The 127,477-nt window shown below is 39.3% G+C and overlaps 6 protein-coding genes and 2 long non-coding RNA genes across 13 annotated transcripts; all 8 read left to right on the forward strand.

Annotated features, from left to right (window-relative positions):
• Window positions 1-383: 383 nt before the first annotated feature.
• LOC309698335 (uncharacterized protein) lies at window positions 384-8,039 on the forward strand. The gene is made up of 12 exons (XM_082520698.1): window positions 384-566; window positions 809-841; window positions 2,684-2,956; window positions 3,870-4,151; window positions 4,486-4,776; window positions 4,919-5,179; window positions 5,431-5,679; window positions 5,851-5,958; window positions 6,215-6,277; window positions 6,358-6,417; window positions 6,746-6,808; window positions 7,028-8,039. The coding sequence occupies exons 1-12, from the start codon at window positions 527-529 to the stop codon at window positions 7,150-7,152; spliced, it is 1,848 nt and encodes a 615-aa protein (XP_082376824.1). The 5' UTR covers window positions 384-526; the 3' UTR covers window positions 7,153-8,039.
• Window positions 8,040-12,445: 4,406 nt separating this feature from the next.
• Window positions 12,446-68,701, forward strand: LOC309702777 (Fc receptor-like protein 5). Of its 2 annotated transcripts, XM_082527398.1 has the most exons (24): window positions 12,446-12,543; window positions 13,112-13,144; window positions 15,447-15,710; window positions 15,833-16,111; window positions 17,366-17,629; window positions 17,752-18,030; window positions 19,564-19,827; window positions 19,949-20,227; window positions 21,482-21,745; window positions 21,868-22,146; window positions 30,769-31,032; window positions 31,155-31,433; window positions 36,671-36,937; window positions 44,747-45,046; window positions 45,432-45,692; window positions 53,551-53,799; window positions 54,284-54,299; window positions 54,403-54,470; window positions 55,535-55,597; window positions 55,694-55,753; window positions 60,435-60,500; window positions 61,589-61,651; window positions 66,986-67,048; window positions 67,468-68,701. In XM_082527398.1, exons 1-24 carry the CDS (start codon window positions 12,507-12,509, stop codon window positions 67,473-67,475), a joined length of 4,269 nt encoding a protein of 1,422 aa, XP_082383524.1. In that variant the 5' UTR covers window positions 12,446-12,506; the 3' UTR covers window positions 67,476-68,701. The 2 variants fall into 2 exon arrangements, with proteins under 2 accessions (XP_082383524.1, XP_082383525.1); XM_082527399.1 differs by lacking the exons at window positions 17,752-18,030; window positions 19,564-19,827; window positions 19,949-20,227; window positions 21,482-21,745 and adding an exon at window positions 54,051-54,170.
• An 885-nt stretch (window positions 68,702-69,586) lies between these two features.
• LOC309703347 (uncharacterized protein) lies at window positions 69,587-75,090 on the forward strand. 2 transcript variants are annotated; one of them, XM_082528126.1, is made up of 10 exons: window positions 69,587-69,825; window positions 70,077-70,112; window positions 70,447-70,749; window positions 70,888-71,157; window positions 72,968-73,210; window positions 73,403-73,511; window positions 73,709-73,800; window positions 73,976-74,038; window positions 74,166-74,235; window positions 74,290-75,089. In XM_082528126.1, exons 1-10 carry the CDS (start codon window positions 69,609-69,611, stop codon window positions 74,294-74,296), a joined length of 1,410 nt encoding a protein of 469 aa, XP_082384252.1. In that variant the 5' UTR covers window positions 69,587-69,608; the 3' UTR covers window positions 74,297-75,089. The 2 variants fall into 2 exon arrangements, with proteins under 2 accessions (XP_082384252.1, XP_082384253.1); XM_082528127.1 differs by lacking the exon at window positions 70,077-70,112 and having other exon boundaries at window positions 74,290-75,090.
• A 3,891-nt stretch (window positions 75,091-78,981) lies between these two features.
• On the forward strand, window positions 78,982-86,092 carry LOC309702783 (uncharacterized protein). The gene is made up of 11 exons (XM_082527410.1): window positions 78,982-79,084; window positions 79,444-79,479; window positions 80,031-80,297; window positions 80,420-80,698; window positions 81,575-81,847; window positions 82,931-83,044; window positions 83,173-83,188; window positions 83,272-83,351; window positions 84,923-84,979; window positions 85,121-85,183; window positions 85,831-86,092. Exons 1-11 carry the CDS (start codon window positions 79,048-79,050, stop codon window positions 85,890-85,892), a joined length of 1,284 nt encoding a protein of 427 aa, XP_082383536.1. The 5' UTR covers window positions 78,982-79,047; the 3' UTR covers window positions 85,893-86,092.
• Window positions 86,093-95,358: 9,266 nt separating this feature from the next.
• Window positions 95,359-100,780, forward strand: LOC309702815. 4 transcript variants are annotated; one of them, XR_014275742.1, is made up of 5 exons: window positions 95,359-95,462; window positions 99,253-99,316; window positions 99,641-99,673; window positions 100,178-100,450; window positions 100,592-100,780. It is a non-coding gene; the product is annotated as an uncharacterized lncRNA (long non-coding RNA). The 4 variants fall into 4 exon arrangements; XR_014275743.1 differs by lacking the exon at window positions 100,592-100,780 and having other exon boundaries at window positions 100,178-100,453; XR_014275744.1 differs by lacking the exons at window positions 95,359-95,462; window positions 100,592-100,780 and adding an exon at window positions 95,927-96,053 and having other exon boundaries at window positions 99,250-99,316; window positions 100,178-100,453.
• A 1,090-nt stretch (window positions 100,781-101,870) lies between these two features.
• On the forward strand, window positions 101,871-103,597 carry LOC309703073 (high affinity immunoglobulin gamma Fc receptor I-like; the record flags this gene model as incomplete). The annotated part of the gene is made up of 4 exons (XM_082527776.1): window positions 101,871-101,997; window positions 102,197-102,463; window positions 102,947-103,225; window positions 103,314-103,597. The coding sequence occupies 4 exons, from the start codon at window positions 101,871-101,873 to the stop codon at window positions 103,595-103,597; spliced, it is 957 nt and encodes a 318-aa protein (XP_082383902.1).
• A 738-nt stretch (window positions 103,598-104,335) lies between these two features.
• LOC309702797 (uncharacterized protein) lies at window positions 104,336-108,880 on the forward strand. Its single transcript, XM_082527425.1, has 10 exons — window positions 104,336-104,577; window positions 105,286-105,537; window positions 105,706-105,831; window positions 105,940-105,955; window positions 106,073-106,164; window positions 106,382-106,432; window positions 106,537-106,587; window positions 108,057-108,119; window positions 108,262-108,324; window positions 108,444-108,880. Exons 1-10 carry the CDS (start codon window positions 104,469-104,471, stop codon window positions 108,449-108,451), a joined length of 831 nt encoding a protein of 276 aa, XP_082383551.1. The 5' UTR covers window positions 104,336-104,468; the 3' UTR covers window positions 108,452-108,880.
• Window positions 108,881-125,708: 16,828 nt separating this feature from the next.
• LOC309702826 lies at window positions 125,709-126,508 on the forward strand. The gene is made up of 3 exons (XR_014275756.1): window positions 125,709-125,732; window positions 126,322-126,381; window positions 126,485-126,508. It is a non-coding gene; the product is annotated as an uncharacterized lncRNA (long non-coding RNA).
• The last annotated feature ends 969 nt before the right edge of the window (window positions 126,509-127,477 follow it).

Genomic DNA, 127,477 nt, shown 5'->3' on the forward strand with positions numbered 1-127,477 from the left:
ATTGACACATTTCAGAAAGATGGAAAAAAGAAGAAGCATTTTGTGAACAACTAACAGCAAATCAGGTGGTATATAAATAATACACCATACTCATGAAATGAACCCAAGGACAATGTAAATATGAGGTCAATCCAGCTCTGAAACAGAGAGAGAAAACTTCAGACTAATCTATCAGTGTTAGGGAAAAAAAGTGTCAGGTCAGACAAGAAATATGTCAGCTGGCAACACAAAAATAGAGAAATATAACAACACAAGAAACAAATGTTTATGCTTACAATAGACAGGAAATGCAAACACGTCACACAGCTGCTGTGGTCAAAGCTACAGAAGCTGTGTGAGGTTTGTATAAAAAAAGGAAGCACAGAGAAGCAGCAGCCAGAAGAAGCTGAGAGCTCTGCTCTTGTCTGTATTAAATGCAGCTTCTCATCATTCTGCATTTTTTATTTATAATAAATATAATTTATATTAAGTAAACAGTCAGATTGAGATTGGCGAGGATCCAAGTGGGGCACGGCTAGATTTGAAGATGGGATACACTTTGCACTGCGTAACGGGCTTATTATTGTGTAAGTACATTTCTAGCTTCGTTTGAATGGCACTAGTTAATAAAAAAAAAGCTTCTAATCTGTGAGCATTATAGTCTATAACTGGTTAAAACGGTTTAATTTTATGATCCTTAAGGAAAATGTTGCTGGTGCCTTTGCTCAGTTTAATCTGGAGCATTATGTTGGATACATGGTTGTTTTTCATTGCTTGTCTTGTTTGATTTTCTGACAGTTTGATTCTGATGTTTCAATCTTTATTTTAGTGCTCAGTACACTCTTCTACATAAATACTGATGGTGAGAAATTTATTTTTCTTTGCTTTGCATTTATAGAATATGCATGACATTGCTTTCCAGATTCACACCTCCTGTACCACTCTAAATTATTTCTTAACACATTTTTTAACAGTTTATATAACATTTTAAAACACTAAAATCTGATGCAGTTGCAAAAATTGTCAGGAAAAAAGACTATACATGAGATGGACAGATAACAAATAATATTAAATACAAATTTTCATTATGTTAAAATGTTGGAACACTTTAAACGTCCAGAACCAATTAAATTCCCTTTTCAACAGGCTCATAAATATTACATATTTAACTTTTCTTGTGCAGTGTTGTTTCGGTATTTTCTTTAGTTGTGGGGAAATAAATAAAACACATAACACACAGATAAATAAATACAAGCAACAAAGTTTTTATGCTTCTATTTGGATTTGTAACTGAATATTTTTATGTGAACATTTGCTGTAAGGAGAATTTTGTTATAGAAATTATCACACATTCACTCAGTGATTTGTTTGGTGCTTCTGGCACATTAGACTGAGTGTCTTCATACAAAACTACACTACAGATTCCCTCTAATTTATTCTTCGTCTATTCATAGACCACTTAAATCAATTCAGCTCAGTTAACAGTTAGTAAGGTAAAGACCCTAGAATAATAGAAAGTCTAACTAATTTGATGACACAGAAAACTGACTTTAAAGATCAACATTGCTTTCTAATCCACCAATGTCAGCTTGTAGTACACCTGTTGGATAGAGCAGTAACACTGATGGTCACATGCTCTACCAATAACAGAAATAGTACCTACAGTGTTCTGAATCTCCCTGTTTTCAAACAGTGTGTGAAATACTGTTTTTGTATTTTATGTGATGTTACTGTCATTTCCATATGACAAAGGCAAAGGGAGAGTAGGCTCTGTGTAAATATGATGCAGCCCCCACAGGAATAACAGACACCATTCAGTGTCATGTTACCTTTGAGTGTTATTAAAGGATAATGTAGAGAGGACACAAAACATCTAAAAGTAATTTGTTTGTGCAGCATTTGTCTTTGAATAGATGAAGAATAAATCAGAGGGAATCTGTAGTTTTTGCATGAAGACATGTGTCACATGCAAGTAAATATTTTCTATTTGGTGCTAGAAGCTAAATGACTGAGTGAATGTGTAAAGTGTGATCTTTTCTCAGAATACTCAGAGCTGACTCTTGTTTTCTCAACATTCTTGTCCTTTTGGATGTGAGCTCAGCCTTCGACACTATCTCTCACGCCATCCTTCTAAACAGAATTTCCTCTCTTGGCATCTCTGACACACTTATTCTCACTCAATATTGATGACTCCACATTTTCCCTTCACCTCAAGTTAAGAGCCTTGGTGTCATCCTAGACAGTTTATTATCTTATAAATCTCACATCAATAATCTCACTTGTTCTGCCCATTTCCATCTACGCAACATTAACCGATTATGTCCTATGTCCTATGTCCGGATAGTAAACAAAATTCTTCTGCTCACCTTCAAGGCCCGTCATAACCTCGCTCCTCCCTAACTTTCTAACCTGATAAGCACCACCTCTTCTGCCTGCTCACATCCAACTTGTTGTGCCTTCTTTCCATCTCAGCACCATGGAAACCAGAGCTTTCAGTTGATCTGCTCCCAGGGTGTGGGAATCTCTCTGTCTCGAAGTTGTTCTTCATTTTGTCATTGTTCTATTATGTGTTTTATTCTATTGTTGTGTTGTTGGGTATTTGAAAGGCACTTTTAAAAAGAAGTTATTATTATTATTTCTATAACAAAGTTCTTCCTGAAGCAAGTGAAAATCTGATATTTCTCTTTTCCTGTAACCTCAACAGCAAGTAAATGCAGAGCCACACTGACAGCACAAAGTTCAGTCATACCAGCAGGGGGCAATGTGACACTGAACTGCTCTGTGGAGGGCTCTGCTGGCTGGAATGTTTATTGGTTCAGAAGTGATTCAGTCTCCTCTGAAATCCAGCTCATAAGAGAAGGTGAAACAAACAGAGTTATTAGTGTCTCACAAGGAGGTCTGTACCACTGCAGAGGAGGGAGAGGAGATCCAGTTTACTTCACAGAAGAGAGCAATGAAGTCACCATTACTGAAACCGGTAATTTCCAAAAGTAACAAACTGAAAGACCTGAATCTGTTTGTTCTGTTTCTAGAGTGGTCTGAGTTGAATTTTTAGTTTTCTGTTAAACTGAAATGGATCATTATGTGATCTGTGCTAACAACATTCTCTGTAAACTGTGAGTTTGTCTGATAAGAGAGACCCTGGGTTTCTGTTCCAGAAAGACAGTTAACTTACCCTAACTCTGAGTTAGGTTACCAAGTTACCATGGTAACAGGCTTCTGACAGGTTTTCTTTAACAAACTCAGTTTCTCCCTGACTCATCCTCTTCTGCTCCAGTTGAACCAGCTGACTAACACTGGGTTTCAGTTCCTCATTCACAAAATCAAACCTCAGAGTGGAGCCAGTTAATCTGCAGTAGTTTGTGTTTTTAAAAGCGTGAAAATCAGAATTCAATATTAGTTTGCCATTTTGTGTACTTATTAAGTGCTTTTACATTAATTCAGAATCTGAACATGTTTTCACTGAAAATCATCTATATCAGTGTCTCAACCCAGATAACTGTGACACTGATCCAGGTCTGTCTGAAGGTGTTATAGGCTCTGTAATGGAACAGAAAACTGGGTCTGCATCACAATGGAAAGGGCCTTCTTTTAACACGTTTGTCTGATGCAAATTTGCATTAAGACTTGGAAAGCTGCACTTTTGAGCTAAATGTGAAAATTACTATCTGTGAACTCTGACTATTAATGGTAACTTTGTTCTTCTTCTTCTTATTATTATTATTATTATTATTATACAAATATATAAATAAATACATGGGTCTGCATCAGATGCTATTCACAAGGCAGGAAAAATCCAACACAGGACACAAAATATCTAAAAGCAATTTGTTTGTGCAACATTTGTATTTTGTGATGTACTGATGTACTTTTTCCTGTCACCTCAACAGCAAGTAAAGCCAAAGCCAAACTGACAGCACAAAGTTTAATCATACCAGTAGGGGGCAGTGTGACACTGAGCTGCTCTGTGAACCCATCATCATCATCTGGATGGAAATACTACTGGTACAGAGATGAGAAATCCTCTGAAGCCCTGACCACACAAGATGCAGTTTTCCACTCAAATGGACAAATCAGTGTCTCACAGGAAGGACTCTACAGGTGCAGAGGAGGAAGAGGAAACCCAGTTTACTACACAGAGGACAGCCAGTCAGTCAGGATTGGGAAAACTGGTCAGTTTGTATTCACCAACAATGTTAAATAGATTGATGACTGAGGATTACTATGAAGGAAAAACAAAATTATATTTCACGGTAACGGCTCTTATTGGAAATTGTTGAACACGAACAGTCATGTAAAATGTAGAGTCCATGGGAACTGACTAAAAGTGCTCTCTAGTCAAGTAAAATATATTAATTTTCACAAGAATACAAATATGAAACATAAATATCACAGATTAACAGAACATAAAAAAGGAAAACATATTGGGGGAAAAAAACACTGAGAAAGCATTGAGAAAAAACGGAGAGTGAGCCTGACGAAATAATATTCATTACTTTCCAACAGGATCTGTCCTCACTGTGTCTCCATCATGGCTGAGTCCTGGAGCCTCAGTAACTCTGAACTGTGAGGTTGAACATCCGTCTGCAGGATGGAGCTTCTACTGGTATAAAGCTGTTCCTGATCTATCAGAGAAATCCTCCAGTTATGAGCTGCTACCTGATGGCAGTGGGACTGCACAGGACTCCTACATCATTCATGGACAGACACACACAGCAGGATATGTGTGCAGAGCTGGAAGAGGAGACCCAGAGTATCACACTGATCACAGTCGACCAAAGTTTGTCTGGTCTGCAGGTCAGTTTGATTCTGTCTAATAAGTTGTGTCATCACTGTAATCCACCAAGGTTCAGCTCATTATTTTTTTTCTAATACTAATTTGACATTTTTTGTTCCTAACATCTGTGAGCTTTGTGTCTTCACTGCATGTTGTTTCCAGATGTTCGTTCAGCAGCGTCTCTCACAGTGAGTCCTGACAGAGTGCAACACTTCACCTCTGACTCTGTCTCACTGACCTGTGAGGGAAACTTCACTGAGTGGAGAGTGAGGAAGTTCTCTGAGGACGGCCGACTGTACTCTGACTGTAGGAGAATGACTGGATCCACATGTGACATCAACACATCAAAGTCAGATACTGCAGTGTACTGGTGTGAGTCTGGATCAGGAGAGTTCAGTAGTGCAGTCAACATCACTGTACAGAGTATGTTATTATACATTTACTACTTGGATTTGGATGATTTAGACGTCACATGAACATTTGTCCCAGCTTTGCTGTATGTGAAGTCATTTCATGTGGGAAAAATAAAACACATACAGTAATTTTTAAATGTACAAGATCAGATCTTCATGATGAACATTTGTACAATCTGTTCTTATTATTGTTTGTCAGCTTTTTCTCAAAGTGTGCACCAGCTGATGTGACTGAAACAATTGTGTGTGATTGTGTCACAGATGATGGTAATGGTGCTATCCTGGTGAGTCCTGTTCATCCTGTGACTGAGGGAGCTTCTGTTAGTCTGAGCTGCAGTTTGAGAACACAAAAAATACTTTCCAATGTGTTTTTCTATCACAATGACAAACTTATTGAAAATGATCCCCGAGGGGAGCTGAAGATCTCTGCAGTGTCAAAGTCTGATGAAGGTTTCTACAAGTGTCAGTACTCAGGAAGAGAGTCAGCACAGAGCTGGATGTCAGTTAAAGGTGAGCAGGATCAAAACATCTGATGGAGTTTTATAAACCAATGACTGAGAAGGAACGTTAGATTGTCTGATTTAAGTCTCAAAGTCACTTGGCTCCATTTTATGAATGTATTTATTTATAAGATTATAATTTATTAATTAATTTCTGTTTTTTGTTACGTAACTGTGTCAGGAGCTGACAGCTCTTCATCTCCTGTGTGGTTGATGGTTGGACTGGTTTGTGGAGTCTCTCTCATTATTATTCTCCTGCTCTTGTTGTATTGCTGCAGACAGTCCAAGTGTAAGAGCCTCTTTTCTGTTTTCACTCTGTATTAGAGAGTTTATTTACTACACACACTTTAATTATTCACACATATACTAATACTACTGTTATCTTTATGTAATCACACAAGTTGAATACAGTGAAATTGGTGTACTCCAGTTTGAAAAGCACGCAACACCTAGATATGAAAAAGGTGTGAAATTTAAGAAGACTATCTCGTGATATGTTTATAAACATTTAACTTTTTCTTTGTCTTTTCTTTTTTTTATTGCAGTTCCAGATGAAACCCGAGATGTCACATATTCTCTCATTAAGCTTAAAGATTTTGAAAAGAGGAGTATGCAAAGCACACATTGTGTGGGGGAAAAAATTGTATTAATTATTTTCTTTTGTGAATTAATCTGATCATCTTAACAGGGAAGCATCACAAACCAGAAGAGTGTGTTATTTACTCTGAGGTGAAGACGGGAGCTGCAGGTACAGTCACAACAGTCTCATTCAGTGTTTGTACTTGAATGTGTCATCACATCATTATATTGCAGGTAATTATAGGTCAACATGGAGTTTAGTTATTCACTTACTGATCAGTGTTTCAGCTTTACTGAATAACAGCATCCACAGATTCTGACTCAGACCTCAATCACAAAACACACACATGCAAAGCTGAAGTGTCACAGGCAACAAATGATTTCACTTAGATTTCTTTCACTGTAGTTGCAAAAAGTTTAAATTCCATGTGTATCCAACATCTTTGTATCATATATGTGCTGAACAAATGTGTCCTGAGCTCTGACGTCTCTTTTAGAGGACAGTCTGATGTATGCTGAGGTCAAACAGCCCAAAAAAGAAAAAGCCAAGAAAAACAAAGGTGAGCAAAGTCTGCCATCATCTCCACTGAATATTGTTCAACATGTTTATCTGCTCTTACAATGTAAATCTGTTTATTTTACAGTTTATATTTATGTATTCACAATTCATCAGCTGATTAAAATCTATCATACTCAATTGTCTTTGCATCAGTGGAGACATCCAGTTTCCTCCTGGTTAATGATATTATTGTTTTCAATGATCTTCTCTTCATTCACAGGAACATCAAGTCCTGCAGCTGATGCAGCAGTTTATTCTGAAGTCACATCAGGAAGCTCTCTCAGTAATTCTGCTGCCATGCAGGCTGATTTATTCTTCACATTATTAAATGTCTTCAGCTCATAATATCTTTACATGTTGGAAATCACTTTGTCTCTTTGTGCTTGTCTTACAGGTCAGTGAGGAGAGCTGTAGCAGCAAAGCCAAGAAGAAGCTTTTTATGAACCCACTCTTGCTCCTCTGATATTTTTTATTTAAATCTATGCTCTCATTTTTATGAAGATTATATATTTTTAAAATACACTTTTAAAAAAAATATATATATATATATTCATTGTTAAAGGTTTTGTATAAAACTTTGAATGTATCCTGTTCCAACAGCTGCAAAAAAAAATAGTTTGAAATATGTGATCATATATTTAGTTTCTTATATAGCGCAACTTAAAGTCAGAGTTGTTTGCCATGACTTTTGTTGCCATGAAAACAGGATACTGCTGGACTTCAAGCTTGCTCTGTCCATTTTACTTTAGTTATTTTGTTTGTCCTGTCTTAGTTTTATTATATCTATTTGAGAGGGATTTATCTTTTAGCTCTTTTTAGAGTCATTTTATATATTGTGAATAAAATAAATGTTTTTATTTGCTACTCTTTTGGGTGTAAAAGGCCTTTATTGGTTACTTTCTATTTTGCCTCTGGCTTATTTTTATCAACCGAAAAGCCTCATGATTTCCCCAAAATGGGGAAACTAAGCATGTGGTTTCAACGAAAAGCCTTCTGTTTATGAGATGTCTTTTTTCATGGTATCAGCACATAGCAGAGAGTAAACAAGGAGTTCAGACAAAAAGCACAGTGGAAAAATCACTTTGATAATTATCACTGTTACATTTAAGAATGCATGACACTGTGAAAAGCAATGAAAAATAATTGTGGTCATTGTGGTGCTGAGACATGGAAGGTGGAAAAAAAGCAACAAAAAATGTGACATGTCGTAAAACTGAAACTCCTCACACTGAAACAGCCTGTATGAGTCTGTTTAAAAAATAAAAATAAATCTGGTCTTTTCAATATTTTCCCCATGTTTTTTTTTTCAAACCTTTATATGTCAAAGCCACCCTGCTGAATAGCTATTGAAACTTGTATAGGCAGTATATAAACAACAAATAATATACCATAAACAGCAGGTTACATTAGTGTATTTCCCCATTTCTATTGTTGCCAACAAACAAACTCAAACATCACCAACAGCAAAAATCAGTCTTTGGAAAATCTGTATGTTTCCCTCCCTCCCCTACTTGCTGGCAGCTGGATTGCAGGTTGTGTCAGATAGCTCAGCTATTATTATGCCAGCAAGACAGCATTTAAGTCATTTTGAATTTGTGTTTGAAAAGGACAAAGAAGAACACCACAGTGAAATGCAAACTGAATCTATCTTATATGAAGTGTCTCTACTTTTAACCTGGAAAATTTCCTGTTAATACAATCATACTGTGATTTTCATGCCAGATTTCAGTCTTGTCCTTGTATGCAGTTTCTATAGTCTTTGTGAATATTTAGACATTATGTATTTTTATGATCATATATTCACAGTCTTCACAATTTTAAGCTGACAAAAATTATTCTGGAATGGTTCTGCGTTTTGTAGATATAGTTTTCTGCAAGTTGGTGAAACTCTGCCACTTAAATATTCTCTAAATATTCTCCCTTAATGCATATCTAAGGAGACAAGAAGTAAAAGTCAAAAACAGCTTTACTGCTGAGCTCCTTAATAAATACAACAAACAGCAGGTCAGGTCCAAATAATCTGAAACTACACCTCTTGCAACAAAACACAAACACAAGGACAGACACAAACATAAAAGAAAACATGGCAAAGGACAAGGAAGACAGGTGGGAGGACAGCTAAAACCAATCTAACTAAACACAAAGCACTATGGACACAAGAGATCAAAATAAGACAGGAAGATAAGATGAGACCAGAAGACCATAGAGACAGAAGATAAACAAACAAGGAGACAAGACTGGAGGGACAGAATGGGAATACTAAAGGGGATAAACAATCATTTAAATAAAGAAGTCAAGGAACTAAAGGCACTGATAACAAACTCATAAGGAAAGCAACCCCCCCCCCCCCAAAAAAAAACAAACAAACAACAACTATCATTATAAACTAAAGACTATCAATATATCTATCATACAGAACATAGTACCATTATACAAAGATTATAAAAAATACAAAACTAGATGAACCATAAAAATCCTATGAAAATCTAAACCCTGTGTCCAAGACATAGAGATCATAACAAATATTTGAACAACATAGTAAAATTAAATGAAATATATCACTTTAAACAATTAAACATTTAAGCATGCTTGTTTGTAAATAATATATGGATTTATAAGATTTTCAAATCACAATTCTCTCTTTTTTTTAAATTTACATTCCATGCAGCATTCCTTTTTTTTTTCTTTTTTTTTTGCAGATGAGTCTGTAAAACTGAATCTCCTTATTCACTTAAATTTAGCACATGCCTTAGAAGTGTGATGACCCCTTGGCCTTTTGTGCCCTCAGTCTTAGATTTATGTTGTTTGTACTGTGCTTTGTTCTGCTGGAGGCTAACTACCTGCATGAGCTGCACCTGGACCCAGTGAGCTTGGCTATGAAGGCTTCTCTCTGTCCTGACTTTGGCATCCACATCCTTACTTGATCGTGCTTAACTGCAGCATGATTTCTTGAGTTATTTTGCTATTTTTACACTCTGCCACACATACATGCATGCTTTACACTACTGACCTGCTGGCAAACATGTTTTCTTTATTTATCTTGCCATTAATCTATTCTTACTTAGTTATCACCTCGGTCAGTCTCCCTCTCTTGTTGGAGCCAATGGGCCAGGGTTGCCAGGGTTTCCATGGCAACAAAAGTCATACATGCTCTAGAAACCATCATAGCAATACAGTAAGCATGTACTCTGTCTTTTATCAGCCGTAGCTCACACATCAGCCTGGCTCTGATGTGTGGTTAGTAGAAAGTTCTGAGTTTATTTAAGCTGCTATAGTGAGTGATGAATTACTGTTGTGGTGAATAAGCTTTCTTTGGCTTGTGATTATAATCAGTCTGTTTGTAGCACATCTCCCACTGTACACACATAGAGTCTCAGACAGTTTCCTTCCAGAAATCACACACATATCAGTTCCAGGCCTGCTACTGTGTAAAACAGGATAGAATATTAGTGGATGCCTAGCAGTTGTGCTGGTCAGCCTCCTCTGGCATTCCCCCTGAACCCACTGCACCACCCCTTCCCTGCAGCTGAACCACAAACCACACCCAACCACCACGGACTGAAACTTTGCTACCACTTATTCCACTGAACATAATTGTTGGCTGAGGAAATGAATGTGCTTATTTGGTACAGGCCTTTCACAGAGTTATTATGCCTGTGAAAATAAATTCAAGTGCAACTTAAAGTAATTGTGTATTGTGTATCTGCTAAGTAAAAAACACAGTGACTTTATCATTTTTTCTCTGGCCTACTAAACCAAAAAGAGGAAGAACAGTTTGAGCTGAATTTGTACAGCCTTCCAAAGAACACGATTGAGCCCTGACAGCTGATAGCAGAGATAGATCATAGGCAGAACTCAAGATACCAAGTTTTTAAAACTCCACTCTCATCTGTCATCACGTTGCTGCAGACATTAATTACTGACTAGCCACTTCCTTTTTTCTGTTTTATTTTGCAAATGATGTGCTTTAGTTACTATATATAATAATAATAATAATGGATTGGATTTATATAGCGCTTTTCTAGGCACCCAAAGCGCTTTACAATACCACTATTCATTCACTCTCACATTCATACACTGGTGGAGGCAAGCTACAGTTGTAGCCACAGCTGCCCTGGGGCAGACTGACAGAAGCGAGGCTGCCATATCGCGCCATCGGCCCAACACCAGTAGGCAGTAGGGTAAAGTGTCTTGCACAAGGACACAACGACTAGGACAGAGAGCCCGGGGATCGAACCGGCAACCTTCCGGTTACAGATACGCTTCCCTGAGCCACAGTCGCCCCAAATAATGTCTAATAATAATAATGTCTGCTATATAATTCAAAATAAAAACTGATTGCACATGCACTAAACACATTTGTCGTCTGCTCGCACATAACCTCTAGTGAGTATATGGTGGCATCTTATCCCTGACATATCACATCTTTTTTTGTGTAAAGGGGAACAGAAAATTCAGTCAACCGTTTAGCATAATGAGGCAATACATGGTTTTTGCTTTGTGTATTTCTCAATATGCTTTCAACTTTTAAAGTTAGTACTGCTATAAAATTCAAAAACATACTATTCAATAAATTGTTAATAAAGTTCAAATCTTTTAATAGTGTTGGATCTATAAGATCCTGATTTTTGGTGGCTGCTTTAGAGTCGAGAACCTGGTACTAGAAACTACCTTAGAAGTGCAAACAAGGAACACGTGAACACATGGTACATGGTAGAATAGCAAAGAAGCATGGCAATGGCTTACGTTACTGAGTGCTATGCTTTGTTTTCAGTTAAGAAATATATAGTTTTTGGCAGAAAGATATTGATTATTGTGTTTTGGTATTTTATTTGGCACATTTACCCACAAAATAAGGTCTGTGTGCATCTGTACCATTGCAATTTAGCAAGCAAGAAAATGAATTTGTGCGTTGGTTCATTTATTCCTCTGGTTTGTAAAAACTGCATCTCATTTCCATCAGTTCAGCCACATAAATAATCCGGTCACAACCACCTTCTAACCAAAATTCAACCACAAGATGAAAACATTTACATATCAAAGCAGAAGTGAAAGGATGTTTTCCATTGTAATAGTACAAAAAACAAGCTAAAAGTCTATTTTTTTCCTGCAACTTAAAAGGGAGTATCTTAACCTTGTTTCCTGTTATAGGCATATTCTTTGGTCTAATTATGTCAAAGCAAGTTTGTTCACCTCAACTATGGCCCAGCATGTTTTGCATGAACCTGCTCAGGACAGCCAGAAATAAATGATATGCTGCCATCCGGCCACTGACAGTCTCAAAAACCCAGACAAATATTCCAGAATTATAGCAATCTAAATGTATGGGGTTGTATGACTTTTTTTGTATGGGAAAAAAGTGAGTTTCTAAAGAAGACAGAAGTAAAACTAAACCTAAATGAAAGCTTTGCCTGACTTGAAGTAACAGAACTGTTATTTTATAACGCAGAGAAAGAGAACAACACTGAGAACAAGCTTGAATGTTCTGAATGGACAGGAAACGTAAACACTGATGCGGCTGAAGTTATAGCAGATGGTTGAGCTCAGAGTAAAAGGGAAGGAAGCATGGAAGCCACTGAGAAGAAGAAGTTACGGTCTCATCTATATTAAGCACAGCATCTCTTTCTTCTGCTTATTTGTGAAAGTAAAACACTGAAAGCTTAGCTGTGCATCAGAGAGCTGCAGAGCTGGATGTGAGGATGAAGCGCTCTTTGCTCTGCATGCTGGAGTTATTCTGTAAGTACATCACTGACTTTCTCTTGTGACCAATTTAAGAAACTATATTGGTGTAAATTAAAGTGTATGAGGTGGTTAACAAGTCTCTGAGAATTCGAATGGTATTACCTTATGTCCATTTAAAGCAGGGTATTGCGTTGGAAACACTGCTGTTTTACATTACTAGTTTAGAGCATATAAGCAAAGAAATTTGAGGATGAGTCTCCGATCTGAAAATTTACTTTAACCTCCTAAGACCTGAACTCTTCCACAGCATGCATTTTAAAGTTCTCTTTGATATTTGGTCACATTGGGGCCCGATGAATGTAAAAACAAAGAATTAACAGATTTTTTTTTTTGCCTTATTTTTGTTTTTAATAAAAAATAAGAGCCACCTATGAGGATATTTGTTTATAATTTTGATAGAACAGTAGCAGTATAATGTCGTAAGTGAATATCAGGCCCTTGTAGAGCAAAATTGAGTATTTTGGTCTAAATAACCCAAAATGTCCTAGGAGGTTAAAAAATCTTTTACTTCATAGTGAGTTGATTTGCTGCTGTTTTGATGATGTTTCAATCTTGATTTCAGTGCTCAGTACACTCTTCGATGTAAATGCTGAAGGTACGACAGTTTTTTTTCTTCCTGTTTACAAAGTATGAACAGCATTGATGTATCTCCTGTATCTTTCTGTTTATGTGTTGTCACGGCTGAATCAAAATCCAGACACAGACAAGAACTGACAAACTTATCAGGAGTTTACTTTCACAGACACCAGTAGCTGAGAGAAACAGGTGTCTATGGTAAACGTAGGGGGCTGATTATCCATCAGGAGAGAACCAGCTTTTTGATTTGGTGAACAAAGCCAGGAACAGGGTGAGTTAGAATTGATTTGAGTTGACTGACAGGAAGCAGGAGCGAGCGCTGCCCACACATGGGCCAGCACAAGGCTAGTTGTAGACACACTGGTGGCCCTGTGCTGGCCCATATGTGGATCATCTCTGGCAAACCTGAACCGGGCCACCAAATGGCCGTCATTCTTTGCGGTATGTGGGCCATGTGTAAGTTGTGTGCAGCCACGGGCCAGTTGCAGACACACTGCTGGCCCTGTGCTGGCCCTGATGTCAGCCTAATGTGTACCTTAATCAAGCCATGTAATAATAACATGTGCCGGAACATAATAGTGCAAAAGTAACATGACAAAACTCTGGTCAGATAGTGAATGGACTGATTCTTTAATAGAATCTCATCTAACAGATTACTCAAAGTGCTCTATACAACATGCCATATTCACCCAATCACACACTTTCTCTAAACTGAGTGCTTGACATGGAGACTGGAGGAGCTAGGGATTGAACCACTAACCTTCCGATCAGAAAATAGGAACATAAATAGTTCATAAATAGTTCATTGCCAGACCTGGCCCACATCTGGTTGACATACACTCTGCCATGACACCACCCAGCAAAATCTCCAGTGTTAAATTAACACTAGAGAGTGTCTATATGGGTCCACACCTCTGAGTGTTAAATTAACACTTTTGACAGTGTTATATGTTTAAAAGTAACCTAGTCAGTTTTGAAGATTAACAATGGCTAACACTGAGCAGTGCTGATTTTCTAACACTGGAAAATAACTCAAAATGTTAGAAGTATTCCAGTGTTAGAAAATCAGCACTGCTCAGTGTTAGCCATTGTTAATCTTCAAAACTGACTAGGTTACTTTTAAACATATGACACTGTCAAAAGTGTTAATTTAACACTCAACAGTGTTGTATTTAACACTCAGAGGTGTGGACCCATATAGACACTCTCTAGTGTTAATTTAACAATGGAGATTTTGCTGTGCAGTCAGTCAGAAGTGCCAGCTTGATGTCGGATCCGGGCCAGACCTGTTTTCTATGAACCTGGGCCACATAAACCAAACCACAATCAAGCCAGATGTGGCATGCCATCACATAGACAGTGCCATCTTTGCCAGGTCTGGCCCATATCTGGATGACATACCACTTACCATGCCAGAAGTCAGCCAGCAGTGCCGGCTTGACACCAGCTCTGGGCCAGACCTGTTTGCTATGTAGGGCCAAGCAGGACAGATAAGGGAAAGTGAGAGGAAGAAGGAGAAAGTGCGACCACCTCCGTCAAGAGCCAAGAAAGAAGTGATCATATTATTTGATTATTATTATTATTATTATTACTTTATTTGAATCTGTGAAAATCAGAAAATCATATTTCAATAGTTACAGTGCACTGACTGCCATCTTTCATTTCTTCTGGAGTGTGGGAGAGGTTTATTATTCTTATACCCAGACTATTTGTTCTTATCAGAGTTTATAAAGTAATTTTACTACTATTAAATTTTAATTAATTTTAACAGTACTATATTAAAATAGAACTATTAATAGTAGTGTTTTAGTATTTTTAACTACTATCAAAAACATATTCAAAATGATTGTTTGGGAAAAGGAAGATAGCACGCGTTGCACTGAACACTTATGATCGGCCATCCATGACAATATTCAAACATTTAAAATGACTGAAAGTTATTTTCATTGATTTAATGTTTCAATTTTAAATAATTCAATGACAACTGCTAAATAACATTTTACATTGAAAATTCATGATAACACTCAACAGACTCCAACAGAAATAAAGGTTGTTGTTCAGTGCACTGAAACTATTAAAATATTAATGAAAAGGGAAACAGATATGATGAGAAATTTAAAAATGTTTTATCTGACATTTCTCTTTTTATAAATAATAAATCAGAGCGAGTTTGATTGTGTAACACAGTCCAATATGTCACGTGCAGAGTAATTAGTCATTTCTACTAAGAGTAAATATTTAAAGTGTGATCAGTGCTGTAAGAAATTTCTTCCTGAGACAAGTGACAATCTGTTTTACATTTTCCTGTAAATTAATTGCAGATAAACCCAGGGCCACACTGACAGCAGGAACAACAATCATACCAGTAGGGGGCAGTGTGACACTGACCTGCTCTGTGCAGAGCTCTGATGGATGGAAATATGAGTGGTTCAGAGGAACCCAAAGAACCTCTGAAGGTCAAATCAGAGATCAACAAAACAGAGATATCAGAGTATCTCAAGGAGGAATCTACCGCTGCAGAGGAACAAGAGGAAACCCAGTTTACTACACTGATAGAAGTGATGATGTCACCATTGAGAAAACCAGTGAGTTCAGTAATTTAGTTTGAAATATACATTCACTCATGATTATCAAACATACAATGTTGAGTTTTCTGTGTTGATTTCATGTTTCTGTTTTTATCTCAACTGTTAATATGTGTAAACAGTTTCCAATAAAGTTGTTGTAAAACAACGACCCAACTGGCCTCAGATATTCAGAGGTGAGACGATAACTCTGACATGTGAGGTGCAGGAAGGAGGTGAAACCACTGAGTGGGAGTATAAATGGAGAGGACCCAGGACACCCACACAGTGGACACACAATAATGATGTGACATTCAGTGTTTCTGAGTCCAGCAGTGAAGACTACATGTGTAAGAGTCGACGCAGAGATGACTCATATTCTTCAACAGAGTGGAGTGAATCCATCACATTGTCAGCATCAAGTAAGTCATGTTTGTTGTGTGATCTCCATTTGACAAATGTCATAATGGTCAGAACAGGATGGATTCAATGGTCTACAAAGCATGTTACATTGTTAGTCAGACAAAGAGCTGCAGCTGATAGTAGCCTCATTGTAGACAGTTTGTCACCACTTTGTGTCATGAACTTTCAGCTGGTATAGAGACGCCAATGCTGACCTGCTGCTCCATCACCTGAGGACAATAATGACATAAATAAACAGGATGAAAATATAGTATAGTATCTGCAGGTTATGTACAACCGGCAGAAAGAGGAAGTGGATGACATCCAGAAGTCCTGCCAGTGGCTGGACAAAGCTGGACTGAAAGACAACACAGAGGCACTAATCAGGGCAGCACAGGCACAAACTCTGAACACAAGATCCATAGAGGCTGGGGTCTGCCACATCAGGCAAGACCCCAGGGGCAGGCTTTGTAAAGATGCCCCTGAGAGAATCCAGCACATAACAGTGGGGTGCAAGATGCTAGCAGGCAGGGCACACATGGAACGCCATAACCAAGTGGCCAGCATAGTATACAAAAACATCTGTGCCGAGTATGGCCTGGAAGCCCTGAGGCCAAAATGGGAGACCTCCTGTAGGGTGGTCAAGAATGACCAAGCTAAGATCCTGTGGGACTTCCAGTTAGAGCTGCACAAAATGGTGATGCCTAACCAACCGGTCATAGGGGTGGTAGATAAGTGGAAGAAGACGGCTTTAGTAATAGACGTAGTGATACCGAATGACAGCAACATCAGGAAAAAGGAACACAAGAAGATGGAGAAGTAACAAGGGCTCAGAGAAGACCTTGAGAATATGTGGAGGGTGAAAGTAACAGGGGTCCCAGAGGTAATCGGAGCGCTAGGTGCAGTGATCCCAAGCTAGTCAAGTGGCTCCAGCAGATCCCAGGAACCAACATCCAAGATCTCTGTCCAGACGAGTGCAGTCCTACGAACAGGAAAGATACTGTGCAAGACCCTCAAGCTCCCAGGCCTCTGGTAGAGGACCTGACCTTGAAAGAAGACCGCCCGCAGAGGGCGAGGAGGAAATTATATAATATAGGCAGGTAATAAATCAGAGGGAATTTGATGTTGTAACACAGTCTAATATGTCTGATTTGCTGATTACTCATTTATACAAAACTACTCAGTGAATATTTAAAGTGTGATCAGTGTTGTAAGAAATTTCTTCCTGAGACAAGTTACAATCTATTCTACTTTTTCCTGTAAATTAATTGCAGATAAACCCAGGGCCACGCTGACAGCAGGAACAACAATCATACCAGTAGGGGGCAGTGTGACACTGACCTGCTCTGTGCAGAGCTCTGATGGATGGAAATATGAGTGGTTCAGACGAATCCAAAGAACCTCTGAAGGTCAAATCAGAGGTCAACAAAACAGAGATATCAGAGTATCTGAAGGAGGAATCTACAGCTGCAGAGGAACAAGAGGAAACCCAGATTACTACACTGATAAAAGTGATGATGCCACCATTGAGAAAACCAGTGAGTTCAGTAATTTAGTTTGAAATATACATTCACTCATGATTATCAAACATACAATGTGAAGTTTTCTGTGTTGATTTCATGTTTATATTTGTATCTCAACTGTTAATATGTGTAAACAGTTTCCAGTAAAGTTGTTGTAAAACAACAACCCAACTGGCCTCAGATATTCAGTGGTGAGACGATCACTCTGACATGTGAGGTGCAGGAAGGAGGTGAAACCACTGAGTGGGAGTATAAATGGAGAGGCCCCAGGACACCCACACAGTGGACACACAATAATGATGTGACATTCAGTGTTTCTGAGTCCAGCAGTGAAGACTACATGTGTAAGAGTCGACGCAGAGATGACTCATATTCTTCAACAGAGTGGAGTGAAGCCTTCACATTGTCAGTATCAAGTAAGTCATGTTTGTTGTGTGATCTCCATTTGACAAATGTCATAATGGTCAGAACAGGATGAATTCAATGGTCTGCAAAGCATGTTACATTGTTAGTCAGACAAAGAGCTGCAGCTGATTGTAGGAGCCATAATTGAATGTATTGAATTTTGATGATCACTGGGTTTTTATTTGTTTGGTTGTTATGGGAGTCACGTGGGTGCTAGCGGTGACATTAAGAGGGCGTCGTCAGTCTGTAATTCACTGGTTTTGATTTTGAAAGAGAGGAGGGCTGGGTAGCCATAGTTTTTGTTGACCGCTGCACAACATGTTTCGCCTTGTTACATTAGAGCCTGTGACGTTGTAAGAGTCTGAATCAGGAGCCAATGACATTACTGTAAACTCTCAAAGCACTTTAATAAACAAGCAAACAATTCCACCTCTCGCACTATTAAGTAAAGTTGACAGCGCGTCAGGCAAATAGGCAGGCTTCATCCCCGGGCTCTAGCGACTGTGGAAGTCGCTACACTGATAGTAGCCTCATTGTAGACAGTTTGTCACCACTTTGTGTCATGAAGTTTCAGCTGGTCTAGAGACACCAATGCTGACCTGCTGCTCCATCATCTGAGGACAATAATGACATGAATAAACAGGATGAAAATATAGTATAGTATCTGCACGTTATGTACAACCGGCAGATAGAGGAAGTGGATGACATCCAGAAGTCCTGCCAGTGGCTGGACAAAGCTGGACTGAAAGACAACACAGAGGCACTAATCAGGGCAGCACAGGCACAAACTCTGAACACAAGATCCATAGAGGCTGGGGTCTGCCACATCAGGCAAGACCCCAGGGGCAGGCTGTGTAAAGATGCCCCTGAGAGAATCCAGCACATAACAGTGGGGTGCAAGATGTTAGCAGGCAGGGCACACATGGAACGCCATAACCAAGTGGCCAGCATAGTGTACAGAAACATCTGTGCCGAGTATGGCCTGGAAGCCCTGAGGCCAAAATGGGAGACCTCCTGTAGGGTGGTCAAGAATGACCAAGCTAAGATCCTGTGGGACTTCCAGTTACAGGTGCACAAAATGGTGATGCCTAACCAACCGGACATAGGGGTGGTAGATTAACGGAAGAAGACGGCCTTAGTAATAGACGTAGTGTAATCGGAGCGCTAGGTGCAGTGATCCCAAGCTAGGCAAGTGGCTCCAGCAGATCCCAGGAACCAAAATTCCAAGATCTCTGTCCAGACGAGTGCAGTCCTACGAACAGGAAAGATACTGTACAAGACCCTCAAGCTCCCAGGCCTCTGGTAGAGGACCCGACCTTGAAAGAAGACCGCCCGCAGAGGGCGAGGAGGAAATTATATAATATAGGCAGGTAATAAATCAGAGGGAATTTGATTTTGTAACACAGTCTAATATGTCTGATTTGCTGATTACTCATTTATACAAAACTACTCAGTGAATATTTAAAGTGTGATCAGTGCTGTAAGAAATTTCTTCCTGAGACAAGTGACAATCTATTCTACTTTTTCCTGTAAATTAATTGTAGATAAACCCAGGGCCACAGTGACAGCAGGAACAACAATCATACCAGTAGGGGGCAGTGTGACACTGACCTGCTCTGTGCAGAGCTCTGATGGATGGAAATATGAGTGGTTCAGACGAACCCAAAGACCCTATGAAGTTCAAATCAGAGATCAACAAAACAGAGATATCAGAGTATCTGAAGGAGGAATCTACCGCTGCAGAGGAACAAGAGGAAACCCAGTTTACTACACTGATATAAGTGATGATGTCACCATTGAGAAAACCAGTGAGTTCAGTCATTTAGTTTGAAATATACATTCACTCATGATTATCAAACATACAATGTTAAGTTTTCTGTGTTGATTTCTGTTTCTGTTTTTATCTCAACTGTTAATATGTGTAAACAGTTTCCAATAAAGTTGTTGTAAAACAACGACCCAACTGGCCTCAGATATTCAGTGGTGAGACGATCACTCTGACATGTGAGGTGCAGGAAGGAGGTGAAACCACTGAATGGGAGTATAAATGGAGAGGACCCAGGACACCCACACAGTGGACACACTATAATGGTTGGATATTCAGTGTTTCTGAGTCCAGCAGTGAAGACTACATGTGCAAGAGTCGACGCAGAGATGACTCATATTCTTCAACAGAGTGGAGTGAATCCATCACATTGTCAGTATCAAGTAAGTCATGTTTGTTGTGTGATCTCCATTTGACAAATGTCATAATGGTCAGAACAGGATGGATTCAATGGTCTACAAAGCATGTTACATTGTTAGTCAGACAAAGAGCTGCAGCTGATAGTAGCCTCATTGTAGACAGTTTGTCACCACTTTGTGTCATGAACTTTCAGCTGGTATAGAGACGCCAATGCTGACCTGCTGCTCCATCACCTGAGAACAATAATGACATAAATAAACAGGATGAAAATATAGTATAGTATCTGCAGGTTATGTACAACCGGCAGATAGAGGAAGTGGATGACATCCAGAAGTCCTGCCAGTGGCTGGACAAAGCTGGACTGAAAGACAACACAGAGGCACTAATAAGGGGAGCACAGGCACAAACTCTGAACACAAGATCCATAGAGGCTGGGGTCTGCCACATCAGGCAAGACCCCAGGGGCAGGCTTTGTAAAGATGCCCCTGAGAGAATCCAGCACATAACAGTGGGGTGCAAGATGCTAGCAGGCAGGGCACACATGGAACGCCATAACCAAGTGGCCAGCATAGTATACAGAAACATCTGTGCCGAGTATGGCCTGGAAGCCCTGAGGCCAAAATGGGAGACCTCCTGTAGGGTGGTCAAGAATGACCAAGCTAAGATCCTGTGGGACTTCCAGTTACAGGTGCACAAAGTGGTGATGCCTAACCAACCGGACATAGTGGTGGTAGATAAGGGGAAGAAGACGGCTTTAGTAATAGATATAGTGATACCGAATGACAGCAACATCAGGAAAAAGGAACACAAGAAGATGGAGAAGTAACAAGGGCTCAGAGAAGACCTTGAGAATATGTGGAGGGTGAAAGTAACAGGGGTCCCAGAGGTAATCGGAGTGCTAGGTGCAGTGATCCCAAGCTAGTCAAGTGGCTCCAGCAGATCCCAGGAACCAACATCCAAGATCTCTGTCCAGACGAGTGCAGTCCTACGAACAGGAAAGATACTGTGCAAGACCCTCAAGCTCCCAGGCCTCTGGTAGAGGACCTGACCTTGAAAGAAGACCGCCCGCAGAGGGCGAGGAGGAAATTATATAATATAGGCAGGTAATAAATCAGAGGGAATTTGATTTTGTAACACAGTCTAATATGTCTGATTTGCTGATTACTCATTTATACAAAACTACTCAGTGAATATTTAAAGTGTGATCAGTGCTGTAAGAAATTTCTTCCTGAGACAAGTGACAATCTATTCTACTTTTTCCTGTAAATTAATTGCAGATAAACCCAGGGCCACACTGACAGCAGGAACAACAATCATACCAGTAGGGGGCAGTGTGACACTGACCTGCTCTGTGCAGAGCTCTGATGGATGGAAATATGAGTGGTTCAGACGAACCCAAAGAACCTCTGAAGGTCAAATCAGAGATCAACAAAACAGAGATATCAGAGTATCTGAAGGAGGAATCTACAGCTGCAGAGGAACAAGAGGAAACCCAGTTTACTACACTGATAGAAGTGATGATGTCACCATTGAGATAACCTGTGAGTTCAGTCATTTAGTTTGAAATATACATTCACTCATGATTATCAAACATACAATGTGAAGTTTTCTGTGTTGATTTCATGTTTCTATTTGTATCTCAACTGTTAATATGTGTAAACAGTTTCCAGTAAAGTTGTTGTAAAACAACGACCCAACTGGCCTCAGATATTCAGTGGTGAGACGATCACTCTGACATGTGAGGTGCAGGAAGGAGGTGAAACCACTGAGTGGGAGTATAAATGGAGAGGACCCAGGACACCCACACAGTGGACACACTATAGTGGTTGGATATTCAGTGTTTCTGAGTCCAGCAGTGAAGACTACATGTGTAAGAGTCGACGCAGAGATGACTCATATTCTTCAACAGAGTGGAGTGAATCCTTCACATTGTCAGTATCAAGTAAGTCATGTTTGTTGTGTGATCTCCATTTGACAAATGTCATAATGGTCAGAACAGGATGAATTCAATGGTCTACAAAGCATGTTACATTGTTAGTCAGACAAAGAGCTGCAGCTGATAGTAGCCTCATTGTAGACAGTTTGTCACCACTTTGTGTCATGAACTTTCAGCTGGTCTAGAGACACCAATGCTGACCTGCTGCTCCATTCAATTCAATTCAATTCAATTTTATTTATATAGCGCCAAATCACAACAAAATTTGCCTCAAGGCGCTTCATAGATACAGAGAAAAACCCAACAATCATATGACCCCCTATGAGCAAGCACTTTGGCAACAGTGGGAAGGTAAAACTCCCTTTTAACAGGAAGAAACCTCCGGCAGAACCAGGCTCAGGGAGGGGCGGCCATCTGCTGCGACTGGTTGGGGTGAGAGAAGGAAGACAGGATAAAAGACATGCTGTGGAAGAGAGACAGAGGTTAATAACAGATTTGATTCAATGCAGAGAGGTCTATTAATACATAGTGAGTGAGAAAGGTGACTGGAAAGGAAAAACTCAATGCATCATGGGAATCCCCCGGCAGCCTATGTCTATTGCAGCATAACTAAGGGAGGATTCAGGGTCACCTGGTCCAGCCCTAACTATATGCTTTAGCAAAAAGGAAAGTTTTAAGCCTAATCTTAAAAGTAGAGATAGTGTCTGTCTCCCGAATCCAAACTGGAAGCTGGTTCCACAGAAGAGGGGCCTGAAAACTGAAGCCTCTCCCTCCCATTCTACTTTTAAATACTCAGAATCAGAATCAGAATCAGAAAGGGGTTTATTGCCAAATGTTGAGCAGGTTTACAACATTAGGAAATTGCTGCGGTGCTTCAGTGCAAACATACTGTCATAAATTGCGATTATATAGACATGAAAAAATAAAAGTAGGAATAAGAATTAAAAGTGCTACGTAGAAAGATATGTGCATGAGATATACATGAGATATATACATGAGAATAAGAATTAAAGTGCTGCGTAGAAAGATATATACATGAGTGCAGGTGGTGATCAGTGCCAAACATGGAATGATGCAGTGACACAGCGTAGGGTCATGTGTTTGTGGCGGGGACAGTCATATGGTTATTGTTCATGTGTCCGACAGCAGAGGGGAAGAAACTGTTCTTATGGCGAGAGGTTCTGGTGCGAATGGACCGGAGCCTCCTGCCTGAGGGGAGCAGGTCAAACAGACTGTGTCCAGGGTGAGAAGGGTCAGCTGAGATCCGAGCTGCACGCCGCAATGTCCTGGAGGTGTACAGGTCCTGCAGAGATGGGAGTCTGCAGCCAATCACCTTCTCAGCAGAGCGCACAACACGCTGCAGTCTCTGTTTGTCCCTGATAGTGGCTCCAGCGTACCACACGGTGATGGAGGAGGTGAGGATGGACTCGATGATTGCAGTGTAGAACTGCATCATCGTCCGTGTTGGCAGGTTGAATTTCTTCAGCTGCCTCAGGAAGTACATCCTCTGCTGGGCTTTCTTGATGACGGAGGTGATGGTGGGCTCCCACTTCAGGTCCTGGGTGATGGTGGTACCCAGGAAGCGGAATGAGTCCACAGAGGTGATGGGGGTGTCAGTCAGGATGATGGGGGGGAGTGGGGCTGTGTGCTTCCTGAAGTCCACAATAATCTCCACTGTCTTCTGGGCATTCAGCACCAGGTTGTTGTGGCTGCACCAAGACACCAGACGTTCAACCTCCCTCCTGTAGGCAGACTCATCCCCGTCAGAGATGAGCCCAATGACGGTGGTGTCATCTGCAAACTTGATTAGCTTGACAGACTGGTGGGTGGAGGTGCAGCAGTTGGTGTACAGGGAGAAGAGCAGAGGAGAAAGAACACAGCCCTGAGGGGAGCCGGTGCTGATGGTCCGGGAGTCCGAGACATTCTTTCCCAGCCTCACATGCTGCTTCCTGTCTGTCAGGAAGTCAGTGATCCACCGGCAGATGGGATCAGGCACATTCATCTGGGAAAGCTTGCCTCGGAGATGGTCTGGAAGGATGGTGTTGAAGGCAGAGCTGAAGTCAACAAACAGGATCCTGGCGTAGGTTCCTGGGGAGTCTAGATGCTGCAGGATGAAGTGTAGGGCCATGTTGATGGCGTCGTCTACAGACCTGTTGGCTCTGTATGCAAACTGCAGGGGGTCCAGGAGGGGGGCCGTGAGGGTCTTGAGATGGGAGAGAACCAAGCGCTCAAATGACTTCATGACCACAGATGTCAGAGCCACGGGTCTGTAGTCATTTAGTCCAGTGATCCTAGGTTTCTTGGGGACAGGGATTATGGTAGAGGACTTGAAGCAGGCAGGCACATGACATGCCTGCAGTGAGGAGTTGAAAATGCCAGAAAACACTGGGGCCAGCTCGTTTGCACAGTGTCTGAGGGTGGCAGGAGACACACCGTCTGGGCCGGGAGCTTTTCGAGCATTCAGACTCTTAAACTGCTTCCTCACATCTGCTTCATGAATATGAAGAGTTGTGGTGGGAGGAGGTGGTGTGAAATCCTCTTTTGTGTGGGGTGAGGAGGGGGGTGTTGTAGGTGAAGTGTTTGAAGGTGGTGATGGCTCTATGGAGGGGGGAGAGGTGGGGGAATGAGTGTCCAAAGTGCCTCTATTGCTGGGGCCGTTGGAGGTGTGAAAGCTGCCTGATGGCTCGTCAAAACGGCAGTAAAAGTCGTTAAGGGTGTTGGCTAAGAGCAAGTCATCAGTGGAGTGGGGGGTTTTAGGCTTGTAGTTGGTAATATTCCTAAAACCTTTCCACACAGAGGCCGAGTCATTCTCTGAGATCTGCTGCTGCATCTTCTCAGAGTGCTGATGTTTAGCAATGTCCACTTCTTTAGTGAACCTGTACTTGGCCTCTCTGTAGCAGTCCCTGTCTCCGCTTCTGAACGCCTTTCTCTTTTCCAGCCACAGCTTTTTGAGTTTAGGGGTGAACCAGGGTTTGTCATTGTTATAACTCACCCTGGTGCGTGATGGCACAATGCTGTCCTCACAGAAGTGGATATAGGAGGTGACAGTGTCCGTAAACTCGTCCAAGCTGTTAGAAGCAGCCTTCATTGTGTCCCAGTCTGTGGTCTCCAAACACGTGCGAAGCTCCTCCACAGCCTCGTTGCTCCACAGTTTTTTGGTCCTCACGACAGGTTTGGAGAGCTTCAGCCTCTGTCTGCACGCGGGGATCAGGTGGATCATGACGTGGTCAGAAAGTCCGAGTGAAGCGCGGGGCACCGCGCGATAGGCCCCGCTGATTGTGCTGTAGCAGTGGTCTAATGTCCTCTCCTCTCTGGTCGGGCATTTAATATACTGCTTATATTTTGGAAGCTCATGGCTCAGATTGGCTTTGTTAAAGTCCCCAAGAGCAATGATGAGAGAGTCCGGGTATGTCCGCTCCATGTGGAGAATCTGCCCTGCGAGTGCGCACTGAGCTGCTTGCGCATCCGCGTCTGGCGGGATGTAAACAGCGGCCAGGATGAATGAAGCAAACTCCCGCGGAGAATAAAACGGTTTGCAGTGAATAAAAAGATATTCCAGAGAGGAAGAGCAGTGCTGAGCAATCACTGTCACATCTGTGCACCAGCCACTATTGATGTAGAAGCAGACCCCTCCACCTTTGGACTTACCGGAGAGAGCGGCCTGCCGGTCCGCGCGCAGCAGATGAAAGCCCTCCAGCTTGAGCGCGCTGTCCGGGATGTCCTCACAGAGCCACGACTCCGTAAAACATAAGACACAGGATGAGGCAAAGTCTCTGTTCATGCTTCTCATCAGGGCCAGTTCGTCGATCTTATTCCCAAGTGAGCGTACATTAGAAAGGAAGATCCCAGGAAGAGCCGTTCGCAGTCCGCGTCTCCTCAAACGCACGAGTGCGCCGGCTCGCTTTCCTCTCTTTCGGCGTCTCGCTCTCCTGGTCAGAGTCTGCAGTAAATCTGCCGCAGATGCGACAAATATTGGAAATAAATCCACAGGCGTTGTGGTCCTGTAGTTAAGGAGCTCTTCTCTGGTGTAAGAGTATCCAGAGGAGTGCCCAGACACAGAAGAAATGCACAAAAACAAAACAAAAGTAACGCACTGAAGCACCAGGGCATCCATACGCGGTGCCATCTTGGTTGGTTGGTTGGTTGGTTTAAATACTTGGTTGGTTTAAATACTCTAGGAACAACAAGTAGGCCTGCAGAGCGAGAGTGAAGTGCTCTAATAGGGTGATATGGTACTACAAGGTCATTAAGATAAGATGGGGCCTGATTATTTAAGACCTTGTATGTGAGGAGCAGGATTTTGAATTCAATTCTGGATTTAACAGGAAGCCAATGAAGGGAAGCCAAAACAGGAGAAATCTGCTCTCTCTTTCTAGTCCCTGTCAGCACTCTTGCTGCAGCATTTTGGATTAGCTGAAGGCTTTTCAGTGAGTTTTTGGACATCCTGATAATAATGAATTACAGTAGTCCAGCCTGGAAGTAATAAATGCATGAACTAGTTTTTCAGCGTCACTCTGAGACAGGATATTTCTAATTTTAGAGATGTTGCGCAAATGGAAGAACGCAGTCTTACATATTTGTTTAATATGTGCGTTGAAGGACATATCTTGGTCAAAAATGACTCCAAGGTTCCTCACAGCGTTACTGGAGGCCAAGGTAATGCTATCCAGAGTAAGAATCTGGTTAGATACCATTTTTCTAAGCTTTTCAGGGCCGAGTACAATAACCTCAGTTTTATCTGAATTAAGAAGCAGAAAGTTAGCGGCCATCCAGGTCTTTATGTCTTTAAGACATTCCTGCAGTTTAACTAATTGGTGTGTGTTATCTGGCTTCATGGACAGATAGAGCTGGGTGTCATCTGCATAGCAGTGAAAATGTATGCTATGTCTTCTAATGATGCTGCCTAAGGGAAGCATGTATAATGTAAACAGAATTGGTCCTAGCACTGAACCCTGTGGAACTCCATAATTAACCTCAGTGTGTGAAGAGGACTCTCCATTTAGATGCACAAATTGGAGTCTATTAGATAGATATGATACAAACCACTGCAGTGCAGTACCTGTAATACCTACAGCATGTTCTAATCGCTCTAATAGGATATTATGGTCAACAGTATCGAATGCTGCACTAAGGTCTAGCAGGACAAGCACAGAGATGAGTCCACTGTCAGAGGCCATAAGAAGATCATTTGTAACCTTCACTAAAGCTGTTTCTGTGCTGTGCTGAGCTCTGAAACCTGACTGAAACTCTTCAAATAAACCATTCCTCTGCAGATGATCTGTTAGCTGTTTGACAACTACTCTTTCAAGGATTTTTGATATGAAAGGAAGGTTGGAGATTGGCCTATAATTAGCTAAGACTGCTGGGTCTAGAGATGGCTTTTTGAGTAAAGGTTTAACTACAGCCAGCTTGAAGGCCTGTGGTATATAGCCGATTATTAGAGATAGGTTGATCATATTTAAGATCGAAGAATTAATTAATGGCAGGACTTCTTTGAGCAGTTTTGTAGGAATGGGGTCTAAAAGACACGTTGATGGTTTGGAGGAAGTAATTATTGAAGTTAACTCAGAAAGATCAATTAGAGAAAAAGAGTCTAACTTAACATCAATGGTACTAAGAGTAGCTGTAGATAATATTACATCTGTGGGATGATTATTGGTAATTTTTTCTCTAATGATAAAAAAATTTTTTGTGAAGAAGTTCATGAAGTCATTACTAGTTAACGTTAAAGGGATGGTTGGCTCAAAAGAGCTCTGACTTTTTGTCAGCCTGGCTACAGTGCTGAAGAGAAACCTGGGGTTGTTCTTATTTTCTTCAATCAGTGATGAATAGTAAGATGTTCTGGCTTTGCGGAGGGCTTTCTTATAAAGCAGCAAACTATTTCTCCAGGCAAAATGATGATCCTCTAAATTTGTGACACGCCATTTCCTCTCCAGATTACGAGTCATCTGCTTTAGGGTACGTGTTTCAGAATTATACCACGGAGTCAGGTACTTCTGATTAGAGACCTTAGTTTTCACAGGAGCTACAGTATCCAGAGTCGTACGTAGTGAGGAGGTGAAATTATTAACAAGATAATCGACCTCTGTTGGGGTAGCGTTCAGATAGCTGCTCTGCTCTGTGTTGGTACAGGGCATTGAAGATGATAACAGTGGGTGGATTATATTCTTAAACTTAGTTACAGCGCTTTCAGAAAGACATCTACTTTGATAAAGTCTACTCTCCACCGCTGTGTAATCAATTATTGTAAATGTAAATGTTATCAGGAAATGATCAGACAGGAGAGGGTTTTCAGGAAACACTGTTAAATGTTCAGTTTCTATGCCATATGTTAAAACAAGATCTAGAGTGTGATTAAAGTGGTGGGTGGGTTCTTTTACATTTTGAGAAAAACCAATTGAGTCTAATAACAGATTAAATGCCATGTTGAGGCTGTCATTTTTAGCATCTACATGGATGTTAAAATCACCCACAATAATTATTTTATCTGAGCTCAGAACTAAATCAGATAAAAAGTCTGAGAAATCAGAAAGAATCTCTGTGTAAGGCCCAGGTGGACGATAGATGATAACAAGTAAGACTGGTTTCTGAGTTTCACAGCTGGGGTGGACAATGTTAAGCATCAGGCTTTCAAATGAATTAAAAGTCTGTCTTGGTCTTTCATTAATTAATAGGCTGGTGTGAAAAATTGCTGCCACACCGCCCCCTCGGCCTGTGCTTCGAGATTTCTGGTAGTTAGAATGACTCGGGGGTGTTGATTCATTTAAACTAACATAATCATCCTGCTGCAACCAGGTTTCTGTAAGGCAGAGTAAATCAATTTGTTGATCAATTATTAAGTCATGTACTAATAGAGACTTGGAGGAGAGAGACCTAATATTTAATAATCCACATTTCACTGTTTTACTCTTTGGTTCAGATGTGGATACTGTATTGTTCTTTCTTTGTAATTGTTTATGTTTAAGTTGTTTGTTGCTGGTTTTTAGTTTGTTTTTTGTCTTTTTGGAAGCTGACACAGTCTCTATGGAGATGGGGGTTTTTTTGGGGGGGGGGGGGGGGGGGGGTAGCAGGAGGAGAGAAGCTGCAGAGAGGCGTGTAAGACTATAACTCTGCTTCCTGGTCCCAACTCTGGATAGTCATATTTTGGGGGGTTTAATAAATTTGTCCATATTTCTAGAAATGAGAACTGCTCCATCCAAAGTGGGATGGATGCCGTCTCTCCTAACAAGACCAGGTTTCCTCCAGAAGGTTTGCCAATTATCTATGAAGCCCACATCGTTTCTGGGACACCACTCAGACAGCCAGCAATTTAAGGAGAACATGCGGCTAAACATGTCACTCCTGGTCTGATTGGGGAGGGGACCAGAGAAAACTACAGAGTCCGACATTGTTTTGGCAAAGTTGCACATCGATTCAATATTGATTTTAGTGACCTCCGATTGGCGTAACCGGGTGTCATTACTGCCGACGTGAATTATGATTTTACTGAATTTACGTTTACTCTTAGCCAGCAGTTTTAAATTTCCTTCAATGTCGCCTGCTCTGGCCCCTGGAAGACAATTGACTATGGTTGCCGTCATCCATCATCTGAGGACAATAATGACATGAATAAACAGGATGAAAATATAATATAGTATCTGCACGTTATGTACAACCGGCAGATAGAGGAAGTGGATGACATCCAGAAGTCCTGCCAGTGGCTGGACAAAGCTGGACTGAAAGACAACACAGAGGCACTAATAAGGGCAGCACAGGCACAAACTCTGAACACAAGATCCATAGAGGCTGGGGTCTGCCACATCAGGCAAGACCCCAGGGGCAGGCTGTGTAAAGATGCCCCTGAGAGAATCCAGCACATAACAGTGGGGTGCAAGATGCTAGCAGGCAGGGCACACATGGAACGCCATAACCAAGTGGCCAGCATAGTGTACAGAAACATCTGTGCCGAGTATGGCCTGGAAGCCCTGAGGCCAAAATGGGAGACCTGTAGGGTGGTCAAGAATGACCAAGCTAAGATCCTGTGGGACTTCCAGTTACAGGTGCACAAAATGGTGATGCCTAACCAACCAGACATAGTGGTGGTAGATTAACGGAAGAAGACGGCCTTAGTAATAGACGTAGTGATACCGAATGACAGCAACATCAGGAAAAAGGAATACAAGAAGATGGAGAAGTAACAAGGGCTCAGAGAAGACCTTGAGAATATGTGGAGGGTGAAAGTAACAGGGGTCCCAGAGGTAATCGGAGCGCTAGGTGCAGTGATCCCAAGCTAGGCAAGTGGCTCCAGCAGATCCCAGGAACCAACATCCAAGATCTCTGTCCAGACAAGTGCAGTCCTAAGAACAGGAAAGATACTGTGCAAGACCCTCAAGCTCCCAGGCCTCTGGTAGAGGACCTGACCTTGAAAGAAGACCGCCCGCAGAGGGCGAGGAGGAAATTATATAATATAGGCAGGTAATAAATCAGAGGGAATTTGATTTTGTAACACAGTCTAATATGTCTGATTTGCTGATTACTCATTTATACAAAACTACTCAGTGAATATTTAAAGTGTGATCAGTGCTGTAAGAAATTTCTTCCTGAGACAAATGACAATCTATTCTACTTTTTCCTGTAAATTAATTGCAGATAAACCCAGGGCCACACTGACAGCAGGAACAACAATCATACCAGTAGGGGGCAGTGTGACACTGACCTGCTCTGTGCAGAGCTCTGATGGATGGAAATATGAGTGGTTCAGACGAACCCAAAGAACCTATGAAGGTCAAATCAGAGGTCAACAAAACAGAGATATCAGAGTATCTCAAGGAGGAATCTACCGCTGCAGAGGAACAAGAGGAAACCCAGATTACTACACTGATATAAGTTATGATGTCACCATTGAGATAACCTGTGAGTTCAGTCATTTAGTTTGAAATATACATTCACTCATGATTATCAAACATACAATGTGAAGTTTTCTGTGTTGATTTCATGTTTATATTTGTATCTCAACTGTTAATATGTGTAAACAGTTTCCAATAAAGTTGTTGTAAAACAACGACCCAACTGGCCTCAGATATTCAGAGGTGAGACGATCACTCTGACATGTGAGGTGCAGGAAGGAGGTAAAACCACTGAGTGGGAGTATAAATGGAGAGGACCCAGGACACTCACACAGTGGACACACAATAATGATGTGACATTCAGTGTTTCTGAGTCCAGCAGTGGAGACTACATGTGTAAGAGTCGACGCAGAGATGACTCATATTCTTCAACAGAGTGGAGTGAATCCTTCACATTGTCAGTATCAAGTAAGTCATGTTTGTTGTGTGATCTCCATTTGACAAATGTCATAATGGTCAGAACAGGATGGATTCAATGGTCTACAAAGCATGTTACATTGTTAGTCAGACAAAGAGCTGCAGCTGATAGTAGCCTCATTGTAGACAGTTTGTCACCACTTTGTGTCATGAACTTTCAGCTGGTCTAGAGATGCCAATGCTGACCTGCTGCTGCATCACCTGAGGACAATAATAATATAAATAAACAGGATGAAAACAAACCCCATCAGTTGTGTTGTGCAGAAGTCAGGTTGGTACACAGCTGACAGCCCTATTTGACAACTGCTCGAATTTATACTATAGCAAGAACCAATCAGTTAAGTAAAGAGAAACAACAGTCCATCATTACTTTAAGAGCTTCAGTCAGTCAGTCTGGAAACTGCTAAAACTTTGAATTAGAGATTGACCGATCTGATATTACGTATCGGTATCGGTCCAATACTGACGTAAATTACTGGATCGGATGTCTACGGTGGCCCCTAGAGACAAAACACTTGCAAACTCCAAAACACTTGCAAACTCCAAAACACTTGCAAGCTCCAAAACACTTGCAAGCTCCAAAACACTTGCAAAATCCAAAACACATGCAAACTCCAAAACACATGCAAACCCCAAAACACATGCAAATTCCAAAACACAACGGAAGTGCTCCAGGACGCTAGGGGTAGTGTTGAGCTCGATTTGCAAAATAAATGACAAGTTTGTCTGTATGGGACGGTCTAGTCTCCGTCGCGCTTCCCAGGTTGCCTAGCAACCATCATACTAACCGCTGGAAACGTGTCATACAACTTTGTTTGACAGAAATGAAGAAGAACATATTTTGTTCATTTGTTTGTTTGTTTCTACAAGAGCTTTGTGTGATTTGATAAGTATCTGAGGCTGAGACCACAGGACAGTAAAACATGATTTTTGGGCTTCTGTACTAAACAGTCATTTAAGATTAGTTAGTAAATAACAATTAGCTAATGTTGTTCATGAGACTAAAGTCATATCACTTTGGTAATGTAAATATAATATGGCCAATATTATAGTTATTATATTAATCATTATTAGCTATTACAGCAGTGAACATGAACTGTGTCAAATACTGAGCCTCAGTACAGATTCAAGTTGCAGTTATTTATATGTCTTATCACCTTAAATCTTCACTCAAAGACAAGTATCTTTGACAGTGCATATATAGGTGTATCATATATAAGGGACAAATGTTGTTCCTTCAGTATGTTGGCATTACTAAATTTGGCTCATTGCTTACATATATTTATAAAAAGAAAACTGTTTCTGATAAAATGAAGAGTAGACTGATATATTGAATATTCCTTTATTGGGTGAGAAAATCAGACCATGTCATAACTGATTTAAGTCATACAGAATAGATATCAGAGCCTTAAACAGGCTAACTTCTGCTAAATGGGTCAAACTGGGCAGAAAGTATACAAACACATAACATCCTTATAGAATATATGATATAACACTATAGATCAACTTACCTTAGAATATATAAAGCATATAAACAATTACAGCAATATGATGCAACAAACACAGCAGTGCTACTAATCCAAAATACTCAAAGCTTCATAGAACTGAAACAAACATTTATTTTTAGCTCCATTCTGCTGCTGATACATACTTAAGGTTTCTGAATATTAAACTTGTTACTGCCTTTCATAGTGTGTAACTTGAAGGCCCTGAGTACTTTCTCCCACACTGAAAACACTGAAATGATCAAATTATTTGAACATTACCTAATAAGACTGATTCAGGACAGACAATTAGTTATGTTAAACTTTTCTAGCAGTCCTTCACAAACAGGGAACAGTCTGTCTATTCTCTCCATCTGTCAGCTGCTGCTGGCTCTTCCTCCTCCTCTTCCTCACACACTGCTGAGTTTGTCCTGGTGGATCATCAGGGGTGCAAAGCCTCACAGATGATGTGCAGCAGTGGGTCCCTCAGTCTGTCCTCACTCTGGACACTTGCAGTTGTCACACATGGAAATCAAATGTGTGATAAGCTGCAGGATTCAAACACAAGTGTAACTTATAAATACATGTTCATACTTTTATTACACAATCAGAGAGAAAGAAACAGAGAGAGAGTGCAGGACAGACAGACAGGTGACAGTCTCAGGTGTATACACTGCTACAAAACAGCACAAAAGAAGGAGGATTGTGTTATTACGAAACAAGAAGAGTTCCCAGATGGTACAGTGGACACACGTGTGACTCCTGTGATTAAAGCATCTTTCTTTCAGCTTAACGAGTGAACCGTCAGCTCGTTCAAACACACGTTAAAGTCCGTTTGGCTCGACACCACCGAACAGAGGCAGCAATATAACATAGCTAACATTAACAGTGCAGTGAATCCTGCTTGTGCCGTGATATTCATGACTGCAAACCGAGCAGCATCACTGACTTTCAGCTTGTTGTGTTTGTGGATATATGACTGACTTTAATTATCCACAAAATCATCAGATTCTCTGTAAGATTAAAGTCAACTATTGAACGGTGTATATTTTGAAGTAAAGGCTTTAAAACCAAGTTAGTACAAACATCGCTAATGTCACATAACTTTCCCGACATGTGGCCAACAGTAATGTTTTAATGTTCTTCATTATAAAAACATTTGCGCATAAATAAGTGACATAATATTCAGCATGTGTTTTGGAGTTTGCAAGTGTTTTGGAGTTTGCAAGTGTTTTGGAGTTTGCATGTGTTTTGGAGTTTGCAAGTGTTTTGGAGTTTGCATGTGTTTTGGATTTTGTAAGTGTTTTGGAGTTTGTACGTGCTTTGTCTCTAGGGGTCACCGTAGATATCGGAGAGAAATAAAAACATGTAATCCGATCCATTAAATATCAAAAAAGCAGCTCACAAAACTTGCGACACGGCGTAACTCAGCTCATAACTGTAGCACGTCGGAGCAGTGTGCATCACGTGATAGAGGGGCTGTGTGTATTTGTAGCCTCGCTACCAAACCAGCATTTCATCTCCGAGGAAGTGATCCCAGAGAGAAGTAAAGCAAGTGTGTAAGTTCATCTCTGAATGTTTGTAAAGCATTCCCACGTTAAGCTTAACAACCGACATATGGAGCGACTACCTGTTCTTGCTGCTACTTCAATTATGAAACTGATTAATGATCAGCTGATCGGCTTTTCTGTCGCGAGTCTGTCTCTCTTCTTTGTTTTTGGCCCACTTCGCGCCAGAAAGAGGAAACCAGCGGCTGAACAACAGCAGAACGTTTAAGCTTGATAAGCTGTTGTTAAAATTTATTTAATATTACTTTCTACACCAGGATCCTTTTCTACGTAGCTGACGGCTGGTAACTGTGCAGGGGCGGATTTAGCAAAGTTTAGCCAGGGGGGCCGATAGGGCATGAACAGGGAAAAGGGGGCACAAAGACATACTTTTCTTTCTTGTTCTCATTTAAAATGTCTAGCTTTTAATAAATAATTATCTGAATCTTACACCCAAAGTTTTAATCTGATGTAAAATGTATAGAAGTCCATTACTGTATATAGTAACTGTTAAATCTAATATACCCTAGTAAGCTATACTACTTTTTCCTTTGGGAAGATACCATCTGTGCAGTCTGCAGTTCTGTTGAAGAAAGATGTTGAATCTATTTAATTTTTCTTAAAAAAGTATTTATTTCTGTGCATTTTTTTTTCACCCTGCATCAAATTAAAGTTGATTACGTCGATTAAGCATCATGAGGTGGAGGGTGGTTCCTTTTTTTTTTTTTTGCTGGGAGTTTGCAACCCTATTAGTTAGGTTGCTTAATTTTTCTGCTAAGTACTCTTTAAGATGCCAGAATAGGAAGGATCGAGTAGGTTTAAGTTTATTAGATTGATCAGTTTTGCTGAACTATGAAATATTTTGGGTGCAGTGTATTTTTTACATACAGGTATAACAGAATAGCTTTAGTGTTGTTGTTTATTTAAACTTGAGTATGAACTTATAGAAAATGCAGCAATATATTAAAAAAACAGTTTTATTGATTAAAACACACACTATATATCGGATTCATATCGGTATCAGCAGATATCCAAATTTATGATAGTTATCAGTATCGCACATAAAAAAGTGGTATCGTGCCATCTCTACTTTGAATGTGTCACAAGTGCAGTTGCAATAACCATCAAACGCTACAATGAAACTGGCTCACATGAGGACCGCCCCAGGAAAGGAAGACCAAGAGTCACCTCTGCTGCTGAGGATAAATTCAGCCTCACAAATTGCAACTTAACAGCACCTCAAATTAGAGCCCAGATAAATGCCACACAGATTTCCAGTAGAAGACACATCTCTACATCAACTGTCCAGAGGAGACTGCGCAAATCGGGCTTTTATGGTCAAATAGCTGCTAAGAACCCACGACTAGGGAAAAGCAACAAGCAGAACAGATTTGTTTGGACCATGAAACTCAAGGAATTGACATTAGACCAGTGGGAATCTGTGCTTTGGTTTGATGAGTCAAAATTTGAGATGTTTGGTTCGACCTGTTGTGTCTTTGTGTGACACAGGAAAGGTAAAAAGATGGTCTCTACATGCATGGTTCCCACCGTGAAGCATAGAGGAGGAGGTGTGATGGTGTGCTGCTTTGTTGGTGACACTGTTGGGGATTTATTCAAAATTGAAGGCACGCTGAACCAGCGTGGTTATCACAGCATTGTGCAGCAATGTGCCATCCCATCCGGCTTGTGTTTCTTGTGTTTGATTGTTTGATATTTCTCACCATCTCTGTGAACTCCTTCAAGACTGTTGGAAAACCATTTCAGGTGACGACCTCATGAGGGTCATTGAGATAATGAGTGTGTAAAGCAGTAATTGAAGCGAGGGGTGGCTATATCTTGTGAGAATTTACAGTGTAAATAGTCATGAAAATAAAGAAAAAACCTTTAAATAAGAACATGTGTCCAACTTTTTGTCTGGTAGTATATGTGTGTGTATGTATGTATATATTCTTTTCATAACAGCAGATAAACCCACAGCCACAGTGGCACCAGAAAAGGCAGTCATATAGTCATACAGTTTCTCCTCACGGTCTCACTGTTTTTCTCCATCTGTTAAATCAACACAAAATGATCCTTTTATTTTTGTGCAGGTCCATTCCTAACTATAAAACAACAAATTTACCATTATTATGAAATACATATCTTAATAGTCTCTGTTGATTTTGTTTCTATTTTATGAATATTTTTCTGTGAACAGGTCTCAATAAGCCCACTGTGACCCTGCAGCCATCCTGGATTCAGATATACAGCGGTGAGACAGTCACTGTCAGATGTGAGATTCAGGGAGGTGAAGGAGCTCAGTGGAGGTATGAATGGAGAACAGCCAAGTTAAACACACCTCCAACATCCAATGAATACAGAATTATCAGAACTACTGAGTCTGACAGTGGAGGATACAGCTGCCGGGGCAGAAGGGACAATTTCTTCTCAGAGTGGAGTGATACCATCACACTGACTGTGTCATGTAAGTTGGAGATGTTTCATCTATAATAGGTAAAAAAAAAAAAAAAAGGCTTATTCTATGATACAGCTTTCTAGCTATCTTAGTGCTGCTCGACTTTCAGATGGCAACAAAAGAACTGTTTTTTTTTTTGTTGTTGAATAAAAGTATTCACAGTGAAAGATCCAGTACAGAACAATGTGTATCACAGCATCATCTTTCTTATCTGCCCTGTCAACATCTACTGTACAGAGGGTGAACCTGTCTTAGCACATCCAGTAAGAAAAAAATATGTATTTGTCTAATTTATTATTTATTTCTTCTTCCTTTCCTCCATTTCTATATTCACTGGTTTGTCTTCTGAGTATCTGAGCATTTTTCCCGTGGCTCCACAGGTGGAGTTTTACCTATTCCAGCAACTTACTGTATTATGGTGTAGTTAGTTCAGTTTTTTTAGCCTGAATTTATTTTTAAGTGGATTGCTAGACACACTTTTTTTAAATAGAAAATTTGGAAGAAGTCTAGCTGTGATTTAAAACTGTAAAATGGCCCAATTTTCTTTAAAGATTTGGCTGGTGCTGATATCATTTATCATTTATCTCCATTTACATTATTAATATTATTATTGACATTAACTCTTAGACGAAATCAAAGTACATAAAATGTATCCACTAAATCTATTTAGGATTAGAAAGTGTTCATTTTTCTGCAGTAGAACATCTGATTCTTCTAGAGTCTGATCAGTAAATTATGTCACACTTCAAGTATAACATTTACTATTATTATAACAAATATATTCCTAAAACAGTGAATTAAATAAAAAAAATTCACATTGGAGCTCACACTGAGTGATCTTTGTGAGTCATGATAGAATTACTTGTGTGTATATATATATATATATATATATATATATATATATATATATATATACATACATACATACTAGGGGTGCAACGATACTCGTATCGATATTGAACCGTTCGATACAGTGCTTTCGGTTCGGTACGCATATGTATCAAACAATACAAAATAAATTTTTAATTTATTTTATCAACTTTCCTTCTGACGATGCTGTCTGTGTTGAGCGCTCAGTGGATCTGCGCTCGACAGTGCAGCCTAGGCTGCGGAGTAGTCGAACGCAGATTCACTGAGCGCAGGGCAAGCTAGCGAGACAGAAGTTAAGCTCTCCTTGCAACATGGCAAATTGAACCTCCCCCACCCTCATTCAGATCTGGCGTTTGGAACTATTTTGGTTTTCATGTGACGTATGACCCTGAAGGTAAGCGCGTCATGGACTAAAGTAAAACAGTATGTTGGATGTGCCACGCAGTGCTCAATTACATGGGTGGGAGCTAGTGTGTTAGCGCAGTTAGCTCGTTAACGTGTTGGCCGTCAATCAATCAATCAGTCTTTATTTATAAAGCACTTTTCATACAAAAAATGTAGCACAAAGTGCTTTACATAGTTAAAAGCAGCCCACCCCACCCTCCAACTCACTCCCCACACTCTCATTAACATAAATGATGTGAATACACACATATCCCCCCACACACACACACACGCGCACACTTAAAGAGTAAAAATTGGGCTGGGTTCGCATGAGCCAAGTGAGGAAACACTATAACAGGGAGCCGTCTGCACCGGGAGCCGGTCACAGACCGCAGCCTCCAGGCTGGGCACACAGCAGGAGGGAGGCCAAGGAGCCCCCCAGCCAGGCTGAGGGGACCCCCAGAGACCCAGCAGCCACGGTCGATCACAGCCCCGGTGCAGAGAGCCCCCTCCGAGGAAACACTGGAGATATGACACAATAGGATATGTACAGGGTAAAATGATAAAATAAATAAGAACGGGATACAATATAAATATAAATATAAATAGAGTAAGAAGATTAAAAAATGAATAAGAATAAAATCAATAAATATTAGGTAAAGCCTAAATTAATAATAGAATAACAGGATAGAATAAATAAGCATAAAATAAATAAACGCTAAGTAAAAGCTAAATTAAAAAGGTGGGTCTTGAGCCTGTTCTTAAAAACATGTACGTTCTCTGCGGCCCTGAGGTCCTCTGGCAGGCTGTTCCACAGACGAGGACCATACCACTGAAAAGCTGCCTCTCCGTGAGTATGTGTCCTGACTTTAGGGACAATCAAAAGGCCAGCACCAGAGGACCTCAGGGTCCGCGAGGGTTCATATGGTAAAAGCAGATCTGAGAGATAAGAAGGCCCAAGACCATTAAGACATTTAAAAACCAATAAAAGAACTTTAAAATCGATCCTGAAACACACGGGGAGCCAATGCAGCGATTCTAAAACCGGTGTAATGTGGGCCCGCCCTCTGGTCTTCGTCAGCACACGAGCTGCCGAGTTTTGCAAAAGTTGTAAAGTTGAAATATTCTTCTTAGGAAGACCAGAGAGCAGGGCATTACAGTAATCAATGCGACTGGTAATAAAAGCATGCATCAACATCTCTGTGTTGGCCTGAGAGAGAATAGGGCGGACTCTGGCTATATTTTTTAGATGATAAAATCCAATTTTGGTTACATGTTTAATATGTGGGATAAAACCAAGCTCAGAGTCAAAAATAACACCCAGGTTTTTCACTTGTAGCGAAGGACATAGTGAAAATGCCTCTAATTTAGACAAGAGTTTCTCTCTCTGAGCCTCAGGACCGATGATTAAAACTTCAGTTTTGTCCTGGTTAAGCTGTAAAAAGTTTTCTGACATCCAAGATCTTATATCTAAAATACAGTTAAAAAGGGCATCCATTGGTCTGGTGTCATCAGGAGACACAGAGATGTACAGCTGCGTGTCATCAGCGTAACTGTGAAAGTTCACTCCATGCCTCCTGATGACACCGCCGAGAGGGAGTATATACAAATTAAAAAGTACAGGGCCTAGAACCGACCCTTGAGGCACACCACATGTCATTTTATGGATCTTAGAGGAGCATGTATCCATACTCACCATAAAAGTTCTGTCAGAGAGATAGGAAGTGAACCAGTTGTGTACAGCACCAGAGAGGCCCACCATGTGTTTAAGTCTGTTTAAAAGAATAGCGTGGTCTACTGTATCAAAGGCTGCGCTTAGATCCAGTAGCACCAGGACTGAGAGCATTTGGGAGTCCCAGTTACATCTAAGATCATTTAGAACCTTTAGGAGAGCAGTCTCTGTGCTGTGGTTCACCCTAAATCCAGACGGGAATATCTCCAGGATCTGTCTATCATTCAAAAAGTCATTAATCTGAGTAAAAACAAGTTTTTCTAAGATTTTACTTAAAAATGGTAAGTTGGATACAGGTCTGTAGTTATTAAAATCATTACAATCCAAATTGCTCTTCTTCAGAAGGGGCCTCACCACCGCCGTTTTAAAGGCAGCAGGGAAGACACCCAACTGAAGAGAGCAATTCATCATGTATAAAAGCTCAGCCTCAAAAAATCAAAAGTGTTTTAAAGAGTGAAGAAGGGATTGGATCTAAAAGACATGTGGTCCAGCCCCATGCACGGGCGATCCGCGGTAGCTCGTTAACGGAGATTTGCCGTGTTGTGGCGTTAACGTCATTTCAACGAGATTTACGCTGACAGCACTAGTGGGAACACAACAAATATGACTGCACATTTACACCGACATCATCCTAGTGCAAAGAGAAGTGGAAGCAGACAAAAACAACAAGCACGCATGCTACAAACTTTACCTGAGTCATTTAGACAGCCGTTAGCACATGATTCTCCTCATGAGGACCTGATATGTTTAATATGCTGCTGAGAATATAGCCCAGAAGAAGCGTATAGTATAGCTTTTATTTTGGAAAGAGCCATTTCTCTGTAATAAACTCTCTTTTCCAAAGATGAGTGATTCCTCAATCAGATACAGGGCTCGCAAAATCACTAGCCCGACGTCCCGGGGCTAGCGATTTTTCCAGTCGGGCTACCAAAATCTATCTCTGCCCTGCCCGTCGGCCTATCGTAGGAAGGAAAAATATATGTCAATGCTTTTGCATTCTTTCGGAAATGTAGCTGGGTAATTATGTCATTGGCATCGGTGAGCCACTGTCAATATGTGACATATTGAAATCGCATTTGAATTTGCGCTTGTTTTTTGCTTTCACTTTGCAATCGCGCGAACTGTGTATAGAGAGCGACAGCACTGATTGGTGAGTGATGATAATTTGCGCACCAATTCCTCTGACATCGTCTTATCAATCGTTAGCTTACTATGCAAACATGACAAGTGAAATCTCCCGCAGCAAGCTTAAACATGTGAGAGGTTGATCGCGCAGAGAATCGCTGAGCGTTATGTGAGTGCGTGTGTAAAAGCAGCAGGATATATATTGTAGCGGGTCAGGGCTGTTCGGGGTTCTGTTTGTACAGTTATGTTTTGTTTATGTTGCCATAGTGACGGGTGACGCCCTCTCGCTGCGACGGTGTGTCCTTCCGGGGTCAGAGGGCGCCCTGTGTGTTGTTGTTGTTGCTGTGCTGTTGCCGCGCTGAGCAGTTAGCTAGCGGCAGTGTTCTTCTGCAGATGTCAATAAACGGCTGTGCTCCCTGGCTAGCTCACGGGAAGCAAGACCAAACGATACCTCCGTCTCCTCCTTGTCTGAGCTCACCACAATATTTTAGTTCTGCTGAGCCAAATAAGACAGGTCAGGGTGAAGAAGTGACAGCCAAAGAAAAGCTTACCACAAAACGGAAAAGTTATGACAAATCAGACAATAAGGCAAAAAGAAAGTGCAGCTTTATGGTTTCATGGACAAAAGAATTTCTGTGGCTGCAATATGACAAGCGAAATAACCAGGGCTGCACATAAGTGGTCTGCAGGTGCGCATTCGCTGTCAAAATAAAAAACGGGAACAAGATAAGAAGTTGCAACGCGTGTTTGCATACATACGTCTCCCTCCTCTTTCTTGGGTTTCTGCTGCCTGAGGTATTCACTGAGCACTCGGTCAGTTGGGGCCATCTTCCCAATGTATTCTTGGATGTTCGTTGTCTCATCCTGGACTGTGGTGCTGACACTCACCAGTCCCCGGCCCCCTTCCTTCCGCTTAGCGTACAGCCTCAGGGTGCTGGACTTGGGGTGAAACTCTCCATACATGGTAAGGAGCTTTCTTGTCTTTATGTCAGTGGCTTCTATCTCCTCCTTTGGCCAGCCTATTACCCCAGCAGGGTACCTGATCACGGGCAGGGCGTACGTGTTGATGGCCCGGATCTTGTTCTTACCATTCAGCTGACTCCTCAGGACTTGCCTGACCCTCTGCAGGTACTTGGTGGTTGCAGCTTTTCTAGCGGCCTCTTCATTGTTCCCATTCGCCTCTATGTCTGCAATGTTGCCTTCTGGTAGTTCAATCCCCTCAGTTCTGACTACCTTCCCTCTCTTTGTTACCATCCGATAGGGCTGGGCGATATGACCCAAAATTCATATCTCGATATTTTTTAGCTGCATGGCGATATAAGATATATATCTCGATTTTTTTTTTAAAAGCCATAAGTTAAGAACAAAAAGAGAGTTCTTAGTCACACTGTGTCCCAGATGTCACACGGGCACTTTTCTTTACATACAGCGTAGATGTACATGAAGAAATTACTCAAAAATAAATTATCAGCATTTATTAAATAATCATGGTCCATAAATAAAAGAAAACAATGTTGTTTTTGTGCATAACAAAAAGCTCACAATTGTGCAGTCAAAATGTAAACTAATAGACGCTGAGCATAATAACAAAGAGACAGATTTCACAGCTGCACCACGTCTCTGAACAGGTGCCATTTGTGGTCCTTATAAACACACAGTACGGTAATATTACGTTGAAGCACAGTACGTATCACTCTGCGAGGCTCCTCCCCGGTAGCCGTAATCCTCCGACAATCCATCAAGCGGTGCAGCTCCGTAGCTTAGCAAAGTCATATTAGAACATTTTTTGACAGATTGCTGAGTGCTGTGTACCACATAAAATCGGTTCGCGGTCAGTAAGCACAACCAGAATTCATACATAAGGCGCACTGTCGAGTTTTGAGAAAATGAAAGGATTTTAGGCCGTTAGCACGGTTAGCTCGTTAGCTCGCTAACACGTTGACGCCGTCCAGCCCCACGCACGGGGCGATCCGCGGTAACTCGCTAACGGAGATTTTCCGCTTTCATCTTGTCATTGCCTGCAGGTGAAGCTATGGGGGAGGGGGAGTTGTGTTCAGTGAAGGAGAGACAAAAGTGGACGAAAGAGAGGCAAACCTGCGGCTCCACAACGTAACATAGACTATATCGATATAAACGATATTGTCACATCTTATATCTCGTATGAAAATATATCGATATTTTTAAAAAACTCGATATATCGCCCAGCCCTACCATCCGACTACACTTCTCCAGTCCGAACGACATTCCAATGTCATTGCTGTATAGCCTGGTAGTGTGGATCAGTGAATCGATGTCTCGTTCACTCTTGGCATACAGCTTGATGTCATCCATGTACAGGAGGTGGCTGACAACTGCTCCGTTCCGTAGTCGGTATCCGTAGCCAGTCTTGTTAATGATCCCACTGAGGGGGTTCAGGCCTATGCAGAACAGCAGTGGGGACAGAGCATCTCCTTGGTAGATCCCACACTTGATGGTGACTTGTGCTATGGGCTTGGAGTTGGCCTCTAGTGTTGTGCGCCACATCCCCATTGAGTTCCTGATGAAGGCTCTTAGGGTCCCATTGATCTTGTACAATTCTAGGCATTCCAGTATCCAGCTGTGGGGCATTGAGTCATAGGCCTTCTTGTAATCAATCCAGGCAGTGCACAGGTTGGTCAGTCTGGTCTTGCAGTCTCGGCTGACTGTTCTGTCTACCAGTAGCTGGTGTTTTGCGCCTCTGGTATTCTTGCCAATTTCTTTCTGTGTCCCGCTCATGTATTGACCCATGTGCCTGTTCATCTTAGCCGATATGATGCCTGACAGGAGCTTTCATGTAGTACTGAGGCAGGTTATTGGTCGGTAGTTGGAGGGGACCGGTCCCTTCTTGGGGTCCTTGGGGATCAGGACCGTCCGACCTTCAGTTAGCCATTCCGGGTGTCTCTCGTTAACTAGCAGCTGGTTCATTTGTGCTGCCAGACGCTCGTGGAGTGCAGTCAGCTTCTTTAGCCAGTAGGCGTGAACCATGTCGGGCCCTGGTGCTGTCCAACTCTTCATACTGGAGACCCTTTCTTGGATATCTGCCACTGTGATGGTTACTGGACCCTGTTCAGGGAGGTCGCTATGGTCTGCCCTCAGATCCACTAGCCACTGAGCATTGCCGTTATGGGTTGCGTCCTTCTCCCATATGCTCTTCCAGTATTGCTCCGTCTCCAGCCTTGGTGGTGCTGTTCTCTTATTATTATTATTGTTCCCTTGCCACTGAGAGTACACCTTTGCTGGTTCTGTGGAGAACAGCTGGTTTATTCTCCTGCCTTCTATCTCTCTGGTGTACCTCCTCAAGCGGCTGGCCAAGGCTGTGAGTCTTTGTTTCCAAGGCCTCAGGTATGGACAGCTTGCTGTATTTCTTATGCATCTTCTTTGCCGCACCTTTCTGCAACTCCGTTAGTTGGCTAACCTCCCTCCGTGCTACTTTGATCTTGCCCTCTAGCCTCCTTCTCCATGAAGGGTACTGCCCCTTGTGGCTGTTCAACTTGTAGCCAAGCATCTCACTGATCACTGCTGCCGTATTGTAGATCAGCGCAGACCTATATATGTATATATATATATATATATATATATATATATATATATATATATATATATACACACATATATATATGGTGAAAAGTTTAATTCAGTCTTAAGAAATGCTACTAGACATGTTTGCTGAGAAAATTGTTTTTCAACAGATAAAGCCCGTCCTGTCCTCACTGTGTCTCCATCATGGCTGAGTCCTGGAGCCTCAGTAACTCTGAACTGTGAGGTTGAACATCCATCTGCAGGATGGCACATCTACTGGTATAAAGCTGTTCCTGATCTATCAGAGAAATCCTCCAGTTATGAGCTGCTACCTGATGGCAATAGGACTGCAAACAACTCCTACATCATTCATGGACAGACACACACAGCAGGGTATGCGTGCAGAGCTGGAAGAGGAGACCCAGAGTATCACACTGATCACAGTCAACCAAAATTTGTCTGGTCTGCAGGTCAGTTTGATTCTGTTTATCATCACAATAAACCAATTTTATGTCAACTCTTTTCACCAAAAATCAGCTCATTAAAATTCAATAACGACAATTTAATGTCTGTGTATATTGAATATTTCCATTTTTATTTATGATCAAACTGAATTTCTTTGTTTCTTTTCATTATTTTTGCACTTGTATAATGTGATAATATGGAAACAACTATTTTTTTAAACGTTTTTTGTTCTTTGCAATGAGTATTTTTATTTTGGATATTTAAATTCATTTTATTTTTTATAGTCATTATTTCGCACATAGGATTTGGATAAATAGGGTACATTTTCATCACGATATTTTGAATCCTAACATCTGTGAGCTTTGTCTCTTCACTGCATGTTGTTTCCAGATGTTCATTCAGCAGCGTCTCTCACAGTGAGTCCTGACAGAGTGCAACACTTCACCTCTGACTCTGTCTCACTGACCTGTGAGGGAAAGTTCGCTGAGTGGAGAGTGAGAAAGTTCTCTGAGGACGGCCGACTGTACTCTGACTGTAGGAGAATGACTGGATCCACATGTAACATCAACACATCAAAGTCAGATATTGCAGTGTACTGGTGTGAGTCTGGATCAGGAGAGTTCAGCAGTGCAGTCAACATCACTGTTCATGGTATGTTTTTACACACATTTCCTTAACTGCTTTTTTTTTCCATTTCAACCATTTAGAAGACACATATTGTGAATATTTATCCAATTTTCCCTCTGAATGTTACAGAATTCTGTGCGACACAATGGCAGTTTTAGGTATATCTACAAAGTAACTTTATTGATTGAAACAAATTACATCCAAATTTTAGCCAGTGCCAGATTTTACATTTCAAAGATTTTTTTTTCTTTTAACATACAATATTTCATTCACCATTTTTACACAACTTTACAGCCCTTTAGCATGTCATATAAAAACCCGAATTTAAATGGTTTAGTCTTACTTAATAATAAGGTTACATAATATATGTTTCACAGCATTCTTTGTAAGCAAAGACATGTTTCCTTAAAAAATCTGACTCTTTTTACCCTATAAACAAAAAAATGTGACCTTCCCAAAAACTGCTATTATATTTTTTTTCCACTTTAAATGACTCAGTCTTTTAAAATTACTTTAGCTTAAAATATACATTTAAAAAAAGTAATTGTAATTCTTTTTATTTAAGGTCTGTTTGTTTAAGTATGTATATTTAGGTCCACTGTTTTTTTTTGATCAAAAAACAAAAAAACAAACAAAAACAAAATAATTTCTATAAACTAAGGAGCTTGGAAAGAATAGCATCTAGACTTCTCTAAGTTGATTGAAGAGGTTTCACCTCTCATCCGAGAAGCTTCTACAGTTCTAGGGTCAAATGGTGGAGAGTCCCACCATCCCATGTCTTCAAGCAACTTAAACAAGTCCAGACGCTTTTCTTTCCAAGCTCCTTAGACTACGATGACCTGGATGACTGAGAACCTTCATAGACATATTCTATAAACTACATTTCAAGAAGTCTTTGGTTATTATTTTCATTAGGTCCTAAGTTGGCTGAATGATTGGCAACAACATTGACCCATTCATGTTTTCTCTAATGTCATATTTTGTATTTTTTTTTTTTAAATTGACATTCGTGATCCTAAAGACCTAAAGATCCTAAAAACTGCTGTAAAAATTATTTTATAGTAATGTGGAGGTAAACAAACATGACATAAGAGACCTCACTTCTCACTCCAACTTTATTCTTCGCCTGAGAACTGACAAAACTGACTGCTTTCCCGGTGGGGGACAAGACTGGCATGGGCGGTCAGGACAAGCTGAAGACAACTCAAGCTCCACCGGGTGGGGGTGGGTGCTCCTGGAGGAAAAAGCAGTCTGTCAGCCCGGAGTATCAAAATCTTTGTCTGTGTAAAACAGAAATGTTACTTCCTTAAAATCTAGAAATACCAGTATTCAATGGCCATAATGCATATAAAATCAAAATTCTCAAAATACTACTCTAACACGTTAGTAAATCTGTAGATTAATATAACGCCATTTTAGTGCAGCATTTCCCACACAATTTTCTCCTTTTTGTATGTATTGTGACTTCCTTTTTAGCTTCTATTTATTCTATTATTCTATAGCTTCTATTTAATCAGCGATTATGATCATAAAACAGCAACAATATCTATTTTAATATAGCTCTTACATGTGTGTTTAGCTTTAAATTCTGGCGTAAATGACAGTGCATCACTTGGTACATCTAGGGTTATGATTTAAAATATCTTTAACCATGGCTTACAATTAACAAAGTATTTACAAAAGCTCTCTTGACCTTTAGAGTTTTGCTCAACCAACTGGTAGAGCACATTTTCAGGCCCTATATCTAACTGAGGCTTTCACTGAAATTGACCTACCTTATTGAATCTTTTCTACCAATTGGTTTACATCTGTAATGCCAAAAAATCCACCAGAAGGCACTGTGAATGTAAACGGTTGGCTCTTCTTATCACTCTCCCAACCAGGAAGTCAGAAACAAAAAATCATCCAACATATTTTGAGTGTTTTTGATGAAACTAAGGTAGGAAGATATAATTTTTTGATATATGATAGTGTTAGAGGACTTACTAAACAGATGTATGTCACTTGAAAGCATTAAAAATGTGAAATTAAATGTTTAATCATTTAAACATGATTGCCCAACCAAACGGCTGATTTGTCACTTTATGGTGCTAATGCTAACAAAACTTAATGTTATTATAATTCATTATTTGTCATAATATCAGACCACTATTCCCATTTTGTTTATCCATTGCTGTTGATAAATCCCATTAAGTGTTAGCACAGCAAGAATATGCTGAAATAATTTCCTCAGTAAGTAATTTTTGTAACTTTCTGAGTTAACATTAGTAAATACTGTAAAAATCAAGAGTAACATGTGGAAATCACAAATATCACAACTAATTACCTTTTAACCAAAGTACAGTAGCTGGTAAATAAATTTTTCTGAGAAGTCAAAATTATAATTTCATTCTGTACATACGATAATTTTTAACCCTACAACTGTTTACAACTTGCATAGTTCCCATTTCTGTATAGCTGTATATCTCAGATTCCTGTAAAGTTATTTATTTCATATTCTGTATAGTTTTTCATATTTATATCCTGTCCATATCCTGTCCATAGCTTGTACTCACTACAGCCTGTACATACTTATAGTTATAGAATATTCACAACATACTTCATACCGTGTACATTATAACATAATAGACCCATTTCTGTAATATACTTACATATCTATATTATTGCTAATATATATTGTAATATATCTATATCACTAAGCACTTCTGGATGGATGCAAACTAGAGCTGGGCGATAGAACGATAACGATATGTATCGCAATATAACTTTTTCTCGATAGAAAAATTAAACTATCGCGATAGACCTCGCCGCTCTTGTCCTCTTAAAAAAAATAAAAAATAAAAAAGAGAACAGCCAATCCAAATTAAGTAGCGCAGAGCCGAACCAATCACAGCCGCAGCGTCACGTCACGTGTCAAAAATACCCGTGTACGTGTGGACGTAGCCTCAGTCTCTGACTGGAAGCGCTAATTCGTCATTCGGCTTTTGTCAGACTAAAGTAACTGTTAAAACTGTTTGAAAAGCTAAGCTATACAACAAGGAGAGATTGAGAATTTCCTTTTAGTTCTCAGTTTATTTGATATTGACAAAAGTTAGTCAGTTTTGTCTGTTCTTCTGTAAAACAAAGATTTATTTTTAGAATTAATATTTTGTTTCTAAGTGGAATTGACAATTTAGTAGTCTGTTTCGTTTGTTCTATTTTGAAACTTAAACGCTTTAGCGGCTGCCTTTTGTGTAGTTTGCAATATTTGCCTTTATTTATCTGAAAAAGTCTCATGTTCCTTAAGTACATCTACCCTGTTGAACTTATTATGGGAAATAAATATTTAAATAAAAACAAGCTGCTGATTATTTCACATTTTACTTGTGAGCAACGGCACATTTAAATCTTACAAATATAGTTATTTGGCTTATATCGTGATAGATATCGTTATCGCCTGAAATGAAAAAAACATATCGTGATATGAAAAAATCTTATATCGCCCAGCTCTAGTAGGGCACAGTCCCTCTTGTAGATCAGGTATTCAAGTCAGGGATGTATGTTTAACTTGTCTTATACAGGTGTAATAGCATATCAGAAAGCTTAATTCCTCCCATATGCTAATTATATACAGGGATGAGTGATGGGCATGGAATGGTGATCTTTGCATTGGACTCTTTGCTCCACCGTTTGACCGATATAAGAGGCTTGAACCCACAGGCATTCTTTAGAAGGTTGACACATTTGCTGTCAGACCATTTTACTGGAATCAGACCTTCACCAGACCTGTAATAACAGGCTCCATGGCCCTTCTTCATCAGGTCTTTGTCTGCCATCAGGGGAGCTCCACCGGTGCAGTTTGGTCATAGAGTACCAATGCACCTGACACCGAAGGAGGTGTGCAAGTTCTGGACCAAGCTGAAACTTGTGAAGAGCTGAGGTTCTTTTATGGGTTTGCTTAGTGTTTTTTACAACTTTGGCCCCTTAGAGGTAGCTTCTGTTCCTTGTCACTGAGGGGAGCATTGAAGAATGTAGATCCCCCTTGATACAGCAGCAAGTCATGGATGATGCCAGATGAACTTGCTTGGCAAAACCATTTAAAGCCCCACTCATCTGGTTTGTTGGCAATATACTGGTGGAGATAAGATAAGATAAGATAAGATAAGATAACCTTTATTAGTCCCACACGTGGGAAATTTGTTTTGTCACAGCAGGAAGTGGACAGTGCAAAAGTTATGAGGCAATTAGAATACAATAAGAATAAATACAGTACACAACTGTACAGAATAGAATAAAATAAAATACTATATACAGTAGAATAAAATAAAATAAATATACAATAAGATAAAAATAGAATACAAATATAAATACTATATACAACTGAGTAAAAATACAACGATGACAGAAAGGATTATTGCACTTAGTATTATTGCATATGTATGGATGTGTGTGCTTGATCAGTTAAAGTCTTTATTATGGAGTCTGACAGCAGTGGGGAGGAAAGACCTGCGAAATCTCTCCGTCCCACACCGTGGGTGCCGCAGTCTCCCACTGAAGGAGCTGCTCAGTGCTGTCACAGTCTGCTGCATGGGGTGGGAGATGTTGTCCAACAGGGATGACAGCTTAGCCGCCGTTCTCCTGTCACTCACCACCTCCACTGGGTCCAGAGGGCATCCTAGAACAGAGCTGGCCCTTCGGATCAGCCTGTTCAGTCTCTTCCTGTCCCCAGCAGAGATGCTGCCGCCCCAGCAGACCACACCATAAAAGATAGCAGAAGCCACAACAGAGTCATAGAAGGTCTTCAGGAGTGGGCCCTCCACTCCAAACGACCTGAGTCTCCGCAGCAGGTACAGCCTGCTCTGCCCTTTCCTGTAGAGGGCGTCTGAGTTATGAGTCCAGTCCAGTCTATTGTTCAGATGAACACCAAGGTACCTGTAGCTGTCCACAGCCTCAATGTCCATACCTTGGATGTTCAGTGGTTGCAGTGGAGAATGCTTGTGCCTGCGGAAGTCTACCACCAGTTCCTTGGTTTTACTGGCGTTGATCTGGAGGTAGTTCAGCTGGCACCAGTCCACAAAGTCTTGGGTCAGACCTCTGTACTCCTTGTCGTCCCCATCAGTGATGAGGCCGACTATTGCAGAGTCATCAGAGAACTTCTGCAGGAAGCACTGGGTGGAATTGTGGGAGAAGTCTGCAGTGTAGATGGTGAAGAGGAACGGAGCCAGAACCGTTCCCTGTGGGGCCCCCGTACTGCAGACGACCCTGTCCGACACACAGCCCTGAGTCCTCACATACTGTGGTCGGTCGGTGAGGTAGTCCAGGATCCAGGTAGTGAGGTGATGGTCCACTCCAGAGTTCACCAGCTTGTCCTTTAGAACCGAGGGAAGAATGGTGTTGAAGGCACTGGAGAAATCAAAGAACATGATTCTCACAGTGCTTCCAGCGGTCTCCAGGTGAGCGAGGGAACGATGTAGGAGGTGAATGACGGCATCATCCGCTCCAATGCCAGGCTGGTAGGCAAACTGAAGTGGGTCCAGTGATGAGCTTATTAGGCGCCGAAGCTGAGCCAGGACCAACCGCTCCAGGGTCTTCATCAGGTGGGATGTCAGAGCCACCGGCCTGTAGCTGTTGAGGTCCTTGGGGCGTGAAGTCTTTGGCACTGGTACAACACAGGAGGTTTTCCAGAGCTGCCAGCCCTGTTGGCTTCATATGAAACCATGACCTCAAACACACTGTGGTTGAAGGTGGATGGTATCATGAGTGTCATGCCACAAGACCATGTGATTTTTAGCCATATAATTGTTTAGCGTCCATATAGTACTTATTAATAGAATTAGAATAGAATTCAACTTTATTGTCATTGCACATGCACAGGTACAGGGCAACGAAATGCAGTTTGCATTAGAGCAGGGCGATATGGCCAAAAATATTTATCACGATATATATTTGAAAATTTGCGATAACGATATAACCGACGATACAATTGATGCGAGACAAAATACAACTCCACAACATTACTAGCGCAAAAAGACAACCTTCCATTTATTTTCACTTAAACAAGAAGCTGGTTTTTATGTACATTAAAGCTTTATAAAAATGTAACAGTGCAAATGCAAATTCCTTGCTGAAAGTTTAACCAAAAGGCATTTCCAGTAGAAATGGGCTGACATATCCTGAGCATAACCATGTATAATATCCACTGAAGTTAAAAAGAGGTGCTTTGCAACATTAAACTGCAGTGTGCAGTACGTATTTTTCGGACCATAAGGTGCACGGGATTATAAGGCACATTAAGCGAAACAAAGCAGTCAGATAAATCAAACTTTATTAAACTCATTCTTCTTGCTTCCTCCACTTCTGTACCATTGATTTATTAATGAATGAATTCTGCTCTATTCCCATGTTGTTGCAGTATATTAATGACTAACCTTGTATTGTGGATGGATTATCTCAGTTGTTCTCCTGACTGAAAATTGGTCCGTTTACAGCATCCTGCCATGCGATTGCATTTGTCTCTAACTATCAGGAACTTTAACGTTAACTTTTATAAGTGGAAAAGTGTTAGTGTTTGTCCTCCAGCTTCACTGTTTATGTTATGCTAACATAGCTGTGTCGCTAGCGATCAGGTAGCACATCATTATATACCAGCTAGCCCAACTTCAGTAACCCTACAAACGTCACTGCTGTTTAGTTTCCTGTCTTCATTTATGTTGGACGTGATAGCAGAGCTGTACGTTTGAATTTTTCCAGAAATCTCTCAGTCAGAACATGCAATATCATGCTTAGGTAACTAGCGAAACTAGCGAGCTAACTTCCGCTAGCTTCCTGCTAACTTCTAACTCTGTTAAATGTAATAAATTTTGTTTTCATAGATGCCTGGAAGTTAAACTTCATAGTTACACCTGGTAAAGCAGCAATGCTGATCGTTTTATTAAAGATGAAAGAATTTAGACAGTTTTTAACTCTCAGTGATGCTGCAGTGTTCGTTTGACCTGAAAAGACGGAATTTAGGACCCAGATTACTCCCAGATTTAAGAGCATCTTAGTCCGACAAATACGACAATAATGACGGCCGCTTGCATGTTCTGCAAAAAAATGTGCTTTGTCGTGTATCTGACGGACAAACACCAAACCCGTTCCACATCACTGAAGTTGCACCATTTTTACAAACCAATTCTGGTTCATCTGTTTCACTCAACAATCGGCCATGTGCGTATGAAAACAAAGGCACTGCACATGCGCGTTTTACTCATTCTATCGCGATATTTCATTTTCCTATCGTTGCCTAACATTATACCGGTATTACCGTGAACAGTATAATATGGCCCAGCCCTAGTATCCAATGCCCTGGATAGTTTTTGTTATTAATTGAATTATAATTTGGCCCTTTATTTGATTTTTCTTTACAACTGTATTATCTACTGTACTTGTATTTGCATGACATTTCATACGTTAACCATTAAGTGACATCTCAACCATTTAGTAGAGATCAATATTTTAAAAACTACAGGGTCTATTGAAAAAAAAATATTGATTGTGGTTATTACTCACCCAAGTCAATAAGAAATGCAAAGAGAATTTTTTTTTTCCATTGCTTTTTTCTTGGTGTGGACCTCAAAGGGTTAACATACTCGCAACTATTTTAACTATTAAAAACTACTATTATAATCGAACCCAATTAATTTGTACTGGTTTGTGCGGTTATTTGTAAGCAACAAAACAGAAAATAGTTTTTAAATATTCAGGATTGGAAATCAGAGATTGATTTTAAAAGCCATTTGTAGCATTTGTGCAATCTATTCTTATCTCTTCCTATATTATGTCTTCTTTCTTTTTTCTTTTCTTTTCTAAAAGTGTGCACCAGCTGATGTGACTGAAACAATTGTGTGTGATTGTTTCACAGATGATGGTAATGGTCCAATCCTGGTGAGTCCTGTTCATCCTGTGACTGAGGGAGCTTCTGTTAGTCTGAGCTGCAGTTTGAGAACACAAAAAATACTTTCCAATGTGTTTTTCTATCACAATGACAAACTTATTGAAAATGATCCCCGAGGGGAGCTGAAGATCTCTGCAGTGTCAAAGTCTGATGAAGGTTTCTACAAGTGTCAGTACTCAGGAAGAGAGTCAGCACAGAGCTGGATGTCAGTTAAAGGTGAGCAGGATCAAAACATTTGATGGAGTTTTTTTGTAAACCATTTTGATATTTGAGAACTAGCATGATTATCATTAAGTACAGTCATCATAAAGAATAAAGTGATGTGCTCTCCATAAAGAATGTTGGCTGTTTTGAAGTTTGAAGTCATTTGATTCTACTTTTGCAATTATCTTACCATTTTAAATGTTTTTTCTAATAATTATTATTATTTTATTTCTATTGTTGTTATTATTTCTTTGAATTTGCAGTAGGTGTGTTATGTCCTGAAAGCTCTTCTTTGCCTGTGTGGTTGATTGTTGGATTGGCTTGTGGAATCTCTGTCTTTATTATTGTCCTGCTCTCGTTTTATCACTTTAGAAAAAAAAAGGGTGAGACCTTTTCCTTGATTCAAACTTCAAAATTTAAATGTAAAGATAACTGCGACATTTATAACAGGGAATTTTATTTACATTAACAGCGAAACAATTGTCTTTTTTTACAGATTCAGGCTTCATCAGGTTGGTATTTTTTTTATTGTAGTAAATATATTTATTAACCTGCAATGCATGCGTTCATCAGACTTTTTGCATGTAATTGTTATGTTTTTATTATGCCATACAGTCCAATGACCACCACCAATCATGTAGTCAACCAGAGTGAAATTCACAAACACAACTGTCTTGACCATGGTCAGTTCTTCTTTAAGTTTCATTTACCCTTAACTCTAATTCTTTGCTTCAGTTTTTGGTCACCTGTTTTCAAAAGAATGTTATTTAAAATATATATTTAAAAATCAAAAGCTGTGAGAATGAAACTTTTTTCAGTTGAACTAAAGTAAAATGACAATAAACCAGATTTTTTTTTATACCTGATTGTATCCTTTATTACTTGATTGAAAGAATCTACAAAGGTTATTGTTGTATATTAATTACACATACTATAACACCATTATGACTATGCTGCCCTCACGACATGTGATCATGTGAAGCTAGACAGCTAGCGAACAAAATAGACTAGATCTTCCACACAAGGCTTGCTTTTCTTGCTTTTCATGAAGATCCTTTAAAACCTTATCCTCTCTCAAGGCTTCTCCTTGCTATTTCTTATTTGTAACTGAAATATACAGAAAGTGAAAATAAATTGCTAGCTAATACACATCTTAATGACAAACTTAAAGATTAGCCTAGCTTAACACGTGCGTTACATTAGCATCGCAGTTCACTCCAGGTAAACACATATAAAGGTTGTTTCTGAACACATTAATACTCACAAAGACGAACGTTTTCCAAGGTACAAGCGTGTAGGGCACTCTTAGCGTGTACATGAACTCGTTCACTCTTTTAATACTGCCGAAGCACTTTTCACAGCATTAACGGAGAAAATACGTCAAAGATAGGTTAATGATCAGAGCGCTCCCTCGCTCCACAAAGATCACTTGTGATAACGATGACTCACTCTGAGCAAATTTCGAACCCAGACATTTTAACTGTTTTTAACATGAATCACTTATAATATTTCTTAACTTTGAACTTATTTATCACCTTGCTTATGTAACTTAATCAGACTATGCACTAACTACTGACTTTTGACCAAAAGGCATAACAATGAATCAGTAACCCATGTGGGAAAAAAACTGGAGATGATTTAATATATAAAGTAGTTACAAATAAAGCTATCTTCTTGTTGTTAGTATTTTTATTTTTGTTTCTCTAATTTAAGGAAACTAATTCCATGTGATATATTTGCATTACAGGTGCAGGTGAAATACACGATGTTACATACTCTGTAATTCAGCTTAAACATGTTGGAAAAAAGAGTGAGTATGTAAAAAAAACATTGAACATGAATATATAATTTTTCATAATTGAGAAAGTTCAAATTATTAAAGTTTTTCATATGATTATCTAAACAGGGAAGCGTCATAAATCACAGGAGCATACTATTTACTCAGAGGTGAAGGTGGGAGTTGAAGGTAAAGTCATAACAGTCTCATTGTTTGCATTGCATGCAGTTTCAGGTCAGCTTAGCAGTTACCAAGCTTGGCTACTTTCATAGGATTAATAAATATTACCAGAGTTGAATCTTGCACACATCGAAGATCATTTGGATATTTTGGATATTATTACATTTGCCTGCTTTATATACAGTATTTTTCAACCAATTTGTGATTTATAGTTGCTTTCCATTTGTTTCTTAGATATATGCATGACAGATAAATAGCTTTTTCCTATGTTTTCACTCTCTATTCATATTCCTAGAATAAAATTTATTGGATTTTTTATTTTGCTGGTTGTTTGCAGGTTGTACATGAACTCATACATACTGTATGATATATATATATATATATATATATATATATATATATATATATATATATATATATATATATATTAGGGGTGCAACGATATACAAAATTCAGTTCGGTTCGATACTTTGGTGTCACGGTTCGATATTTTTTCGATACGAAAAAAAATTGTTCATGCCTTTTTAATTTGTCATTTATTAAAATTATAAATATATATTTTAACTCAAAAGTACAGTTTTTAAATTTAATGTTGCTGAAACAACAAAGTAATAAAAAAATATATATATATATCTGATTGAGGAATCACTCATCTTTGGAAAAGAGAGTTTATTACAGAGAAATGGCTCTTTCCAAAATAACAGCTATACTATACGCTTCTTCTGGGCTATATTCTCAGCAGCATATTAAACACATCCGGTCCCCATGAGGAGAATCATGTGCTAACGGCTGTCTAAATGACTCGGGTAAAGTTTGTAGCATGCGTGCTTGTTGTTTTTGTCTGCTTTCACTTGTCTTTGCACTAGCATGCTGTCGCCGTAAATGTGCAGTCATATTCGTTGTGTTCCCACTAGTGCTGTCAGCGTTAATCTGAAATGACGTTAATGCCACAACACGGCAAATCTCCGTTAACGAGCTACCGCGGATCGCCCCGTGCGTGGGGCTGGACGGCCAACACGTTAACGAGCTAACTGCGCTATCACACTAGTTCCCACCAATGTAATTGAGCATTGCGTGGCACATCAGACATACTGTTTTACTTTAGTCCATGACGCGCTTACCTTCAGGGTCATACGACGTTGCACCCCTAATAAATAAATATATATATATATATATATATATATACATACATATACATATATATATATATATATATATATATATATATATTTATTAGGGGTGCATATATATATATAAAACACCCAGCACGCCCCTGCGGGCGGTTTATCCTTCAAGCTCGGGTCCTCTACCAGAGGCCTGGGAGCTTGAGGGTCCTGCGCAGTATCTTAGCTGTTCCCAGGACTGCGCTCTTCTGGACAGAGATCTCCGATGTTATTCCCGGGATCTGCTGGAGCCACTCGCCTAGCTTGGGAGTCACCGCACCTAGTGCTCCGATTACCACGGGGACCACCGTTACCTTCACCCTCCACATCCTCTCGAGCTCTTCTCTGAGCCCTTGGTATTTCTCCAGCTTCTCGTGTTCCTTCTTCCTGATATTGCTGTCATTCGGAACCGCTACATCGATCACTACGGCCGTCTTCTTCTTTTTTTTCTACCACCACTATGTCCGGTTGGTTAGCCACCACCATTTTGTCCGTCTGTATCTGGAAGTCCCACAGGATCTTAGCTCGGTCATTCTCCACCACCCTTGGGGGCATCTCCCATTTTGACCTCGGGACTTCCAGGTTATACTCGGCACAGATGTTCCTGTACACTATGCCGGCCACTTGGTTATGGCGTTCCATGTATGCCTTGCCTGCTAGCATCTTGCACCCTGCTGTTATGTGCTGGATTGTCTCTGGGGCATCTTTACACAGCCTGCACCTGGGGTCTTGCCTGGTGTGATAGACCCCAGCCTCTATGGATCTTGTACTCAGAGCTTGTTCTTGTGCTGCCATGATTAGTGCCTCTGTGCTGTCTTTCAGTCCAGCTTTGTCCAGCCACTGGTAGGATTTCTGGATATCAGCCACCTCCTCTATCTGCCGGTGGTACATACCGTGCAGGGGCCTGTCCTTCCATGATGGTTCCTCGTCTCCCTCCTCTTTCTTGGGTTTCTGCTGCCTGAGGTATTCACTGAGCACTCGGTCAGTTGGGGCCATCTTCCCAATGTATTCTTGGATGTTCGTTGTCTCATCCTGGACTGTGGTGCTGACACTCAGCACCCAGCCCCCTTCCTTCCGCTTAGCGTACAGCCTCAGGGTGCTGGACTTGGGGTGAAACCCTCCATGCATGGTAAGGAGCTTTCTTGTCTTTATGTCAGTGGCTTCTATCTCCTCCTTTGGCCAGCCTATTACCCCAGCAGGGTACCTGATCACGGGCAGGGCGTACGTGTTGATGGCCCGGATCTTGTTCTTACCATTCAGCTGACTCCTCAGGACTTGCCTGACCCTCTGCAGGTAGTTGGTGGTTGCAGCCTTTCTAGCGGCCTCTTCATGGTTCCCATTTGCCTGCGGGATCCCCAGGTATTTGTAACTGTCCTCTATGTCTGCAATGTTGCCTTCTGGTAGTTCAATCCCCTCAGTATATATATATATATATATGTATATATATATATATATATATATATATATATATATATATATATATATGAGAAAAAAAGAGGACGTTTTTATGTGGTTGATTATTTTTTGTTGTAAAAGGCTTCTTGGCAATTAAGTCTGTTAAATGGTCCCTTAAATGGTACCACATTTGTAAGGAAATTGCATTTGAGCAATAAAGCTGAGTATGCTGGTTGTGCCCATGAAAAACTACTACAGGGGCTGGCAGTCCGGTGACTGAGTGGGGCCTGATTAGTAGCGCCTGTGAGGATAGACTGCTACAGCTGTCAGTTGGTATCTGCACCAAGCATGTCACATTTGACTGATATTGCCCATGCAATAGGTCAACTTCAAGCTGGAGTTCCACAAAATGTTCCAGTGTTATTCAGATTTGGCCCTGGTACCATCTCCAAATTGAAGAGGAAGATCCTTGTAATGGAGGATGTCTTCCCAAAAAGATCACACCACAAGAAGACCGTTTCCTCACCCTGTCAGCACTCAGGAAACATCTACAGATTTGCAGTTAAGGTTTGCAAAATGATATAACTGATAGCTCATTGTACCCAAAATAAATTTCACAGACCAAATCTCCAGTCTCATGGAGCTGCCAGGAGGCCCTGCCATAATTGTTCTTCACAATCAGGCCCACTTATACTGGTGTCAGCAACTTGTGCACTAGAACCTGAACATATGGAGGAAAGTTGTGTTCAGCAATGAGTCAAGATTCTACTTATGGATTATAGAGTCAAAGTGTTGAGAAGACACTAAGAGCACTATGCTATATGCTGGACTGACAGGGTAGAGCTAGTATGACGGTTTGGGAGCAACCTCTCCCTCAATGGAAAAACAAGTCTTTTCATCATTGGCGGTCATTTCAATGAAGAGAGATATCAAGATTAGAATGTGCAACTAGTACCTATCCTTTGCTCTCCGATGCATTCATCGGAGTATGAATGTGTGAATGAATGTAGGAAGCACTGAGTTTAGAGAAAGTGCTTGTGAGAATGGGTGTGATTGGGTGATGTGGCATGTTGTAAAGAGTGCTTACTCCTGGAGAGTAGAAAAGCGCTATATAAGAGTCAGTCCATTTACCATTACACTGGCAGAGAACATTTGGCATGGATTTTTTTCTTGGACGCAGGCCACATACTCAACTAAATGGTAAATGGACTGGTTCTTATGTAGCACTTTTCTACTCTCACTGAGCACTCAAAGCACTTTATACAACTCGTGCATTCTAAGCTGCATTCTAACCCAATCATACAAGCGCGTTATCTAAGGTTTTTAGTGTTTCTATCAAACATTCACTCGCATTCACACTCCGATGGATGCATCGGAGGGCAAAATGGGGTTAATATCTTGCCCAAGGATATTTGGCATGTAGACTAAAGGAGCCTGGGATCAAACCACCAACCTTCCGGTGAGTAGGTGACCCGCTCCACCACCTGAGCTACCGCCACCCCAGCTCTGCTGCTGCTCAACTCACAAATACATTTTCCTTACAAATGTGACACCATTAAAGGAGAAATAAACAGGATTCACAATGGTATAATATTTATTGCTGAGAATTATTTTTACAACAAAGAAATCTTTTGTTACATTGTTTTATCTTATATATAAAATCAATAAGCATGCATTAGCTGCGGTGTCAGTGACAAAAAGCTGATTTTCTTTTCAGTGTCTTAAAAATAGTTTTAGTCCACCTCTGAATCTGTCTATTAATTCAACAGCTCTGTATCACATTTTGGATGAAAAAAATCTGACTTTTTTTTTTTTTTAATATGAGTCTGATTTATGTTGAGGTCACACACCACCCAAAAAAGTAAAGAAAGGAAATAACTGGCAACATCTGTCATCAGTCCCACTGAATATTTTTCAATATGCTTATCTTTTCTTGAAAATATAAATCTTTTTATGCATTTTTATGTCTGTAGTCACAGTTTACATCAAGATTTGTAAATCAGTTGATGCTATCATACTCCTTCTTTCTTTTCCTTAGTAGAGATATCAATTGTCTTCCTTTCAAGTACATTATAATTGGTAATCATAACACTGCAGATCAGTGCTTTAAATGATCTTCTCTCCATTCACAGAAAAATCAAGTCCTGCAGCATCTAATGAGGAACTTTACTCCGAAGTCAGATTAGAAAGCAGTCTCGGTAATAAATATATAAGTCTATATAAAAATCTATAAGTTATAGAAGTGCATTCACATTTAATCACATACATATAAACATACATACATGTATATATACACATACACATATAGCTGTGGTCAAAAGTTTACATACACTCATCAAGGGCATGAGTATCATGGTAGTTCTCAGCTTTTATTAATTTCTTTTGACACAGTTAAGTGTAGTCAACATATTTTCAATTGGGCTAATGTCAGAACTTTGAGCTTCTGGAATGAACTTTCCAATGGGACAGTCCTAAACAACTGTATGTAAGTACAAGTTATTCAAATTTCTCACCACCTTGCCAAGGTCTGGAAGTGGTTAGAATAATGAAAGGAGGACTACCTCTAAATTCTTAAACGTCACCCTTACTCAGTAGCTAGAGGGTTTAAACTTGGGCACAACTGAGTGTTTCAACAGGACAATGATAACAACCACAGATCAAAGATATTTTTTTAATCGATAAAGCAGGCTAAAAGTAAACTTCTGGAATGGCTTTCCCAAAAGCTTGATCTCAAAAATTAATCCAGAAGCTTGCTTATTGTGACCCAAAGCACTTGATCAAGGTGCAACTTGCTGAAGGACCTCTTACCAAATTATTTGTAAGAGTGTATGTATACTTTTGACCCCATATGTACACATTTGTGTAAACTGGGGAAAATCCCAAACAAAACAAAACTCTTTATTTAAAGGCCCAAAAGAAAAAAGAAAAAAAAAAGATTAAATCATCATGTGCTGAGTCTGGGGCGAGGGGGATTACTCACCCATCACTGGAGGCGGAGTCAGTAGTTAAACAGGTCCTTGGTGGCAGGTTCCCTGAGATGGATGAGATTCACCTTGAGTTCCTTGAGGAACATCAGTGTTGTAGGGCTGTCTTCGTTGACATTCCTTTGCAACATTGCATGGACATCAGGGGCATTGCCTCTGAACTGGGACACTCACTGTTGGTGGTTCCCCTTTCTAAGAAAGGGGGCCAGAGGGTGTGCTCCAACTACAAGGGAATCAAAATTCTTAGTAAGCCAGTGAGCCACTGATAGAAATATATTCTCAAATCTCCTTTCTTATTATAGAAGACATTCCAACATATGCCGAGATCAACTGTCACAATAAAGCAAAAGCTAAGGAAAACCAGGGTAAGTAAAGCCTGCTATAATCTCCAGTGTTGAACTTGATAATTATCATAAAAATAATAATTTCTGATTAAAAATGAAGTCTTTTTTCTTATTTGTGTATGCATTTTAGTTTATATTAATAATTTACTGTCATAATTAATGATTGTGAATTCTAAAATTGTGAATCTATTTTACTTTTTTGTTTGTATGTACTCACAGTTTAAATCACTAACAAAAGCTATGATATTGATGTTTGTTTGCCTTTGTCAATTGCCTGATCCTTTTTGTGTTGTGGATGTGTGTTGTTTTTTTGTTTAGGGTTTTTTTTTTCCTTTCAATTTTTGGCCAACTGTATGCATCAGTTCCTTCTGAGTCTCAAAGAGATTTGTTTGGTAGTTTCTCTTCTATCTGTACCTTACACAAAGAGTTGGTGCACCCATAGATTGTCTTATAGTCCATCTTCTGCATTATCTAGTGTCTGTACTGTCCTGTTCTAGGAAGCAGGGTTAGCTAACAGCTCTGAGTTGTAATGAGTGAAACTGGGGTTTTCTGTTCCAGAAAGAGTGTTAACTTCAATTCTTAGTCGGTTTCTGGGGTGACAGTCTCTGTAAACCTAACCTGCTCACTGGCAGGTTTTCTTCTATAAACTCTGAGTTTCTCTGACTCCTCCTCTCCTTCTAGACTTGAACCAGCTGACTGACACATTCATTTCCTCATTCATAAAGATGCATTGACAAGTGAATTAATTTGCAGAAGTTTATGTTTTAACAAGAACTGAAATCCTAGACTTGAATTAGTTTGCTATTTTGTGTACTTACATGACTGCTTCCACATTCATTTAGTTAGTACCAAGTATAGGTGCATTTTTTGAATTTTTGTGTTCCAGGTGCTGTATGTTCATTTTTCTTACCGGTGTGGCAGTCGGTGATACATTGTGCAATTCTATTTGTACTCTTTCCTTTTATTAGGTCCCCCTCCCCTGCCCGGCTGTCCTGTCTTAGACATTGTCATATTGTGTACCATATACAATGTAATAATTGAAATAACATGGATAAAAGTGACAAAATAAACAGATAAACCCTGAAAAGGAAGCGCCCATAGCAAATTTATAGAGCTGATCTTGAAAAACCAAAATGTGTTTGGAACAACAGTTTATCACATTTAGTTAGGAACTGGACCCAAATGGAGGACTTTCCTGGTTGCGGCAGTGAATTTATTTACAGTGTTAGAACAAACAGTGCGATTTCTTCCGTGGCAAAATTCCCGACTCTTGTGCAGTGCTCTCCTCCCGATCCGTAGTGCAAGATTAATCCAAAATGACTTATTTACAGCAGTGCTCACTCCCTGCACTGAGCCACTTAGGACAGGTCAACTGTTGAGGATATGACATTGATTGCAAACGCTGCCAGACAGGATAGGCTTAAGAAAAAAATATATATACTGTTGTCTTCTTTTCTGTTTTTAAAGATTGACATTCATATTGTGAATGTCAATCTCTTGTCATATCTTATTTCTTGGTCCTCTGTATTAAAATGAATGGTCTGCTATTTTTTTATGGAACGCCAGGACTGCCATAATGAATTAATTAAATACACCATTAAATAATTAATTAAATGTGTCAATAATTAATTAAAATTGGAATTAATTAATTAAATAAATAGTTATGACACATGTAATTAATTAATTATTGACACATTTAATTAATTATTTATGTATTTCACATTTTAATTAATTATTGACACATTTAATTAATTAATTATTGACACATTTAATTAATTATTTATGTATTTCACATTTTAATTAATTATTGACACATTTAATTAATTATTGACACATTTAATTAATTATTTAATGATATATTTATTTATTTCATTTTGGCAGTCCTGGCGCCTGGCTCTCGTCATGAAATAATTTTATCTGTCAGCCTCACCCATCAAACTCAGGGGGCGGGGTTAACGCTGCCCATGCAGCTTCTCTAACATTTGATTGGTTGCCGTGCAAAGTAAGTCAAAACAGGTCGATCCTAGATAATCGATTGCTTGTGTAGACTTGGGGCAGCCAGTTATCCCAGAATGCAGATCAAATCACAGGCAGCAATGGTGGTGGTGTAGTTTTAAAATACCCCGTTTTTCTGTCACCAGCTACACTTTTAATGGTGTTTTAGCCGCGAATGTCGCGACGTATGTCTGGTCAGGTTGTCAACATAGAACATGCTTGCAAAAGTGCTCAGATGTTTTCAGAGATTTCACTAGCTCTGCTAACAGTTAGCATGCAGAGCGCACCGAGGGGGTACATTAACCGGTTTGTTTACATATTCCACTCTCCGTGTTCCACATGTTGCATTCGCAGATTCTCATTTTCACCGAACGATCGTCTCTTTCCGCCTGGTCTTGTGTCTCTGTGCTTCTGTAACATAAAGAACGAGCTGACATTTTTCTCACGAAACCAGCGATCAGCTCAGCAGACCCTCAGTTTACCTGCATGCATCCTCCTCCTCATCTGTCAGCTGTTTAACACCTGCTGCTAATTCAAGAAACACGCCTAGTTACCTGGTGATAGTCACAGTTTAACTGGGCAGCCGGTGCTCGATATAACGCAATGTCAGCGCATTTTTCTGCACAAGATAAGTAAATATAGTATTTTCCCCGAGCGCAGAGCTGCTGGAGCTTGTTTCCTTACAGAGCACTTTATAGGCGAACAGCTTGATCAGCGGCTGATGTCCAATCACCGGCACACAGCTTTCAAACCTCAGCTGAGTTTTAGCTCTCAGTGGTTAAACGCTGGACTTCATTCACTCAGGTTCTGTCTGTCGGGTCACGTTTACTTCGCTGTTTTATTTACAACTGAGCAAATCGGTTTGGCTGAGGTTAAAGTTACGTTTCATAACTGCATAGTTTCACAGACGTTTAATGGTTCAGTGGCACATGTGTTAGACTGAACTATCATCTAAATATCATCTGTTTTTTAATAGTTATTCAACTGTATTCTAAGCACCAGCTGTCTGTTAGAATGTGATTTTTTTTCTCTCTCTGTTGGCAGACGTATAAAAATGCGCAGGAAAATCTGACGTGCATGGCGAACTTCACCTACGATATTTAGGGAGGAATAAACACACATCAAACATAAATGAACCATTTGTCTGTCTCCATAATTGAGAGCATTTTCTCTTCTTATGTCAACACTCTCTCTTTCTCTCTCTCTCTCTCTTTTTTTTTTTTTTTTTTTTTTTGCTTTTTCGGTCATGTTATGTTTACCTGTCAAAGGCTTGTTACAAACTATGAAACACATTGTGCAGACTTCTGGATGTTAGAAGAAAACGAATACTGCTCATGAATGAGACTAAAGGCAGGAAGGTGTCCTTTAAAACTAAACATGTTAATAGGACCTCCCTGTTTATATCATAGTTTATGATATAGCACGTGTATTTCAGTAATAGCCTGCTGAGGCCACTATACGTGCTGGCCTCATATCAAATGTGAAGGCAGACTGAGTCTATGTTTGACGTTTGTTTATATCTAATCTTCCTTTTCAAACATTTAAACAGCAGCGAGTCTGCAGCTGAGGGAATACAAATTCAAATTGTCGGAACAGGTTTGCTCGTTTCTTGGATTCATTTGGTGATTTATTAAATGTATAACTGTTATTCTAATCTGCTGCTGAGTCTCTTACACTTTTCTTTATGCTGTATATTTTCACGTCTCTGGAATAGTTGGCAGTTAGATAGTCAGCTGGGAAACTCTGTGTTAACTCATGGAGCTGAGGATATCGTGGATATGCTGACCTCGCTGCGTGGTGTACAGAGCGAGGTCAGCATGATTAATATTCACAATAAAAATATTAGCCGAACATCATGAAGTCTGTATGTGTTTCATAGTGTCGAACGACCTTTGTACAGTTAAAGCCAGCAGTTACTACATGACGGAAACACCAACGTTATCTCTTTTATGCGTTTATACACAGGTCACGCTGATTACTGAACAAAAACCCAAAGATCAGATGTTAAACAGATTTATTTGCTCTCTCTCCTCCTTAAACATGTTTTTAATGTTAGTTATAATTCAGAATTGGCGACTGAAACACGTAGGACACATAAGAACATCAGGAAATAAAACACCGATAAATATAACCTCAGTAAAAGAAGTCAGCGGGGGTTACTACAGCTGTGTACCGGGGCCTGCGCTTTGTCGGTGGGATTGCTTGCGAGGCGAGCGGGTCTATCCCACGCTTTGCCGTGAGACTGGGACGACATCTCCGAAATCATCGAAACACTTTTGCAAAGAGGCTGTATCTTGACAAACCGACCAGACACATGAAGATTAAACCACTACATTCTCGGCTAAAAAATATTAAAACGGTATTTGGTGACACACAAACAGGGTTTTTCAAAGCTCAGTTCTGTTAGCTTCCACATGCCGGTTGTTGTGTGCTAGAAACAATGGCCACCAGGCCAAAGCAATGGTTTTGACTCGATCAGCGTTAACCCCGCCCCCTGAGTTTGATGGGTGAGGCTGACAGATAAAATTATTTCATGATGAGAGCCAGGCGCCAAGACTGCCAAAATGAAATAAATAAATATATCATTAAATAATTAATTAAATGTGTCAATAATTAATTAAATGTGTCAATAATTAATTAACATGTGAAATACATAAATAATTAATTAAATATGTCAATAATTAATTAATTAAATGTGTCAATAATTAATTAAAACGTGAAATACATAAATAATTAATTAAATGTGTCAATAATTAATTAATTAAATGTGTCAATAATTAATTAAAACGTGAACTACATAAATAATTAATTAAATGTGTCAATAATTAATTAATTACATGTGTCATAACTATTTATTTAATTAATTAATTCCAATTTTAATTAATTATTGCCACATTTAATTAATTATTTAATGGTGTATTTAATTAATTCATTATGGCAGTCCTGGCGTTCCATATTTTTTTACCCATTGGCATGTTGAATTGCAGTATTGGGGATCCACTGATGATTGCTTTTTTCTCTGCTCATGCATCGGGTGAACATATTCAGATTTGACTGAACTAACTCTGATCAGCTGTTCTGGAACAGAAGACACAGAGTTGCCAATTTCAGAGTTAATCAACTTATTGTTTGTTTTTAAAGTCAGAGTTTGATGAATATGCTTCCTGGAATGGTGCCACACAGGGGGGTTAAAACAAACAAACAAACACACAGCTTTGTGTAATAATAATAATAATAGTAAAGAATATTATGAAATTCATACGATTTATGTCAACTTCTAAGGCTGTCCACAAGTTCAGCAGCTGTATATCATTGTTTTCTGCGGCATAAATGCATCCTGAGATCTCATTTATTTTTTAGAAGACAGTCCAACGTATGCCCAGGTCAACCGTCACAATAAAAGAGCATCCAAGAACAACCAGCGTAAGTAAAGCCTGCCATCCTCTCCAGTGATGATCTTAAAATTTGACTGGAATAAATAACATGAAAATCTGCTTTACTTATTTTTTTACTTGAATACATTTTAGTTTGTATCACTAATATGTCATACTCTGTATTTGTCTCAGATACAATTGAGAACTAACTTAATTGACCTGTGAGTTAAAGACTTACTTTTTATTATGAGTTTACAGCTAAGCCTTTTAAATAATATTCTCTCCAGTCACAGTAAACTCGAGTCATGCATCAGCTGATGAAGCAGTTTATTCTGAAGTTAAATTAGGAAGTGCCCTCTGTAATTAAGCTAACATGACTGTTATATTTAGTGATTTATTTGTACTCTTTAGCTCATAATATTGTTACTAAATGATAATCCCTATGTCCTTTTTGTGGCTGTTTTACAGGTCATTGAACCGAATTGTAGCAGTAAAACCAACCTCAAGCTTCTTATACAGAAATGTCTGTAGCTTGTTCAGTATTTTGTACAGTTTTTTTTAGTGATAGTCATCATCATTATAATATACAGTATACAATATATATAATATATGGTACAGACAAGGTGTTTTCATTTAGTGTTCATATTATCTGTATTCATTTAATAATAAAACATGATTTAAAGTTAGCTTTTGCAGTGTAACATAAGATAGGTTCCTCTATGGGTACAAAGAAATACTATAAATGCATGTATTGAAAGTTTTTGAACATTACCTAAAAGAGGACTGATATAATACTGTATGGATTTAAATGTGTGAATAAATGCATTTCTTCATGGAAATTGTATGCAGTTATAGTTTGGGTTTTTATCTTTTTTTTATTTTGGCCTGAGCAGTGTTTTTGTTCTATCATGATATAGCTCTACAATATAATTGTAAAAATGTAAAGGATTTATCTTTTGTAACTTTCAACTAAATGACCATGTATACAATATGAATATCAAATCACAGAGACAGCTTAAAGTTAATAGACATTTAGTACTGGGGTTCTATTATTTTGAAAAACGAGTGTTTAGAAAATCCAATCAGAGTAAATTCTCCGCTATAAAAATTTTCCTCTATATTGGACCTAATAATTTGCTCATGCACCATTTTTCTTCCGATCTTCACTGAAAATGGGAAAATACTATTTTCAGACAAAGACTCAAAATCTCAAAATTTTGGCAATCTGGGTTGGTCAAAAATCAACCAAGCAACTTTTTTTTTTTTTTTTTTTTTTCGCAATTTTGAGACCAACTGAACAGCTTTATCCTTTCATCTCTGCATATAATGTTGGAACACCTGGGCTTGAGGTACCCCTGTTCTGAGTGAGCTTGGTTATGAAAGTGCCCTCCTTTCTGCAGTCACACCTCTCCATTGCTCTCTGTCTGGATTTTTGTTTAAAGCCTTCTGACTTGGACAAGCCAGGATGTAGCATGATTTCTTGAGTCATTTTTTGTTGCTTTCTACATGCTTTGCTATGCATCTTGCATTAACGATGGGCAACAACATTTTGGTATTGATCCAATGTAGTGTGCACTTTATGTAGTCCTGTATTGATTTACTGTTTTATGTAGCACCAAGGTCTTGGAGGAATGCTGTCTCGTTTCACTGTGTACTGAACCACTGTATATGGTTGACATGACAATAAAGCCACTTGACTTGAGTTTATATGTCTGTAATTGTTAGATGTATTTTTTTAGGCTGTAAGCTGTAATCATCAAAATTGTAAAAAATGTAAACAATGAAATATTTAACTTTACACGCAATTCAATTCAGTTTTACTTTTAAAGCATCAAAATCACAAAAATAATAATACAGGAACAAAAAAAAGTCAGACCACCCCCTCCAGAAAAACTCCTTTTTAATAGGAAGAAATCTCCGAAATATAAACCTAAAACATAAATAAATCACTCACTCTACTCGACTATACAGCTCTAGCTCTTTGTCCCATATTTCCTACGTCAATCTTATAACACAAAGCACAGTACAATGATGGACTGTGTTTACAGCAGATAGGCACTAGAGGGTGATATTATGTCATTTATAATTTATTGAATCTATGTTAACCTTTGGTAGAAATGGTTCCAAGACCTATCAGTCAGTGTTTGACTGCAACCTGTCTGCTAAACCCTGCAGTATCACAGTAACAGCTTAGTACAAATTGCATCTTTTGTAATCCTAAATAGGGACTAAAAATAGCAATCAAAACTACTGTTTCAAACATATTCCTACATATATTATGTAGAAATGTATTTCATAAATACGGTATATTATTCATTTTGCTCTAACATGTTTTCTCTACACAGACAATGTCCTGAAAATGTCATTAGTTTAATTGCAGAAAACATTAGTTTAACCCTTTAAAGTTATTCTCATGACTTATTCTAATAACAGCCACAATAATTACCAAGCCAAAAATGACACATGAAATAAAATGTAAACCCTCATGCAGCTGTCAAGTCACTATTCATGAGTTACTATTTATCATTATTGTGTTGACAGGGGACATGTTCAAAACTGAAGTAACTGCAGTTGTGAGAGCTTTATTTAAAACAGGAAAGGGAGGAGAGATGGTGTGGCCTGAGAAAAGGACTCCGCAGAAAGCAAGTGTGCTCACGCTGATAAGAGATATAGCTTCCTTTCACCCACACTTCTCTTTTTATCTTGTTCATATGCATCAGAGCATCAAAGTGGAAACATTTCTCACAAGTACAGAGACATTTTCACCATTTTCAGTGTTGAATGTCAGGATGGGACATGCTTTCTTCTGTGCATCTGGGTTGGTTTGTAAGTATACAGAATATTTACATTATGCAATGTCTATTTTTATATTAGTTTCTTTAAGAGCGCAGACAGTATGGTATTTTTATCCACTTCACTTTGATCACCTTTTAGTTAATGCAGGGTAGCTGGCACAGGTCTAACTTAACTTAGTAGTGACATTGTTAATTACACACAATACTGTCATCAGTAAACCACCAGGAAGTTTTAAATGCAAGGTTAATTTTAAGTTTTATAAGTATTAACTTCTATTTCAGTGCTGAACACACTTCTGTCTTGCGGACAAACTGAAGGTGATTGAATGCTTTTTCTTTTGTTTCTGTTGCATCACTTCAGATAGATATATATCACATAAATACCATCAACCATATTTTATTTGCAGAATTACTGCCAGTTTAGGCAGTAATTCTGCAAAATCTTATTTCTTTAACACAAACACTACTTATGCGTGCTGTGATTACTCATCTTTGCTACTTGAGCAGTTTCTTTGACAATGTATTACGGACAAGGAACACAAAACTAACATAGTTACTAAAGATTGTGTAAGAAAATGACAAAAATATCTTGAAGAACTGCTGAGTATTGTTTGCTTTACTTACGTGGACATGCATGTGTTCCTTCTGAAAGATAAACCCAAACCTAATCTCAGTGTGTCTTCATCATGGCTGAGTCCTGGGGCATCAGTGACTCTACACTGCAGTGTTAGAAATCACTCTGCAGAATGGAGGTTCTACTGGTATCAGGCTTTTTTCAAAAATTCAAGCAAGGGCTACTACTTTGAGCTGCTACCAGGTGGTAAAAATGGAACTGCACAAAATTCCTACATTGTTCATGGACAGAAACAGACGGCAGGATATGCATGTAGAGCTGGAAGACAACAGCCAGAGCATTTCACTTCGGACAGCAAACCTGTATTTGTTTGGTCTGCAGGTAAGTGTGAATGTAATATCATTGCCATGATGCATAACAATACAGCTTCTGTTAATACAGTTACTTCAAGAAACACTTAGATTCCTAATTTCATAATATCTCAGTGGCTGTTTTGATCCCACATTACATGTTTCTAAGATTCTAGTTCAGCAACTGCAACTGTCAAAGTGACTCCTGACAGAGTGCAGCACTTCTCTGAAGAGTCTGTCTCACTGCGCTGTGAGGGGAAACCTTCTGAGTGGAGAGTGATGAGGCTGAGTGAAGCAGGCTACCTTGCAAACTGTTCTGCCTGGGGAACAATGAGTGGATCCACCTGCACGATCAAAAATGCTACAACCAAACCAGCCGTGTACTGGTGTGAGTCTAAACTGGGTGGCTTCAGCAATGCTGTCAACAACACGGTGCAAAGTAAGTATTTTTACATCCTTTTTTTCTTTTTTTTTCTTTTTTGTTTGTTTGTTTGTTTGTTTTCCTGTATGACTCTGCAGGTTCTGCCCACATTGTGTCACAGTAAGCATCCTTTCAGTCAATAAGATTATACTTTTGAAAGTGTTAGAGTTATGTTTCTGTAAATATAAAAATGCAACATACTCATTCCTCACCTTTATCTTATTATTTTTTATTCAATTTGTCATTAATGTGAAAACATGCCTCCAGTAAGTCATCAGACCTTTCTGTTACCTTACATTACCACAGGCCCCAATCTTTCTGCCTGAGTTTTGAATTTTTGTATTTACCTTTTATGTTTAATTGTTCTGAGTCTTTGAGTTTTGAATTTTATTTATTTCAGGTTTGGTTCTTTATGGATATCTGCTCAATTTTGTCTTTAGACTTTTGCAAATTTCATTGGTTTCAATTCTCCTTGCCTCCCTGTATTAAATCTGTTATTAAATCTCTGTCCCTGTCAATCGGCCGAGGTTAACCCAAAACCTTTCCAAGCTCTTTAGATTCCTGTCTTAGGTGCTTCTTTGTTTAGTCACTTCCTGTTTTATTTTAGTAGTCTCCTGTTCCTGTCATGGTCCTGTGTCTCCAACACAGTATTTTAAGTTTTCTGTAGTATTTGGTTTCTTGTGTTTAAGTGTTGTTGTTTTTTTATTTCTTTGCAATATTAGTACATTGTTATGGTCTCTGTTAGCCACTTCCTGTTCTGCTCTGACAGTCCCTCTTTTCATGTGACGTGATGTTCAATTTACTTCCTCTGTCTTGTCAGTTACATTCAGCAGTGTCAAATCGTCAACAGATTCAACACTGCAGTTAATGCTCACCCTTCTACTCACTTAGCTGTAGTCAGCCTGCAACCCACAGCCGTGCAACTCTCTCCCGTCTCCTCACTGCACCATAATCTAGTATGAAAGAACAGACACCTCTCCCCCACCTTTCACTTTCACTCACAACCAGGTTCAGAGACAAATAGTAAGACTCCACTTGGGGAAGTCTACTGGACAGATGGGGCGAGTCCCTGCCTCATCAAGGCCTGTGCCTCCATCATCGACCAGCTCCGATCTATAGTCAGGCCACATTAGGAACCTCTTCACTTATCTTAGTAGCTCCACTTCGAACATCAGCAGATGTCATCATCTAACTTCTCAATTGTGTTTATGCCGATCTGGACCAGCCAGCAAGCACTGTGAGGGTCACACTTTTTGACTTTTACAGTGCATTCAATACCATCAGGCCAGCCCTCCTGGGTGATAAGCTGACAGCAATGCAGATGGATGCTTCTCTTGTGTCCTGGTACCTTTACACCACAGACTTCAGCCACTGCACTGAGACCTGCCATCTTCAGATGATTTCTGATAACTCTGTGAAGGGTGAATTCATCGGTGGGGATGATGAGACAGAGTATCAGGCTGTGGTTCACTCTTTGTCTCGTGGTGGGAGCAGAATAATCTGCAGCTCAATGTGACACAAACCAAGGAAGTGACTGTGGACTTTAGGAGGACCAGGAAACCAGTAAACCCTGTTTTATGCAGGGGGTCGACAGTGTAGACAGTGTGGAGAACAATAAATACCTCGGAGTACACACTGACAATAAACTGGACTGGGTTAAAAGCACAACTCCACTCTACAGGATGGACCAGAGCTCTCTCTATTTTGTGAGGCAACTGAGGTCTTTTAACATCTGTCAGACAATGCTCTGAATTTTCTACAAGTCTTTTGTAACCAGGGCCGTCCTCTAGTACATATTCTGATGTGACATTGTCTGGCTGTTTTACAGAAAGCAATATAATACTTGTGAGCCCCGTCCACCCAGTTACTGAGGGAGAAGCTGTTACGCTCCACTGCAAACTGAGGAACAAAACTTTAAAATCCTCTGTGCTTTTCTTTCGAAATAATAACCTCATCAGCAATGACACCAGAGGGAGGCTGAATATCCCTGCAGTGTCAAAATCAGATGAAGGCTTTTACAAGTGTCAATATTCAGAAAAACAGTCACCACAGAGCTGGATGTCAGTAAAGGGTAAGTTTGTTTAAAACTCTTCTTCAGCCCTTCTTTTTGCAAATACTCCCTGCAACAACACTTTTGGTGTTTTTATGTGAATATGGATCATTTTAAATCACATTAATGTACTAATAGTAGTGAGTATTCATACTTTGTGAAAACAACTGAACATAAAACTTAAAAATAAAATGTATTTGTTTTTTATTGTAGCGGTATCCAGGCCTTTAAAGTCTTCATTTACTGCGCAGATGATTATTGGATTTGTTTGTGGGATTTTACTGATTGCTATCCTACTCGTGATTTATCTGAAAGTCAAAGGGTGAGGCCTTTTCAATTGATTAAAATCTGATTCTGCCTTCAGTTTCTAATGCAAAATAATATATTTTCCTTATAAAAATTATTGAGTAATCATCTTAAAGAGCATACATGTTTATTAGTCATCAATTATTTCTATTCACTTTTTTTTTCAATATTTTTAACATTATTTTCTTTCAATTATTTTACTACATTTTACAGAACACAGTGCAAACAAACCCATGTTGATTCTGCAGATTCTGAGGTTAGCCAGAATGCATGTCAGCTTGAAGCGCTCTACTCTGAAGTCCATGGTCAGTTTTGATTAACTAACCCAAATCTTCAAAAGTTTTTAAAAGATACTGACAAAAAACCTTTATGATGTACCTTTTTTAAATGTACGGACATATTTTTAAAATTAGATTCCACTTTTGCAGCATTTCAGTTTCTGAAATATCATTAAACTGTCTGTTTTCTGTCATCTTTTAGATGATAATCTGCTGTATGCCCTGGTAATGCACAAAAACAAAGGTGAAACCCAGAACAATGCAGGTATTTTAAACTAGCATTCAATTCAATTTCAGTTTTCTGTTCATGTTAGTTAAACTTGATTGTTTTTGTAATTTATGTAACATCTAACACACATAATCTGGACCTTAATTGGTTTCTCCATTTACAGGTAGACCATCACAGGCAGCAGCGGATGGCGCTATCTATTCTGAAGTCAGACTACAGGAAAACAGCTCTTGGTAATATAGGCACATATTAAGTCTACATCATCTGTATATATATTTTCATCCAAGTTCATAGAAAGAAGCTTCAGCTTTACAGCAAGAATTTCCTGAGTTTGAATCGACCTAGTTGGACCTTTCTGTGTGCAGCTTGCATTTTATGTGTGCCTGTGTGGGTTCTCTCAGAGTACTCCGCTTCCTCCTACAGTCCAAAGACATGCATGTTAGGTTAACTGTGTCTGTGAATGTCCAAAGTCATCTGACTGTGTTAGCCAAAATGTTCAGGGTGTATCCCACCTTTTTCCCTGTGACAGCTGGGAGAGGGTCCAGGAAGATTTTCTCTGTAATTGAACATATTTTGCATCTGTAGCCCTTACAGTTGTCTGGATTGGTGTTAAAGCTGCTTCTTTCATTTTTTTTTTAATACTTTTGCACTTTTCCACTTGAATTCTGCTTGTCCTTCAGTCTTGTCCACACTTCCACTTAAAATCTAAAGGTGAGAGGTCTTTCTCTGAGTCTCCCCTCTTTTGTAAAGTCCCCCTCCTGTTTGGAAATTGTTTATAACATATTCTGTTCAAACCTGCCAAACTGTCAATAAATGTGTCACTGTTAATTTCTGTGCCTTTTTAGTACCACATAAAGAATATATATAAATATCACATGTGGTGATGTGCTATACAAATAAACCTTACTTGATTTGACGAATAAAAAAAATGTGGTCATCATTAACAAAATGCATGTGTAATAGTGTGCTCCAGAAAATTTTCATTTAACGTTACTACTACTGCTAAAATGTGATCTTTGCATAAATTTTTAATTTTTAATCACATTGGGGAGTGAGAGGGGGACTCAAGGTTAAGACTGCATTCATCAGCACTACTCAAGGGAGGATCATTCTACACTAGGGAAATATTGCTCACCACAAAGCCAAATTATGTGATTTGGTGAATTTGAAATTTAATTTACTGATTAATTAGTAAATTAAATGTGAAATTTGCCTTCAGTTTTTACATTTTGTTGCAGTTATGTATGTTGTTAACTTGCATGAATAGAGAGCAGCCAAGTTAAACACACCTCCAACATCCAATGAATACAGAATCATCAGAGCTACTGAGTCTGACAGTGGAGGATACAGCTGCCGGGGCAGAAGGGACTATTTCTTCTCAGAGTGGAGTGATATCATCCCACTGACTGTGTCATGTGAGTTAGAAAGAGCACTACCTGTTGCAGCAACAAAAGATAAGGATGGCGCCAGTGTCTGGCAGCCTCGCCTCTGTCAGTGCACCCTAGGGCAGCTGGATGTCCATTATGGGCAGTATGGTGGCACTGTGGTTAGCACTGTTGCCTCACATCAAGAAGGTCCTGAGAAGATCAATTCCACCATCAAGCTGGGGTCTTTCTTTGTCGGGTTTGCATGCTCTCCCCACGTTTGCGTGGATTCTCTCCAGGTACTCGAGCTTCCTCCCATAGTCCAAACATATGCAGTTAGTGGGGATAGGTTAACTGGTAACTCTAAATTGCCCATTGGTGTGAATCTGAGTGCAAATGGTTGTCTGTCTCTGTGTGGATGGATATCAATAACCCTAAAGTATATCAATAACAAAATTGCTCCAAGATATTTTTCCAATTGTCTCCCAGTTTCTCACTGTTACAGGACCCATAGATGTGATTTGTCATGTGCTTTTCTAAAAGCCAAAACACATGGACAAAACAGTCATTCTGTGCATCAGTTTGTAAAACACAATTTTATGTTTATCTAAATGACATTATGAGTGACAGAATGTAAAATACAAACACTTGCAGCATAAGCTACATAAATATTTACTGAGTTGTTTTGCTGCTATCATATAAAAAAACGTCTGCTTAATTACAAAAAGGTAACAAACATGAACAAATCAGATGGTGTTGTTGGGCAAATTGTGAGGAAATGCTAAAAGTTTTGTAGCATTTGGCTGCATTTGGTGTGTTGCAGTGAACCCAGCTGTATTTCAGTAATAACTATTACGATCAGATTGCCAGAGCAACTGTGGGGATCTTCTCGCTTCGCCTTATTGCTTGAGGCTTCACTTGTGATACATGCAGCATTGATTCTGCAAATAACTGTCAAGTCTTATATGGCATGCTTACACCTCTGTTACTTTGCTGGGCTGGAGTTCATTATCTATAAAAACACATGCATCAGAAAATCAAAAAAGAAGGACAAATGAACTTACAGCTCTCACATAACAGTTGTGTTTCCAGTTGTGCTCTGTTATCCAAATGTTGGAGAATCAGTGTTTATTTTTATAGTTTTTTTTATTTATGTAGTCAAAGATTTAACATTTTTATTTCTGTGTGGTTCTGTGCTGTGTGATTACTGAATGCTATTACACAATTATGTAAACAGTTATCTATGAATGCCTTAGTTTTAGAGCTGCATTTTTAGCAGCCGAGAAAAGCTGAGAGAGGGAGCAGGACTTCATCTTGCCTCACACGTTAGTTTCACTTGCTTCCTGTGGGTGAATTTATGACCAAACCACAATTTCTTCATAATGGAAAAACACGTTAAAAGAGTCTGCATTGATGTAATGGGATACCTCACATTAGTGAAGTTCAGCTTTGTCAGTTAACATGAAAAATTTCACTTTTTTAGACACACATTTCACTGTTGTGAAAGTGCCAGGATCATTAACACGTGAAAATTTAGCCCGGGTATGTATGGCACCTCTCTTTATCAGTATAATTTGATACGTTATTCATCTATTAAGCATTTTTTAAAGTGCTTATAAAACTTGGTTTCGTTGGTCGCAGTCTCTCCCAGCTGTCTTCAAGTCAAGTCAAGTGGCTTTTATTGTCATTTCAGCCATGTACACTTGTACAGTACAGAGTGAAATGACACTGCATTCCTCCGAGACCCTGCTGCTCACATATAACGGACAAACACAGAACTACGTAAAGTGCAATGTAAACAAAAATAAACAAGACAAGACAGTGCAACACTAGACAGAGCAGGATGATACAGACACAAGACAGTGCAATGGAAGAAAGCAAAATGCTGAGTATTGTGCAAAAGTAACTTGGTGTCTGTAGGTGTGTGTGTGTGTGTGTGTGTGTGTGTGTGTGTGTGTGTGTGTGTGTGTGTGAGAGAGAGAGAGAAACTGCAGATAAGTGCTTGGTAGTGACGTGTATTTAAGTGTGCATGTGTGTGTCAGTCCAATCACTGAGTGTTCAGGAGTCTGACGGCTTGCGGGAAGAAACTGTTCTGTAGTCTGGTAGTGAGGGCCCGGATGTCTTAATGTGAAAAGTACTGTGTACACCCTGTTACTTTGTTACAAAGTGCTTTGAGATTACTTTGTAAACTCTAAAAGGAAATAAAAGTTTAAAGGTGCATTTATTAATCAAGCAGTTTAATATTTTTCTTTAGTGTGTCATCAACGGTTTGTGGCCCTCAGCAATGAGTGTACAGTAGTTATGCCTACAATCACCAATGATGGTTGTGAGAGTAATTATTATTGCTGGTAAGCCTTGTACCAAACCTAACATGCAGACAAGTAGCAGACAAAGACAACAAAATGTTCTCAGTGAAGTTTTCAGAGAGAGAATAGTGCATTTCAAAGGTTTTGTCTGGCCTTAAAGTTCAATATGTTAAAACCCTTAACTATAACTAACAAAGAAAAAGAGTCAATTGATGAGACTCTCAGCAGCCATAATAATCACATTACTAACTTATAACATTATAACTTGGTGTTAGCTTGATATTTGTTAATAATTTGAAGACACATATGAGTCTACAGGAAAAAAATAAAAACTTTTCACAAACTTACGTCTGCCTGTTCCTCATCTCCCAGCATGCTTAAATTAATTTACAGGGATCACGAATACCTTTTATAAGTTCCAGTAGAGTAACAGCATGCAGGTAGAACAGAGTTTTTTTTTTTTTACTGTTTAGATATTTGTTGATATTTACTGCTTTTTTTTCCCAAAGAGTTTTGCAATAAAGTTCTCAAACTTTTACACGAAAAGCATCCAATTTTGTTTCCTGTAAATTGCATCTATTCAAAACCCTGCAAGAATACCGCAGACCTTGTGTGTTAACGTTAAATACATGGCGTTCCTCTGCTACAACCTGCCCCATTACTGGGGTGTGTTGTAACACATGCTACAGAGAATTGTAACAATTAGAAAAAAGAAGCAAAAACTGAATCCACACCAGAGAAAGTACACAAGAAGTGGTTTAGTGGAATAAAGGTTTTTGTGTTTTGTGTTCCCTACAACTGACCATAATCCAAATTCACTCTTTTGTGTGGGTGTGCAAATTAGTTTAATAGAAAAAACTTTCACAACACCACAAATACTTAATAAACATTTTTTTTTTATTATTAGTCCCATGCGACTTGTCAGTCATTGTTTAACTAACTGTATTTGCGTAGTACATTAAAATAAGCAGGGGGAAAAAGCATCATAGTTTAATATAAGTCATTTTATCTGTAGCTGTTTAATTACTTAACAAAGTTTAGTGCTGGTCAAAAAAAAATACTTTCGTAATGCAAATTATCATCAGTGTATTTGTATTGTTTAGTTTCACTATATTTGTATGACAGGTCATTTGATAAAAACTGCTTGATAAGTTTGTGCAGCACCAGGACAGTATAAACATGTCACAGTATGCTGTGGCCAGATCTTCTTAAGGTGTGTTAGTTCTGTTGAAAAAGGGAAGGAAGCTGAAAGAAGAAGTGTTAAACCCTCTTTGTTTCCTTCTCAGCTCTTTGGTATCTGCTGTGCTGCTGCTTCACTCTCTCTCTTTACAGAAAGTTGTAGAAGTTTTCAGACGTGTCACTGCTGGATGTGAGGATGGGAGCCACTTTGCTCTGTGAGCTGGGCCTATTCTGTGAGTACATCACTGACTCCTATTGTTTGATTCATACTGATGCATAAACATGTTTTAGTAAGAAGAACAGAGCATCAGTCATTTCTACCATTTCAGGTCATGTGATCAGAGGACTCTCATGTTTGTTACCAACATGTTTGTTTGTAGACTGGATTAGATTTTAGTGCACTGACTCAGATCAGAGTGGAGCTGGTTTAGTTTATCTAAGAAAGGTTTGTTTCTCCATCAGTGATAATTTGATGCATTTAAAATCATAATTTAAAACCAATCATAGTAGACACTAGTAAAACCCCAAATGTTTTATTTATGCCATACTTGATTATTTGAACCAATGTCTGAAGTTTCTGTCTTTATTGTAGTGCTCTGTACGCTCCTCTGTACTGGACACACTCAAGGTGACTGAACAGTTGTTTTATTTTATTTATGATTTTTTTTTTATCTCCACATACGGCATCACTCTTTAGCATTTTATCTTTCTGTAATTCTGTATTTATTTATTTAGAACTGACATTTTAACTAAAAAAAAATATTTTATGAACACAAACACAGATTGTTTCATGCGTAAAAGTGTTTCAGATTTCTAATGGTGTGTTTGTGTTGGATTCTAGCTGCTGTGCTAACTATTGAACCCAACTGGTCCAGTTTTGTTATTCAAGAGTTTGTTACCTTCATATGTGACATGAATGAAGGTGAAGACGCTGACTGGGAATACAAAATCAACAAGGATGGTCGAGAATTTATCCCCTACAACACACACAAAGACTATACATTAGAAATTAGCTCTAAGGGTGACAGTGGTGAATATCAGTGCTCTGGTCGCAAAAAGAGGTCACATAAAACAAAGAACAGTAATACTGTCTCTATAATTGCATTAGGTAAGTCCTCTGTGAACAATAGCATGTATTGTTCTGTTCAAATTATTTCCTTCCCTTTTTTTTTATAACAGCAGATAAACTCAGGGCCACACTGACAGCAGGAACAACAATCATACCAGTAGGGGGCAGTGTGACACTGACCTGCTCTGTGCAGAGCTCTGATGGATGGAAATATGAGTGGTTCAGACGAACCCAAACAACCTCTGAAGGTAAAATCAGAGATCAACAAAACAGAGATATCAGAGTATCTGAAGGAGGAATCTACCGCTGCAGAGGAAAAAGAGGAAACCCAGTTTACTACACTGATATAAGTTATGATGTCACCATTGAGAAAACCAGTGAGTTCAGTAATTTAGTTTGAAATATACATTCACTCATGATTATCAAACATACAATGTTGAGTTTTCTGTGTTGATTTCATGTTTCTGTTTGTATCTCAACTGTTAATATGTGTGAACAGTTTCCAATAAAGTTGTTGTAAAACAACAACCCAACTGGCCTCAGATATTCAGAGGTGAGACGATCACTCTGACATGTGAGGTGCAGGAAGGAGGTGAAACCACTGAGTGGGAGTATGAATGGAGAGGACCCAGGACACCCACACAGTGGACACACAATAATGATGTGACATTCAGAGTTTCTGAGTCCAGCAGTGGAGACTACATGTGTAAGAGTCGACGCAGAGATGACTCATATTCTTCAACAGAGTGGAGTGAAGCCTTCACATTGTCAGCATCAAGTAAGTCATGTGTGTATATACATTATTATTATTATTATTATTGTAGTATTTTGAGGCAAATGAATCTAGTGAGTTGAACCACCTAACTATATAAGCTAAAATATTTTATATTTGGAAGTATTGAAAGTCATGATTTTCTTCTGAAAACCTTCCAGTATTCATTATTGACAAAGCTTCACTCATTTAAATTTCAATACTCCCATCCATCCATCTTCTTCCAGCCCTGGATAAATGGAAGAAGATGGATGGATGGGAGTATTGAAATTTAAATAAGTGAAGTTTTGTCAATAATGAATACTGGAAGGTTTTCAGAAGAAAATCATGACTTGTATTTTTGAAAAAGGGTCAAAAGCTGGGCCCAACTCAATCCAACCGTAACATAAGATCTAAAAGCCTAAAAAGAACAAAGTGTTGCACTTTGCAGAGAATTTAAAGACATAAAAATACTTAATTAAATATCATAAAGAAAATCATAAAGAAACCATAAGGTCATAAATTGCTGTTAATGTGTTTTTGTTTCTACTTGATGAAACATCATGTGCGTCTTCTTCTTCTGTATTAATGCATATGCTATAATTATTGAATTATGTGGCTACTTACTAGATAATAAAAAAGACAGAAATGATGAAAGAGTGAGTTGACGTAAAGCCATCAGTGTTAAAGCTGCTCGGAACCTTTAACTGTGTGGTCACAGGAAATGGAAGTAATACTGCTAGAGCATCATGCACTGAAGAAAAGGTCAAGGTCTAATTTAAAGGCAGATAATAGCCTTGCATGCCTCAGGTAGCACAGACCAGGGCAGTGTGATCCTGACCTGTAAATTGTGATGTTAAATAATATGTCTTTTTTCTCCTGCCTTTGTTCTACATACAACAGCAGTTAAACCAAAGGCCCAACTGACTACTAACAGCAGAGACGTTCCAGTAGCAGGCAAAGTGACTCTGAACTGCTCAGTGAACCTGTCATCTGAATGGAAATACTTCTGGTACAGAGGTAATAAATCCTCTGAACCCCTGACTACACAAGATGCTGCTCCTTCAGACGGACAAATCAGTGTCTCACAAGAAGGACTCTACAGGTGCAGAGCAGGAAGAGGAAACCCAGTTTACTACACAGACTACAGTGATCCAGTCAACATTGATAAAAACAGTGAGTTTGACTGAAAGTTAATGAGTATACAACCTTCAAAAGATTGTTGTGAGCCTTTCAATTTGACAATATTCAATATGATATTTGTATAATATTTAAAGTTTGAATAGCTCTTGTTTACCACTGGGTCATTGTTACAAATTGACTTTAGCTGCGTAGAAATACCATAGTTTTTGAAAACATCAACATTATTTATAGGTTAAAAGGTTCAGTACTACAGAGCCATATTTAAAGTATAAATATGCAATAATATATATTTTTTCCTCTAAGGCTGATTTTTAGTACATGTAATTTTGCTAATTGTTGACAGAAGTTACACCATCACATCGACATATTGTGGTTTAAGTAAGATGTTTTTGGTCAGTGGAGACCTAACAGCACAAAAGCACAGCTCCATCCTGTATTGTATTAACAGTCCAGGATACTGGTGGTTGTGTAATAGTGCGAGAGATATTCTTAGTACACTTTTGTCCCCTTTGTACTAAGTGAGCATTGTCTATATACCACAGAATACTACTGCAGAAAACAATACTAAGTATTGTTTTTGACCATGTCCATCCACCTTTATGACCATAGTGTACCCATCTTCTAATGAATGCTTCCAGCAGGTTAACGTGTCACAAAACTAAAGTCATTACAAACTGGTTTTTCGAATATGACAATGAGTTCTCTGTGTACTCACAGCCACCAGATCTCAATCCAGTGGGGCACCTTATGGATATGGTTGAACAGGAGATTTACATCATGCATGTGACGATAACAAATCTGCAGCATCTACCCCCCCCCCCCCCCCCCCCCCCCCCCAGACACACACACACACACACACACACACACACACACACACAAAGTAAAGGAGAGGAAATGATGATTCCTGCCATGCAGTGACATAATTATAAGAAGATTTCCATAGGTGTCAATATACAGGAAAAGAATGTTGGGCTCTAGCATATGTTTGTAACCTTCAGGTTTATGCAGAAATACTGTTATTAGGAATATGTGTTGTTCTTGTGCCATTAAAGAACTCTAAATCATTTTGGAGAATCTTTATACATAAATCTAATTAGAACCTAACATTTATTGCAGCAGAGCCTGGGCCTGAAAACTCTTCGTTTCTCACTCCTTTGATTGTTGGACTTGTTTGTGGAATTTTACTGATTCTTCTTCTTCTGCTGTTGTGTCGCTTCAAACTGTCAAAGGGTGAGGCCATTTCCATCTTGTTTTTGCCTTATTATGTGATCTAAGTATTCATGCATCTAGTCTGAAGTAGATGTACTGTCATTGCACCAGAGCAGTTTGAAATTATTTTCTTTTTTGTTGTTTTACAGATTCATGCTTTAAGAGGTTGGTTCAACCCTTCCCACCCCTTTTTCAACCTTCTGGAATTGTTACATTTACAAATTTATGTTATATTTTTATTCCTCCAGGCCTCAGAGCAAAAATCAGCACTCTGCTACAAACCACATGACCAAGCAAGATGAAACTCAACACATTTCTCCTGTTCAAGGTCAGCCTTCACCCTGCATTGTTTTCTTGACAAATTGTAAACTCTGAGCTTAATACATTACGTCCTGATTAGATGTATTAGAAGATGCTCAAATTGCTATATATGACTATTTATTTTGTATTATTTATTTAACCATTGGCTTGATTTTACTCTGTATGTGATTCCTTTTTCTACAAATCAAATAAAGACATCAATGACACAGAAAAAGGCACAGTATGTACCATGGAAAATAAAAATGAGTAGGACTTTTAATAATCTTTTTTTTTTTTTTTTTGTCCCGTTTGGATCTTTAGCCATCAGACTTGTTGTCTTAAGGCCAAGAAAGATGCCAAGCGGATTTATTTTACCAAGTGGATTATCATGGCCTTGCCATATTGGTCCATTTGATTGACCTTTATTATAATTATGAATTTATTTTATTTTCAGTTGCTACAAACGGGACAGACATGACTGGGGATAGGACAGGGAGAAAGACTGAAAGAAAGGGAGGGAGAGAAAGAAAACCAAAGGGGAGAAGAGACGGTGAGAAAGGGGGGAAGAAAAAAAGAAAAACAAACAAAACACCTGGATCACATGTATGGAGAAAAAAAACAGAAGAGAAAGCAAAAAAAAAAGAGCAACATAATAAAAAAACAGCACCATCACAATAAACTAGCTAGCAGTAGATAACAGTAGATACTAAATATTAAACGATATTGTGCAGCACACAAGATAGACAGCGCACAATGTGCTTTGAGGCAGCAGCCAAGAAAGGTGTAGTCCGCGTCTGTGAACACCTGTGTGCATACCTGTGTGGATCAGCATGCTTGTATTCCAAAGGTTTCTCCATGTAACGATCTGCTAGGGAGTGTGGGGAGCCACAGCCCCGTCTCCCAGGGTATGAAGCAGGTATGGAGGAGATCCAGGCCCCAGATATCCAGAGGCCCCAGAGTACAAGGACCCAAGGAGGACCACCAAAGGGGGGGGAACCGTGCCACCCTCCTGGGAAGAGCTGAGTAGAGCCCCAAAGGAGAGGTCACCCCGCAGCTACGGAGCAGAGGCCAGAGGGGGTTGCAGTGGCGTGCCCGCGGGCTCTGCCGGCAGCCAGCTGTGTCAGAGAGGACCGAGCTTCAGGCCTCGAGGCCAGAGGCCTGAGGGCATCCCACCCCTGCCGGGCCACAGGCACCCGGCCCCGCCAATCAGCCACCAGGAGTGAGCCGGTACATATATGAGCGCCCAGCCGACAAGGACCACCAACACACCAACATCTGAGGGCATCAGCCACCGGCAGGGAGTGTGGTGAGGGGAGATAGGCCTCCGTACTTTAGAGGGCCTGAGATGTACCCAGAGAGGTTGGGTTTAAGACCCAACCTGACAGATAGACACAGACGAACAGGCACACGCGGACACAGACGTGCATTCCCACCCCATATGCACAACCAAATACTCGGCACTCACCCAACGTGTAGACAGACACAAATAGACACTGCACAGACAGTCGCACTCCCCAAACTCTATATCCCAGGTCCAGGTACCCCCGCCCGGACCTTTAATAATCTATTAATTAATGGATAACTGTTTCACTATTTCAGTTGAATCAGAGGATGTCACATATTCTTTGGTGGAGCTTAAAAACACCACTCCAAGGAGTAAGTACTTTATGTTGGAAACATTTAGGGGTTTAGATGTTTTTAAAGCGAGCAATATTTAAAGAAAATAAAGAAAATTGTGTTTTCTTTTTTTTTCTTTTTTTTGTTTGGTTTTTGACATTTGTCTTATCCTTCTGACAGAGAAGCCCAAGATACCAGAGGAGAGTTGTGTTTACTCTGATGTTAAAATACGACCTTCCACAGGTACAGTACAGTCAGTGACAACAATCCTGCTTTTAAATGTTTGTTTTTTTAATATCACATAAAGAATAATCAGCAATCTGTATTTTATTCCTTGGTGTCGCAGTAAGACATTCCTGGAGAAACCCATCTGGGAACAGTTAGGAGAAATTTAGGACTGTTTTTGACAGCTGGTCAGTCAGAGGCAATCAATTTTTTCACCCCTTACTTCTACAGTAGAAGTGTTGTCATATCATCTGTTGATTATCGCGTCTTAACAAAAATGAAGAAAAAAGTGCCAACTGAAGCATAAATCTTTGTGACAAGGCTAATGTTTAATGTTATGAGACCTGTATCAGTAAAGTCCAAGAAAGCCCTAAAGAAGTGAAGGTTGGATGGATGTGATTAGGAGCAGGACTACTTATGAATTCAGTGGTAGACTTTGTTTTAGACGTTAGCCTGTTGTACGCACAGGTCTCGAATATTAAATCGATAGCCAAGACAAGGAAAGGTAAGTAAAGTAATATATCAGATAATTTTTTCTAGCACTTTCTCTTCCACAATTTATAAATCCTGAATAAAATTTATAAACACGTACTGATCCAGTTTAAATTACAATCTTGCTGGGAAAATGTTTTTGATTAATTGTCTATTTTTATTTATTTTTTTAGGAAAATCAGATCCTGCCACAGCCCATGAAATGGTTTATTCTGGACTCAAACCGGGAAAATAACTTGGTGACTGTACAGCAGTCACCAAGCCCCAGCAGAGATTTTTCACTGTAATTATGTACTTTTAGACACATTAGAATGTATTGTAAACAAAATAAATATATCTGCAAGTTACCATTAATTACTGAGGAATTTTTTTGGCTTTTTCTCCAGCTCAATAAAAAGTTCTGTATAAACAAAATCAAGGGAAATGATGACAAAAGAGCAACTAAACCCTAACCAATTTAATCCAGAATATCCCCCAAACCTAAAAATACCCCAAATTAAGTGGCAGTGGTAAACTTTTAAAACTATCAGTCCCTTTGATATTAATGAGTTTTTTGGGTTCATTGAGAACATGGTTGTTGTTCAATAATAAAATTATTCCTCAAAAATACAACTTGCCTAATAATTCTGCACTCCCTGTAAAGCCGGTCGGAGCAGGCACGCTTTGTTTTGCGTAACTATTTTTAAATCCCGGTAGCACTGCAACCACGTAAGCTAGTGCAATATTTTTTTTTGCATATGAAACCGGAGGAGTTGTACTTACATCTTATGCCATCAGCTTGTCCTAGGTCACAGTTTCCTTCCACATATAGCTTTGCAAAAACTGCATAAAAAGCGCTTGCAGCAACAAAAACATAATATTCCAGAAACAGCTTTGCCGATCCGATCAGCTGTTTGTAACACTTCCTACAGATGTCAGCGCAAACTATTGCATGTCCTCCATGTCCTGCCCGAAACCGGAAGTGACGTCATTTTGCCGAAATGTAGTTTTTTACCATCAAGGCCTTATGAGCTTATACTGGTGTTTTTAAAAGTTATGTTTGACTTTATGACTTTCTGTGTCATTTCTGGGATGCTTAGGACTCATATTGCACTGCTGGAAATAGTTTATTTTGATGCATACGTTGTTTTTATTGCAGATTTGCATTACAATATTTATTTTCATTTTTCCTGCAGTGTATAAAAATTGATGTATTTCAAAAATAAAACTATGAAGACACTTAAAATAAATTTCCTGTGGTAGGAAACTATTTTGTGCAACTTTTTTGTATTTACAGTTTTGAGGGATAAGCCTCTTAAATTTCTCTAACTAGAAATATATGTTAAAAAAACAAAAATGATTTACATTTTTTTGTAGTTTATTGCACCTTTTTGCAATGTATGTAATTACTATGCACTTAATGCATACATATTGTTACAATTTGGGCTATAATGGTTGTATTGATGTATATCAACTTGAAATGCTCCCAAAAATGGTACTACAACATGTAAAAATATAATATAAGCTCTGGCGGACTTGGTGCTATGGTAGGTCTTAACCCTTTAAAACCGGTCAGAGCGGGCACACTCTGTTTTGCGTAACTAGTTTTAAATCCCGGTAGCACTGCAACCACGTGAGCTAGCGCAATAATTTTTTTTGCATATGAAACCGGAGGAGTTGTACTTACATCCTATGCCATCAGCTTGTCCTAGTCCACAGTTTCCTTCCACATATAGCTTTGCAAAAACTGCATAAAAACCGCTTGCAGCAACAAAAACATAATATTCCAGAAACACGCTTTGCCGATCCGATCAGCTGTTCATAACACTTCCTACGTCCATCAGCACGAACTATCGCATGTCCGCCATGACCTGCCCGAAACCGGAAGTGACGTCATTTTCGCGGAAATGTAGTTTTTTACCATCAAGGCCTCATGAGATTATGCTGGTGTTTTTAAAAGTTATGTTTGACTTTATGACTTTCTGTGTCGACTCTCCACCATTTGACCCTAGAACCGAAGAAGCTTCTTGGGTGAGAGGTGAAACGTCTTCAAGCAACTTCAAGAAGTCCAGACTCTTTTATTTCCAAGCTCGTTAAGCTTCAATGACCCGGATGACTGAGAACCTTCAAAGACAGACAAACTGGTCAGAATTGCTTTGCATCACTTATTTGGGAATATTACTCTGGCGGGGCGTGATCACTGGTGACACAGCAGGGAAGGCAGATGCACCTGTGCTGCATCACAATCATGCCGCGCTAGCTGTGTAAGGTTCTGTGTTTGTGGTTGTTGTTGATGTGTGTGGCTGGCAGTGGCATAGCTGCAGCTGAGTGCGTACAGCAAGAATGCACACCCGAGTCTGCTGTGGCTTTCACATGAAGTTCATAAGAAACACACGCAACAAAAAGTAAAATTCATGTGCATGCAGTCTACATGTGTTTTACACAGATAAACCACACTTAGTTTCAGTTTGCTAGCATTTTCACTCGTCTGTCACATTCACATGACATGACACTGTGCAGCATTTACAGCAATTCAGGTATTTGAGTACTTTCATTATTGTAACTTTAAGTTTAAATTCTAGTTAAGTCTGAATCTAAAATCTAGTTCTAAATCCTGGTGTTATTTGTCTCTCAGAAACAGTTCATAACGTCAACTCATTCATGTTACCTAAAAGGTAAACCTGTTTCTCCATCACCTGTTCAGCTCTGATGATTCAGTAAGGACATCTGCTGGTTTCATCTTCATGTTTCCCTCTCACCACATATCCAAACCGATATCATGACCAGCAGTTTTACATCTGTGGCTCCAGCAAACATCAGCTGATACTAGAAATTAATATTAAATAAATTCTAACAACAGATGATCAAGCTTAAATGTGCTGCTGTTGTTTAGCGCGACATCCGCCTGTTTCCTGTTTCTGGCGCAAAGTGGGCGATAAACAAACAAGAGAGAAAAGCCGATCAGCTGATCATTGATCAGTTTCATGATTGAATGAGAGAAGAAGAGACAGCTGACAGCATAAAGACAGAATAACTCCACCTTTGTGTCTTTTTCCATCCTAGCTGAAGTACGGGACAAACTGTGTTCCTTTTCAGCTCAATACGAAACGCGTAATATTTCTCTCCGTTTTTACGGGTCAGTTGGCAACTCTACTAACTAACTTTATGAATAAAATAAAGTTCACTATCAGTAACATCATAGCACCCACCCAGTTGTATATAAACTCCGTCATGCTAGCTAGTACGCAGTAGGAGTTATTGTAACTGACTGTAAAAAGTCAGCACAACGAAAATAAACTCCACCTAAACTTGGTTTATATCTGACCCAGATAGACTGCAGGTCATAACTTCTTACCTGAAGTTCAGTTCACCGCCTCGGGTCTCTGCTCCTCCTGCCTCCCCTTTCCCTTACCCACCTGCTGGCCTCTGTGGAAGCTCCGCCATAGCCACCACCAAACAACTGAGTTATTTCTACACATCTGCCAGCATCTGGCCAATCCATCACCTTTCATTGTTTATACCGTTACAAAAAAAAAAAAAAAAATCATCGGCCCATAAAAACGAAAAATCACCATTGGCCCACTGGGCCAGTCCAGCTATGGTCATGCCATCAGTTAACCCTTCGCATGCCAGCTGTGGCACGCATGCCCAGGGTTGCCGCCCCCCTGATATAAACCCAAATTCAGCCACAGCTATAAAATCTTAAAAGCAGCTCTTATATTGTGCTTAAATTGAAGTAAAGAATAAAAAATAAAATAATAATTCAAGGCACATCAAGTGGGAAGGAGTCCACAGGTCAATTTAAGAAGGAACAAATGAAAGACAGCATTACAGAAACTCACTCAGAGCTAATGTGAAGAGTGGAACCAGCACATGATACAATGCAACAAATTTTTGCAACAATATCTACTGCCTCACTTGTACGTATGGAAGCGAAGTGATAAAAGGACACTACGGTTTCATCTAGATCCAGGGATAGTTTATGGACCTTGTTGGTGAAGGCAGTTTTAGATGTGATGTGGTGTGTCCCCCACAAGAGGCACTAGGATGCTGGTGAGCTTCTTGGCAATATTTTAGGTTGCTGAGTTTATGCTGCTAACAATGGTTCTTTTGCCATCAGAATTATTGTCTAAAGGCAAAGAAAGATGCTCAACAGATTTACTTTACCAAATGGAACATCCCAGCCTTGCCGTATTGGTCTATTTGATTCACCTTTGCTTTTATTGTTTATTTTATTTTCACTTGTTAAATACGGGACAGACTTGACTGGGGAAAAGAAAGGGGAGAAAGAAAGAGGGAAAGGAAAAGAGCGGGGAAGAGGGACGGTGATAAAGGGCAAAAACCAACAAAATCAGAATCAGAATCAGAATACTTTATTGATCCCTGGGGGAAATTATTTTTTGTTACAGTGCTCCATTTTAAACCAACATTAAGACAAGACAGACAATACACTAACTAAGAATAGTACAATATATACATATATATACATACATACATACATACATAAGTCACTCATAAATAAATAGTTGGAAAAGAAACATGTGTAGTTGTAGCAGCAAACAGTGTGTTAAGTGGATGCGTTGTACAGGGAGATGGCCACAGGCAGGAATGATTTCCTGTGTCGTTCAGTGGTGCTTTTTGGTAATCTCAGTCTCTCACTGAACGTGCTCCTGTGACTGACCAGCATGTCATGGAGTGGGTGGGAGGTGTTATCCAACATTGTCTTTATCTTGGACAGCATCCGCCTCTCCGACACCACCTTGAGGGAGTCCAGCTCCATCCCCACAACATTGCTGGCCTTACAGATTAGTTTATTAAGTCTGTTGGCATCTGCGACCCTCAGCCTGCTCCCCCAGCATGCAACAGCATAGAGAATCGCACTGGCCACAACAGACTCATAGAAAATCCTCAGCATTTTCTGGCAGATGTTGAAGGACCTCAGTCGCCTCAAAAAATAGAGACGACTCTGGCCCTTCCTGTAAAGTGCTGTGGTGTTTTTAGCCCAGTCCAGTTTATTGTCAATGTGTACTCCAAGGTATTTATAGTCCTCCACAATGTCAACACTGACCCCCTGAATTGAAACAGGGGTCAAGTGTTTCCTGGTCTTCCTGAAGTCCACGATCAGTTCCTTGGTCTTTGCCACGTTGAGCTGCAGATGATTCTGCTCACACCACGTGACAAAGGAGTCGACCACAGCCCGGTACTCTGTCTCATCATCCCTGCTGATGCATCCAACCACCGCAGAGTCATCAGAAAACTTCTGAAGATGGCAGGTCTCTGTGCAGTGGCTGAAGTCTGTGGTGTAGAGGGTGAAGAGGAAGGGGGAGAGGACAGTCCCCTGTGGTGCCCCTGTGTTGCTGATCACCTTGTCAGACACACACTGTGGGAGACGTACATATTGTGGTCTTCCTGTCAGGTAATCAACAATCCAGGACACCAGAGAAGCATCCACCTGCATCGCTGCTAACTTATCAAACAGGAGGGTCGGCCTGATGGTGTTGAAAGCACTGAAAAAGTCAAAAAACATGACCCTCACAGTGCTCGCCGGCTGGTCCAGATGGGTGTAGACACGATTGAGCAGGTAGATGATGGCGTCCTCAGTTCCGAGACGAGGCTGATAAGCGAACTGAAGGGGATCCAGGTGTGGTCTTACTATGGGTCGCAGCTGGTCCAGGATGAGCCTTTCCAGGGTCTTCATGATGTGGGAGGTCAATGCCACGGGCCTGTAATCCTGGGGGCCACTGGGACGTGGCGTCTTTGGTACAGGGACGAGGCATGATGTCTTCCACATCACCGGGACCCTCTGCAGACTCAGACTCAGCATAAACAGTTTATGAAAGACTCCACACAGCTGGGGGGCACAGGTCTTGAGGACAAGGGGACTCACTCCGTCTGGTCCAGCAGACTTGCCTGAGTGAAGTCTCCTCATTTGCATCTCAACCTGGTATTGAGTGAAGGTGATGGGTGGGGGAGGGGTGTCAGGAATCTCACAGGAGGCAACATGTGAAGAGAGAGGCTGGCACAGTGGTGTGGCTCTGGATTCCAGGCTGACTACAGGTGAGGTTGTGGGGGTGGGAGCAGACACTGTGGTGTCGAATCTATTGAAAAACAGATTCAACTCGTCGGCTCTATTCTCACCTCCCTCAGTTCCCCTGCTGTTGGTTGGCCTGAATCCAGTGATGGTCTTCATGCCCCTCCACACCTCTCTCATGCTGTTCTGCTGGAGTTTCCACTCCAGCTTCCTCCTGTAATTGTCCTTAGCCTCTCTGATCTTGTCCTTTAGTAACACCTGGACCTTCCTCACCTCCTCTTTGTTGCCCCCTCTGAAAGCCCTCTTCTTGTTGTTGAGGAGGGCTTTGATGTCCTTAGTCACCCACGGCTTGTTATTTGGGTAACAATGAACAGTCTGAGCTGGAACAATGGAGTCGGTGCAGAAAGTTATGTAGTCTGTGATACACTCAGTAAGCCCATTGATGTCCTCGGCGTGAGGCTCACAGAGTGTTTCCCAGTCGGTCACCTCGAAACAGCCCTGTAGTTCTGCTAAGGCCTCCTCTGACCACCTCCTGACAGTCCTGGTGGTCACAGGTTCCCTCCTCACAATTGGCACATAGCAGGGGGTGAGGTGAATCAGGTTATGATCTGACCTACCAAGTGGGGGGAGGGAGGAGGAGCTGTATGCATCCTTGACGTTAGCATACAGTAAGTCTAAAGTTTTCTCTCCCCTGGTGGGACAGTCCACATATTGTTTGAATGTTGATAGTGTATTGTCCAGTGATACATGGTTGAAGTCACCCGAGATCACAATAAAGGCACTCGGGTGCTGAGTCTGTAGCCGAGCTATGGCAGAGTGGATAGTGTCACATGCAGCTGTGGGGTTAGCAGAGGGGGGTACATAAACAGCCACCAAGACGACGTGAGAGAATTCCCTGGGTAAATAATATGGCCTGAGTCCAACAGCACACAGTTCAGTGTCCGGGCAACAAATCCTTTCTTTGATTGTTATGTTGGCAGGGTTACACCACCGGTTGTTAACTAAAACAGCAAGCCCACCTCCTTTCCGCTTACCTCTAGCGATGCTGTCCCTGTCCGCCCGAACAGTGTGGAAGCCTTCCACGGAAGCATTCTCATCGGGAATGTCCTGGTGCAGCCATGATTCGGTGAAACACATCAGGCTACACTCTCGGTATTCCCTCTGACTCCGTACCAGTGCTGAGAGCTCGTCGATTTTAATTGCCAACGATCGCACATTACCCATCACGATAGACGGCAGACACGGTTTAAACCTCCTCCTCGCTTCGAGCCTCCGCTGTCTCACCGTCACCTTTTTTCTTCTCTTCTGTCCTTGACCTCTGCATCCCCGATGTGTTTTCCTCCAAATTTCAGCTGGTACTTCTGCGGGCCTGGCCAGCGAACTAGGCCGGCATCAGGGCGATCAGCTGATCTCTGGAGTAAACAGTCCGTGCGTGTAGGAGATGTGCCGCGGTCCCGTTCCTTGATAAAAGTAACAGTTCCACGGCCACCAGAAGAACAAAAACTCTCTCAATCCACATGATTGAGTAAGAGATAGAAAATGGAGGAAAATACAAGTCAGAAAAAAAAAGAATACGTAAGAAAAAAAGCTAAACTAAGAGAAAAGCAGGAGCGACTGTAACAGGCTGCACGCTGGTTGGCGCATGCGCACTGAAAAAAACAAAAACAAAAACAAACTATGTGGAGTTTTGTTTGATTCTCAGTTGTGTTTAGACAACAGTGCACCTCCCCGTCATCAGCTGGTGATATGGTGATTTACGGTGTTTTGGTGTTTGCTCAGGGATTTGAAGGGCTTCTTTTCTTGTGTTGTGAGGTTAGATGGAGGATTTTTAATTTTTTTTGCATTAGAGAGGGTGGCCGAAATCTTTATCCTGATAGCTCTGCTACAGGTTGTGTTCATTTGTTAGTTCCTATCCTAATCGCTGTTGCTGCTGCTGGGGCAGACCCAAGCGTAGACAAAGGCAAGGAGACAAAACTGGACTTAACAAAAAGCGAGCCTTTATTTAGGGCAGAAAACTCACAAAAATACAAAAAGGCAAAACCGAAGGAAAACCTGAACATAAACTGAGAAACTATGACTAGGACTCACAGTGAATTTATACTACGATTAACCAAGATAACAACTGTGACTTACTGTGATCTGACTGGGAAACTGTGACAATGGGTAGGAGAGATAACACAGATGACGCAACACCGAACACAGGAAGACTGAGGACTTAAATACACACATAAGGTGATCAGGGGAAGTGGAGACACATAAGGACACAGCTGACTAGAATGAAACATAATGACACAGGGGAGAGTAAAGCTAACCACACGAACACAGAACACAAGACCCTTTCCAAAATAAAACAGGAAACATGAAGATTTAGACACGACAACACACGCTTAACAGACCTAACACACATGACAGACTAGACAAGGAACCAAACACAGAAACCAAGGAGACAGATGATAAATAATCACTAACCTCAATCTCCACTAAACCCTAAATAAGAATAACACACAAACTTATAACCAAACTAACATGAAAACTTGTGACACTATGGGCAGCTATTGTAAAGAAATAGCAACATTGAGTCCTTTGGCCAGCACCTTCTTTTCAGGTTCAGTGAGGTTCCTGTCTGAAAAGTTCTTCACCCATTCATTCTGACTGTCCTTGGCTGTGGTGTCTTCCTGTTTTTGCCTCTACTGTCTAGGCATCAACTGGGAAATATAAGTTTTCATTCGAAATGTATGGAATTTTAAATGTTGTCTTTGAGACTTGTGGTATTGTTTGTCTTTTGGTATTTCCATATTGGGTTCCTGCCTGTCTTTTTGTTTGTGTTATTGGTGTCTTGGTTTAATAGTGTAATATTTGTGGAGTTTCTTATTTGAGTTTTATACATTGTTCTTTCTTCACTGTGTTTTTTGTTCTGGGCATTTTCTCCTCTCATTGTATTTAGTTCCCAGCGGCTTACTTAACAGATTGCATTTTTTTTTACGTCCTGATGATTTCCTGTGGTTATACTTTAGTTACTTTCTGCTTGGTGGTTTGTTGACCTAAATAATAATTGTAGATGCTTCTGTGAGTGCAAGCAAGAGTGCTCCATTAATCTATGTATGGGTACAATGCGAATAGCAACATATCAGTCGAAAAACATGCTTTGCAGGTGTTGTTTTGGTCTTTTTGTGATAATGTGAGCGCATTTTGCAGAAATCAATAATTACAATAAATATAACTTGGTGGAAACTTTATTGCAAGATATATTGATATACATGATTCAACTCTGCACTGGAGCATTATCTTTAAAAGGATTTTCAGAGTGCGTATTAAACATATCTAGTCTGTCTTGGTTCTGTTTCTTTAATGACTGACTGGTCAGAATTGCTTTGCTCAGTTAGAATTGCTCAGGACTGCATCACTTATTTGTAAATATAACCAAACGTGTTTTAGATTTCATCGTTTCAGCAGTCAAACAGTTTGTTTTGCTGAAGGATCAAGTTTAAAATGACGCTAATGATGAATGTAAAAACATAAAATATGGAAACACTTCACTTGTCGATTAAGATTTCAGTTAAAAAAATATAGATGTCTCTATTTTGTGAGGTGTTCCTTTAAGTAAATAAGAGACACAAAAAGTAACAGTGTACGTAGGTAACATACATGCATCACGCAGGTGTTTCGCTCAGAAAAACCACACTGAGTTTCACATTGCTAGTGTTCTCTCACTTCCGTCACATTAACATGACAAGAGACCAGTGAAACCACAGCGCTGTTGGCTGATGAAACTGTGCAGCAGTGACAGCAGTTCAGGTATTTGAGTCCCTTCATTATTGTCACTTTTAGTTTAGATTCTAGTCAGGTCTAAATCTAAAATCTAAATCTAAATTGATCAGTAATCAGCAGTTACACATCAATATAACTATTAATAACTATATTGTATTGACAAGCCTGATAAACTGCTCTGACTTTACTTTATATATGTTACAGATGAATGGTGTCCTAAAGGCTAATCTTTTATTTTTATATAAGTGTTACTGTGGTGACTTTTTCATAATTCATCTCCATAATTGTATATATATATATATATATATATATATATATATATATATATATATATATATATATATATACATGCAGATTTTTATGAATTTTACAATGCTTCTTTATACTGAATGAGTTTTGCCCTTACTATCTTCTGCCTGCCCACTGGATGTGACAGCTGTGTGGACTATATGCTCTCTGATCAGAAGTGAACAGCATGCATTTCTGTGAAATCTTTCAGCTTTACAACTTCAGCAGATGTGAACAGAAACTGAATGTGGGCAGAAGGAAAACTCAAAAGTGACTTTTAAAAACTTTTTTTCTTTTTCTAACTCTTCAAAGCTACATCATGATCACAAGGTAGGATGCTCCAGTGTTTTATTCTGAATACCTGGTTGTTTTTTTTTACGCATGGTTTGGTTAAATTAACACTGTTTATAAATGAGGTGCTTCAAAACCATTGTACAGGTCAGCCATTGATTTATTTTTAAATGCTCTACTTTCCACTTCTATAAAGGTTTCTTTCTGTGAGTTTTACTGTTATCAGACACCACTGAAAGTTAGAATCCCCTCCAAACAGCTGCTGGGGATTCTGCATCTGATGTTGTGCTGCGTTGTAGCCCCTCTGATGCTTATTGAATATCCTGTTGATAATTTCCACCTGTTTATATTTGATTGTAAATTTACAGCTACTTCTAGAGTATATCTAGTAGCTTGCATGCTTTTGCGCTCTTTTGTCTCCTTTACTGTGGCCACAGAGCAAAAAATCGAACAGTGGTAGCACAGTCATTTAGTGGTTGACCGCTATAGATCTAAAGATAGGTGAACTGCAGCTTGTGAATGTCAGAGAGGAAAGCTGTGAACAAGTTTTGAGTGCTCTTAGTAATTTATCTGTGATTAACACAGAGTAATTTGGTCTGTATTATTATTATTATTATTATTATTATTATTATTATTATTATTATTATTATTATTATTATTATTACTTGACATATACACAGTATGTGGACACAGTCTTGTGCTTCATGATATTTAAAAAATATGTGCTTCCTGTTCAGTATCAATCAAAGTACAGCTGCTGCTAACACATATGGATCAGGCAGGTCTGACTTTTCTTCTGTTTCTTATATAAACAGTTTAAGTGTCTCACTTTACATCATGTTCTTCCTGTTTGTAAACTGCTGTGAGTGCTGCAACACCCAGTCTGTAGTCACTATTTAATATTCAAGCAGAATAGAATGAATACCTGAATTATCAACTGCCTTTTTCCTCACATCTATTAATGAATCATATCATTAATTATGTCCATTTGCAGATTAACTTAAAGTATAAGAATCCTGCAGTAGCCCTGGTTCACAACTGTTACTGCAAAACAGTTCAATAGCTGTCAGTTATGACATTACAGAGCTTTACAGCGTTATCTGCTAACACAGGGCAGGACGGCAGGATGGTGTAGATGTGTCTCATTTATGTACCTTTTTTTTTTTCGGACCATAAGGCATACTGTCGATGAACAGGTCAGTTTTCATACATAAGGTGCACAGAATGATAAGGCGCATTAAGCGAAACAAAACAGTCAGATAAGTCAAACTTTACTCAACTCATTCTTCTTAATTCCTCCAATTCTGTACCATTGATTCAATAATGATGAATTTTCTCACAGCTGCTCTATTCCCATGTTGTTGCAGTATATTAATGACTAACCTCATATTGTGGATGGATTATCTCAGTTGTTCTTCTGACTGAAGTTTGGTCTGTTTACAGCATCCTGCCATGCGACTGCATTTGTCCCTAACCATCGGGAAACCTCAAGTTAACTTTTATAGAGTGGAAAAAAGTTAGAATTCATCCTCGAGCTTTAGTGTTTATCTTATGCTTACGTAGCTGTTTTGCTAGCGATCACATAGGACATCAATATATACCAGCTAGCCCATCTTCAGTAACCCTACCAACGTCACTGCTGTTTAGTTTTCTGTCTTAATTTATGTTGGAAGTGATAACAGAGTTGTACGTTTTAGTTTTTTCAGAAATCTCTCAGTCAGAACATGGCATCCGGTCTTAAGTCTGACGTCATTAGCCATGTCTGGATCCAAACTCTGCTGCAGATCCCAAAGCCAAACCATCATTGCCGAGAGAGGCTGACAATGATCACTGACTGTTTGTTGAGATTAAACAGAACAAGATACAAAGTATTAAAACAAGTTAAAAACACAACAGCCTTATTAAACGGAGAATAGTTTGGGCCCGAAAGCAAGATTCATCACGTCTTCACTTAAAGTCTAGATATCATGTTTTGGTGGAAGCTAGCGAGCTAACTTCCTGCTAACTACTAACATCTAGTTTGTGAAACAAAGAAATCCCTCGCAGTTTAACCATCACAGGTAGTTTTTTCCTGTGCCTGTGTTCACGACAAAGCTCAGAACCACAGAGTAAGATTATTTATAGCTCTGTGCTGAGGCTGAGCTGCAAGATCAGACTGCACATCTGACAGTGTAATGTTAAAAAGCTGGAAATCAGATCAACCGCCAACTAAAAGTCAGCTGAAATAGACTCTACAGTAATTAGAAAGCAGGCTACATTATGAGTTTTAGTACTGCTAATTAGAGCCGTCCTTTTAAAATGATGCCATCAAAGTTCACTCCACTGCTGAAAAACAGATAGTGACCTCAGTCTCACAGGGGTTATAAATGACACACTGTTCCTTTTGCTTCTGTCATCTAGAGCGGGTCAGCTACTAATACAAGGTTGCTGGTTCAATCCCTGGCTGCTCCAGGCTTCATGTTCCAGTATCCTTGGGCAAGATACTGGTCCAGAGTTGCTCCTGATGCTTTCATCATTGTGTCAATGTTAGACTGAAAACACTTTGCAACACAGTTACACGACTAAGCATGTAGTAGACACACAGTTCTACATGTGGATGTCACACGTTTTATGGATGTAATAGGTTGCAGTAAACTGCAGTGCCAGCAGAGGGAGACATTTTATTTCAAGCCAACATGAAAACAGTCATGGAAAACATTTAAAGAAACATTATTAACAGATTTAGATCTGCCGCCTAGCTCAATCATTTCTGGCATCTGGTATGTACTTCATACCTTCCTTGGTCATTTGCAACTGTGTCTGAATAATTGAGACTTGCTGTATAAAGTGTTTTGAGTCCTCAGGTAGAATAGAGCAGAGTTTTATAAGAACCAATGCATTTACCATTTACATTTGACTTGTAGCCTGAGTCATTATGACATGCAATGTGGACTGATTGTTGTACAGCCATCTCTGCTAGACTTGAGCACCCAAAATGCTTAATGTACAGAATTTAATGAGCAGGCTTCAAAATGTTTAACTTATTTAGACTAATTTCATTAATAATCCATTTTCCAGTTCCATTTACTCCAATATTTTAAAAACCATAACACTGGTTCACAGACCCATGATCATGACAATAACTCCAGGACCCTTGGTACACTGTTCACTTTACATCAAGGACATGCTGGCAGGTGAGAGTGGAGTGGGATCTGAAATTTAATTTACATTAACTGTGATTTCTCTTTCTTCAAAGTAGAACATCTGTGGATGAGAGAGCTGCAGGACTGTGATGATGGGGAATACTTTGCTGGCATTATTCTGTAAGTACACTGATTTTCTCTGTTTGTGTGCCACTAACTGAGAAAAAAAAATCTCTCTGTTACTTTGAGAGTTTGATTAGATCCAGTTGGGTTTTTTTGTTGTTGTTGTTGTTGTTGTTATTGATTTAAACATTTTTTAAAGTTACTTTGAGTTGAGTTTCTTTTACTTCTTCATTATTTTACAAATTACAAAAAGTCAATTATGTTTTTGTGATGTTTCGAGCCTGTTTATTATCACATAATATATGGGTACAAATATGTTGATGGGGCATCTGAAAAATCTGTTTATGATTGATAAAGTGTGGATATTAATCTTTATTCTAGTGTTCAGTACATTCTTCTCAGGAAATGCTGAAGGTGAGAAATTGTTTTCTTTGTTTTCCATTTGTGTGATGTGTTTAGTACTTACTTTTTTGCAGCTCCTTTTTTTTCTTATATTTGATAAAATTATATAGTTTTATATACTTAATTATGTGTGTAACATTGGGATATTACATACATGTTGTTAAACTCACCCATGAGGCTAATTCTCTGGTTTTGTACTTCATGCAGATCAGTTTTCTTTTTGTGAATTCATCTGGTTGTCTCAGCAGATTCCAATAGTAATCCAGAATAAGCCACTGCTGAGAATATGAGAACAACCACAAACACAGACAGTTTCATATTCTTCTTTGTAGTGATTATCTCACAAACTCACTTTTAAAAGTCTCTGAAACTTAAATGAAAATGTTTAGATTAATATGTGAAACTATAGCCTCCATATACATCCATGTGTTGTAATCTCATGACTCCAGTGTGAGTCATGTTTTAATTTGGATGAGATATTCTGCAACATTCATTTTATTTCTTTTAACTCAACAGCAAATAAACCTAGAGCCACACTGAGAGCACAAAGTTCAGTCATACCAGCAGGGGGCAGTGTGACACTGAGCTGCTCTGTGGAGGGCTCTGCTGGCTGGAAGTTTGACTGGTTCAGACGTGATTCAGAGTTTTCTGGAGCTCAGAAAATAGGAGCTGGAACATCAGAGCACACGATCAGTATTTCAGAAGGAGGCATCTATTACTGCATTGGAAGGAGAGGAGATCCAGTTTTCTACACAGAGTACAGTGCTCCAGTTACAATTCAGAAACAACGTGAGGGTGAAATTTTGTTGTGAAACACAGTAAAACAAAAATTCATGATTAAATTAAAGTAGAACTTTGTAACTTTGATTTTATTTCGTTCACTGTTGGTTTGTTCATGAATATTTGTATTTATTTGTTTGTTAGGGAAAGTTTGGGCTGCTGTGAAACTGCAGCACAGCTGGTCTCAGATATTCACTGGTGAGACAATCACTCTCAGATGTGAGATTCAGGGAGGTGAAGGAAAGGTGTGGAAATATGAATGGACAGCACCCAACACAAACAGCCCTCCAACATCCAGTGAATACAGGATCAGCAGAGTTTCAGTGTCCCACAGTGGAGACTACAGATGTCGGGGTACCAGTGACTATCTCTTAACAGGATGGAGTGATATCATCACACTGACTGTGTCATGTAAGTTTCATCTAAAGGAGGGAAAAATAAACATTTACTTTTATTGCTGTCTTTAATGCAACTTTTTCTAAACTGAACTGCAGATAAACCAAAGGCCAAACTGAGAGCTGATAACACAGCTGTTCCAGTAGGGGGCAGTGTGACCCTGACCTGCTCTGTGAGCCCATCATCATCATCTGGATGGAAATACTACTGGTACAGAGATGAGAAATCCTCTGAAGCCCTGACCACACATGATGCAGTTTTCCACTCAAATGGACAAATCAGTGTCTCACAGGAAGGACTCTACAGGTGCAGAGGAGGAAGAGGAAACCCAGTTTACTACACAGAGGACAGCCAGTCAGTCAGGATTCGGAAAACTGGTGAGTTCAAACTTAATGAACCCCAAATCACTACCTGATGAAAAGTATCTGATGGAAATTGACCCCTTTTCTCATTTACTTGTTCATTTCCTGAATACAGTCCCAATCAGGCCTGTTGTGACTCTGTATCCAAACTGGTCTGAGATATACAGAGGAGAGACGATCACTGTCAGATGTGAGATCCATGGAGGAGACACTGAGTGGGATTATGAGTGGGAAACAAACAGCAGGATAAAAGCTCCAAATCAAAGTGAATACAGGATTAGATCTGCTTCATCATCCAACAGTGGAAACTATCGCTGTAAGGGCAGAATGAAAAGTTCACAGCATGAAACAACAGAGTGGAGTGATTCAGTCACACTGACAATTTCTGACAGTAAGTAGAGTCATAGTTCATTTAACCTGGAAATAGAAACAGTTTGTAAAAATGTGTTTTCATTACATGTTGAGTCAAAGTCATTCGTGAAACAATCTGACAATCTGATTAACTTTTTCCTGTAACTTCAACAGCAAGTAAACCCAGAGCCATACTGACAGCACACAGTTCAGTCATACCAGCAGGGGGCAGTGTGACACTGAGCTGCTCTGTGGAGGGCTCTGCTGGCTGGAAGTTTGACTGGTTCAGACGTGATTCAGTCTCTTCTAAAGCTCAGCTCATGAGAGGAAATGAAGCAAACAGAGTTATTAGTGTCTCACAAGGAGGTCTGTACCACTGCAGAGGAGGGAGAGGAGATCCAGTTTACTACACAGAGGACAGCAGTGACGTCACAGTTAGAGAAACTCGTGAGTTTAAAAATTTTATTGCTGCCAAACTGAGAGATGTTATGTTGTGTTCTGTGCTAACAATTTCATTCAACAACTATGAGTTTATTAAACCTGAGATGAGAGACAACTCCTGACAAATAGAAGAATTTATTCAGTCTTATTTTTTTTTATCTTCATGTTTCTTCTTGTGTCTAACCAGATATTTTCCTGTGAACAGTTCCCAGTAAGCCCACTGTGACCCTGCAGCCATCCTGGACTCAGATATACAGCGGTGAGACAGTCACTGTCAGATGTGAGATTCAGGGAGGTGAAGGAGCTCAGTGGACGTATGAATGGAGAGCAGCCAAGTTAAACACACCTCCAACATCCAATGAATACAGAATCATCAGAGCTACTGAGTCTGACAGTGGAGGATACAGCTGCCGGGGCAGAAGGGACTATTTCTTCTCAGAGTGGAGTGATATCATCACACTGACTGTATCATGTAAGATCTTTCATCCAGAGTATCTAAATAAGGAAAAAGCACTTCTTCTTTCTTACAGCTTTATAACTGTCTTTCATGTTGGTCAGTAAAATGTTTAGTTTTTATTCCAACAACAAAAACCTGAACAGCAGCTTTTTATTCACAGTGAAGAGAACAAAACATATGAGAGTAACTTCTATGCTGTGCAGCTCTAATACATGAAAGATGAAATGCAGAACAAATGCTGAATCTGTCTCAGCTGCTCCACCACATCCACTAAGAAACATTAAATCCACTGATTGTTCCTCATGTGTGTTTTTAACTTAGAAATGCAGCAAATTAAATATGAAAGATTAGTGTTGTGTTTGTGTGATAGTTGTACAGTTTGTTGCAGCTTCACCATTAAAGTTATGTGATATTTATTATTTACATATTTCCACCAAGTTATTTCAACTGGTTTGATTCAGTCATTGACTTTTGTTCTTTTTCTAAACTGAACTGCAGATAAACCAAAGGCCAAACTGAGAGCTGATAACACAGCTGTTCCAGTAGGGCGCAGTGTGACCCTGACCTGCTCTGTGAACCCATCATCATCATCTGGATGGAAATACTACTGGTACAGAGATGAGAAATCCTCTGAAGCCCTGACCACACAAGATGCAGTTTTCCACTCAAATGGACAAATCAGTGTCTCACAGGAAGGACTCTACAGGTGCAGAGGAGGAAGAGGAAACCCAGTTTACTACACAGAGGACAGCCAGTCAGTCAGGATTGGGAAAACTGGTGAGTTCAAAGTTAACGAACCAAAAATCACTACATTTGATGGAAATTGACCCATTTTGTCATTCATTTACTCATTTCCTGAATACAGTCCCAATCAGACCTGTTGTGACTCTGTATCCAAACTGGTCTGAGATATACAGAGGAGAGACGATCACTGTCAGATGTGAGATCCATGGAGGAGACACTGAGTGGGATTATGAGTGGGAAACAAACAGCAGGATAAAAGCTCCAAATCAAAATGAATACAGGATTAGATCTGCTTCATCATCCAACAGTGGAAACTATCGCTGTAAGGGCAGAATGAAAAGTTCACAGCATGAAACAACAGAGTGGAGTGATTCAGTCACACTGACAGTTTCTGACAGTAAGTAGAGTCATAGTTCATTTAACCTGGAAATAGAAACAGTTTGTAAAAATGTGTTTTTATTAGTACATGTTGAGATATTTGACATGTTTAGATAGTCTCACTCTTAAAGTTCATCATAAATATTTGTGAGTCAACATTTTAGTGACATTGAATTCAGAGTTAAGAGATGAAACATTGAGAGCAAATCTTTGTTGAACAGATGAACCCCGTCCTGTCCTCACTGTGTCTCCATCATGGCTGAGTCCTGGAGCCTCAGTAACTCTGAACTGTGAGGTTGAACATCCGTCTGCAGGATGGAGCTTCTACTGGTATAAAGCTGTTCCTGATCTATCAGAGAAATCCTCCAGTTATGAGCTGCTACCTGATGGCAGTGGGACTGCACAGGACTCCTACATCATTCATGGACAGACACACACAGCAGGATATGTGTGCAGAGCTGGAAGAGGAGACCCAGAGTATCACACTGATCACAGTCAACCAAAGTTTGTCTGGTCTGCAGGTCAGTTTGATTCTGTCTTTTTTCAAGTAATGCAACAACCAAAAAATGTGAATTAATGGGTTGTTTTTGGCTTAGCATTGAAAGTGAAAATTATAGTTTGACCAATACGAACACTGTGTCTTTTAGCACTGACCTTTAAACATTAAAGCAAAAGAATATTTTCACTGTGATATTTTGAATCCTAACATCTGTGAGCTTTGTGTCTTCACTGCATGTTGTTTCCAGATGTTCGTTCAGCAGCGTCTCTCACAGTGAGTCCTGACAGAGTGCAACACTTCACCTCTGACTCTGTCTCACTGACCTGTGAGGGAAACTTCACTGAGTGGAGAGTGAGGAAGTTCTCTGAGGACGGCCGACTGTACTCTGACTGTAGGAGAATGACTGGATCCACATGTGACATCAACACATCAAAGTCAGATACTGCAGTGTACTGGTGTGAGTCTGGATCAGGAGATTTCAGCAATGCAGTCAACATCACTGTACAGAGTATGTTATTATACATTCATCATGTTCTTTTGGTCATTTTTTTCCCGTTTATGTTATTTATTAGCTCATAGTGTTTCCCCACTACGGTACTGTTTGAAAGTAAATCTATCAAAAAGAGACAAAAAGTGGGACATTTAGGCAATTGTAAGTCTTATTTTAGCTCGACCCTTATCAGTGAATAAGCAGTAAATGTCATGAAAAAAAGAAAAATTGTTTTCATAATTCTGCTAGAGGTGGGGTCGCCGCTGCATAGAGTTTTCAGAGTACCAAATATTCCTTTTTAACATATATACTAAAAAAAAAAAAATTAATAAAAAGAAAATCATAAACTCAACAGAAACCCATCAAATCAGAGTACATCTAAAATAACACCTCATGTTCCTCTTTTCTTGTGTGGCTGTGTTTGATAATGCATAAACAAGCAGCTGGTGAGTAGACAGATTTGATTTGGAATGTCTTATGAGATTAACGTTTGGTGTCTAAGGCACTATATATTTTATAGGTCACATGTATATTTGGTAAAAAAAAAAAAGTTCCTTTTAGGAAATGTACAGTAGTTCTTCAACACATCACAACCCTAACCTTCAGAAAACCTTCAAAAAGCTGAAGTTGCCAAAATAACATGATGATGTGATTTTTGTGACCTTCAGCTTTTTTTTTCTCAAGGTTACCCACTGACTAACAGGAACATCATTCATTATTTCACAGATAATTATTATGGTCCTATCCTGGTGAGTCCTGTTCATCCTGTGACTGAGGGAGCTTCTGTTAGTCTGAGCTGCAGTTTGAGAAAAACACAAAAAATACTTTCTAATGTGTTTTTCTATCACAATTACAAACTTATTCAAAATGATACCCGAGGGGAGCTGAAGATCTCTGCAGTGTCAAAGTCTGATGAAGGTTTCTACAAGTGTCAGTACTCAGGAAGAGAGTCAGCACAGAGCTGGATGTCAGTTAAAGGTGAGCAGGATCAAAACATTTGATGGATTTCTGCAAATGATTAACATAGCCACCATAGAGTATATTAATGAGTATGTGTTTGTCTTTCTTTCACCTGACTCTACTTTCGTAAGAACATTTTTAGAAAGATTTCTCAAGTCTCTAAATGTTTACTGCTAATGTTTACAGTCACAGTAGCTCCATCAGGATCTAAAAGGACTTCATGTCCTGTGTGGTTGGTTGTTGGACTTGTTTGTGGAGTCTCTCTTCTTCTTATTTTCCTGCTTGTAATGTATCGCTATAGAAAGGCAAAGGGTGAGACATTTTTACAAATACATCAACATATGATGATGTCATGGCACAAAATAGAAGTAAAATGATTTGCACTGAGAGAAACAATACTTTTTTTTTCTCTTTTAACAGATTTATGCTTCACTGGGTTGGTATAAAACTTTATATTCCTATTTTCACTCTAAACATTCAGCAGTGTTTTCTTTTACTGTTCTGAATTTTCTGCACAATGTTATTATCTGTGCATTTGTTATGTTTTCATTAGGCCGATCCAGTCAGACATCAACAGTCAAGACTCCACCAGAAATCCTGGAGTCAATCAGAATGAAACCCATGTATACAAATCTCTTCACCCTGGTCAGTCATAAACCCAAGGTTTAGCATTAATAATTAGTCTTCATAAAGTTCTGGTCAACTTTTTTTCAAAGACCATCAATCAAGGGCAAAAATCCAGAACACAAAAAGTTAGGGGGAAAAAAATCAAGTTAAATTAATTTGGTGTCTTTGCACAAAAATATTTAATTGCTGTAATGCATTAAACTCTAACATGATACTCTGACCTTGGCTTTTTAAGGTGAATATGAACTCTATGAAACAGCCCATCACTCAGAAGACACTGCAAATGGTAAATGGGATCTTTTGAATAGCACACAGCAGTTTGAAATATAAATAATTATTTTAAATGTATTGAAATGAAACTCTGACTCTGATTTTATTATCTTTGTCAAGGTGATCATCACATCTATGAAACAATCCAAGACTTGGAAGATACTGCAAAAGGTACACATTATCTTTTGAATATCACAGAGTTAATGTACCTGCTGCTCTTTGTGGATTTGAATTCAACAAGATGTGTTATTACTGCTAATTTCTATCCTTTACACTGTTTATGCTTTCTAATATTATACACTATACAACCATCATCTGCTTAATTTCAAATTCATCTTTAATACCCTTTATGCAACCTCTCTGATAATGAGCACCAGTCGCACACTGTTCTTTACTATAAATCCATCACAATACACCAAACTAACCTGTTTAATCTGCACTAAACTGCAGTGGATTTTCATGCAACCTTTAAGAAACACAGTTAGTCCACCTCAGTTTGTTTGAAGCAGGTTTCACAATCTGAATAACATAACTTCATGTGTACAGACCTGATGTCTGATTTAAAAACAATAAGACTTACATGGAAGCTTTAAATTTCCAGTTTATTAAAATTTCACTGAGCAGTCCCTACCTTTAAATCTAACCCTTCTTCCGATAAATACGATTCATTTGAAATTATCTGACACTTAAAAACGTCTGACAAAGTGCCTGAAAACCCCATTAAAAAAACAGCCTACTGTAACCCCCGACTATTACACATGGTTTTGCCTCTTAAAAAATGCAATAATAATAATAATAATCATCATCATCATCATCATCATCATCATCATCATAATACATTTTATTTATTTAAAAGCACCTTTCAAAACACCCAAGGATACTGTACAGCAAATAAAAACAGGCATAAAAAACATGAAATACACACAATAATAAGAATAGGTAAGAATAGAAAGTTTAATATCAGGGATAGGTTATGAGGAGTAGGCAATTTTAAACAGGTGGGTTTTGAGGTTGGACTTAAAAAGAGGGAATGAGGTGATGTTTCTGAGGTCAGGGGATAAGGAATTCCAAAGTCGGGGTGCACAGTGGCTAAAAGCCCTGCCCCCCATAGAAACAAGACGAGAGGAAGGAACAGAAAGAGAAAGGGAGCAGGATTATCTGAGAGTGAGTTACAGTAGTCAATCCAAGAGGTAACGAGGCTATGGACGAGGATAGCAGTGGCATGTGGAGAGAGGAAGGGGCGGAGGAGATTGATGTTACGGAGTTGGAAATATGCTGAGCGAGTGACATTACTGATTTGAGAGTTAAAGGATAATGTACAAAAACAGGATTTCCTTTCATGTGTTACTGTGAAGAAGCGCAGTGATGAAATAATAACTCCCCATAAATGCACAAAACCATAAGTAACAAACCTGTTTTGAAAATGGGAGTGGGAAGTACAGATGATTGTTTAAAAAGTGGGAAGTAAAAGAAAAAAGTTGTCAGAAAAAAAATACAAATACAGATGAAAATTGCACAATGATGAAGTATTTGTACTTTGTTACTTCTGGTGGTTAAAGATGTATAAACATTTGAATTAAAAACACTAATCCAGATGATCATTTTTTATAATCCTCTAACTAAAAAAAATTACATTTCAGAGGAAGATGAATCACCTGAAGCCACATACTCTCTTATAGAGGTTAAAGACTTTGGGATGGAGAGTGAGTATCTAACATGTGCAATTTAAAATTACAAAAAAAAAAATTAAAATACATTTAAAAATCTAGTTAAGAAAGGTTTTCACCTCCAGCACTGAAATGCACATTAATTATTTTCTTTTGCTCATTCACCTGATTATCTCAGCAGGGAAGAATCATAAACCACATAAGAGTATTATTTACACTGATGTGAATATGGGAACTGCAGGTAAACTCACAACAGTCATGCACTGAAATGTCTGATTACATTGACAATATGCCTTGACAAGATTAAATGGCCTCACCACATAACATCCTTACTTTTTGTCTTTTGTGTTTGCCTTACAGGTCAGTGAAGAGAGCAACAGCAGCAAAGCCAAAGAGAAGCATAATGTAATCATACTATAATGATCAGATCATATGCATGCCATATGTCTTCCTTGCATCCTCTGAGTGAGACAATCTTGATAAAACTTTCCATAAGCACTGCATAGGGCACTGTGAGTGGCCCATGCAATGCATAAATATTTTACAAAAGTCTCAGAATCATATAGAATTGTGTATTTGACAGTTCAACTGAGCAATAATGGAATATCAGATTAGAGTGGCGTGTCTGATTTAATGTATTTTAGCATCATATTATAGCATATATCATAGCATCTTGTATATCATAGTATATAAATATTTCTAGTCCCTATCTCCAGTGCAGGGTACACGGATTTGCTAGTATGTAATAATATAGACCCAATACTCTGTTTTTACACAAGGGCAACAATACATTTTTGTGCAGTATAATGAATTATACATTATATTAACATAAATAAATAGTGTGACTGATACTGTATGGAGTTGAATTTTGTCCAGTTTTGAAAAGCTTATACTTCTATGGATTTTTTTTTCTTAATTTCCATTCTGTCAGCAGTATTTTTGTTGCATCATGCTGCTGTATATCGTATTTATGAACTATAACTGTGAAACCCTATAAGACTGAGGTTTATATTTATGATAAATCCTTAGAGTAACAGCCATCACTAGGGGGTGGTCAATTGTTAATCATGAGATTTCCAAATGGACTGTGCTCTATTGAAATGCTTGTGCAGTGGTGTGTTTTGGTTTTCTATCCCCCATTAGCGGGAAGTAAATGCGAGGTGCGCCTGTTTCTTGCCTACAGGGAGGAGAGGGAGGGGGGGGGGTTCTGGTTGGCTGGAGCGGCATCTAATAACCAGCTCGCAAAAAAACAAAACAAAATTAAAATAAACCAACAAAATCTAAAACACCAGACATTGTGATACAGACTTATAATCTTCACCAATGTTTTTTTCTGAATTCTATCACACACATATACGCGTGAGCGTGAGGGCCCTCGGTGCGCCTGCTTGCTGCCGCTTCAGTGCTGAAGTCTCACAAACAACCTGTCGAAAGGGGAAGGAGTCCGGCTGCTTCCAAATAGAGCACATTTTATTCATAATATTGTCAATCCAAGCCCATTATATATTCATGATTTTTTCCTGGGTTGGGCGAAATCCCAGAACTAAACCCTAGACAAACCAGATCTGTGCACTAAGGTGTAGGTCTGTTAGGTTATGTTGTGGTGATCCTCGGGTTGGGGGATGGGTGTTCATACTGGAGTGCAAAATTAAAACCAATGGAAGATGGACGAGAAAGGTTCAAAGCCATCAGGCGCTCAGTTTAGGAAAAAAAAGTTTTTACAGTGCAGTTGCAGTGTTTACAGTGTATTAGATGGAGGAGTTGTACAGGGAGATGGCCACAGGCAGGAATGATTTCCTGTGTCGTTCAGTGGTGCTTTTTGGTAATCTCAGTCTCTCACTGAGCGTGCTCCTGTGACTAGCCAGCACGTCATTGAGTGGGTTTGAGGTATTATCCAGCATTGTCCTCATTTTGGATGATATCTGCCTCTGTTTGCCCAAGGCACCAAATAGGCTAGGACTGCCCCTGACTGCTTGCATACCTTTATTGCTGCTTTCAGTTTTACTTAAATGTCAAACATGTAGCATAGATCCTATAAGAAACTATTAACTCTAGCATGGCACAATTAACTCTTTTCTTGCTACAACTGAATATGTATAAAAAAGATTGATGATGAAACTACATTCTTGTTTATTCACCACTTACCTAACCCAAACTGCTGTTTGCGGCTTTGCTCTGTTCTCCAAAAACGAGAAATTTGCAGATGTTCGTATGTGACTTGTTAAAAGAATTACAAAATCTGGTTACTACAGATGTGTTCTCAGTGGAAACTATTTTTTTCTGAAATAGATGTTGGATTTCATTTAAAATGACACTTTATGTCTGATCTCAGTGAATCTCACTATATACTAAAACTAATTTCCTGAACTTTAAACAGCTTATTATGTTGAGATTGTTTAACTTTGAACTCTTCCCATGAGCCTCGGGAACTGGCCCAATGTGAGGTAACTGAAAGCTTAAAGAGAACAAATTTATGTGAATACACCCTCAGAGCTACTTTTAAGGACACATGTTAGCTCAAAGAGGAAGCAGGACCTCATCTTGCCTCACATGCACTTCTGTTTCAAAACGCTATTTCTCCTTTCCTCAAGCTCACCCACATCCTGCACACCATCATGACCAACCTTAAAATCAGAATTTCACCACATGGATGAGATGTCAAAAAGATTCGCTGTGGTTGTAAAATCAAAAACCTAAACACAAACTCTTAAAGCAAACTGCAAAAAGCACTGTTATTTCCGCTGGCCCAAGCCAAAATGACCAAAACCAAAATCTTTACAAAAACTCCAATAATAAAGCAGGAAACTCCTGAATGTGGGAAGACACACATTCTGCAACAAGTGGCAATCCCTTATCACTGAGACCAAACTCTATCATCTAAAATGACAATGCTCACTTTCACACAAAGAGTTTATCAAAGTACCTCCAGAATTTGGGAGTGGAGAGGATGAAATGGCAGTCTTGACTCAACCCCACTGAATACTTGTGGGGTCAGCTTAGGGAAAATATTCTGTGGACTGTGGCATTAAAATAACACATAACTTCATAAAGAAACATCATACCAAAGGTCAAACATAATGGCAACAGTGTGATTATCTGAAACTGGTTTACTACTTCAGGACCTGGATGACTTTCCTTTACTGATGGAACAATGACTGCTGCAATCTAGTTGTACTGTTCAAAATTATACATGTGCAAGACACTGTTAATACTCTCAATAATGGATTTAAAGCTGCAGATTTCATTGTTAAAAGTGCACAAAATGGGATATTAAAAAGCATGTGATCGCTAACAACAACAGAGTGTCATGGTCCGCGGCCCGGCGTCCGAGAAGCTGATAGGATGCCCACGCCCACGGGCGTGGCTGTTGACTCCACACCTGCACCCCATCCCAGGCGATCATCAGGTGGACTATTTGATCCAGCCCAGCCTGCTGCTCCACGCCAGTCCGTTAGTCGTCTCACAGTGGTAACGTACACCTGTGGGAAAGCGATTGTGAGAACTCATCTGTCTGAACGAGCGCTAATTCTGTCCTGTGCACTCAGATAAACAACTCGGCGTGTTTTTTGAGCCACCTGCCCGTCTGGAATTTGGATCGCCTTCAGTACTCGCCACCTCGACTTTCTTGGAGCTCCCCCGCGGACCCTCACCCCTCCCTCCGGCTCCCACGGCCCCGCTGTCACCGTAAGACTCATACTCTTCCCCCACGTATGCTGCTATTTCCCCGCGCCCCAATAATTATTGTCCTTTTTCTGTTGCAGCCTCACACAGTCTCATTTTCGGCGTTCCTGCGCGACTCATCTCCCGGTCCCTTGGTTTCTCGAGTTTCACGCGTGTTTTCCTTCTACCCTCCCGGGACACCTTCAGTTAAAATAAAGTTTATTTTCTCGTACTCCTGTGTGTGTTGGCTCTGCTTCTGGGTCCAGCTTGTGTGCTGAACTTCGGTTCATGACACAGAGGTGTTTGTTTTGAAATGCTTTCATTTATTACAACCTCAATGTGGTGACTCAGAGGAGAACTAATGTAATGTAAACCCAAATTTAGCCACCGCTATAAAATCTTAAAAACAGCTCTTTATCTTGCTTTTAAATTAAAGTAAAAAATGAAATATAATCATAATTCACAGCCCTTTAAGTGAAAGTGAGTCCACAGTGCAACTTGAGAATGAACGAATAAAAGACACCGGTATATAAAATCACTGAGGGCTAATTTGAAGAGTGGAACCTGCATTGAAAAAAATGATGAATGGGAGGAAGTGGGCTAAATGCAAGGCACAAGAGACAAAATACTATCAAAATAAAACAGGATGTGAACCATATCATATGCAGCAACAATAACTGAACAAGAACAGAAGACATATGAGGATGAAATGATGACCCAGCCAACTAGGTGGTGAGTTGGATGCTGCAGTTTTTTTTTTTTTTTTTTTTTTTTTTTTTGCTTAACTTATGTCTGACTTTTGTTCCTGTTAATTTAGAAATGCAGGTTTTGAGTTTAGTTTGATAGTTTATTATTTATTCTAGATTCCTTTTGTTTATCAATATTATTAATCTTCCTAGAATCAGTTGTATAACATGGTTTTTGAGATTTGTCGTATTGTTTATCTTTTGGTGTTTCCTTATTGGGTTCCTGTTTGAGTCTTTTAGCTCTTGTTAGTTTGATATCTTGGTTTGGCAGTCTAATATTTGTGGAGTTTTTTATTTGAGTTTCATACATTGTTTGTTCTTCACTTGTTTTTTGTTCTGTGGGTTTTGTGCTCTTGTTGTATTGAGTTCCCAGTGACTTACTTAAAATGTTGCATTTTTTTAACCTCCTTATGGTTTCCTGTGGTTTTCCTTTAGTTATTTTCTGCTTGGTGGTTTGTTGACCTAAATAATTATTCTAGATGCTTCTGTGAGTGTAAGCAAGAGTGGCCATTTAACCTATGTACCAGTACAATGTTAATAGCAACATATCTGTGGAAGAATATACTTTGGAGATGTTGTTTCTGTGTTATTGATAAAATACGAACACATTTCGCAGACTTCTTATTTCAAATATAGAATGAATATAAATTGGTGGAAACTTTATTGCAAAAAATATATTGATATTCGTTTTTCAACTCTTTTGGGCATTTATTTAAAATGATTATCAGAGAGGGTACTAAAGACATCTAGATTGTCTTGGTTCTGATTCTTTAATGACTGACTGGTCAGAATCGCTTTGCTCAGTTAGAATTGCTCAGGACTGCGTCAATTATTTGTAAATATAAACCAAACTGGTTTTAAATTACATGGTTTCAGCAGTCAAACAGTGGGTTTTTCTGAATGATCAACTTTATAAAGAAAGTACCAATGACTGTAAAAACATAAAACATGGAATCGGTGAACTTGTCGATTAAGATTTCAGTTAAAAAACTGTAGACTTCTCTATAAAGCTGTAACCAAACTGTGTGACTGTCACATTTTTATGAGGTGTTCCTTTAAGTTCATAAAAAAAGGTTACACTATATGTAGTTCTAACACGTTCTCATCCCAAAACGTAGCATTATACGCTATGTGATAAATCGTCGGTATGTTACGCGTCCGGAATGAGAACAATCTCGTTGTTCACATACAGGCAGTCTGCAGGCGTTTTACACAGAAACACCACACTGAGTTTCAATTTGGTAGTATTCTCGACATCTTCCATCACATAAACATGACAAGAGACCAGTTAAACCACAGCACTGTTAGCTGATGAAACTGTGCAGCAGGGGCAGCAGCAGTTCAGGTATTTGAGTCCCCTCATTATTGTCACTCTTAGTTTGGATTCTAGCACAGATGTGAATATAAAATCTAAATCTAAATTGATCAGTAGTTAGCAGTTTTAGAAATATTTATATTGATGTGTAACTACAGTTTGCTGACAAGCCTGATAAACTACCGTGAGTATACTTTATATATGTATAATCCTTTTTTAGCAGCTCTAAACTAAACCAAGGCTTATGCTAAGGCTAACCTTTTATACTTGCATATGTGTCACTGTGTGGATATTTTTCGTACGTTATCCTCCTCCTTGTGTTTAATGCATTGGACAACGTGGACGTGCTGTTACCAAATGTGTGTGTGTGTGTATGTATGTGTGTATATATATATATATATATATATATATATGATTTCACAATATAGCTTTATAAAGAATGAACTTTGACCCTACTATCTTCTGCCTGCCCACTGGATGCAACAGCTGTGGACTGTACGCTCTCTGGTCAAAATGGTTTTCTGTGGAATGTTTCAGCAGTACAAATTCAGCAGCAGCAGAAGGAAAACTCAAAAGTGATTTTTAACTTATTTTCATTTCGTAACTCTTTACAGAGTTACGAAACGCAATCAGGAACATGATCGCAAGGTACGATGAATGCCTGTTTTTGAAGTATGGTTTGGTTAATTTAACACTTTATTTTTGAGATGCTGCAAAAGGATTTTGCAGATCAGCTACTAATTTGTTTTTAAAACCTTGAATTTTTTGTGTGACACTTTTCTCTCTGTGAGTTTTGCTGTTATCAGACACCATTGAAAGTTAGACCCCCACCAAACAGCTGTGGGGATTTTGCATCTGATGTTGTGCTGCGTTGTAGCCCCATTGATGGTTGTTGAATATCCCATTGATCATTTCCACTGATTTATATATCTATTGGCTTGAATGCTTTTGCGCTCTCTTGTCTCTTCACTGTGGCCACAGAACAAAAAAAAGCAAAAAAGCTAATCAAAAAATCGAACACTGGTAGCACATTCATTTTGTGGTTGACCATTGTAGATCAAAAGACAGGTGAACTGCAGCTTGTAAATGTCAGAGCAGAACGTTGTGAAAAGGTTTAGACTGTTTTTTAGTGTTTAATAAGCATATGCTTCCTGTTCAGTATCAGAATGAAATTACATCTGGTGCTAACAGACAGGGATCAGGCAAGTCTTATTATTTTTTCTTCTGTCTGTCAACCCTGCAGTAGCCCAGGTTCACAGCTGTTAACTGTAGAACAGTTCAACAGATGTCAGTTATGACATTACACCTGAGTTTTACAGCTCATTACTTACAAACAAAGAAATTCCTCGCTTCAGTTTAACCATACAGAGAGTTGTTTCCTGTGTCTGTGTTCACGACAAAGCTCAGAACCGCAGATTAAGATTATTTATAGATCTGTGCTGATTATGAGCTGCAAGATCAGAGTCAAGCAAAAAAAGTGTTTCTGAAACATGATAAAAATAAAGGGAAACAAGAAAGAAAAGAAAGAAAAAGGCTGTGTCTATCTGCACATCTGACAGTGTGATGTTAAAAAGATGGAAATCAGTTGCAAACTGAAAACACACTCTACAAGCAGTCATTAGAAGGCAGGCAACATTATGAGTTTTAGTGCTGGTTATTAGAGCCGTCCTCTTAAAATGATGCCAAGAACGATGCCATCAAAGTGCCCTTGACTGCTGAAAAACAGATAGTGAACTCAGTCTTGTTACAGGGCTTATAAATGGCATCTGTCATTTATGGATTTGTCATCTAGAGCGGGTCAGCTACTAATGCAAGGTTGCTGGTTCAACCCCTGGCTGCTCCAGGCTTCATGTTCCAGTATCCTTGGGCAAGATACTGGTCCAGAGTTGCTCCTGATGCTTTCATCATTGTTGATAGAAAACACTTTGCAACTCGACTAAGCATGTAGTAATAATAATAATAATGATGGATTGCATTTATATAGCGCTTTACAATACCACTATTCATTCACTCTCACATTCATACACTGGTGAAGGCAAGCTACAGTTGTAGCCACAGCTGCCCTGGGGCGCACTGACAGAGGCGAGGCTGCTATATCGCGCCATCGGCGCCTGTAGGCGGTAGGTGAAGTGTCTTGCCCAAGGACACAACGACCGAGACTGTCCAAGCCAGGGCTCAAACCAGCAACCTTCCGATTACAAGGCGAACACCCAACTCTTGAGCCACGATCGCCCTGTATGCATTAGCCATACTCATCTACATGTGGATGTCACACTTTTAAGGATTTAATAGGTTGCATTAAACTGCAGTACCAGCAGATGGAGACATTCTATTTCAAGCCAACATGAAAACAGTCATGGAAAACATTTAGAGAAACATTATTAACACATTGTAATTATAGTCAAATACATATCAGCCACCTAGCTTAATCATTTCACAAAAAAAAAAAAAAAAAAAAAAATCATTTCTGGCGTAGTAGGAGTCTGGTATGTATTTCATACCTTCCTTGGTCACTCGCCACCCGTTGACTTTAAATCTATATTCCCTCTGCTGGTACTGCAGCTTTTGCATTTGTCTGCATTTCACGCTCAGGAGAGGCAAATCGTCACATTGCTGTCACATGCTTCGCTGCGATATCAGATGCACTTATTTGAATAAGTGTGTGAATAATTGAGACTTGTTGTACAAAGTGGTTTGTTTTCTCAGGTATAGAAAAAATATATATGAGAACCAATGCATTTACTATTTACATTTGATTTATTTCATTAATAATCCATTTTAAAATTTAATTGACTCCAATATTTTAAAAACAATAATAGTGGGTCACAGTGGCATCTCATTTTTATTAACAGTGACTTCTCTTTCTTCAAAGTAGCACACTTTGAAATTATCTTTGGAACAGAGAGCTGCAGGACTGTGATGATGGGGAATACTTTGCTGGCATTATTCTGTAAGTACATTGATTTTCTCCGTTTGTGTGCCACTAATTAAAGAAAAATATGTTTTGTTTGATTGGATTCAGTTTATGTTTTTGTTTGTTTGCTTGTTTTGTTTTCATTAATTTTCTTTTTAAATCAGTATGATTGTTTATGTAAAATTGGTTCTTTGACTAAGTTTAGAAAAAGTAATTAAACTTACTGTAGTTATGTTTTTTTTAAGTTACCCTGTTAGTATTTCTTGTAATTCTTTCTTATTTCAAAAAATTCCTGTCAGTTATTTTTTGTCATGTTCCCAGCGTGTTTATGATCTCATAGTATATACGTACAAACAAACATTATTGATATTCTATTCATCATTCTGATTTTCTGCCAGATTGATAATGTCTTGATATTAATATTTGTTCTAGTGTTCAGCACATTTTTCTGTGGAAATGCAGAAGGTGAGAAATAGTTGTCTTCGCCTTTCAATTTTGTGAAGTGTTTTATATTTCCCTTGACCCAGCACCTTCGTTGATATATTTGATAAAAAATTTTATACATTCTATATTGTAAGTAATATTTGGATGTTACATACAACATGTTAAATTCACCCGTGAGGTTGATTTTTTGTATTTTGTAGTTTGTTTCCTTCGTGCCGATCAGTTTTCTTCTTGTGAATGTATGTGATCATGTCAGCAGATTCCAATAGTAATCCAGCAAAAGCCACCACTGAGAAGACAAGAACAGCCACAAGCACAGGTAGTCATCATATTCTTCTTTGTAGTGATTATCCCACATAGTAACTTTTAAAAGTCTTGAATTGAAAATTATAGGTTAACCAACTAATATTACACTTTTACCTTTTCTGAACCACGTTGTCTTTATTTTGCTGTTTAAGATGTTGCTCCCAGATGTGTTGTAATCTCATGACTCCAGTGTGAGTCATATTTTAGTTTGTATTAAATGTAAATTCAGGGTTTTTGTTTATTTTTTTTGTGTCTTTGCATTACCAAATGACAGAACTTGAAATCAAGGCCACTCTCAGAGCAGACAACACAACCATACCAGCAGGGGGCAATGTAACACTGACCTGTGATCTGAAGCACTCTGGTGACTTTGAATATCAGTGGTTCAGAGAAACCTCATCCAAAAGCAGGTCCACATTAGAAGTTGGATCGGATAGACAGATCAGTATCTCTAAAGGAGCATCTACACCTGCAGAGGAAGGAGCAAGAAAAATTCACTCACAATAGAAAGCGATCCAGTCACCATTGAGGAAAATGGTGAACTTTATATTTCTTTTGGAATACAAAGTTTTGATTGTGTGTGAAAGTGAAAATTTTGTACCAAATTTTTTAGACCAGTATTTGAAGTCATAAAAATTCGAACATAATATTTGAATGATGTAACTTCAGTAGCTTCTCTCTAGAGATGGGGATTGATAAGAATTTAGCAATCCCAATTCGCTTTTGATTCTCATTGGCTCCATTTTGAGAGTCACTGCCATCTCTAAGCATCATAACAAAGACATCACATTCATGCAAATTAATTACAGGCTGTGGATGAAATGTTTGTGGATGGCAGAGTTATTTCAGGTCTTTATTGTGATCAGTGCTGGGGTTGTTACTCAAAAAAGTAATGTATTACACAGAACATTTTTATTAAAAGTAATGCAGGACATTACTGATTACTCCAAGAAGTAGGTCATGTGTTGCACTCTTTGTTACATTACTATTGCATTTCCCTGTAAAATGACCTCAAACACATTGTCACGTAATTACCATTTAGCAATATAACACTTAGGCTACAGCCCCACACACCAACACAAATCCCTATCCTAATGAGGACCAGTGTTGCCAACTCCTCAGTAAGGAAAATCACTATTGGCTATCCTAAAAGTCAGTAGAAGTCGCTAAATAACGTCATCTCCTAATTTGCATAATTGATCATGTTTATGTAATTGTAACCTGTAACATGTTGTAGGAGAGAGAAATAACATTGTGGAAGAGACAAAGCGAGTAAAAAACATCCTAAGTGCATTTATAATACATTTACAACTACAAATTAAATTCTTTTAGCTATCACATTTCCATCTCCCTTACTCGGTCTTGGTGCCGGCAAAAGTGACCCGAAATGGGCACTCTGGTGGAGTTACTTTGTGTGTGTGTGTTTATGGAGTTTTAAACCTTGTGATTCACAAAAAATAAGAGTAAAAGAAGGGCGGGAGCAGTGGCTTTGTTCATGCGCGATTCATTTTCAGTTTGGACTAGGGATGGGTATCATTTAGGTTTTATCCTATACCAGAACCAAACCGGTACTTTTGAAACGGTGCTGGTGCTTAAACCGTGCTCGAAGCGGTGCTTAAAGAATGGAGAACACACACGTTGTCCAAAAACCTCTCATGTTTAGCTGTTTTTTCTAAAAAGATAACAATGTTAGCCTTTTCTGCAGCTATAGGGCATATATGGTATCACTCTTGGCTGGAAGCAGTGCTTAAACAATGGAAAAAACACAAATTTTGTCCAAAAACCTCTCATGTTGAGCTGTTTTCCACTTTTTTCTTTGGTCATTTTAGCCTTTTTGGCCAGGGTGAAGGGAGCATCTGCCATCAAACAAGAAGACAGCCGCATGTAACTACGACGGTGTTTGCTAGTTCACCTTACATGCGTTAATTTAATAACGTGGTTAGCCTACTCAACGTAAATTACACACGAACAACATTAAGCTACTCATGCAGAGAAGAACAGCTGCTGCTGCCATCATCAACCGTCATCATTTCTGCTACACTGGCAGGGCTAGGGGCCAGGACTCTCCTCTTCGGGTTCTTGGGGGATGTTGCTAACTCCGGGTCAGATAACAGGCAACTCACCCGCAGTAGATGTGCTCTGTGTGAGGTCTCGCAGCAAGCTATCAAATACGGTGCATTTATCGGCTTTTAAAAAAACGCTATGCGTCGCCAGGTGTTTCATCAGATTCGAGGTGTTACCTTCTTTGTACAGTATCAGCTTGAAGCACTTGTTGCAGGCTGCTGAGTTTGCATCTTTTGCTGTGAAGTACAGCCAGACTTTTGACCCTTCGCCTTGGGCATTTTTAATCTGTAGCTCTCCTCTAAAAGAACGTACGTACCTGGGCCCACCTACTACGCTTGCAAAGGTAAAATGATTGGCTAGAATCCAAAGTGTATGACATTTCAGGGACATTTCACATCGAAATGTGTGCTGCTTTTTGGTCTGGTTACTACCGTTTATGTCAGAACCACCGGTACCCATCCCTAGTTTGGACACGTAGAGGCCAGCATCTCTGACAGCAGCTGGGGGCGACTGCTGAGTGAGGATGATCTGCCGTCTGTGAGCGCTTTGGCATGGGCAAAGTGCGCAGGGCAGCGCCCGCTGCTTCTTGAGAGTAAGAGCGAGCTTTCAGTCAAAGAGTGGTCATAATTTCCTAATAACACCAGCAAAAGTCACCAGATTTGTCGCTAGTCGCTTTTTAGAAAAAAGTCACTAAGGGGTCTGAAAAAGATAGCGAAAAAGTTGCTAAGTTGGCAACACTGATGAAGGCATACATATGATCTTTTTCTTAGTATTTAGGTATGAACACAAAGCAAAAATAAAAACCAGAACAAACAGACTTTAAAGTGATCTCCAATGTAATTCTACTTTAGAAGCATGAACAGGATTGTATTGTTGTAGGGTCTTTACCCAACAAAATAAAGCACCTTGAGACAACTGTAGATGAGATTTGCCGCTAAATAATTACATGAAAAAAAAAAAACAGGTAGAAATAGAGACTGCAGTCTGACTGCTCATCCATTTGTTACCTGAAAAAGTTTATCAGCAGCTGGCTTCACTACAGCTTACTTGACTGGGTTGGGTCAAGCGGGGTCTGCATTTATTCAGCTTTAGCGTCACTCTGGGCTCTTGGCTAGCTTAGCGTTAGCATTCTATGTGTGCAGGTGCTTGCAAAGATCTAAAGTTGTGTTAGCTACATAATGCAACTGTTTTTGTCCTGGAAGCAGTTTGAATTTACCATTGTGACCTTATCTTATTGTGCAAAAAAAAAAGTAGTTATGTCTATATCCACTTTGGAAACTGCCCTGCTAACTCACTGACTTGCGCAGGTAACAAAGACAGTGATGAGCACTCAAGCGTAGAGCATTGCATTGCATTCTCCATACCTGTGTATATTTGAACTGTTGCTTTGAAGTGTTTTTGTGCTGGTTTTCAACTTTGCTTTCTTGTGCTGACTTTCTGGTGGTGTTGGCAGTAGTAGTGATTGTTATATCACCTGTTCGCTTATCGAGGGAATTTTTGAATGAGTGGATGATGGGAGAATGCGACTTTTGCTGACCGCTCAAGCCTTGAATGTTGTGATAACTGTTGTTTTGGATAAATTACTTTATCCAAAACAAAGTTACTTTCTCAGATGAGTAATTACAAAAAGTATATGAATATATGTGTAATGCATTTTTTTTTAATAATAACCAGTAATGACATCAAGTAAAAACAAAGTGTTCAGATGCAAGTATTCCTACTGTTTCTGTGTGGACACAGACCTATTCACAGTTCTACTGTGTTTTTCTCCTAAAAATGTGTTTGTCCACCTGAAACTAACAAAAACACAGTCAATTATAGATTATAAATAAAAGCTTGTAGCTGTGGCTGCATGATGTAGATGCTGGTTTATATATTGTCTGACAAGGCAATGAGTTCAGTGCTGGGAGGAGACACCGAATCCTGGATTGTGTCAGGAAGAGCATTTTCCAAACAAAACGTGTAGCTCTTTATTTTATGTGAATAAAGGAGCAGCTGAAAGTAACCAAGTAATGCATACCAAGTAAATTTTAAACATTTACAATTTAAAAGCTGTTGAAATGATGATACATGATAACATTACATTGTGTATTCAGCAGAGCTGCTGAGTCTGACAGTGGAGTGTAGAGATGCTGGTGTGCCAAACAGTTTATCTGTGACACAAATGTCTGTTTTACAGTCATCTTACTGTAATTACATCATATGTATGTATGTATGTATGTATATACCCAGTTCCTTAACAAGTGTGATAATCTCAACAAATCTTTGCACAAAGATCATCACACATACAAAAGCTATTAACTATACATTTTAGTAATAAGCATCCATTTATTAATCCCATTTCTTTTGATTTTTGTATTCATCATCCCCTGAAAATGTTACATTATCTGTTTTGTTAGTTTCATGTGTCACATTCAAGGTTTGTTGCCTGTGAATAACTTAATGGTCACAAAATTTTGTGTCGTTGACTGATTTTTTTTTTCTAGATCTACTCTAATTTTACTTGTTGTTGTTTATGCTTTTCTGTGAACAGTTTCCAATAAGCCCAATGTGACCCTGCAGCCATCCTGGACTCAGATATACAGTGGTGAGACGATCACTGTCAGATGTGAGATCCATGGAGGAGACACTGAGTGGGATTATGAGTGGGAAACAAACAGCATGATAAAAGCTCCAAATCAAAATGAATACAGGATTAGATCTGCTTCATCATCCAACAGTGGAAACTATCGCTGTAAGGGCAGAATGAAAAGTTCACAGCATGAAACAACAGAGTGGAGTGTTTCAGTCACACTGACAGTTTCTGACAGTAAGTAGAGTCATAGTTCATTTAACCTGGAAATAGAAACAGTTTGTAAAAATGTGTTTTTATTAGTACATGTTGAGATATTTGACATGTTTAGATAGTCTCACTCTTAAAGTTCATCATAAATATTTGTGAGTCAACATTTTAGTGACATTGAATTCAGAGTTAAGAGATGAAACATTGAGAGAAAATCTTTGTTGAACAGATGAACCCCGTCCTGTCCTCACTGTGTCTCCATCATGGCTGAGTCCTGGAGCCTCAGTAACTCTGAACTGTGAGGTTGAACATCCGTCTGCAGGATGGAGCTTCTACTGGTATAAAGCTGTTCCTGATCTATCAGAGAAATCCTCCAGTTATGAGCTGCTACCTGATGGCAGTGGGACTGCACAGGACTCCTACATCATTCATGGACAGACACACACAGCAGGATATGTGTGCAGAGCTGGAAGAGGAGACCCAGAGTATCACACTGATCACAGTCAACCAAAGTTTGTCTGGTCTGCAGGTCAGTTTGATTCTCTTGTAACCAGTGCAGCTGTTATTTACCTTTAAAGGTCCCCCAAAGAATAAATGATTTTTTTTTCATTTGTGATATTGGTATATATCTTTGCCTAACAAGCACATGTGCAGTTGTAATTGCTATTTCACGTTCTCCTCTCTGCATGTTGTTTTCAGGTGTTCATTCAGCAGCAACTCTCAAAGTGAGTCCTGACAGTGTGCAAAATCCGATGTATGCCTCTGTCTCACTGACCTGTGAGGGAAACTTCACTGAGTGGAGAGTGAAGCGGTTCCCCAACGATGGCCCCCTGTTCTATTCCAACTGTGTGAGAACGACTGGATCCACATGTAACATCAGTTACATATTAAAGTCACCTACTGCAGTGTACTGGTGTGAGTCTGGATCAGGAGATTTCAGCAATGCAGTCAACATCACTGTACAGAGTATGTTATTATACATTCTTCATGTTCTTTTGGTCGTTTTTTCCCCCTTTATGTTAATCATTACCTCACAGTTTTTCCCCACTACACTGCTGTATGAAAGTAAATCTGTTAAAAATGGACAAAATGTGGGACATTTAGGCAATTTTCAGTCTTATTTTAGCTCAACCCTTATCAGTGAATAAGCAGTAAATGTCTGAGTATGTTATTATACGTATGTTTTTGTGGGTTCTCCACAGAGTGCTCAAACCACTAAGTTTTACTTTTTAACATATTTACAACAAGCAAACAAACAAAAACTGCAAAACCCAGCAAAGCAGAGTACAGTACAGTGGTCCCTCACTATAATGCGATTCACCTTTCGTGGCCTCGCTGTTTTGCAAATTTTTTTTCGTGCGATTTTGCATGGTTTTTGGGTTGTTGTTTTTTTTACAGCGCATTGTGTTCTGCATCCTGGTTGGCTGTAGACCATTGCCAATCAATCTCGTGCTGTCTCCTGTCGTGTACAGAATGTGTTCAGTTTGTCAAATTTACATAAATCTTCTATCACTCTGAAGTGCTGAACTGCATGTTTGTAAGTTTTCTCCCCAACAAACACAACAATGTTGAGGAAACATTTTGCACTGTCAAAGGCACCTGTGGTTGCAACCAAAAGGCAGAGGAAGATTCTAGCCATTGCACAAAAAGTTGGACTTTTGGACTTGCTAAAGGAAAGTAGAAGTTACTGTATTTTTTGGACCATAGGTGGATTATAAGGCGCATTAAGCAAAACAAAATAGTCAGATAAGTCAAACTTTACTCAACTTATTCTTCTTGCTTCCTCTACTTCCGTACCATTGATTCTCATGTTCTGGACCTGAAAACAGGGTTTGATCTTTGGTTTCATTCTATAATACTGGACTTATTTTTCTACGAAGGTTTGAACTTTGAGAATGTTTAAACAAGAATGAAAAGTGTGAAAATGTTGATGCCTGTCTGAGAAAAGTGTATAAAGTGTGTGGTGAGGGGTTTTACAGCTTTAAAACATCTATAATAATTGTAAAAAATAAAGTTGGCTACTTTGCAGATTTCAGGTTATTTTTAGAATGTAACACCCGTGATTAACGAGGGACCACTGTACACTTAAAGTAAGACCTCATGTTCCTCTTTTCCTGTGTGGCTGTGTTTGTTATGTGCCACTGCATAAACAAGCAGCTGGTGAGTTGTTTTCATTAATGCTGCATCAAATCAGCTCAACATTACATTACAACACAAGTCTCACTCTGAAGACAAGGACAATTCCCATATTTCAAAATACCTCCAACTGTCAACCTAGAGCCCAAAGTCTTTTAGCTGTTACTAACTGATATATGGAAATAGCCCAAGTCTCATGAGATTAACATTTCATGTCTAAGGCACTCTACATTTTATAGGTCAGCTGTCCATTTGGTAAAAAAAAGTTAGTGTACAGTAGTTCTTATACACAGAACAGTAGGTATCACATCATCATGTAACTTTGGTGCCCTTCAGCTTTTTTTCTGATCTAACAGGACCACCATTGATTGTTTCACAGATAATTATTATGATCCTATCCTGGTGAGTCCTGTTCATCCTGTGACTGAGGGAGCTTCTGTTAGTCTGAGCTGCAGTTTGAGAACACAAAAAATACTTTCCAATGTGTTTTTCTATCACAATGACAAACTTCTTCAAAATGATCCCCGAGGGGAGCTGAAGATCTCTGCAGTGTCAAAGTCTGATGAAGGTTTCTACAAGTGTCAGTACTCAGGAAGAGAGTCAGCACAGAGCTGGATGTCAGTTAAAGGTGAGCAGGATCAAAACAGTTGATGGATTTTTTTTTTTTTAATAGAGTACTCATTGATGGCGTATATCATTGAGTATGTGTTTTGTCTTCTTGTCACCTGACTCTACTTCTTTGAGAATATATGTTTTTTAATGTTTAGAAAAAAATTCTCACATAAGGTCTCTTAATGTTTTCTGTTAATATTTACAATCACAGTAGCTCCATCAGGTCCTGAAAGCTTTTCATTTCCTCTGTGGTTGGTTGGACTGGTTTGTGGAGTCTTTCTTCTTATTATTCTCCTGCTCTTAGGAATGAGTATTCTGTATTGCTATAGAAAAGTGAAGGGTAAGACATTTTTCTTACTTGATACAAAATATAAAAACATCATAGCACTAAATAGAAGTAAAACAGTTTGGATTATCAAAAAAAAATCATTTTCCTTTTTTGACAGATTTATGCTTCACTGGGTTGGTATAAATCTCTGCATTCCTATTTTCATTTTAAACATTCAGTAGTAATTTTCTTACTGTACTAAATTTACTTTATTATGTTATTATCTGTGCATTTGTTATGTTTTCATTAGGCCGATCCAGTCGGACATCAACAGTCAAGACTCCACCAGAAATCATGGAGACAATCAGCATGAAACCCATGAATACAAATCTCTTCAGCATGGTCAGTGCTTAAACTAAAGTTTAGTATTAATAATTAGTCTTCTTAAAGTCCAGGAGTTCTGGTCATCTGGTCATCAATCAAATATCAAAAACACAAAAAGTTGTGCAAATAATCAAAAAAATCCTAAAAACTGAGTTAAACCAGAATTTACTCACAGAAATGTATATCTAACTAAATGAACTGAAGGATCAACAAAAGTTATTGTTCCATATCATTACAACACATACAATATTTTTAATACACTGTTGATTGATTGATAATATTATTCATCCCGGGGGAAATTGGGTTAAGGCTGCCAGCCTTCCCAGCGCCATCTTAGCCTTCCGACCATACATCCATTACACAAACATCACGGGGAAGACAGGTCAGAGAGTTATAGCAATGGAAAATGCACAATGTGAGGAAAGACGAGGAGAAAAAAGAACTCTCCCCAGACTGAGCTCCAACAGGGAGATCAAACTGTTAATCAAACTTTCTAAAACTGTAATTAAATTAAATTCGAATTTTGTGTCTTTGCACTTTAACAAAACTGTGTTGATGTATTTGCTCTAATAGTACTGACATGATCCTCTGACTTTGTTTCTTCAAGCTCATTATGAACCCTATGAAACACTCCATCTTGCGGAAGAGACTGCTAATGGTCCAAATGGTACACAGTATCTTTTGAATAGCACACAGCAGCTAGAAATACACATACTTACAGGTCATAGCTTTAAATTGTAATTCTGACTCTGGCGTATTATTTTTTTAAGGTGATAATCACGACTATGAAACAATCGCTGACTTGGAAGAGACCGCAAATTGTGAAAATGGTACATGTCATGTTTTGAATATCACAGAGTGGTTAGAGATACATAAACATTTGAGTTAAAAACAGTAATTCTGGTGATTTTTTTTATAATCCTATAAATACAAATATATATATTTCAGAAGCAGATAAAGTTCATGAAGCCACATACTCTCTTACCGACCTTAAAAATTCCAGAAAGAACAGTAAGTATAGTACAAATACTCGCACATGCAAAAAAGATAAAATACATGCAAAAAACTAATTAGGAAAGGTTTTGACCTGCAGTACTGATGTAAATGTATTAATTATTTTCTTTTGCTCATTCATCTGATTATCTTAGCAAGGAAGCATCATAAACCACATGAGAGTCCTCTTTCCACTGATGTGAACATGGAAAATGCAGGTAAACTCACAACAGTCAAGCACTGAAATGTCTCATTACATTGACAATATTCCTTGACAAGATTAAATGGCCTCACCACATAACACCCTTACTCTGTGTCTTTTGTGTTTGCCTTACAGGTCAGTGAAGAGAGCAACAGGAGCAAAGCCAAAGAGAAGCATAATGTAATCATACTATAATGTTTAGAGCATATGCATGCTGTATATGTTCCCTACATCCTCTGAGTGAGACACGCTTGATAGAATTTTGCATAAGCATTGCATAGGGCACTGTGAGTGACCCATGCATATGTAAATATTTTGCACAAGTCTCAGAATCGTATATAATTGTATATTTGACAGTTCAATTGGAATAATGGAATATCAGAATAGAGTGGCGTGTCTAATTTAATGTATTTTAGCATCATATTATAGCATATATCATAGCATCTCATATGTGGTAGCATACAGATTTGTATTCCCTGTCTCCCATGGTAATTGCAGCGTGCTGGGATTTTCTTGTATGTAATGATATAGACACAATATTCTGTTTTGTTGTTGTTTTGAGGGGTTT

This window comes from Aulonocara stuartgranti, assembly GCF_965226115.1.
Source record: "Aulonocara stuartgranti genome assembly, chromosome: 3".
Taxonomy (NCBI): Eukaryota; Metazoa; Chordata; class Actinopteri; order Cichliformes; family Cichlidae; genus Aulonocara; species Aulonocara stuartgranti.

Coding starts and splice junctions, on each gene's coding strand:
- LOC309703347 (XM_082528126.1), top strand. CDS start 69,609: ATGGTGTGGCCTGAGAAAAGGACTCCGCAGAAAGCAAGTGTGCTCACG. Junction 70,750..70,887: donor TGTATTTGTTTGGTCTGCAG/GTAAGTGTGAAT, acceptor CATGTTTCTAAG/ATTCTAGTTCAGCAACTGCA. Junction 73,211..73,402: donor GAGCTGGATGTCAGTAAAGG/GTAAGTTTGTTT, acceptor TTTTTATTGTAG/CGGTATCCAGGCCTTTAAAG.
- LOC309702797 (XM_082527425.1), top strand. CDS start 104,469: ATGACTGGATCCACATGTGACATCAACACATCAAAGTCAGATACTGCA. Junction 106,588..108,056: donor CTTGGAAGATACTGCAAAAG/GTACACATTATC, acceptor ATTACATTTCAG/AGGAAGATGAATCACCTGAA. Junction 108,120..108,261: donor TAAAGACTTTGGGATGGAGA/GTGAGTATCTAA, acceptor TGATTATCTCAG/CAGGGAAGAATCATAAACCA.
- LOC309698335 (XM_082520698.1), top strand. CDS start 527: ATGGGATACACTTTGCACTGCGTAACGGGCTTATTATTGT. Junction 842..2,683: donor CTTCTACATAAATACTGATG/GTGAGAAATTTA, acceptor TAACCTCAACAG/CAAGTAAATGCAGAGCCACA. Junction 5,680..5,850: donor GAGCTGGATGTCAGTTAAAG/GTGAGCAGGATC, acceptor TAACTGTGTCAG/GAGCTGACAGCTCTTCATCT.
- LOC309702783 (XM_082527410.1), top strand. CDS start 79,048: ATGGGAGCCACTTTGCTCTGTGAGCTGGGCCTATTCT. Junction 79,085..79,443: donor CTGTGAGCTGGGCCTATTCT/GTGAGTACATCA, acceptor TCTTTATTGTAG/TGCTCTGTACGCTCCTCTGT. Junction 83,352..84,922: donor ACACATTTCTCCTGTTCAAG/GTCAGCCTTCAC, acceptor TCACTATTTCAG/TTGAATCAGAGGATGTCACA.
- LOC309702777 (XM_082527398.1), top strand. CDS start 12,507: ATGAAGCGCTCTTTGCTCTGCATGCTGGAGTTATTCT. Junction 13,145..15,446: donor CTTCGATGTAAATGCTGAAG/GTACGACAGTTT, acceptor AATTAATTGCAG/ATAAACCCAGGGCCACACTG. Junction 45,047..45,431: donor AAAATTTGTCTGGTCTGCAG/GTCAGTTTGATT, acceptor TGTTGTTTCCAG/ATGTTCATTCAGCAGCGTCT.